The 142801-nt window shown below is 51.0% G+C and overlaps 2 protein-coding genes across 3 annotated transcripts; both read right to left on the bottom strand.

Annotated features, from left to right (window-relative positions):
• Positions 1–3155: 3155 nt before the first annotated feature.
• Positions 3156–65125, bottom strand: LOC142013287 (carbonic anhydrase 9-like). 2 transcript variants are annotated; one of them, XM_074994460.1, is made up of 13 exons: positions 64906–65125; positions 32409–32438; positions 31647–31817; positions 29374–29516; positions 28034–28126; positions 27057–27123; positions 23989–24146; positions 23563–23704; positions 16056–16130; positions 10926–10949; positions 4370–4405; positions 3986–4079; positions 3413–3625 (listed from the first exon to the last, which is right to left on the bottom strand). In XM_074994460.1, the coding sequence occupies exons 1-13, from the start codon at positions 65006–65008 to the stop codon at positions 3559–3561; spliced, it is 1203 nt and encodes a 400-aa protein (XP_074850561.1). In that variant the 5' UTR covers positions 65009–65125; the 3' UTR covers positions 3413–3558. The 2 variants fall into 2 exon arrangements, with proteins under 2 accessions (XP_074850560.1, XP_074850561.1); XM_074994459.1 differs by lacking the exon at positions 3986–4079 and having other exon boundaries at positions 3156–3625.
• Positions 65126–111350: 46225 nt separating this feature from the next.
• On the bottom strand, positions 111351–133189 carry LOC142013288 (hematopoietic SH2 domain-containing protein homolog). Its single transcript, XM_074994461.1, has 7 exons — positions 133064–133189; positions 132262–132386; positions 128013–128209; positions 125773–125862; positions 115261–115426; positions 113665–113755; positions 111351–111947 (listed from the first exon to the last, which is right to left on the bottom strand). Exons 3-6 carry the CDS (start codon positions 128126–128128, stop codon positions 113696–113698), a joined length of 432 nt encoding a protein of 143 aa, XP_074850562.1. The 5' UTR covers positions 128129–128209; positions 132262–132386; positions 133064–133189; the 3' UTR covers positions 111351–111947; positions 113665–113695.
• Between the last annotated feature and the right edge of the window lie 9612 nt (positions 133190–142801).

Below are 142801 nucleotides of genomic sequence, written 5' to 3' on the forward strand. Positions count from 1 at the left end.
TGTCAGGCTGTAGCAGTGCAGTCACTGCAGTGGAAGGAGGAGCTCCGGCCGCGGGGGGCGGGTGTCAGGCTGTAGCAGTGCAGTCACTGCAGTGGAAGGAGGAGCTCCAGCCCCCGGGGGGGGGTGTGGGTGTCAGGCTGTAGCAGTGCAGTCACTGCAGTGGAAGGAGGAGCTCCAGCCCCCGGGGGGGGTGTGGGTGTCAGGCTGTAGCAGTGCAGTCACTGCAGTGGAAGGAGGAGCTCCGGCCGCGGGAGCAGGGGGGTGCGAGTGTCAGGCTGTAGCAGTGCAGTCACTGCAGTGGAAGGAGGAGCTCCGGCCCCGGGGGGTGGGGGTGCGGGTGTCAGGCTGTAGCAGTGCAGTCACTGCAGTGGAAGGAGGAGCTCCAGCCCCCGGGGGGGGTGTGGGTGTCAGGCTGTAGCAGTGCAGTCACTGCAGTGGAAGGAGGAGCTCTGGCCTGAGGCGGGGTGCGGGTGTCAGGCTGTAGCAGTGCAGTCACTGCAGTGGAAGGAGGAGCTCCGGCCCCTGGGGGCGGGGGGGGGGCAGGTGTCAGGCTGTAGCAGTGTAGTCACTGCAGTGGAAGGAGGAGCTCTGGCCCCGGGGGGCGGGTGTCAGGCTGTAGCAGTGCAGTCACTGCAGTGGAAGGAGGAGCTCTGGCCTGAGGGGGGGTGCGAGTGTCCAGGCTGTAGCAGTGCAGTCACTGCAGTGGAAGGAGGAGCTCCGGCCCTGGCGGGGGGCGGGGTGCGAGTGTCAGGCTGTAGCAGTGCAGTCACTGCAGTGGAAGGAGGAGCTCCGGCCCTGGGCGGGGCGGGGTGCGAGTGTCAGGCTGTAGCAGTGCAGTCACTGCAGTGGAAGGAGGAGCTCCGGCCCTGGGCGGGGCGGGGTGCGGGTGTCAGGCTGTAGCAGTGCAGTCACTGCAGTGGAAGGAGGAGCTCCGGCCCCGGGGGGGGGGTGCGAGTGTCAGGCTGTAGCAGTGCAGTCACTGCAGTGGAAGGAGGAGCTCCGGCCCCGGGGGTGGGGGGTGGGTGCGGGTGTCAGGCTGTAGCAGTGCAGTCACTGCAGTGGAAGGAGGAGCTCCGGCCCCGGGGGGGGGGGGGTGCGAGTGTCAGGCTGTAGCAGTGCAGTCACTGCAGTGGAAGGAGGAGCTCCGGCCCTGGCGGGGGGGCGGGGTGCGAGTGTCAGGCTGTTGCAGTGCAGTCACTGCAGTGGAAGGAGCTCCGGCCCTGGGGCGGGGCGGGGTGCGAGTGTCAGGCTGTAGCAGTGCAGTCACTGCAGTGGAAGGAGGAGCTCCGGCCCTGGCGGGGGGCGGGGTGCGAGTGTCAGGCTGTAGCAGTGCAGTCACTGCAGTGGAAGGAGGAGCTCCGGCCCTGGGCGGGGCGGGGTGCGAGTGTCAGGCTGTAGCAGTGCAGTCACTGAAGTGGAAGGAGGAGCTCCGGCCCTGGGCGGGGCGGGGTGCGGGTGTCAGGCTGTAGCAGTGCAGTCACTGCAGTGGAAGGAGGAGCTCCGGCCCTGGGCGGGGCGGGGTGCGGGTGTCAGGCTGTAGCAGTGCAGTCACTGCAGTGGAAGGAGGAGCTCCGGGGCGGGGTGCGGGTGTCAGGCTGTAGCAGTGCAGTCACTGCAGTGGAAGGAGGAGCTCCGGCCCCGGGGGGGGGGTGCGAGTGTCAGGCTGTAGCAGTGCAGTCACTGCAGTGGAAGGAGGAGCTCCGGCCCCGGGGGTGGGGGGTGGGTGCGGGTGTCAGGCTGTAGCAGTGCAGTCACTGCAGTGGAAGGAGGAGCTCCGGCCCCGGGGGGGGGGGTGCGAGTGTCAGGCTGTAGCAGTGCAGTCACTGCAGTGGAAGGAGGAGCTCCGGCCCTGGCGGGGGGGCGGGGTGCGAGTGTCAGGCTGTTGCAGTGCAGTCACTGCAGTGGAAGGAGCTCCGGCCCTGGTGGGGGTGTGGGTGTCAGGCTGTAGCAGTGCAGTCACTGCAGTGGAAGGAGGAGCTCCGGCCCCGGGGGGGCGGGGTGCGGGTGTCAGGCTGTAGCAGTGCAGTCACTGCAGTGGAAGGAGGAGCTCCGGCCCCGGGGGCGGGGGGGTGCGAGTGTCAGGCTGTAGCAGTGCAGTCACTGCAGTGGAAGGAGGAGCTCCGGCCCCGGGGGGGGGGGGTGTGTGCGAATGTCAGGCTGTAGCAGTGCAGTCACTGCAGTGGAAGGAGGAGCTCTGGCCTGAGGGGGGGTGCGAGTGTCAGGCTGTAGCAGTGCAGTCACTGCAGTGGAAGGAGGAGCTCCGGCCCCGGGGGGGGCGGTGTGCGAGTGTCAGGCTGTAGCAGTGCAGTCACTGCAGTGGAAGGAGGAGCTCCGGCCCTGGGGGTGGGGGGGGGGTGCGGGTGTCGGGCTGTAGCAGTGCAGTCACTGCAGTGGAAGGAGGAGCTCCGGCCCGGGGCGGGGCGGGGTGCGGGTGTCAGGCTGTAGCAGTGCAGTCACTGCAGTGGAAGGAGGAGCTCCGGCCCCGGGGGGGGGTGTGTGCGAGTGTCAGGCTGTAGCAGTGCAGTCACTGCAGTGGAAGGAGGAGCTCTGGCCCTGGGGGTGGGGGGGGGTGCGGGTGTCGGGCTGTAGCAGTGCAGTCACTGCAGTGGAAGGAGGAGCTCCGGCCCTGGGCGGGGCGGGGTGCGGGTGTCAGGCTGTAGCAGTGCAGTCACTGCAGTGGAAGGAGGAGCTCCGGCCCCGGGGTGGGGGGGGTGCGAGTGTCAGGCTCTAGCAGTGCAGTCACTGCAGTGGAAGGAGGAGCTCCGGCCCCGGGGTGGGGGTGCGAGTGTCAGGCTGTAGCAGTGCAGTCACTGCAGTGGAAGGAGGAGCTCCGGCCCCGGGGTGGTGGGGGTGCGAGTGTCAGGCTCTAGCAGTGCAGTCACTGCAGTGGAAGGAGGAGCTCCGGCCCTGGGCGGGGCGGGGTGCGGGTGTCAGGCTGTAGCAGTGCAGTCACTGCAGTGGAAGGAGGAGCTCCGGCCCCGGGGTGGGGGGGGGTGCGAGTGTCAGGCTCTAGCAGTGCAGTCACTGCAGTGGAAGGAGGAGCTCCGGCCCCGGGGCGGGGGTGCGAGTGTCAGGCTCTAGCAGTGCAGTCACTGCAGTGGAAGGAGAATCTCTGGCCCCGGATGGGGTTGTGGATTCAGTGACCCCGCTGGAGCGAGGTGCTCTGCCCGCATGGCTGTGACTGTGATGAGGGATGGGCTCTGGGTCTGTCCCAGGGCCCTGGCAGAGCTGTTACTGAAAGGGAGGGACGTGCCTTGGCTCTTGCTGCAATAACTCCTGCAGCAGAGGCAGGGCTGGCATAACAGGCTTTTATTTCCTTTTCCTTTAAAAATATCTCTGAGCGAACAGAGTTGTGCCCCTCACTGAACAGTCTTGGCTGAGCTTCAGTGCAGTCAAATAGGCCCCAGAGAGCGAAGGCCCCAGAGCAAGGTTGCCTGCTGCCCCACAGGCTGGGAAGGAGGGCATCTTGGGCTGTCTGCAGGCATGGACGGCAGGGGCTGGCTGCTTGAGGCCAGGGTGCATGTGCTGGAGGCCCTTGCAGGGCAGCAGGGCCAGCACCTACAGCGTTTGTTCATCCATGCTGGCTGCCGTGTAGCTGACATTGGGCTTGGATTGAGAGGCTGGCCTGGAGGGAAAGGAGAACATGGGTGTCAGGTCATCCCTGCCAGGAGCTGAGGAGGCCCATCACCTGCAGCCTCCCAGCAGCCTCCCCTTGTGCAACATTGGGCAGTTGCTCTCCACATGCTGCCACTGCCCCAGGTCTGGGCTGTACCCATGCTGTCTATACGCGGGACGGGCTGCTGCCAGATGAGCTGCATGTCTCCCAGCCTTTGCTGGGTAGGGTGTGGTGGGGAGGGAGACTCATAAATGGAAGAGGATTTCAGGAAGGAGGATGGAAGGTGCTGTCCTGGGCCCAGGGGTGGGGTGGGGGGTACTCTGACGTACTGGGCAGGAGGAGGAGCACTCCAGGGCTCCCAGCTCTCACCTCCTGTTCTGGCTCCGCTGCTTGTGGACGTAGATGAGGAAGGTCAGAGCCGTGACTGCAAAGAGGACCCCAAAGAGACCAGCCAGCACATGAGCTGCAGACATAGGAGCGTGAGGAGAGGTAAGGCACCAGCCATGGCCTGGGAAAGCCCTAGCCCTGGAAGAGCAGGCCAGAGCAGAGAGACTCCCAGGGAGAAGAGAGGAAGCCAGCTGGCCCTGAGGAGGGCTTGAGTGCCATAGCATTGGGACAGGGAGAGGCCAGGAGAACGAGGGCAAGGGGGAAGGTGTGTGGTCGGGCGGGGGCGGGAGGAAGCAGAGGTTAGAAGCACCAGAAGCTGGGTGGCCCTGGAGCAGGGAAGCCAGGACACCTGTCTGCAGCACTCACCTGTCTGCAGGGAGAAGCCCAGCTGCTTTTCTGAATCTAAACATAAAACATCAGAGAGAGGTGGGACCAGGTGGGGATCAATGCCAAACAAACATGCTCTTCTCCCCCAGCCCATGGATACCACCCCTGACCCAGCCCGCTGTCCAGCCATTGCCGGCCCAATTCGAGCATGCAGCCTCCAAGGCGCCTCCCCCATCCTAGCCCAGCATGTATCCTGGTCCCCACCCTCACCCAGTGAGGCCCCCGTTCCTGCATGCAGCCTCCAAGGCGCCTCCCCCATCCTAGCCCAGCATGTATCCTGGTCCCCACCCTCACCCAGTGAGGCCCCCGTTCCTGCATGCAGCCTCCAAGGCGCCTCCCCCATCCTAGCCCAGCATGTATCCTGGTCCCCACCCTCACCCAGTGAGGCCCCCGTTCCTGCATGCAGCCTCCAAGGCGCCTCCCCCATCCTAGCCCAGCATGTATCCTGGTCCCCACCCTCACCCAGTGAGGCCCCCATTCCTGCATGCAGCCTCCAAGGCGCCTCCCCCATCCTAGCCCAGCATGTATCCTGGTCCCCACCCTCACCCAGTGAGGCCCCCGTTCCTGCATGCAGCCTCCAAGGCGCCTCCCCCATCCTAGCCCAGCATGTATCCCGGTCCCCACCCTCACCCAGTGAGGCCCCCGTTCCTGCATGCAGCCCGTGAAGCCCCCCCACCCTGGCCCAGCATGTGTCCTGTTTCCCCCCCTCTCCCAGTGAGCCCCCCCTCAATTCCAGCATGCAGCCCCGGAGGCCCCCCCACTCTAGCCCAGCATGTATCCTGGTCCCCACCCTCACCCAGTGAGGCCCTCCCAATTCCAACATGCAGCCCCCGAGGCCCACCCAGCCTAGCCCAGCATGTATCCCAGTCCCCACCCTCACCCAGTGAGGCCCCCATTCCTGCATGCAGCCCCAAGGCCCCCCCCATGCTAGCCCAGCATGTAACCCGGTCCCCACCCTCACACAGTGAGGTCCCCATTCCTGCATGCAGCCCCTGAGGACCCCCCCCAGCCCAGCATGTATCCTGGTCCCCACCCTCACCCAGTGAGCCCCCCCCCAATTCCTGCATGCAGCCCCCGAGGCCCACGCACCCTAACCCAGCATGTATCCCGGTCCTCACCCAGTGAGGCCTCCCACAATTTCAGCATGCAACCCCCAAGGCCCCCCACCGTAGCCCAGCATGTATACTAGTCCCCACCCTCATCCAGTGAGGCCCCCATTCCTGCATGCAGCCCCCGAGTCCCCCCCCCCCCACCGTAGCCCAGCATGTATCCCGGTCCCCACCCTCACCCAGTGAGGCACCCATTCTTGCATGCAGCCCCCAAGGCCCGCCCACCCCACCGTAGCCCAGCATGTATCCCGGTCCACACCCTCACCCAGTGAGGCACCCATTCTTGCATGCAGCCCCCAAGGCCCGCCCACCCCACCGTAGCCCAGCATGTATCCCGGTCCACACCCTCACCCAGTGAGGCCCCCATTCTTGCATGCAGCCCCCGAGTCCACCCCCCCCCACCGTAGCCCAGCATGTATCCCGGTCCCCACCCTCACCCAGTGAGGCCCCCATTCTTGCATGCAGCCCCCGAGTCCCACCCACCCCACCGTAGCCCAGCATGTATCCCGGTCCCCACCCTCACCCAGTGAGGCCCCCATTCTTGCATGCAGCCCCCGAGTCCCACCCCCCCCACCGTAGCCCAGCATGTATCCCGGTCCCCACCCTCACCCAGTGAGGCCCCCATTCTTGCATGCAGCCCCCGAGTCCCACCCACCCCACCGTAGCCCAGCATGTAACCCGGTCCCCACCCTCACCCAGTGAGGCCCCCATTCTTGCATGCAGCCCCCGAGGCCCGCCCACCCCACCGTAGCCCAGCATGTATCCCAGTCCCCACCCTCACCCAGTGAGGCCCCCATTCCTGCATGCAGCCCCCGAGTCCCACCCACCGTAGCCCAGCATGTATCCCAGTCCCCACCCTCACCCAGTGAGGCCCCCATTCTTGCATGCAGCCCCCGAGTCCCACCCCCCCCACCGTAGCCCAGCATGTATCCCAGTCCCCACCCTCATCCAGTGAGGCCCCCATTCTTGCATGCAGCCCCCGAGGCCCACCCACCCCACCGTAGCCCAGCATGTATCCCAGTCCCCACCCTCACACAGTGAGGCCCCCATTCCTGCATGCAGCCCCCGAGGCCCGCCCACCCCACCGTAGCCCAGCATGTATCCCAGTCCCCACCCTCACCCAGTGAGGCACCCATTCCTGCATGCAGCCCCCGAGGCCCGCCCACCCCACCGTAGCCCAGCATGTATCCCAGTCCCCACCCTCACCCAGTGAGGCCCCCATTCCTGCATGCAGCCCCCAAGGCCCACCCACCCCACCGTAGCCCAGCATGTATCCCAGTCCCCACCCTCACCCAGTGAGGCCCCCATTCTTGCATGCAGCCCCCGAGGCCCACCCACCCCACCGTAGCCCAGCATGTATCCCAGTCCCCACCCTCACCCAGTGAGGCCCCCATTCTTGCATGCAGCCCCCGAGGCCCGCCCACCCCACCGTAGCCCAGCATGTATCCCAGTCCCCACCCTCACACAGTGAGGCCCCCATTCCTGCATGCAGCCCCCGAGGCCCACGCACCCTAACCCAGCATGTATCCCGGTCCTCACCCAGTGAGGCCTCCCACAATTTCAGCATGCAACCCCTGAGGCCCCCCATCCTAGCCCAGCATGTATACTAGTCCCCACCCTCATCCAGTGAGGCCCCCATTCCTGCATGCAGCCCCCGAGTCCCACCCCCCCCCACCGTAGCCCAGCATGTATCCCAGTCCCCACCCTCACCCAGTGAGGCCCCCATTCTTGCATGCAGCCCCCAAGGCCCGCCCACCCCACCGTAGCCCAGCATGTAACCCGGTCCCCACCCTCACCCAGTGAGGCCCCCATTCTTGCATGCAGCCCCCGAGTCCCACCCACCCCACCGTAGCCCAGCATGTATCCCAGTCCCCACCCTCACCCAGTGAGGCCCCCATTCTTGCATGCAGCCCCCGAGTCCCACCCACCCCACCGTAGCCCAGCATGTATCCCAGTCCCCACCCTCACCCAGTGAGGCCCCCATTCTTGCATGCAGCCCCCAAGGCCCACCCACCCCACCGTAGCCCAGCATGTATCCCAGTCCCCACCCTCACCCAGTGAGGCCCCCATTCTTGCATGCAGCCCCCGAGGCCCGCCCCCCCCACCGTAGCCCAGCATGTATCCCAGTCCCCACCCTCACCCAGTGAGGCCCCCATTCCTGCATGCAGCCACCGAGTCCCACCCACCCCACCGTAGCCCAGCATGTATCCCAGTCCCCACCCTCACCCAGTGAGGCCCCCATTCCTGCATGCAGCCCCCGAGTCCCACCCACCCCACCGTAGCCCAGCATGTATCCCAGTCCCCACCCTCACCCAGTGAGGCCCCCATTCTTGCATGCAGCCCCCAAGGCCCACCCACCCCACCGTAGCCCAGCATGTATCCCAGTCCCCACCCTCACCCAGTGAGGCCCCCATTCTTGCATGCAGCCCCCGAGGCCCGCCCCCCCCACCGTAGCCCAGCATGTATCCCAGTCCCCACCCTCACCCAGTGAGGCCCCCATTCTTGCATGCAGCCCCCGAGTCCCGCCCACCCCATCCTAGCCCAGCATGTATCCCAGTCCCCACCCTCACCCAGTGAGGCCCCCATTCTTGCATGCAGCCCCCGAGTCCCGCCCACCCCATCCTAGCCCAGCATGTATCCCAGTCCCCACCCTCACCCAGTGAGGCCCCCATTCCTGCATGCAGCCCCCGAGTCCCACCCCCCCCCACCGTAGCCCAGCATGTATCCCAGTCCCCACCCTCACCCAGTGAGGCCCCCATTCCTGCATGCAGCCCCCGAGGCCCACCCACCCCACCGTAGCCCAGCATGTATCCCAGTCCCCACCCTCACCCAGTGAGGCCCCCATTCTTGCATGCAGCCCCCGAGGCCCGCCCACCCCACCGTAGCCCAGCATGTATCCCAGTCCCCACCCTCACCCAGTGAGGCCCCCATTCCTGCATGCAGCCTCCGAGTCCCACCCACCCCACTGTAGCCCAGCATGTATCCCAGTCCCCACCCTCACCCAGTGAGGCCCCCATTCTTGCATGCAGCCCCCGAGGCCCACCCACCCCACCGTAGCCCAGCATGTATCCCGGTCCCCACCGTCATCCAGTGAGGCCCCCATTCTTGCATGCAGCCCCCGAGGCCCGCCCACCCCACCGTAGCCCAGCACGTAACCCGGTCCCCACCCTCATCCAGTGAGGCCCCCATTCTTGCATGCAGCCCCCGAGTCCCACCCACCCCACCGTAGCCCAGCATGTATCCCGGTCCCCACCCTCACCCAGTGAGGCCCCCATTCCTGCATGCAGCCCCCGAGGCCCGCCCACCCCACCGTAGCCCAGCATGTATCCCAGTCCCCACCCTCACACAGTGAGGCCCCCATTCTTGCATGCAGCCCCCGAGTCCCACCCCACCGTAGCCCAGCATGTATCCCAGTCCCCACCCTCACCCAGTGAGGCCCCCATTCTTGCATGCAGCCCCCGAGGCCCACCCACCCCACCGTAGCCCAGCATGTATCCCAGTCCCCACCCTCACCCAGTGAGGCCCCCATTCCTGCATGCAGCCCCCGAGTCCCACCCACCCCACCGTAGCCCAGCATGTAACCCGGTCCCCACCCTCACACAGTGAGGCCCCCATTCTTGCATGCAGCCCCCGAGGCCCACCCACCCCACCGTAGCCCAGCATGTATCCCAGTCCCCACCCTCATCCAGTGAGGCCCCCATTCCTGCATGCAGCCCCCGAGTCCCACCCACCCCACCGTAGCCCAGCATGTAACCCGGTCCCCACCCTCACACAGTGAGGCCCCCATTCCTGCATGCAGCCCCCGAGGCCCACCCACCGTAGCCCAGCATGTATCCCAGTCCCCACCCTCACCCAGTGAGGCCCCCATTCCTGCATGCAGCCCCCGAGGCCCGCCCACCCCACCGTAGCCCAGCATGTATCCCAGTCCCCACCCTCACCCAGTGAGGCCCCCATTCTTGCATGCAGCCCCCGAGGCCCACCCCCCCCACCGTAGCCCAGCATGTAACCCGGTCCCCACCCTCATCCAGTGAGGCCCCCATTCTTGCATGCAGCCCCCGAGGCCCACCCCCCCCACCGTAGCCCAGCATGTAACCCGGTCCCCACCCTCACACAGTGAGGCCCCCATTCCTGCATGCAGCCCCCGAGGCCCGCCCACCGTAGCCCAGCATGTAACCCGGTCCCCACCCTCACAGTGAGGCCCCCATTCTTGCATGCAGCCCCCGAGGCCCACCCCCCCCACCGTAGCCCAGCATGTATCCCAGTCCCCACCCTCACCCAGTGAGGCCCCCATTCCTGCATGCAGCCCCCGAGGCCCGCCCACCCCACCGTAGCCCAGCATGTATCCCGGTCCCCACCCTCACCCAGTGAGGCCCCCATTCCTGCATGCAGCCCCCGAGTCCCACCCCACCGTAGCCCAGCATGTATCCCAGTCCCCACCCTCACCCAGTGAGGCCCCCATTCTTGCATGCAGCCCCCGAGGCCCGCCCCCCCCACCGTAGCCCAGCATGTATCCCGGTCCCCACCCTCACCCAGTGAGGCCCCCATTCTTGCATGCAGCCCCCGAGGCCCGCCCACCGTAGCCCAGCATGTATCCCAGTCCCCACCCTCACCCAGTGAGGCCCCCATTCTTGCATGCAGCCCCCGAGGCCCGCCCACCCCACTGTAGCCCAGCATGTATCCCGGTCCCCACCCTCACCCAGTGAGGCCCCCATTCTTGCATGCAGCCCCCGAGGCCCACCCCCCCCACCGTAGCCCAGCATGTATCCCAGTCCCCACCCTCACCCAGTGAGGCCCCCATTCTTGCATGCAGCCCCCGAGGCCCACCCCCCCCACCGTAGCCCAGCATGTATCCCGGTCCCCACCCTCACCCAGTGAGGCCCCCATTCTTGCATGCAGCCCCCGAGGCCCGCCCACCGTAGCCCAGCATGTAGCACTGCCCCCCCCCACTGTGCACCCCCTCCACTCACCTGAGCATACAGCTCCTGAGCCTCCATCCTAGCCCACCATGCAGCCCTCCTCCCAGCCTTGCATGCAGCCATCGACCCCTGCCTCCTGCAGCATGGCACATGCCCCCCTTATGCAGTGTCCAGCCACCAAATCACCCCTCCTCTTGCCTGGTGGGTAGGTCCACCCTCCCATCCCTGAATGCAGCCACTGCTATGTGCACATCCCCTTCCTGTGCCCATGCAGTGTCAAGCTCCTTCCTGGCGCACAGCCAGTCTCTCTGGCTGCAAACTCGGCTACTCCAGGGACATTCCTTCACCCACCTCTGCCCAGCACAGTGTCCTTTGAGGCAGCAAATACCATCTCCCCCACCTGGCAGCTGCTGGCCTGGCAGCTAATCCTGGTACCCTCCTGCTACAAGCTTTGGGAAAGGGATGCCTGCCAATTTGTTCATGTCTGTGGGGTGTGGACCTAGCTCTTACCTGCACATGGGGAGCAGCCAGCACCTGCAACAGAGAACAGGATGAGCAGGCTGGTGGGGGGGTGGGGTGGAGAGCCAGCTGTCTGCAGTGATGGGCAGGCCTGTCAGCCACAGCCCCGGGAAACACAAGCAGACCTCAGCCCCCCCCCCCCACCCCTTTGGTTTTGGGAACACAACTCTGAAGAGTCCAGCAGAGCTGTAATTGTGTGTGTGTGTGTGTGTGTGTGTGTGTGTGTGTGTGTCCCTACACACCAAGCCCCCCCCCCCAACAATGTCCCACTCAGCCATCCCTCCCCATGGCCCAGCTGCGCGTGCAGTGCCACTAGCTGCTCTGTGGGGCTAGGTCACTGCTCCATTTCTCCCTAGTACACAACAGTCCTGTGAAATGCACCCCACCAGGTTCCAGGGCAAAGAATCCCAAAGGTGGGGGTGGCAGGGGCAAGGTGAGGCCTGGGATTGTGGCCACCTTTAAATTTCTTTTGGACACCACTGTTTCAGGGCATTGAAAAAGACATTAATTAACATAAGGCCAAGAACCAATCACTGAAGGACCCACCCCCCAGAAAGCCCCCCCTCCTGTGTGAGGATGATTTCCCATTACTTTATGAGGTCTGTAAATGAACCGGCTGTAAGCCGCCTGTATCCCATGTTATCTTTGTAGCATTCTGGTTTCTTAATCAAAATATCTGGTGGCACTAAGTCAAAGGCTGTGCAGCTGGCTGGCTTCTGCAGCCTCACTATTTACCTGTACCGTAATTGACTCAACCACAGCACGGTTATTTGACAGGAGCTATTTTTCCATAAATCCCTGCTGATTGGCATTAATTATATTCCCTTCCTCTCTTCAGTTATGGAGTCCAATATCAGCTGTTCGAGTATTTGCCTTGGAACAACATCAGGCTGATAAAGCTATAACTACCCAGGGAAGTCTGTTACCAGTCACAGTCACTGCTAAAGCTTTGTGCCTGAGTCCTGGGCTGAATTTGTCCAGCAGCTGCTGCCACTGAGCTCCATCAGCCTTGGTGTGGTAGAATTAAGAGCCCTCTGTTAGCAGCAGCCCCTTTCCTGTGTTGGGACTCATAGAATGGGATCAGTTGCCTTCTTCTGGTGAAACTATATAGCTCAAGCAAAGTCAGTCTTTCACACTGTGGCATCTCTTCCAGCTCTTGAACACTCTTAGCTTTGTTCTGAACCTTTCCTAGTATTCACCCGCCTCGTTGAAGGATGCCCAGGGGGAAGGACACAAGTAACCAGTAATACTGTCTGCCAGATGCAGAGGTCATAGCAACCCCAGGCAGGCAAGGGGCTGCTTCAGTTACCACCATGCGCAACATGACTGTGTCAAGATCCATCTGCATAATCCCTGAGCCCTTCAAGTGCTAAAGTGCTTTGCAGTCCAAGATTTTGAGTACATTGCACAGAGCAGTGGGAAGCACAGGAATGAACGCCAGGTGTGTGCAGAGGAAGTGCCCAGGGCCCAGAAAGCCCTAAGAGCTTGGTCTGGATGTTATCAGTCTAGTACCTCCCACTCTAGAAAGCCCATCCCAGGAGAAGACACCATCCCCTCTTGTAGCCATTGCCAGGGCTCAGGATTCCGCCAGCACTGGAGCGGGCTCAACACACAGTCCAGGGGTCGCTGATGTGTGGGTCTCAAGCCTCATACAGTTCTTTGCATTATTAAGTGTGGCACCTGCTCGGCTCTGTGCGCTAGGAGTGCCGTCCACTTCTCTGAGCGCACCTCTCACCACCCAAGAAGCGTGCAGCACCTCCAGTGAGTTGCTAGCATTGAGTCTGAGCAGGGGACTGGGGTGCCTGGCTCTGGCGAACAGGGAGGGCATTGAGTTAGAGCAGGAGGGGTTAAGGCTGTCTGGCTCGGGTGGGGGGGTGGGTTAGAGCGCGGGTCTAGGGGGGTGCCTGGCTCTGGAGAAGGGCATTGAGCCATGTATTTTGTATTTATTTTCTAGCTATATCTAGGTTAGTATCTCTGTACAGACAGCTACACAGTTATATAAAAATAAATAGCTACTATGTGGCTCTTTGTGCTGTATTCAGTGGTTTTTTGCATGCTCTCCATGGCTGTTAGTCCCTAACTGGTTGGCCATTCCTGACACAGTCCATCACTTCGCAGCCACCATCAGATTGCAGGCTCAGATGGCCCTTGAGCCTCCCCACCAGAGAATCCCAGCATGCAACCCCAAAGCTCATCAAGCCCCGAACCCCAGCAGAGGCTCTGACTCAGACTGCCCCAAAAAAGGCCCTTCCCAGCAGCTGGGTTGGGCTGGCTGCAGACAGGGGGAACAGCACAGAGATGGGAATAATTTCAGCCACCAAGGGGAGCCGTATGTTCTGCACCAGCATGGTTGGTGCATCTTCGGGAGCAGGAGGCACAGTTGGAGGTCTACTATCAACTGAGATTACAGGGACTCAACAAGCATAATCTGGAGGGGCCTTTCCAGCCAAGGGCCGCCCACACCCCGCTCACTGAATCAAGGAGTCGTCTCAAACTCTGTCACAGAGCCCCGGAAATCCAGAAGTACCCAGGCCATTCGAGAGCACTTCGTGCCTCTTGCTGCTCTTCCAGCAGCCGTGCTAAGAAATTCTAGGCCAGGCTTCAGCTTAACTCAGTCTTGCCCCCTCCCAACCGCAGCGCTCTTCTTGCTCCCAGCCGGCCTTCGGCCTGCCTCCATTGCTCTCACCAGAAGGGGCGTGGGGACCCAGCGATTTCTTCCACACGCATAGACAAGCCGTAACATGACCCTTCCCTTTCACTTGCCTTCTGAGCCCCTCCTATCACCCTGGCTGTCTTTGCCCGGAGCAAGAGGCAGAATTTTTTCACCTGCTCACTCTCTTCCTTGAACCCGTCCTCTTGCCCCAGGACCATCTTCTCCCTTGTGTCCTCATTGGAGGGTAGAGAGAGAATCCAGAGGGACCTGGATAAATTGGAGGACTGGGCCAAAAGAAACCTGATGCGGTTCAATCGGGAGAAGTGCAGAGTCCTGCACCTGGGGCAGAAGAATCCCAAACATTGTTACAGGCTGGGGACCGACTGGCCCAGCAGCAGTACGATGGAAAGGGACCTAGGGGTTATGGTGGGTGAAAGGTTGGATATGAGTAAACACTGTGCCCTTGCAGCCAAGAAGGCTAACGGCGTACTGGGGTGCATTAGGAGGAGCATTTCAAGCAGGAGTTATTCCTCTTTATTCGGCACTGGTGAGGCCGCATCTGGAATATTGTGTCCAGTTTTGCGCCCCCCCCCGTATAAAAAGGATGTGGATTTGCTGGAGCAGGTTCAGCGAAGGGCAACAAAATGATTAAAGGTCTGGAACACAAGACCTATGAGGAGAGGCTGAGGGATTTGGGCTTGTTTAGTTTACAGAAGAGAAGACTTAGGGGTGATTTAATAGCAGCCTTCAACTTCCTGAAGGGGAGCTCTAAAAAGGAGGGTGAGAAACTGTTCTCACTGGTGTCAGATGGCAGAACAAGGCGTAATGGTCTGAAATTAAACAGGAAGAGGTGTAGGTTAGATATTAGATAAAACTACTTCACCAAGTAGGTGGTGAAGCACTGGAATGCGTTGCCTAGCGAGGTGGTGGATGCTCCATCCTTTGAGGTTTTTAAGTCCCGGCTGGACAAGGTCCTGGCCGGGATGACTTAGTGGGGGTTGATCCTGCTTGAAGCAGGGGGCTGGACTAGATGACCTCCTGAGGTACCTTCCAGCCCTGTGATTCTGTGATTCTCTTACTCTTCACAGTAATGGCTCACTCACCTCTGGCACGTGCCTCCTGTGGTGACAAAACCCTCATGGTGCAAGAATGCCTTAGGTCTCCCCCATCTTAATAAACAAGCCCAGGTCCTGTTCAGGTCTAAGGCCACTGACTGAGGTTCACCCATGCTGGCTGGTGGGCCGCTCCAGGCTGCTTCTTGTCCCTGGTACCCGACGTTTGCCGAAGTCTGCAGTAGCAGCTTGGCTCAGACCTATCTGCCTTGACCTTCCACACGTCCCCATGTTTTTTTGAAATGCCTCTGCTGTGACTCTGCCCTCTCCTAAGTCTCCTCCCGCCTCGCTAATGGCTCTTAGAGCAACTTCTGAACTTCCTCTTCATTCCAGGTTCAGCTTTCAGGGCTAGGGGTGTTTTCCGGGCTCTGGTTGTGGGCAGCTCTTTTCATCTAGCTTGGCGTAGGTTCAGCTGCAACATACAAGCTTTGTGATGGTGAGTCACAGACCAGGCACCTTCTACACAAAGTACCATCCCAGTCTGTGTCACCCTCAGCTCAAATACTACATGGCTAAAACAGCTCTCAGCCCCCGCCCCAGCTCTCATGTTGGTACCTCCTTTACTGACAGCTGTGGCCAACACCACCATCCTGCGTCTCACTCAGGCCAGTAACTGGTGTGTCATCGTTGACTCGGCTCATTCTCTAGTGTCTCACAGCCAGAATGTGGCCACGTCTTGTAGCTTTTTTGCATAACATCCCTTGGTTACAACCTTATTACCCGCAGCTAAAGAAACAGCATCGGCCCACACGTCAATTATTGCACCATCTTGTTCACGGGTCCTGCCACGTGGCACCTGCTGCCTCATCCTCCGTGGGAATCCTGCTGCAAGGCTCGTTCCCCAGCCTCCCGCGCTCTCCTTTGTCACTCTTCCTTCAGCTGCTGCCCATTTTGCTAGCACATCCCACATTAGCCTCCTGGCTTCACTGTCATGGCCCTTCATGGCCTTGCCCCCTCCTTATGACGCATTAGACCAAACACAACAGCACCAGACAATAGCTGTCTGAGACAGAAGAGTCAAACTAGCAATTACGTGCCAATCCCAACAAGACCCCTGGGCATGCCTAGTGCAGCAGAGCCCACCCCCACAGCCAGGCACTGAGACAGACCTCCTCCCAGAAGCAGAACCCATTCCCAGCCACTGAGACAGCCCCATGCCCTTGCCCCCCAGGCACACCCAACCCGCACTGACCCAGAGCTCCCCCCAGCCACCAGGAGAGGTAGGTCATGTCGCCCCCTTTGCAGCCCGTCTCTGCCCAGCCAAGGCAGAACCCCTCCCCCACACCGTGCTGGCTGTAGTGAGACAGTCAGGATGTAGCCCTCTAGGGGCAACAAAAACTGGCGGGAGAGCAGTACCTGCTCTGGGAGCTCTGTCGGTGCTTCGTTTTGTGGCTCCGTCAGGGGTAGGAGTCAGCGGGGGAGACCCGTCACCTGTGGTGAAATACAGGGAGTCAAACATGCACAATGCAGGGGCCTCCCAGTGCCCATGTCCAGCTCTCTGGCCATGCCCCCATCCCAGCTAAACCCAGGAAATTCCCTGAAACACACGCAGTGACTCCAGGAACAGCCTAAACCTGGTACTGCACCTGCCTCCCAAAACCTTTGAATTCTCCCTCTCCCTCTTGATGCTAAGTAGCCTAGAGACCCAGAGCAGGCCCTGGGCCCACCCTGAAGGCAGCACTGGGCACTGACCAGAATGCTTGCTTCAGCCTAGGGCCCTGACTAATTGGGAAGGGCATTGCATTAGAGGCCAGCGCATAAGAGGGTGGAAAGCCAGCGCGCTGACTGCTGTACCCTGTGTGTTCAGCTTGGCTTCGGCTTCCCTGCCCGGGGCTGCTGCCTCCTTCAGCACTGTGTGCCCCTTAGCACTGCCTGCAGCACCTGGGCGGTAGAGAAGAGTCTAGCCTAGCTTGGGGACCCAGGTCCCAGTCTGGCTGAAGTCATGCTCAACTGCAGGCTGGGGTGCAGAAAATGGCAACAAATAGCCCAGTAACACCCGCCCCCCAAGCTAAGTCCCAAAGCCTGCAACAGCTTCACAGGGTCTCCTAGGACCAAGCCCAAGCCAGAGGGAGCTGCTCCAGAGGGCACCATTCCACTGAGCCTGGAGCCCTCTACACCCGACCTAGCAGCCAGCAGGCTGGGAACTTGCTGGAAGGAAGCTGTCCACTGCACTGCATCACTGGTCCCAAAGACAGCAAGGCATGAACTGGGCTCAGGGAGCTCCCTTTCTGGCCTCCAGGGCCCTTTAGCTTCTGGGAGCCAGAGAGGCCTGAGATTGGGTCAGCACTCCTCTGTCAGTGTGTGCAGCGCCAGGTGCCTGCTTTGCCCTGCAGAAAGAAGTGTGACCATCACACTGGAGGGAATTCCCCGCGCCCCCTGCAGCGATGCTGCAGCTAGCAGTAATGCAAAAGAAACCAGTGTCAGGGCTCCCTGCGAGCTTAGCACCTGCACCAAGACAAGCAGAACAAGGCAGACCAGGAGCATGGCGGGGTGGGGGTGGGGGGCGGGGGTCCAACAGTGTTCACATTGTTCTGTGCTAGCCATTGGCACCCCTCCCCATGCCCCACCAGTCCCCCCACTGTCCTGTGCTAGCCATCAGCACCCCCCTTCCCACCCACCCCCAGCCCACACTGCCCTGTGCCAGCCATCAGCCCCCTCACCCCCTGACCCCCACTGCCCTGTGCTAGCCACCAGCCCCCTCGACTGCCCTGTACTAGCCATCAGCACCCCCACCCCCCGCCCAGCCCACACTGCCCTGTGCTAGCCATCAGCCCCCTTCCCCACCCCCCCGACTGCCCTGTGCTAGCCATCAGCCCCCTTCCCACCCGCCCTGTGCTAGCCATCAGCCCCGCCCCCCCCCCCCCCGCCAACTGCCCTGTGCTAGCCATCAGCCCCCACCCTGGGCCCCACTGCCCTGTGCTAGCCACCAGCCCCCTCTAGACCCCCCCCCCCCAACTGCCCTGTGCTAGCCATCAGCCCCTCCCCCCCCCCGCCACTGCCCTGTGCTAGCCATCAGCTCTCCCCCAAAACTCCATGTGTCATGGCCATCACGAGAGGCCCTTCATGCCACCTCTATCCAGGCATTAGCATCAGGGAGCTGGCACCCACAAGAGATGCGCCCCCCCCCCCCCCCCCCCCCCGGCAGCAAGCACCTAATGGGGCTGTAGCTGTGGGGAAGCTGTGGAAGCAGGAATGTCCAGCTCTCTCCACCATTCCCCAGGCAGCAGCCAAGCTTTGACCAGGGTTGGGCAGCTGAATCATTCTCACTGTGCCTTGTGTGCTCAAAACCTGGGTGTCAAGAGCCATGGCTTGGCCAGCCCTGCCACCAGTGCCCTTACAATACAGTTGCGGCCAGGCCTTTTGGTGCTGCTGACATGCTCAGTGCCACTGCTGAATGTCCTGTTGGGGGGGGGGGGGGGGCGGGGGGGGCAAGAAGCAGTTCTACCCAGGCCTGGTCATGCGCTCAGAGGTGCAGGCCATCTGGTGCCACTTTGCCTGTAGCTATTTCTATTTTCACAGCCACCTGATGCCAGAGACTCATGTGTTCCCAAGCCATGGTCAGGGTGGTACACTGCCCATCCTAGTGCTATCCCCTGCCCAGTGCTACAGTCCCCTCCGCTGACTGACTCCCCAGTGGCTGTGAGCACAAGACTCAATTCCCTCCTGAAATGCTTTAACCAATAATATTTGGGACACAGAGGAAGAGCAACCCATGAGTGTGTCCCCTGCCCCCCCCACCAACCTCACCGTCCCGGCACAGTTTCACTGTCTCTCTGGGGTGCCCAGGCTGCTAAGTGGGATGTCCTGGGAAAGCAGCCCCAGCTGAGAGGCTATAGAAGGGCTCGGCTCAGCCTGGTTTGGGCCTGGAGGCTGGACAAGAATGCACTGGTGGGTTCATGCTGCTCCAAGAGACAGAATCACAGGCCTGGAAGGAACCTTGAGAGGTCATGTCCCGTTCCCTGAACTCACGGCAGGACCAAGCCCCATCTACCAACCCTGATGGAGATCCGTCTAACCTGCGCTTAAAAGTCTCCAATGATGGTGTCTCCGTAGTCTCGCCAGGAAATTTAGTCCAGTGCTTAACCACCCTGACAGGAAGATTTCCTAATGGCCAACCTAACCCTCCCTTGCTGCGGTTTAGGCCCATTGCTCCTGGTCCTGTCCTCAGTAGTTAAGTAAAATAATTTTTCTCCTTGCAACAATCTTTTAGGGCTGTGAAAACTGTTATGTCCCTTCTCAAGCTTCTCATTCAGACTAAACGAACCCAGTTCTTTCAATCTTCCCTCAGAGGTCATGTTTTCTAGACCTTTAATAATTTTTCTTGCTTTTTTCTGGAGCTTCTCCCATTTAGCCACTTCTTTCTGAAATGGTATTCAGAACTGGACAAACTACTGCAGCTGAGGCCTATTCAACACAGAGTAGAGTAGAGGAATTCCTTCTCGTGTCTTGCTGGCAGCACACCTATTAATACATCCCAGATTCATGTTTGCTTTTTTCGGAAACCATCACACTGGTAGCATATTTAGCTTGTGTTCCATTATGACCCCCTAATTCCTTTCTACAGTATTCCCCTTCCTAAACAGTCATTTCCCAGTTCTTATGCATGTAACTGATTGTTCCATCCTAAATGGAGTACTTTGCATTTGTCCTAATTGAATTTCATCCTATTTATCTCTGACTGTTTCTCCAGTTTGGTCAGGTCATTTCAAAGTATTATCCCTAACCTCCATAGCACTTGCAACCCCACCCACTTTGGTGTGATATCCAAACTGTCTAGGTGTACTCGCTGTGCCAGGCGTTGGCAACCCCAGCATGCGTGCCTCAGTCCTGCTCCTCCTCCTCCCAGTGCAGTGGGGGGATGGGGGAGTCCCAGCCACAAGCCAGCCAGTGGAGGGGCATGCACCTGGGCTATGTGCCTGTGCTAACCCCCCCACTTCCTGCCCCCTCCCTGTGGCTCCGTCCATCCTCCGTTTGTGCTCTGCATGGCCTGGGAAGCTGCAGCCTGGCAAGTTGCCATATGGAGTGAGGCGGGCAGGGGGGCATCAGCAAAGAGGGACCCGGGGCATAGACAGAGTTGGCTCAAGAGGGACCCTGGCTGGGACTGGTCCAGCAGCAACACCTGGGCTCTGGGACTGCACCTCAGAAGGGGTTCTGAGTCTGACTCTATGCCTTTATGCAAATCACTGATAAAGATATTGAACAGAAACAATCTCAGAACTGAGCCTATGGAACCCCACTCATTATGCCCTCCCAGAATGCGTGTGAACCACTGATGACCACTCTCAGAGCATGTTTAGCTTCCTCTTGCTGCTAAGCAATTTGTAGAATGTTTTCTTGTTACTCTTTGTCTCCAGACCTTTTTGTGCCTTGGTCTTTCTAATTTGGCCCTACACAGTTATTGTATTTGTTGTTTGTCGGGATTCATCTTTTGTAACACAGCAGAGTTTCCACTTTTTGTAGGACTCTTCTTTGAGTTTTAGATCATTCAAAGTCTCCTGGCTAAGCCAAGCTGGCCTTCTGCCATGCTTCTCAACCTTCCCAGGCAGGGGACTAGTTCGCACCATTCCGCTCCCTGTGGTGATGGGGAGCTCAGCCCTTCCCCTCCTTGCTGCTTTGGAGAGTTGTGTTAGGTCTGTGCCAATGCAAACAGGGGCCATATTGCCCCCATTATGCCCCAACAAGGTGCCCATGGGGCAGGGACAGGGACTCAGTCTTTGTCAGCATGTCTGGGTTCTCCTTTCCATTGGTTGGCAGCGGGCTCAACATAGAATCATAGAATCACAGAGCTGGAAGGAACCTCATCGAGTCCAGCCCCCCAACCCCAAGCATGATCAACCCCAACTAAGTCATCCCAGCCATCCCACCCATCACTATGTCAAGCTGGGACGTAAAAACCTCTAGTGATGAAGATTCCACCACCTCTCTCGGTAACACATTCCAGTGCTTCACCATCCTCCTGGTGAAATAGTTTTTCCTAATATCCAACCTACTCTTCTCCTTCTGTAACTTCAGACCATTACCCCCTGTTCTGCTGTCTGTCACCACTGAGCACAGTTGCTCTCCATCCCTTTTAGAGCACCCCTTCAGGAAGTTGAAGGCTGCTATTAAATTACCCCTCAATCTTCTCTTCTGCAAACTAAGTAAGCCCAAATCCCTCCATATCTCCTCATAGGTCATGTGCTCCAGCCCCTAAATCATTTTCATTGTCCTCCACTGAACTAGCTTGAATGCATCCACATCCTTTCTATACCGGGGGTCGGGGGGCAAAACTGGGCACAATGTTCTAGATCTGGTCTCACCAGTGCCAAATAGAGGGGTACAACAACCTCTCTAGATCTGCTCGAAATGCTCCTCCTAATGCGCCCCAATATGCCATTGTCCTCCTTGGCTACAAGGACACACTGTTTACTTACATCCAGTCTTTCCTCTACTATAATCCCTAGGTCCCTTTCCATCGTACTGCTGCTGATTAGCCAGTCAGTCCCCAGCCTATAACAATGCTTGGGATTCTTCTGTCCCAGGTGCAGGACTCTGCACTTCTCCTTGTTGAACCGCATCAGATTTCTTTTGGCCCAGTCCTCCAATTTATCCAGGTCCCTCTGGATTCTCTCTCTACCCTCCAATGTATCTACCTCCCCCCCTAGTTTTACGTCATCCGCAAACTTGCTGAGGACGCAACCCAGTCCCTCATCCAGGTCATTAATAAAGACGTTGAATAACACCGGCCCCAAAACTGAGCCTTTGGGCACTCCACTTGAAACCAGTGCCTTTGGGCACTCCACTTGAAACCAGTTGACTTCCAGATACTGAGCCCTTGACCACTATCTGTTGGGCCCGACTGTCAAGCCAGCTTTCTATCCATCATAGTCCCTGTATCCAATCCACACTTCCTCAACTTATGGGCAAGAATGTTGTGGGAGACCGCATCAAAACTTTGCTGAAGTCAAGGTATGTCAGATCCATTGCCTTCCCCATGTCCACAGAGCCATTTACCTCATCACAGAAGGTAATCAGATTGGTCAGGCAGGACTTGCCCCTGGTGTATCCATGTTGGCTACTTTTGATCACTTTCCCCTCTTCCAAGTGCTCCAAAATGGATTTCTTGAGGATCACTTCCATTGTTTTCCCAGGGATTGAGGTAAGGCTAAGCCATCTATATTTCCCTGGATTGTCCTTCTTTCCATTTTTTAAAGATGGACATTACATTTGCCTTTTTCCAATAATTCAGCATCTCTCCTGATCTCCAAGAGTCTTCAAAGATAATGGCCAAAGGCTTGGCAATGACGCCTGCCAGTTCCCTCAGTACCCTTGGGTGCATTAAATCCAGAACCATGGATTTGTATCCATCTAATTATTCTAAGTACCTCTTAACTCGTTCCCTCTCCAGAGAGGGCTGCCCTCCACCATCCCATATTCCATTGTCTGGCCCCTTAGTGTGGGAGCTGTCCTTTCCCATGCCCTTACCTGGGCCTTGCTGAGCTCACAGCATATGTCACCTCTTTCTACAGTGCCCCACACTGGTTCTCTTCTTAACCCACTCACACCTGCACTACCTGAGTTATAAGAGAGCCTCCGTGAGTCCAGTTTGTGAAGGCCTCTACCGCCTTCACCCCAGGCTCTGGGTCAGTTATCTGCACAGGCAGAACCTGACCCGAGACTGGAAGCGCTAGGACTTTGTGACACTTTATGGGGCTCTGCCAGGCAAGTACTGGTACACTGTGGGCTCACGGGCAGCTAATGGTTGTGTTGTCACCTGGTACACACCGACTGTATCATGCACAGGGTAGCTGTCTGTGAGTGAGGATACAGACACATAGGCACACTTGCTTGGCCCAGCCTCACTCACTGAGTGGTGCAGGAGTGGGGCTGTAATGCTCTAGCTTTCCTAGGCCACTATTCGTTCAGAAAGAACCACAAACTCCCCTTGGCTGTGTGATGGAGTGGGGGGAGTGCAAATGCGAGACTCAGGCTGGATGTGAGAGGCAAGCAGAACAGTTCCCAGTGGCTAAGGATGACCCTGGGGCTACAACTGGCAGGTAACACCTCTGCCCTGAACAAAGAGGAGGGAGGAGCTGAGCTGTTTTTTTGAATCAGGGACGGCAATGAGAGGCTAGGGAAGAGAGAGGGAAGGCAGCCAGCCTGAGGAGGGGGAAAGCTACACCCCAGAGGGGCACCCCTCGGGGTCTTCTCCCCAGGACGGGTTGGAAGGACTGTCTCTGACTGCTGTACTGTCGCTTCTGTGAGAAACTGCGCATCTGTTGCCTAATAAACCTGCTGTTGTACCTGCTGAGTGAGAGTCACTCCTGCCAGCGGACGGGGTGCAGTGCAGGGGGACCCCTGAACCCCATCACAGGCTGGGCATGGGCATCCCAGGGAAAGGTGCAAAGAAGCTGACCTTGCCAAGCCCTTTCCAAGCTGGGGCAGAGGGGATGCTCCCTGCACTTCTGGACTTACCCTGGCTCAGAAGCAGGAACCCCAAAATAGCAGTAGAGGGTGTGCTCTGGGGTCTCAAGGAGCCTTGTGCTCCAGCAGCGCCAGCCTGGCTTTGGCTAGCAGGGCTGGGAAGATGCAGAGAAGCACCCGAACGCCTGGGTCCTGAAGGGGGCTGGAGACCACTGCATCCTAGCTGTGACTGTGCGTTCAGGCACATTCCTTTCCTGAGGGCCAGCTGCAAGGCCAGCACAGAGTGGGCCATGGAGCCCCTGCAGTTCAGGTTAGCGCTGATGCCCACTGCATGGTTGTGGCCCAAAGGAAGTATTCTCGCAGTGCCCCGGGGTTCTGGTCCTGCCCTGCACTGCCTGTCATGTTTGTGTCACAGTGGCATGCATGACAGAGCAGCCCAGCCCTATCCCAGGCTCCTTACCGGGTAGGGGAGCCTGTCTTGCACTGATGGCTGCCTGGAAACTTGCCAGGACTTTCCTTCCGTGCAGGCTCTGGGTCAGTCGGAAGTTGTTCTGCAGAGCCTCATCGTCGTCTCCCTGCAGCGTGCTCTCAAGTAGTAAGATCTGGAGAGGGACGGTTGAGACGAGTCACTAAGCCACACTGGAAGCCTCGTGAACACAGCCAGGACTCCACACTTACTGTCCTTGTGCAAGGGGGCTGGATTTGGGGTGGCTCTGGTTGCCAGTGGGCCTCTACCCATTGCTAGTGCTGACACATGGCTCCCAGAGTGACGGGCTGGCAGAGCCACCTGCAGACAGCTCATTCAACCACAAGAGGGGAGCAGGGTAAGCCCTCCCCCTACCCGCCCCCCCCAAATTACACACACACACACAGACCACCAAAGGACCTGCTTCTGGGACAGCAGCACCGTCTGGTTGAAGACAGTCCAGTTCACAGTCTGGAAGCACGGAGGAGTGGTCAGAGAGCCGCTGTAGCGGTAGTAGCGGCTTAGGTTGGAGGGCAGCAGCCCTTTAATATTGAATCCAGCCACAGTCGTTTCCTTGCCTGCAAAGAAAACAATATTGCCTGTGCCCCAGGGCAGCATGTCTGCAGGGTACAGAACAGAGCTCCAGCACGCTCGGGAGCAGCTCACCCCCACAGAGTCAATAGGCTCAGAACCACGTAGGGCAGTACAGCTCAAGAGACTAAAGCAGAGACAGCATGCGCTAGAGTAGCTCACCTCCACGGACTAGAGCGCCACAGCAGCACAGTCAAGAGCAGCATTGTCGCTGGGGACCCACAGCTGGACAACAGCAACATGAGCCAAGGCCGTAACAAGGTGAGGTGACTGAGGAACTCGCCTCAGGCGCCACACCTCAGGGGGTGCAGTTAACGGGCTGCGCAGCTCTGGCCAAGCTGCACGTGGCTGCATGTGGCCCTTTAAGCCTTTTGCAGCTTGTTATGCTGCCAGTGGCTGCTGCTGCAGGGACAAAGGCAGCTGCAGCTCTGGCTGGCGGGGCGCAGGGGTGAGAAGCATGGGGGCACTGTTGAGTGAGTGTGGTTTGGGGGAGACGCTGATTTTGGGTATGCTGGAAGGGCTGCTGGGAGAGTGGGGCTTGCGGGAGAACCTCAGTTTGTGAGTGACAGGGGCTGCTGGGGGAGTGGGGCTTGGGGGAGGAGCTGGGTTTGTAAGGGTGTCGGGGGGCTGCTGGGGGAGTGGGGCTTGTGAGAGAAACTGGGTTTGTGGGAATGTTGTGTGTGGGGCGGGGGGTGGTTTCTGGATGTGTAATGCTTGGGGGAAAAGCTGGGTTTGGGGGGTGCCAGGGAGGGCTGCAGGGTGAGTGGGGCTTGAGGGAAAAGCTGGGTTTGTGAGGATATTTGGGGAGCTGCCATGTGAATGAAGCTTGGGAGGGAAGCTGGGGGCTGTAGGTGTGTCAGAAGGCTGCTGGATGAGTGGGGCTTGGGGGAGGAACTGGGTTTGTAGGGGTACAGGGGGCTGCAGGATGAGTGGGGCTAAGAGGAGAAACTGGGTTTGGGGGTGCCGGGGGTTTCTGGGGGAGTGGGGCTTGGGAAAGAAGCTAGGTGTGGGGGTGATGGGATCTGCTGGGTGAATGCGGCTGTGGGAAGGAGCTAGGTTTGGGGGGGCTGGGGTGGATGTAGATGGGAGGAGCAGGCTGGGGTCAGTCTGCCCCCCCCCCCGCCACTCCCTACTCCCTCCTCTTTATCTCCACTGCCTGTTGCCTAGCTACTCCTCCCCTCCCTGATCCATGGAGGGTGCAGCCTGTTCAGCCAGCCCTCCTGGCTGCAGCCCAGCTGCCTGGGTGCCAGCTGTGTAGCAGGTGTGAGGGGGGGGGGAGCAGGCACCAGTGTCACCTGAGGCCTAGTCAGATACAGACATCGCTGCTCTGTCTGGCTGTTAAACAGCGAACACTGAGCACCAGTGGCATCCTGCTGTACTATTTACAGAGGTACGACCCAATTTTTAGACCCGCCTCGCCAGTGCCTAACACTTATTCTCTGGGGCTACTGCAAGTGGTTTGCAAGGAGCTACAAAGAGAGAAAGCTCTATGCTGTCACACCTGCGCTCTGCCTCTCTCCACATACAAGCTAGTGAAACGGCCTTGTAAACCCAGGGTTGTGAATTCAGTCCTTGAGGGGGCCTTTCCAGGTTCTGGGGCAGGTTAGATTAAAAAAAAAAGTGTGTCCAGGATGGTGATAGGTCCTGCTGGGAGTGCAGGGGATGTGAACTGATGACCTTTCATGGTCCCTTCAAGTTCTATGAGAGATGTTTTCCTGGGGAGTGAGGGAGGATGTGGCACCATCTGGATAGCTGAGATACCAGCACATCCTCCCCTAACAAAGGAGATACTGACACAAGTACGGTTTGACATTACCGATTGAGGACTGTCTCGTGTTCACACTCATTGCAGCTCCTGAATTATTGATTTTGTAACTGAACTGGGAAAAACGTCTCTTCTCCCTATTTCGATGGCCGACCTCTGCTCTAGGCTCTGGAGTAGATACCATCCCCCTCACTAGAGCCAATACACAGATAACATTCTTACACTCCTCCCCAGGGTGCCACCTGGGAACAGAGCTCAATCCTTTCCTTGCTTGAATCCCGCTAACAAATTATCGGTCCCAGTAACTACTCATGGCAGGGTCATTCTGACAGGCCGTGTGTCCAATTTGTTGTCTCCCTGCCTGCACAATGCACTTCTCTGTGACCGTAATCCATGCCAGCCAGCTCACTTCATGCTCAGTAGGTCTTCTGCCCTACCCACTTTTCCTGGGCAGGCCATGTTGTCTCCTCGACTGCATCTGCCTTGGCATGTTTTGCACCTACTCTTTAACCTCCAGACAGATTTTACACAGCTAGTGTCTTCAGGTCCTGGGCAGGCATGAGGCCCGCATAACGATAATAAATAAACAAACGTGGTTTTGTTATAATTTATGATTTGTTATCTTCCTTTTTCCTACAAAATAACTACTGTGAATTTATAGACATGAGGGGGTGCAAGTCTATAGTCTTGCCTCAGGCCCAAAATTAGCTAGTTACAGCACTGACATGAGCACAGGCAGCACATCCCTGCGAGCCAACACCCGAACTGCCATCGCACAGCCACGTGGGACCTGACCCCGCCTGGCCTGCAGAAGCACAATGCCCTCCCCAGGCCCATCCCGTGTGTGCACGCCCTGACCGGACAAGGGGCAGATGCAAGGGAAGCCATGTCAATGGACCAGGTGCACAGTGGGAGCCCAGGAGGCCTGAGAGGGAGCAGACAGGCCATTCTAGAGCTGAACAGGGAGTCCCTGCAAGGCTGGCACTGAGCTGGCCACTCCGTGCCTGTCTGTCTCAGAGGGGCTGCCTGCCTCTGTCTGTCTGTCTCTCTGGCATGCACAGGTCTCTCCGCACCATACAGCAGCAGCTGCTTCCTGCCCCCAGGAGGAGCATCCGGCACACAGGGAATTTACCTTCCTCCTGGACCTCAGGCAGCTGTTCAAGCAGAGGCTGATAGTGCACATTGTCCTCTGGCCCAACCTGCAACACACAGATGACCCCGAGTGAGAGCACAGACACCGGACGGGCAAGTCTCCTGCCTGCTGAGCCCAGGCAGCTGGTCACTGCCAGGAGGGTCACTCTGCACACAGACCAATAGCACTCTCACAGGCAGAGCAACCCCCACCCTCCCTGACTGTCTTGGCTAGGGCCAGGGCATCCCCCTGCATTACCCCATCCATGGCCTGACCAGCAGTCACCAGGGATTAGGACACCCCTGCCCTTACTGGAGCAGTGCACAAGGAATTCCCTGTCTCTGCACTAGCACAGACTGGTGAGCAGGGCATTTCCCCTCTCTGTACTGGCATGGAGAGCAGGTCATTTCCCAGCTCCTTGCTGGCACAGCCTGGCAACCAGGGCATTCCCTGTGTCTGCACCAGGCTGGTACTGTGAGCAGGGCATTCCCTGTGTCTGCACCAGCATGGCATGGATAACTTGGTATTCTCTGTTTCTGCACCAGCACAGTACGGCGAACATGGCATTCTCATTCTCTGCACCAGTGTGGTATGGTGAGCAGGATATTCCCTGGCTCCTCACTGGCATGGCATGGTGAGCAGGGCATTCCCTGGCCCCGCACCGGCACGGTGAACTGGGCATTCCCTGGCTCCTCACTGGCATGACCCAGTGAGCTGGGCATTCCCTGGCTCCCTACTGGCACACCATGGTGAGCAGGGCATTCCCTGGCCGCGCACCAGCATGGTGAACTGGACATTCCCTGGCCCCTCACTGGCACGACCTGGCAATCAGGGCATTCCCTGGTGGGAAGTCCCCCCCCACCGCACACCCATGGGCCCCGTTCCGCTCCACACAAGCACTGCCTGTGCTCTCTCCATTCTTGCCCCCCGCCACACCCGGCCACAGCCAGCCCAGTGACTGCCCCCACTGGTATCACCTGTAGGAAAGCCGCCAGCACTGCTAGGCCCCCGGGCTGCCGCATTGCCTCTTCAAAGCTCCTGTAGCTGGGGTTGTAGTAAACCATATGGAGCTAGAATCAAAGCACAGAACTCTCTGAGGCGCCTTGGTGCCTTGGGTGAGTGCTGGACCAGACCTGCCCCGGACCCAGTGCGCCACAGCCAGGTCTGGCCAGCCCCTGCGCTGGGGCTCCTCCATTAGCAGCACGTGGAGGTCTGTCACCTGGCCAGAGCCCCCCACTTGTCACCAGGTGAACGCCCCAAACCATTTTATGGTGGCCTGAGTGTGCTGCAGCTGCTGGGCACTGCTGCCCCACAAGCCTGCACCCGCTCCCCTGAAGGCCTGGCAGGCACTCAAGTGAGGCCACACTGCCACCAGCCTCAGCCCATTTTCTGAACATGGGTCTGAGCTCAAGGTCATCTCCCTGGTGCCCATCTAGCTGGGACGGGGCATGCGGGCAGCCTGGCTCAACTCCTGCCCTCCCTGATGCACTAGGCCCTGGCGGCCCTGCCTGAACAGCAACAGTAAAGCCAGTTAGGACCAGACCCAGGCAACAAACGCCTCCGTGTATGACACAACCAGCCCCAGTCACTTGTGGGTCCCTGGGCAAGCTTGTGGGCACCCCAGGCTGCTCACGGGGACGGTCTGATGGGCCCTGCACCTAGGTGCGGGTGGGAGCTCTCTGTCTCGGGTCAGGTTCAGGACAGTCTGGCTACAGAGCAGTACAAGGGTTTAATTCTGTACACAGCGTGTGTCTGCTCATGTCCCCCACGCTATGTCCTGGGTGCCCGGCTCCAGGCCATTCCCATCCCACCCCCGCCTGCTGGTTCAAGGTCCCTTCCAGAGGGTGGGAATGACCTCACTCGCTCCTCTGCCCACATGTTTCAGGCTGTGACACAGATGCTTTTATTTCAGGTGCTCAGAGCTGAGCACACATTTCCTCGGGGCTCCGGAGCACAAAGCACTTGAACTGTGATCACCACGGCCGAGCCAAGACCAGAGACCATGGTTGGAGCACTCTGCTGAGAGCAAAGGCAACTTCACAATGCCATGGGGTTGCAGTGAGGGCAAAGGGCAGCCAGTGACCTGGGGAGTGCCCCATCACAGATGAAGATAGCTGGGGTGATCCTGCTTGAGTAGGGGTTGATCCTGCTTGAAGCAGGGGGCTGGACTGGATGACCTCCTGAGGTCTCTTCCAGCCCTATGATTCTGTGATTCTGTGATTCTGTGGGGTGGGTGAGATGCGCCGAGCACAGACAATAATGGAGGCACTTCTGGGAGGCAACATGCAAATGGGGAAGGTCCATGATGGAGCTTTACCTCCCCATCGTAGCGGCGTCCATCCACGGTGTGTTCCGAGCCAGGCCCCTCCGGAGAGCCCCAGTGCAGGTGCAGCTGCTTAGCTCTGTACTCTTGGGAGTAACCGCTGGCAATAGTCAGAGACCCTGGTAATTTCAGGACAACTGCCAAGTGAGGGAGTGAATGGGGAGATAAGTTAGCGCAAGGTGGGCTCTGATCCAGAGCCTTGGCACCAGGTGGAGATGCGTGCGATGGAAATTCTGATCCAACGCACCCACTTCAGTCTTGGATGCAGTTAGCAGTCTGGGCGACACAGGGACCAGCCCAGCAGTAACATCTGAGCATGCAGTGCAGTCCAACACTGTCAGTTACACACAGCCCTTTAACAGGTTGAACCCCTTTAGCCTGGCACTCTCTGGTCTGGCAACGTCTGTGACCCGGCATGATTGTGGATAGCTGGATGTCCACTCCTCATGAGTGTGGCCAAGTTTCCCACAGTTTTGCTTCCAGCTGCTGTTGCTGGCTCTGGGTGTTCTGTGCTGTTATTTAGCTCTAATTTACTCCTAAATGTCTTCTAAGAACCCAATAAGCTGTGGATGTGTTAGTCACGATACTAGACAATACTGACCTCCTGTGGTTCAGCAAATTCTCTGGTTCAGCATGTCAGGTCCTGAGGGTGCCAGACTAAAGACGTTCAGCTTGTAGTAGCAACAGCCCAGAGTTTCTCAACCTCTCTCTTTCTGAAGCCTCCCCAAAACACTACGAAAAACTCCACATCCCTGCCTGTGCCAAGACTGTTTTCAGTATATGCTACAGTCAGTGGCTGTATATAAATAGGGGCATAAAAAAGGAACAGGTGCTTTTACCCCTGTATGCAGCATTGTTGAGACTAATACTGACTCCTGCATCCAGTTCTGGAGTTCATGGTAAACTAAATGGTGAAAAGTTAGGGAGGGTTAGAAAAGGATCTACAAAAACAAGCTGAGTGGCACAGAAATTGTCTCCTTGTGGGAGACCTGCATCTGTTTCATCAGAGATGAGATGGGAAGGTGACTTGATTTAAAACATGGACATACAAATACTTCATAGGCTGTGTCTACACTAGCCCCAAACTTCTAAATGGCCACGCAAATGGCCATTTCAAAGTTTACTAATGAAGTGCTGAAATGCATATTCAGCGCTTCATTAGCATGTGGGTGGCCGTGGCTCTTTGAAATTGACGCGCCTCGCCACCGCACGGCTCGTCCCGACGGGGCTCTTTTTCGAAAGGACCCCGCCTACCTTGAAGTCCCCTTATTCCGATGAGCAGATCCCCACAACAACCCACAGCATTGGTGAGATCCCACAACTCCCACACTCCCAGCCTCAGTATCACACAGGCACTCCTTTGCATTCTCATGCAAATGATCTCTGGGAGACACATTCCTCCCAGCCCATAGCAGCATTGCGTTCCTGCTGTCACATTCCTTACATCTGGATTCTAATTGTCTACTCTAATGTGAAAAATCTGAAGTAGGTCTTACCCATGGAACCTCATCACCTAATGAATAAATGTGTTAGCCTTTAAGGTGCTACCAGACTGCTTGTTTTTCGTGATGCTCCAGACTAACATAGCTACTCATCTGAGACGATTTACTAGGTGGGACAGGACAGAACCAAACGGGGTGGCCAGAGTTTACTAAGGATGGCCCTGTTAGTGAGGCCTGCTGGGGGAGACTGCAGCTGTAAAAGCAGGAGCTCCCTCACAGCCTGCACTCCCCGTTGCACCCTACTGTACCCTCTGTGGGGAAAGGATGGGGCTGGAGTATCCAAAAGCCACCTCCCCGCAACCATGTTTCCTGCCCTGCCCCCCCATTGCACCCCTGTTAGGAGAGGCCAAGGCTGGAGTTGCTGAGAGCTCTCCGCCAGCTAGCATCCTGCCCTCTGTAAGGCCAATGGACCCGGATTGTCAGCAGGAGGAAAGAAACCTGCAAACTGAGGGGCTAACACCCTGTGCTCTACCACGTGAGCTAACGGCCACCTGGCTCCCACAAAGCGTGTAGAGCTGAGACGTCCCCCTCCCTCGGCAGTGCTCTCAGTGCCTCTGGGATCACACCTGCTCTGCACAGCACCCCTGCTGGGAGCTGGAGCAGCTGCAAAGTCCCCTCAAAAGCACAGTGCTCCAACCCAGCTCCTGCCTGCAGAGTGTCCCCTGCCGGGAGAGGCCAGGGCTAATCTTCGAGAAACGCCTCCTCGGTACCTGCTGTGAAGGAAGCACCACGCCCCAGGAGCCCAGCGCACCCCCCAGCACTGACCTGTGTGTCCGTTGTTCCTCAGGCTGAGCCGCTCACTAGGGTCCAGGTTGTAACCAGCCAGCACAATGGGCTGCAGCTCATGCCCGAAGACTGTGGAATTGGTGTCAATGTCGATGGGAGACTGCCTCTGCCCCCCACAGTCTGGGAACGAGGACTGCCACTGGGCCTTGTCTGTGTGGGGAACAGAGAGAGGAGTTGGAGAGCCCATGGCTTGAGGGAGCTGCCAGGGAGACAGAGTGAACATGAATGGGTACGTCTCAGGATCAGAATCCTGACTTTTGCACTGGGCCACAGGACTGAATGTGACCATGGTGAGTCAACACCCCATATGAGAGGAGGGGGTTCCAAGCCAGAAGTCAATGTTCCAGCATCGGGAACAACCCCAGCTCTGTGTGAGCATAGAAGCCGGCTCTCCCGGTGACCCCAAGGGTCGGTGAGGTCCAGCTCAGTGAGTGAATGAATCTCTAAGCCTGTGGGAACATGGAAAAGGTGGGCAAGGAGCCGACCAAGAATGGCTTCTGACAGAGCACCCCGCTGTTACCTGAATCTGATCAGCTCCCACCTACTCATGGGCCTGGCAGGCCCCAGAACCCTTGTGAGCCATTTGCAGGTTGGTACCAGACCCCACCCCCGCTGCTGAACACGAGCGGGTCATGGCAGAGAATGGGAGTGAACAAGACAGCCCTGTAATAATTAACTCTGGCTGGCACAGGCCCATGCCTGCTGTGATATGAAAGGTGAGAGTAACCACAGGGTATTTACCTGCATAGCTCCAGTGACTGTGGCCTGGACCTTGAAAAGAGAGAGAGTGAGAGAGAGAGAGAGAGAGAGAGAGAGAGAGAGAGAGGAAGCCGTGAGCTGGAAGCAAACAAACCAGTTCCAGGCAGCGCTCCCTCCAATCCCCACCCAGGCTCAGCTGGAGCACCCCACACCCCTCCTGGTTTCTCACCCTTCCCTGCTCTGCTTGCACAGGTTGGAGACGGCAGAGTCCCCATGGTGTCAGGGCCAGCTCCTCTCTCAGACACACTCGGAGAAAGGCCCCTTTGGAGGGCCCCCTCCTGCTCACTCAGCCCAACAGGAGGCATCTGGAACACTGGGAATCTGGGCCATTTGTAAAGGGTTGGCATCTGATGAAGTGGCAGTGCACCAAGAGCTAGTTCAAATGCTCTGCGATTCGCCCAGCTAGCGCCAAAGCAGCTCCTTCTCTGCACTCAGCCTCTTCTGGGCCCTTGCTCTCAAAGAGCAGGGACAGAAGTTTAGCTTAGCAGGAAGGCCACACTTTCCCCTAATGAAAAAATAGCTGTAGAAACTTCATATCATGTGCTCTGGGGCATGTAAAGAGGGGAGTAGGATAAGCAGATGATTTTATCTCTGTAAACAGAATTGGAAAGATTGATACTGGAATAATGTGGTGAATTCTGGTGTCCACATGTTTAAAAAGCTGTTTACACATTACAGGGGTGCAGAGAAGAGACTCAAAAATTACACAAGGGCTGAAAAAATGGTTGGCCTGAAAGAGTTAAGTTGCTCCATGTGTTTAACTTATCTAAAGGAAGACGGAGGTGATTTGATTACAGTATACAAGGACCTTCCTGGGGAGAAAAGACCTGGTGCTAAAGGGCTCTTGAATTCAGCAGGAAAAGGCAAAACAAGAACCAAGAGCTGTAAGTTAAAGCCAAACAAAATCAAATAGAAATAAGGCACAATTTGTAACAGTGGTTAAGCACTGGAACAACTCCCAAAGTGGATTAAGAACATCAGAATGGCCATACTGGGTCATGCAAAAGGTCCATCTAGCTCAGTGGTGAGCAGACTTATCCCAGGTCCCACTTTTCATCCCTGCCTCCACAACCTGTCTAATGTAATCCAAATGGATGGAAAGTTTGGTTATAGTCATATGAAAAAAAGAAAAAAAAACTTTTGGCATGTGTAAGGAAATAAGTCTGTAGCAGAATGTAAAAACTATCAATCAGTATAGAAATCTGAATATACAGACATAAAAACATTAACATATTTCAACATTTTTAATTAGATTGATGAGCCTGAGACCCAACAGCTGATTATGCGCCCCTCACCTTACAACATGTCAGCACTCCCCCAGAGGGAGCCCACCCCCCACTTTGCATACTACTAAAATAGCCCAGTCTTCTGTCTGTGGACAGAGGCCAATGCCAGATACCCCCCAAAGAATGAACTTGTGACACCAACAGACCCAGGTTGCCAGCACAAGGGATTGAGTCTGTGACCATGGGGGCTAAGGCACTATGCTCTGTCTACCACATGAGCTAAAGGTCAGCTGGCTCCTAGCTGATGCTGTAGAGCGGAGACTTAACTCACCCTTCTAAGTGGTCTCAATACCTCTGGGGATTACAGATAAAACAGGTAATCACCAAGTGATCCATTCCGTCACCCATTCCCAGCTCCATCTGTTGTCTTCACATTGTGGCTGGTGCATTTCTGGACAAGACTTTAGTTTAACACACACTATTGGACTGCATACAGTGGTAACTGGATGTGTCTGACCTGTGATATACAGATTGTGTGACCTGGTCATATGTGCCCCCAGCATACACCCCGCCCTTGCATTTAACCATCAGTGCTGTGCCACCTCCTGAGTGTGGGGGTGGTCCCACCCCTCCCCAAGAGCTGTGTGGCCCTAGAGCAGTGCAAGTTTCCTAGTTATGCTGCTTTTGGGCCACGGCACTCTGGGGCAGGGTGAGACTGCAGCCACACTTACGGGAAGTGGAGCAGTGTATCTGGAAGAAGAGGCAGGTGAGGGCAGGAAGGGGATGGGGCATGAGCAGAGTGGTCAGGGAGGGGCAGGGCAAGAGCACATGACTGGTTCCCTCCCCACCCCTGGAAGCCCAGTCACCAGCCACCACCTCCAACAGGCCTTAAGATCCATGCCTGTTGCAAAGGACACAGTTCTCACAGCACCAGCCTGTCCCTGAGAGCTCTCCAGAAAACCGAATGAGCCTGACAAACAACAGGGACGCTGGAAGCAGAACAGGGCTATGGTGAAGTGGAGATTTTATTTGCCTTGCTGTGTTGCATGTGAATTCTCCTATCAGATAGTGGCTGGGTCTACACGTGCCCTTTCCTTTCAAAAGGGGCATGTTAATCAGCAGGTTCAAAATATGCTAATGAGGCACTGCAATGAATATGCAGTGCCTCATTAGCATAATGGCAGCCGCGGCGATTCAAAAATGCGGCTTTTCGAATCGTGCACTGCCCGTGGAGATGGGACCTTCTGAAAGGACCCCCTCCCAGTTTTCGAAAGCCCTTCTTCCATCTGGTGATCGGAAGACGGGCTTTTGAAAACTCGGGGGGGAGGTCCCCTTTTGGAAGGTACCGTCTCCACGGGTGGTGCATGATTCAAAAAGCCACATTTTCGAATCGCCACGGCTTACATTATGCTAATGAGGTGCTGCATATTCATTGCAGCACCTCATTAGCATATTTTGAACCTGTTCATTAACATGCCCCTTTCGAAAGGAAGGGGCACGTGTAGACCCAGCCAGTAACTGTGTTTGTCTCTGTTTCTCTGGACACTGTACTAATCCCTAGATTGTGACAGAATTTCAGAGTGACAGCCTCTCACACGTCCACAGGGTCAGATTCCCTTGGTAACCTGAGCCTGGGACAGGCTGTGATCAAGGGACAACTCTTACAGGGGAAGCAGGATAAAAGCTGGAGGAGCAGCCTGGCAGGGGTCTGCAGCAGCAGGTGGGAGTGAGTCAGTCTTAGACGACTTGAGAGTCAGTGGGAAGGGCCAGCCTGGCTCTGACCCCTGCTGGGCCCTCTCCTAGGGATAGACTGCACTGACTGCTTCTGGTTGCTACACTTTCTAGTCTGTTCTGTGCTGAATCCCTGTCGACTAATAAACCTTCTGTTCTACCTGCTGGCTGAGATTCTTCTCTGATTGCATGTGCAGGTCCCTATGATTCCCCCATGATTCACGGGCAAGGGCTAAAACCACAGAGTTATTTAGGCCTGCTGCAAGATACCTAGAATCAGCTCTTCCCACCCTCTGGTTCTTAAGCATAACCCTGAGCCACTGGCATTTCCCTTAGGCCTTTGAGTGGAGCTGAATGGTAAGTGCCTTATGGCTCATTTCAAAAAGGTTCCTGCAGGAGGTAGGAAAGGGGAGGCCAAGAGGCCACTAAGTCAGCTGACAAGGTCTTGCTCAGGAGCCCTACATTTGGATTCTCATGGTCCCGTCCAACCCTCTGTTTCTGAAGGACTTTGGCAGGGGAAGAGTGCATGTTTTCACCACTCAGACCCACTCCTCATCTCAGGCTGGCAGACCTTGGGGTGTGGAGGTTCACACCTGCTGCCAGGCTTCATTCACCAGCTGTCATGGAGGGGCAGGTTTCCCTGGTGGAGGAGTTGTTAATGTACCATACTGGTTGTATTATGGAGTTCTCTCCAGTTAATGGAGTTTGGGAGAGGGGACCATGGTACAGGAGTGGTAGAAATGTGGCATTAGGGTGTGTGGGAATAGAAAACTGGGAGAGGGAGACAGTGAAAGGGGGGAAGTGGAGCCTCCAAGAGCAGAGAACAAGCCCCATCCTGCAAGGCACAGCTCTTGTAGGGGAAGCCTGGCCACAGTGCTCTGTCAGACTCAGCCCATTTGGGAGGTGAGTCTGATGTGGGCTTACAGCACTGCTGCCTGGCCACTCCCTTGGCAATGACTATGGAAAGAAACCTGATACCAACTGAGAGTTTATGGAAAAGAAAAATTTCCCAGCCCAGCCCTGAGGCTGCTCACTGCCCTGAAACCAAAAGGCACTCATGGAGCAGGAGGGTCCCTAGTCTTGTGACGACTCTGGGGCCATTGTACATTATGAGATGGGGAAAAGTCACCTTCACAGAAGCATGGAAATAGCTGTGGTAGCTTGGGTGACAGCATCAGAACTGGCTTAGCTATGCCAAGAATACACATTCCTAAAGCAAGAGGGTGGTGGGGACGAACATTGTACAGGAGGTGTCTGACTGGCTCAGACAACCAGAATACGCCAGGAAGCACCAGTGTGGTGTCCGTGCCAAAGCTGCCCTGCCCAAGAGGCTCTCAGCCTAGGCTGCAAGGAGGAATTGGCATGCAGACTGTGAGGCCAAAAGTAACTAATATGATCATCCAATCAGACCTCCCCCATCACCTGCACAGCACAGACTCTAGTACTGGTCTGACCTTTGCACGGCCCAGGCCCTAGGACTGGTCTGACCCCTGCACGGCACAGGCCCTAGGACTGGTCTGACCCTCCGCACGGCACAGACCCTAGGACTGGTCTGACCCGTGCACAGCACAGGCCCTAGGACTGGTCTGACCTGTGCATGGCCCAGGCTCTAGGACTGGTCTGACCTGTGCACGGCCCAGGCTCTAGGACTCGTCTGACCCTCTGCACGGCACAGTCTCTAGGACTGGTCTGACCCTCTGCACGGCACAGGCCCTAGGACTGGTCTGACCCTCTGCACGGCACAGACCCTAGGACTGGTCTGACCCTCTGCACGGCACAGGCCCTAGGACTGGTCTGACCTGTGCACGGCCCAGGCTCTAGGACTGGTCTGACCTGTGCACGGCCCAGGCTCTAGGACTCGTCTGACCCTCTGCACGGCACAGTCTCTAGGACTGGTCTGACCCTCTGCACAGCACAGGCCCTAGGACTGGTCTGACCCTCTGCACAGCACAGGCCCTAGGACTGGTCTGACCCTCTGCACGGCACAGACCCTAGGACTGGTCTGACCCTCTGCACGGCACAGACCCTAGGACTGGTCTGACCCCTGCACCGCACAGGCTCTAGGACTGGTCTGACCCCTGCATGGCACAAACCCTAGGGCTGGTCTGACCCTCTGCACGGCACAGACCCTAGGGCTGGTCTGACCCCTGTACGGCACAAGTCCTAGGACTGGCCTGACCCCTGCACGGCAGACCCTAGGACTGGTCTGACCTCTGTATGGCATAGACCCTAGGACCGGTCTGACCCTCTGCAAGGCACAGACCCTAGGACCGGTCTGACCCCTGCACGGCACAGGCCCTAGGACCAGTCTGACCCTCTGCATGGCACAGGCCCTAGGACTGGTCTGACCCCTGCACGGCACAGGCCCTAGGACTGCTCCAAAGAATGTCTAGATCAGACTTTTTGAAGAGCTCTGCAGATCCTGTCATGGAGCACAAACACCCAAAACCTTCTCCAGGACAGGCAGTGAACAAAGCACAGTGAGGCTGTGCACATTTCCATGGCAGATGGTATGGGCAGGCAGCAGGCTGCCTTTTCTTTTCTTTCCTTTCCTTTCCCTTCCTGAAAACTAGGCCTGAGCAGGACAGCAAATAGCACCTGTGCAGAACCCCACACAATGCAGCTGCATTGGCTTCACAGAGGTGGTGATGCCAGAGTGAAGAGAAAGCTTTCAATCTCATTTGCTGACTAGCAGCCCCTCTCACCCTGGAACCCCTGCCCTTAGTTCACAGACTCTGAGGCCAGAAGTGCCTGGTGTCATTTAGTCTGACTTCAGAGTCCAGCAGATGTGATCTCTGTGGAGGAGGACAATGAAGGGGGCACATATCCCCAGATGCTGTGGGCAGGAGGGATAAGGGGCCAGTCAGCAGCCGGTGAGACCAGAGCCTCTGGGTGACCTGGCAGCTGAAGGGGGACCTGGCATCTACAGCAGGGGTCTGGCCCCTGCACTCACCAGCAGCAGCAGGGAAAGTGGAGCAACGTGACCCAGGTTGCTTTGCTCCCTGTCTGCATCACTTGGGAGAGGCGACAGGACCACCCCTGCACTCGCCAGTGGGAAGTGAAGTGATGTAGCCAGGCGAGCAGAGCAAGCTGTGGTAATGTTGCTCAGCTCCTTCCAGTTGCTGCTGGTGAGTGCAAGTAGGTCAGATCCCCATCCCTGATAATTCCTTGGGGTTCACTGGCTGGGGGAAGAGACAGAGCAGAGCAAGGGCAAGGAAGAGGAGGGAGAGGGTAAATTAAGGGTGAAGGGCAGAGAGGGTGAAGCATGGCTAGGGAGAGGTGGGGCCTGAAGCAGAGGAGGGGCTGCCCCAGTTCTTCCCTGGTCTGAGGGAGTGGACATATGGCTGGGTCCCTCCACCTTCCCATACCGCTTTACCAGGCTCCCTCTGGCAGCCCAATAATTTCCACAGAATAATTCCCAGTGTAGGTCTGTTAGGCTATGTCTCCCTGATGGGCACTATGTCAGGATACAGTGGTACAGTAAACCCTCGAGATACATGCAGTCAAGTTGTGCACATCCTGGGTTAACACAACTGCTGCCCTTGACCAGCTGGAAACCACTCCTGTCAGGGGAAGCAGCCTAACTCTTGCCATCCCTGACAGGAGCAGTTTCCTGCGCCTGTCAGCGGTAGCAGCCATGAGTCAGGCTGCTGTCCCATACAGACAGCTGCTTGCCGTGAGGGTACTCCCAGCTGGGAGAAACTGTGCCACAAGCCTCTATCTATGTGCCAGGCTCCTCAGTTGGGGAGCCCGGCATGCAGATAGCTGCTTGCAGCACAGTTTCTCAGAAACCCACAGTGCAAGCAGCTGTGTGTCCCCCAGCTGGGAGAAGCCAGGGGCTGCGTGGCTGTCCCCCACACTTCCTCCAGCTGCCAGCTCCCTCAGCTGCTACCCCCCCACCCCCCAGGCAATTTACACAAAATTTGACTTACGTGGAGGTTGCCCAGGACACAACCTCCGCGTAAATCAAGGGATTACTGTATCCTGAAATACCTGCCCATGTCTAAGAAATGTGCCCATTGTCTCCAAATAGTTTTTGAGAGAATGGGCATGCTATTCCAGAATCCCAGTACACCTCATTGCAGGAGGAGTACAGGGATGCCTCGAAATAGCATTTTATTTTGGCATGTGGTGTCATTTAGACAACTCCACATGCTAAAATAGCCTATCTGAAAACGTGCTTGAAATAAGATACACAAACTGCATCGCTTATTTGAGGTTTGGCTGCTGTGTAGACATAGCCTTAGACAGCATCCTATGTTGATTTTCAACTTGTCAGAGATGGAGAATCCACCAACACCTTTGGTAAACTCTTCCAATGATTAATTATTCACACGATTAAAAATGCTTCCATTTCCAGTCTGAATGTGGTCTAGCTATAACTTCCAGACAGTGGAGCAAGTTAGACCTTTCTCTGCTAACCTGAAAAACCCACTGTTAAGTGTTTGTTCCCCAAGCAGGCACTTACAGACTGTAATTAAGTCACCTGTCACCTTCTCTTAGCTATGCTAAACAGTGACAGAGAGATAGTCATGTTCGTCTATACTCTATAAAAACAAAACAGCAGTCCTGTAGCACTTTAAAGACTAACAAAATAATTTACTAGGTGACGAGCGTTTGTGAGACAGACCCACTTCTTCAGATCATAGCTGTACCAGAACACACTCAATATATAAAGCACAGAGGTCCAAAAATTGTTATTGAGGTTGGCAAATCAGAATAAATCTGATTTGCCAACCTTGATAACAATTTTTGGACCGCTGCACTTTAAATATGGAGTCTGTTCTGGTATGGCAATGGTCTGAAGAAGTGGGTCTGTACCACAAAATCTCATCACCTAGTAAATTATTTTGTTAGTCTTTAAAGTGCTACAGGACTGCTTGTTTGCTATGGTAAGTAGGTAGGTCTTCTTGGCTACGTCTACACGTGCACGCTACATCGAAATAGCTAATTTCGATGTAGCGACATCGAAATAGGCTATTTCGATGAATAGCGTCTACATGTCCTCCAGGGCCGGCAACGTCGATGTTCAACTTCGACGTTGCGCAGCCCAACATCGAAATAGGCGCAGCGAGGGAACGTCTACACGCCAAAGTAGCACACATCGAAATAGGGTGCCAGGCACAGCTGCAGACAGGGTCACCGGGCGGACTAGCGCTTCCGGGGCAACAGCTAGCTGATCCCTTAAAGGGCCCCTCCCAGACACACACAGCCTGCACAGCACGCGGTCTGAGGAGCCATAGGCACACAGACCCCGGGCGCCGCAGTCATGGACCCCCCAGCAGCAGCAGCAGCAGCCAGAGGTCCACTCAGCCCTCCCGGCAGCTGAGCACCTCCTTGCTACACCGGAGGAGGAGCTGCCCCCAGGGCAGCAGGGCTCAACCCCTAACCCTGCAGCACCCCGCCCCGCCCCCCCGCCTCACACGCCGGCGGCTGTGGAGCTACCCCACCAGCACCGACTGGTGGGAGCGGCTGGTGCTTGGGGAGTGGGACGACGACCGCTGCCTCAGGAACTTCAGGATGAGCCAGCAGACATTTATGGAGCTATGCCAGTGGCTCACCCCCGCACTCAGGCACCAGGACACCGCTATGCAGTGTGCCCTCACAGTGCAGAAACGGGTCGGCATCGCTGTCTGGAAGCTGGCCACTCCCGACAGCTACCGATCCGTGGGGCAGCAGTTTGGTGTCGGCAAGGCCACGGTCGGGGCTGTCCTCATGGAGGTAAGAGAACCCACGGGGGGAGGGCAGGGCTGGGGAGGGGGGCCCGGGCAGAGAAGGGCAGGGGAGGGGAGGGGAGGCCAGGGCGGGGGAGGGCAGAGGAGGGCAGGGCAGGGCAGGGGAGGGGGGCCCGGGCAGAGGAGGGCAGGGGAGGGCAGGGCCACGCACACCCTGCTCACCCCTCATTGGTGCTGTCCCATGTGCTTTCCCTGCAGGTTGTCCGTGCCATCAACGCCATGCTCCTGCACAGGCTCGTGAGGCTGGGGGACCCAGATGCCACCATCGCGGCCTTTGCCACCCTGGGCTTCCCCAACTGCTTCGGGACTCTGGATGGGACTCACATCCCCATCCATGCCCCGCATCACAGTGGAGGACGATACCTGAATCGCAAGGGCTACCATTCTGTCGTCCTCCAGGCCTTGGTGGACAGCCGGGGACGTTTCCAGGACATTTATGTGGGCTGGCCTGGCAGCACCCACGACACCCGGGTTTTCCGGAACTCGGGCCTGTGCCGCCGGCTGGAGGAGAGGACCTACATCCCCCAGCAGGAGATCCCTCTGGGGGACACCACCATGCCCCTCTGCGTCATCGCAGATGCGGCCTACCCCCTCCGGCCGTGGCTCATGCACCCGTACAGGGGCCATCTCTCCGCTAGCCAGGAGCGCTTCAACGAGCGCCTGAACCACGCGCACCAGGTGGTGGAGCGCTCATTTGGCCACCTGAAAGGACGCTGGAGATGTCTCCTGACCCGCCTGGATGCGGGCCCCCACAACATCCCCCAGATTGTGGGTGCCTGCTGCGCCCTGCACAATTTGGTGGAGAGCAAGGGGGACACCTTTTTCCAGGGCTGGGCTGCGGAGGCCGGCAGGGCAGACGTCCAGCCACCTGCTGCCCCCAGTCGGCAGGTGGACCCTGAAGGGACCCGGGTCCGGGAGGCCCTGCGGGCCCACTTCAATGATGAGGCCGCGGGGTGAACTCTGCCCAGGCCGCCCACTGCCCGCCCCTTCCTCCACCACACTCCTGCCCCAACGCCCACACCATGGAGCACCCCACCGCACCCCCCTCCCACTTTTCCTGGGCAAATGACAGCATGCACTTGTGGCTGAACTCAAACTGGTTTTTCTTTGAGAACTTTTTTTTTTTAACTGTAAATATATAAAACAAGAACAAACTATATACAACATGTTGAAACAAACTAATATGTACAAAAATGAAACAATAGTAACAAACAAGTGTCCTCAATAATAAAAAGAAAACCAGGGAGGATAAAGGGGAGAACTATTTACATGGGGGGGACGGGGCAAACGGGGGGCACCAAAGAAGAACTTTAAACTATATACAAGGAGGGGGGGCACGTCCCGGGCCCCTCGCCCCTATAGCCCGGCACTGGGCGTGGCCGGCCAGGAGCCCCGCTGTGGTCACAGCCCTGTCCGGGGCTGGCTGGGTGCGGGCCGGACCGGAAGATAGGATGCCCGGCGAGTCTCAGGTGGCTCCAGGGGTCCCTCGGCGCTCCGGCCCTCGGCGGTGGGTGGCAGGGCGATGGCGGACGGGACAGCGACGGGCAGAGCAGCTGGTGGTGGGGCTGGTGGAGCAGGCAGGGCGGGCGCTGCAGCAGCCGGCGCGGCATGGGGGGCCAGGTAGTCCACCAGCCGGTTAAAAGTCTCCATGTAGGCCCCCCATGCCTCCTGGCGCCAGGCCAGCGCCCGCTCCTACAGCTGCAGCTGCTGCTCCGCTACCTCCAGCTGCCGTCGGTGGATGGCCAGCAGCTGGGGGTCCGTTGCCGTCGGGTAGTGGTGGTGCAGGGTCCACCGTCTAGCCCACCGTGGGGCCGGTCGGTCCTTGGCCGAGGGGCTGGCCTGGAGCGATGGTCCCGGAGGGCTCTCCGGGATGACTGAGGCCTCGCCGGCGCTCTCTTCCGGTCCTTCTGATGGTGCAGGTGCGGGACACAGGAGAGGAGGGGGGGAAGAAGAATGGAGACAGGCGTTAGTGTGGGCCGCGAGCCGTGGCCTTTGTCCCCCCAGCCCTGTGCTGCAGGTTCCCCATCCCCGTCCCCGGGAGATGCTGCTGTGATGGATGGGGTTCAGGGGTCCCCCCGCCCTGCACCCCGTCCCCTGGTGGGAGCGACTCTCACTTCACCCCGCAGGGTCTGACAGCAGGAGAGGTTTCTTAGGCCACAGATGCCCAGTTTCTCCCAGGAGTGACAGCACCAGCTGTCGGAAGAGACAGGCCTTCCAACCTGTCGTGGGGAGAAGACCCCAAGGGGGGCCCCTCTGGGATGCAGCTTTCCCCCTCCTCAGGCTGGCTGCCTTCCAGCTCTCCCTTCCCCTAGCCTCTACCTGTGGCCCCCGCCCTCCCCCCACAATTCCAAGCCAGCTCGGCTCCTCCCTTCTCTTTGTTCAGGGCAGAGGTGTCACCTGCCAGCTGTAGCCCCAGGATCCTCCTTTGCCCCTGGGAGCTATTCGGCTCTTGTTGCTCATATGTAGCCTGAGTCTCCCTTTTGCACTCCCCCCACTCCATCACATGCTGCTGCTGCGGGGTGTCCCACCCCCTCCTCCTGGGGGCCCCTCGAGGTTCTGCTCCCCCCTGGCCCGGGGATGGGGCATGGCACTGTCGTGCGGGGTGGGTGGGGGGCAGGGGCTGATGCACTGCTGTGAGGGCCATGACCCTGCTGTCCTTGGGGCCATGGCCATGTGAGCATGTGGGGGGCCCTGGACACATATCTATTACCCCCCGCCCCTCAAGCCCAGGGGTGTACACCAGAGGGGGGTACATACCTGTCGGTCCGCTCCCACGGTCTGGAGATCCCCGGGGGGCGGAGGCCCTGCTGCTGCTCCGGGATGGCAGGAGGAAGATCTGCAGCCAGGATTCTGCAGAGGAGGAGCCCCCCTCCTCCTCCTCCTCCTCCTCCTGCCGCGATGTCCCGGGGGTGGCCTCCAGGGGGGGCCCCCGGGGTGCGGGGCTTACCTCCGGGGCGGACTCCGGCTGCAGGGCCTGCTGGGGCTCGTCGGCCGAAGTATCAAGGGTGGCCAGAGGGGAGGAGGTGTGCCGGGGGCCCAGGATGTCCCTGAGCTCCCTGTAAAAGGGGCAAGTGACGGGGGCGGCCCCAGATCGGCTGGCTGCATCCCGGGCCTGGGAGTAACCCTGCTGCAGCTCCTTCACCTTACTCCTGACGTGATCAGGAGTGCGGGCAGGGTGACCCCGGGCAGCCAGGCCCTCGGCCAGCCGAGCGAACGCATCCGCGTTCCGCCTCTTGCTCCCCATTACCTGGAGCACCTCCTCCTCGCTCCAGAGCCCCAGCAGGTCCTGCAGCTCGGCCTCCGTCCAGAAGGGGCCCCGCTGCCGCTTGCCAGCCTGGGTGCCCGCCTGGCTGGGCTGGCTGCCCTGGCTCCCCTTGGGGGGGTCCCCTGGGGGCGCTGGGGGGGCTGCCGGGCAGCCATCGCAGCTGGGTGGGTGGCTGAGGGACGTGCAGGCTGGCCGCGTGTGCAGGCTGCCGCCTGCACGATCCCTCAGCTTCCTACACAGGAAGGGAGGGGGAGGGGACCTTTAAGGGGCCGCTCCACACGGCCACCATTGAGCTGAGGGGCTGGAGAGAGCGTCTCTCAACCCCTCAGCTGATGGCCGCCATGGAGGACCCGGCAATTTCGACGTTGCGGGACGCGCAACGACTACACGGTCCCTACTTCGACGTTGAACGTCTAAGTAGGGCACTATTCCTATCCCCTCATGGGGTTAGCGACTTCGACGTCTCGCCGCCTAACGTCGAAGTTAACTTCGAAATAGCGCCCGACGCGTGTAGCCGTGACGGGCGCTATTTCGAAGTTAGTGCCGCTACTTCGAAGTAGCGTGCACGTGTAGACACGGCTCTTGAGTGCTCTGACACTAAGGCCGTGTCTACACTAGCTCCAAACTTCAAAATGGCCATTTCAAAGTTTACTAATGAAGCACTGAAATACATATTCAGCACCTTATTAGCACGCGGGCAGCTGCGGCACTTCGAAATTGATGCGGCTCGCTGCCACGCGGCTCGTCCCGACGGGGCTCCTTTTCGAAAGGACCCCACCTACTTCAAAGTGCCCTAATTCCCATCTGCTCACAGGAATAAGGGGACTTTGAAGTAGGTGGGGTCCTTTCAAAAAGGAGCCCCGTTGGGATGAGCCGCGTGGCGGCGAGCTGTGTCAATTTTGAAGTGCCGCAGCCACCCGCATGCTAATGAGGTGCTGAATATGTATTTCAGCGCTTCATTAGTAAACTTCGAAATGGCCATTTAGAAGTTTGGGGCTAGTGCAGACATAGCCTAAGGCAGGCTGCTGACCTCTCTAACTCCTCTTGTGGCTTTTTCTTGGTCCCTCTGTAGTTTAGCAACTTCCTTCTTAAATTGCAGACACCAGAATCAGATGGGGCATTACAGCAGTGTAACCACCCACAAGCAGATTCAAACCTGGGACCCCCTACAGCTCAGTGCAGGAGCTTTTACAGTTTGAGTTGAAAGCCAGGCTACTCACAGCTAAGGCTGTAGAGGATACTCATTCTTTCTGTAAGAGGTCTAGGTGTTACTACAAGGGATAGTGAACCACACCCAGTAGGCAAGTGGGTTACAGCAGCGCCCGTGCCAAATAGAGAGATGAGGTTATGATGACACTTGCAGAGATTCTGCACTGTCAGTTTCACTGGTGACAGTGAACCGGTAAAAGAAAAAATACAGGTTGTGTTCTCTCTTATAGGTGTCAGAGAGTGTTTACATTTGCAGCACTTCTATGGCTAATGAGACCAGTGGCCTGAGGGTGGCTATCCCACAGTGTACTCTCCTGGGAAAGGGGGTGTTCACAGGGTATCCTGGGTCTCTGCAGAACCTCCTCTCCCCAAATGGGCTCAACAGGCAGTGGTCAATGGCTCAATATCTGGATGGTGGTCAGTTTCAAGCAGAGTGCCACAAGGCTCAGTTTTGGTGCCAGTGTTATTCAACATTTTTATTAATGATCTGGATGAGGGACTGGGTTGCGCCCTCAGCAAGTTTGGGGATGACACAAAACGAGGGGGAGAGGTAGATACGTTGGAGGGTAGAGAGAGAATCCAGAGGGACCTGGATAAATTGGGGGATTGGACCAAAAGAAATCTGATGCAGTTCAATAAGGAGAATTGTAGAGTCCTGCACCTGGGGCGGAAGAATCGCAAGCATTGTTATAGGCTGGAGACCACCTGGCTCAGCAGCAGGATGACAGAAAGGGACCTAGGGGTTATGGCGGGTGAAAGGCTAGATATGAGTAAACAGTGTGCCCTTGTAGCCAAGAAGGCTAATGGCATACTAGGGTGCATTAGGAGGAGCACTTCGAGCACATCTAGAGAAGTGGTTGTTCCCCTCTATTTGACACTGGTGAGGCCACATCTGGTATATTGTATCCAGTTTTGGGCCACCCAGTATAAAAAGGATGTGGATTTGCTAGAGCACGTTCAGTGAAGGGCAACAAAATGATTAAGAGGCTGGAGCACAAGATCTATAAGGAGAGGCTGAGGGATTTGGGCTTGTTTAGTTTACAGAAGAGAAGACTGAGGGGTGATTTAATAGCAGCCTTCAACTTCCTGAAGGGGAGCTCTAAAGAGGATGGTGAGAAACTGTTCTCACTGGTGTCAGATGGCAGAACAAGGAGCAATGGTCTGAAGTTGAAGAGGGAAAGGTGTAGGTTGGATATTAGGAAAAACTACTTCACCAGGAGGGTGGTGAAGCACTGGAATGAGTTGCCTAGAGAGGTGGTGGATTCTGAGTCCCTAGAGGTTTTTAAGTCGAAGCTTCACAAGGTCCTGGCTGGGATGACTTAGTCGGGGTTGATTCTGCTTGAAGCAGGGGGCTGGACTAGAAGATCTCCTGAGGTCCCTTCCAGCCCTATGACTCTATGATTCTGTGAACACTGATAAACTCCAGTGGCTCAGCATTGCTACAAAACAGAGGCTCATTTGTTCTGTGGAGCAGGAGTAACTTACACACCTTCTGAGTGTGGCATGCCATTCCTCTGAGTGGCAGTGAGGGCAGGTCTACACCACAAAAGAAATTAAACCTAAGATACACAACTCCACCTTTGAGAACTGCATAGCAGGAGTTGACATACTTTACTTTGAATTTCCAGCACGGACCCACAGGAAGAGGTTGATGGGAGAAACAGGAGAACCACTATCATGGGATGCTGTTCCATGAAGGACTGCTAAGCAGGGATGGAATTCACCTTTTGAGAAATGGGAAGGATGTATTTGGATTGAGACTGGCTAACCTAGGGAGGAGGGCTTTAAACAAAGTTTGACGGGGAGGGGTGACCAAAGCCCATAGGTAAGTAAAAAACCTGGAGACCTGGGAGTTGGATTGGAAATGGGAGGGATCATGGGCTATAATAGCAGAGAAAAAAAGAGGGACTAGGCAAAACTGGGAGGCAAAAGCAAATCAGTATCTTAGATTCCTATATACAAATGCAAGAAGTGTGGGTAATAAGCAGGAAGAATTTGAAATCCTAATAAACAAACACAACAAAGCCATAACTGGTATCACAGAACCTTGGTGGGATAACACTTGATTGGAATATTGGTATAGAAGGGTACAACTTACTCAGGAAGGATAAGCAGAGTAAACAGGGAGAAGGTGTTGCTTTATATGTCAAAAATGTACACACTTGGACTGAGGTAGAGATGGATGCAGGAGACAGACATGTTGAGAGACTCCAGGTTACATTAAAAGGGGTAAAAAAAACAAGGGTGATGTCATGATGGGGTCTACTATAGACCACCTAGCCAGGAAGAAGAGATGGATGAGGCTTTTTCCGAACAATTAACAAAATCATCCAAAACACAGGATTTGGTAGTAATGGGGAACTTCAACTATCCAGCCATACATTGGGAAATTAACACAGCAAGGTACAGACTATCCAGAAAGTTACTGGACTGCATGGATGACAACTTTTTATTTCAGAAGATGGAAAGAGTTACTGGGGAAAGCAGTTTTAGATTTGATTTTAACAAATTAGGAGGAACTCGTCGACTGTGTGTACATTAGCCCCCTTCTTCGAAGGGGGCATGGTAATCAGCCTGAGTGGAGAATAATAATGAAATGCTGCAATGAATATGCAGCACCTCATTTGGCTAATTCTCCCCGCAGCAACTTCCAAGTTCCAAGCTTTGAAGCTCTGGCATGCCATGTAGCCACAGCCACTTCGAAGTACCCGTGCAACTTTGAAGTGCCCTGAACTCCCACACAGCCATTGAGAATTTGAAAGTGGAAGGTAGCTTGGGAAAAAGTGACCATGAAATCATAGCGTTCATGACTCTAAGAAATAGTGAAAGGGAGAAGAACAAAATAGAGACAATGGATTTCAGGAAAGCAAATTTTGGTAAACTCAGAGAGCTGGTAGGTAAGGTCCCATGGGAAACAAGATTAAGAGAAAAAAACAACTGAGGAGAGTTGGCAGTTTTTCAAAGGGACATTATTAAGGGCCCAAAAGAAAACTGTACATCTGCATAGGAAAGCTAGAAAGTATGGTAAAAGACTGCTTTGGCTTAGCCAGGAGAACTTGCATGATCTCAAAATCAAAAAGGAGTCGTATAAAAAGCGGAAAGTAGGATAAATTACAAAAGATGTACATAAGCAAAGAATGCATGCATGCAGGGGCAAGATTAGAAAGGCCAAGGCAAAGAATTAGATTATATTAGCTAGAAACATAAAGGGTAACAAGAAGTTATTCTATAAATATATTAGAAGAAAGAGGAAGACCAAGGACAGGGTAGGCCCACTACTCAGTGAGGAGGGAGAAACAATATCAGGAAACTTGGAAATGAAAGTGGTGCTTAATGACTTCTTTGTTTTGGTCTTCACCAAGAAGGCCAATGCAGAAATGCCTAACATAATGTATGCCAGTGGGAAGGGGGAAGGTTTAGAGGATAAAATAAAAACCGAACAAGTTAAAAATTGCTTAGAAAAATTATCTGTCTTCATGGCATCAGGGCCTGATGAAATGCATCCTAGAATATTTAAGGAGCTGATAGAGGAGGTTTGTGAGCCTTTACTTATCATCTCTGAAAAGTCCTGGAAGTCCGAAGAGATTCCAGAAGACTGGAAAAGAGCAAACACAGTGCCCATCTACAAAAAGATTAAAAAAAAAAAAAAACCACCCAGGAAACTACAGATGAGTCAGTTTAACATCTGGGCCAGGAAAGATAATGGAGCAAATATCAAAGGAATTCATCTGCATACATCTGGAAGAAAATAACGTGATAGGTAACAGCCAGCATGGATTTGTAAAGAACAAGTCATGCCAGACCAATCTGGTAGCTTTTTTTTGACAGGATAGAATCTTGTGGATAAGGGAGAAGTAGTGATAGCATCCTTCAGTCTACGTAGACTATGGATCGCACCCTTCGTAGTTCCGTTTGGCATCCTCATTTGCAGTGTCAGCTGTGACTGTGAAGACCCACACGAGAGTGACAGTCCTTCCTGCATCTGTTGCATATGTAATGGGTGTCTGGCAGGTCCTTGCTGTGCTTTCTGTGGGCTCGCTTCTCCTTTGCTAGCTGTCTGATCCTCAACTCACCCATCTGAAGGCACTTGTATAGTTCCTGCCTCCATCTGCTGTGATCGTCTGCCAGCTCCTCCCAGCTGTCTGGTTTGATGTCTACTTCCCTGAGGTCTCTCTTGCAAATATCTTTGTAGCGCAGCTGGGGCCGTCCGGGAGGTCTTTTGCCAGAGGGTAGCTCACCATACAGGATGTCTTTTGGGATGCTTCCATCATTCATCCTGTGGACGTGGCCAAGCCAGCGGAGCCGCCACTGCCTGAGGAGGGTGTGCATAGTTGGGATTCCAGCTTGCTCAAGGACGGTAGTGTTGGACACTCTGTCCTTCCACGATATTCCAAGGATGCGCCTGAGGCAGTGCAAGTTCAGCCTCTTTTCCTGGAGGACGTACAGGGTCCAAGTCTTGCTGCCGTAAAGGAGGGTGCTGAGGATGCAGGCTCTGTAGATTTGCATTTTGGTGTGAGTGTACAGCTTGTTGTTATTCCACACTCTCTCGCTGCATCTGGACAGAGTTGTGGCTGCTTTACCGATCCTCCTATTTAGCTCAGTCTCCAACGACAGGGTGTCAGTGATGGTGGACCCGAGGTAAATGAACTCGTGGACGACCTCTAACGTATAGTTGTCATTGCTGATTGATGGAGAAACAGCAACGTCCTGAGCAAGTACATTTGTCTTCTTTAGGCTGATGGAGAGCCCAAAGTCCTTGCATGCTTTGGAGAACCTATCCAGCAGCTTCTGAAGCTGGTCTTCTGTGTGTGACACGACAGCAGCGTCATCTGCGAACAGCATATCTGTGATGAGGACTTCCTGCACCTTAGATTTAACTTTCAGCCTTGCAAGATTAAACAGTTTCCCGTCAGATCTCGTGTGCAAAAAGATGCCCTTTGTTGAAGATCCAAAGGCGTGTTTAAAGAGGAGTGCGAAGAAGATCCCGAACAGTGTCGGAGCAAGGACGCATCCTTGTGTGACGCCACTCCTGATGCTGAAAACATCCGATAATGTGCCATCGTATTGGACGGTTCCTCTCATGTCTTTGTGGAAAGACTGGATCATCTTGAGTAACCATGGCAGACATCCTATCTTGTGGAGCAGTTTGAACAGTCCATCCCTGCTGACCAAGTCGAAGGCCTTGATTAGGTCAATGAAGGCAATATAGAGTGGCTTCCTCTGCTCCCTGCATTTCTCCTGCAACTGCCTCAGAGAGAAGACCATGTCGATGGTAGAGCTCTCTGCGCGGAATCCGCACTGTGATTCAGGATACACCCTCTCAGCAATCTTCTGGAGTCTGCTGAGGATGACGCGAGCGAACAGTTTACCAGTGATGCTTAGGAGGGAGATTCCACAGTTATTGTTGCAGTCACTTCTGTCTTCTTTGTTCTCATACAAGGTTACGATGTTAGCGTCGCGCATATCCTGTGGAACCTCTCCTTCTCTCCAGCACAGGCACAGAAGCTCATGTAGGGGTTCCAGGAGAGTGTCTGTGGCACACTTGATTACCTCTGGTGGTATACCATCCTGACCCGGGGCCTTTCCTACTGCAATGTTGTCGATGGCTTTCTTCAGTTCATCCACAGTTGGTTCCTGGTCCTCAAAAACATCCTTCTGACACACAGCTATCATAGTGCTGACTGCGATACAGATCACTCGTTAGTTTGCTCCAAACTCAAGGTGATTCCCAAGAAGCTGCACCGCTCTAAACCAACTGGAAGGCCCCGCATCGATGCCAGAAAGACGGCTAACTCAGAGAGAGCTGAAAAGTTCAGAGCAACCCTCGAGGAGAATCTGCGCAGCAACCCTGGGGCTCCCATCCTATGAGCAGATGGAGATAAGGGGACTTCGAAGTAGGTGGGGTCCTTTCGAAAAGGAGCCCTATCTGGACAAGCCATGCAGCAGTGAGCCGCGTCAATTTCAAAGTGCCGCAGCCGCCTGCATGCTAATGAGGTGCTGAATACGTATTTCAGCGCTTCATTAGTAAACTTCGAAATGGCCATTTGCATGGCCATTTCAAAGTTTTTGGCTAGTGTGGACACGGCCCTAATAAATTATTTTGTTCGTCTTTAAAGTGCTACTTGACCACTTTTTTGTTTTGGAATAAGTTACTCAGGGAGGTTGTGGAATCTTCATCGGTGGAGATATTTAAGAGCAGGTTAGATAGACACCTGTCAGTGAAACTGCTCAATTTTGCAGCAAAAAGGCATTGACAAGTGTTGGTGCTCCCAAAGTTTCAGTGAAAAAAGGGGCTTTTTCTACTTCAAATGGCAAGCATAGACATTCCCTAAAATGAGCTTTCTACTCCTGCTTGAGATTCCGATTCCCTCATTTATGCATTATAACAGGGTCAGGCAGGCAGACCCTGCTAGGAAGTTGGGAAAACACCTCAGTCTGGCAGACTGAGCTAGGCAAGCAGGTAGGGCAGGAACACAAGTGAAAGCACTGCAGTCAAGTAAAGGGAACCATCTGATCTGACTGAGAGACAGAGATAGAAAGTGAGTGAGTGCAGATGAAGACAGCCAGGGAGGGAAGAGTGCAGGTGCCTCCCACAGCAAGGCTGACAGCCCTGGCTGTGACAAGAGGAGGGAAAGAGATTGACCAGCTGGCCAGAACCTATGACTTTTGTAACTTTGCTCTCACCCACAATTATTTCCAATTTGGGGACAACTTATACCTTCAGCTCACCAGCACAGCTGTGGGCACCCGCATGGCCCTACGATATGCTAACACTTTTATGGCGGACTTAGAACAATGTTGCCTCAGCTCTTGCCCTCAACCAATGTTATATATGCCAGCAATGCCCCTCTGCTATGTATATTGGACAGACTTGACAATCACTTTGCCAAATAATGAATGGGTCCAGAGCAGACATTAGAATTCAGTGGTTATAACTTCTACAGCCTTGAGTGAAAGTTAAATTGGTCACTCACCAATAAGTTCACCACATTCACTGATTAACTGGAAGGTCCAGGATTTTGCCATGGTGAGAATGTTAGCCAGAGAGCCCAGCAGAGACAGCTGACATGTGACGCATGGTCAGCCTCCACAGGGCTCAGAGAACTGGAGAAGCAAAAGAGACTCTGACCCTGTCCTGCCCACCCCTGGAGCCAAGGCAGGCTTTAGCCACCAATACATTCTAGAGGCTTCTCTCACGGCCAGTGTGAAATGCTACTGGTGACAGGGCCCTGCCCCTGCCTCTGCCCAGGGACAACCTCCTTTGGATGCCTGAGATTCAGCCTAAAGTTCCCCTGTGGTAATACCAGCCTGCTTCTCCTAGTCACTGCCAATGGTGGGAAAAGTACCCAAAAAGTCACTTGAGTAAAAGTACTGCTACTTTGGAAAAAAAACATAACAAAGTAAAAATGACAGTATCCTTCTGGAAAACTACTTTAGTAAAGGAAAAATATATTGTGGCTTAATTGTACTCAAGTATCCAGAAGTAAAAAGTAGGTGTCCTATGATAATATATGGTTAACCACCTGAGTTATCAAAAAGAACCATTATTTTTCACATATATATTATACACACATACACATATATATAAAATGTGCGCACACACACACACACACACACACACACACACACACACATTATATCTATATCTATACATACATATACACGCACATATAGCTATACACACACACACACGGGGGTGTGTATCATAGAATCATAGAACACTACAACTGGAAGGGACCGCAAGAGGTCACCCAGTTCCCTGCCCTCATGGTAGTACCCAGCACCATCTATATCATCCCTGTGGGATATTTATCCAACCTCCTCTTAGCTATCCCAAATGATGAAGATTCTACAGTCACTGTGGGCAATTTATTCCAGTGCTTAATTACCCTGCCATATAGGAAGTTTTCCCTAATGTCCAGCCTAAATCTCCCTTGTTGCAATTTAAGCCCATTGCTTCTAGTCCTATCCTCGGAGGCTAAGGAGAATAATTTATCTCCTTCCTCCTTATAACACCAGTTTAGGTACTTGAAAGCTAGTATTACATCTCCTCTCAGCCTTCTCTTTTCCAAATTAAACAAGCTCAATTCTTTTAATCTTCCTTCATAGGTCATATTTTCTAGACCTTTAATCATTTTAATTGCTCTTCTCTGGAGCCTCTCCAAGCTCTCCATGTCTTTCCTAAAATGTGAACTGGACACATTACTCTAACTGAGATTTAATTAGTGAAGAAAAGAATGGAAGAATTACTTCTCATGTCTTGGTCACAACATTTTTGTTAATACATCCCAGAACCATGTTTGATTTTTTTTTTGCAACAGTGTCACACTGTTGACTCATGCTTAGCTTGTGGTCCACTATAACCCCTAGATTCCTTTCTGCTGTACTCCATCCTAGGGAGTCCCTTCCCATTTTGTATGTATGAAACTGATTGTTCCTCCCTAAATGGAGTACTTTGCATTTGTCCTTACTGAACTATTTCTCTCAGAACATTTCTTCGGTTTGCCCAGATCATTTTGAATTCTGACCCTATCCTCAAAAGCATTTGCAATCCCTCCCAACTTGGTATAATTTGCAAACTTAATAAGCGTACTCTCTATCCCAATATCTAAATAATTGATGAAGATATTGAACAGAACTGGCCCCAAAAACTGATCCCTGTGGATCCCCACTTATGCCTATCCATCATCACTATGAACCATTAATAACTCTTCTCTGGCTTTGTTTACACTAGAGGGCTTTGTCGGCAAAACAACTGTTTTGCTGACAAAACCAGTGGAGCATCCAGATTCCCAAGGCATTCTGTCGACAGTAAGCCAGCAAAATCCAGCATTTTTTCAACAGACATATGCTGCTCCCCACAAAGAATAACACCTTTGTAAACAGAGCTCTGTCAACAGAAATCCGGTTAGACGTTCCAGGAGGCCCTCTATCAACAGACAGGGCTTCCTGGACACCGGGCAGCCCTGTCTACTGTGGTTTGGTTGGCCGTTTTATCCAGAGAGTGGCCTGGCAGATATCTTCTGATAAAACCTTCTGGAGATAAATCCCTGTACTCTAGACATAGCCTCTGTGGACAAAACAAAAAAGCAGTCATGTAGCACTTTAAAGAGTAACAAAACTTGTAACAAAAACTCTTAACAAAGACTAACAAAACAGCTATCCAAATCAGCTATACACCCACACACGTGTGTGCATTATATACTATACGCTCACACACACATATACTATACATTTATATTTCAGATCCTGAATTTAAATATAGTTGCAGACTTCATTTATAAATCTTAAGAGTGACCAAATTAAATACAGGAGTCAAATTAAAGAAATTTCAAATGACCAGGGAGTACACTGGGACTGGGGCTGCTTCAGCCCTGCTGGAACATCCCTGTCTACAGTGTGCCCATGACCACCAAGGACAGGGTCTGCTCTGTCTCAGCTGGAGTGCTCTGCCCTGCAGCACACCCAGGCTGCTGTCGATGGGGGACTGCTCCAGCCAGGTGGAGGCACGCCCAGGCTGGACTGCTGTGGACGGGGGATGCTGTGGCTGCACTGGAGTGCCCTCCACGCACAGCAGTGCTGCAGGCAAGGATGCTCCAGCCAGACCAGAGCAGCCCTGGTCCCCAGAATGTCATGAGCAGGGGCACCCCAGCTGCCCCCCCACCCATTTAGTCAGTTAACTGGTTAACCTTAACGTTTAACAGGTTAACCAGTTAAATGGGATTTTCCATCCTTAATCTGGGTGGGAGGTTGGGTGCTGGAGCAAGCTGGGAGTGGGGTGCCTGGGAGGGTGCAGGAGTGAGCTGGGGTGGGCTGTCTGTCCAGGGGGAAGGGTGCAGGAGCAATGGAGAGTTCAGGAGCAGTCTTGGAGTGGGAGAGCTTTGTGGGAGGCAAGTGCAGGAGCTGACTGGGGCTGGGAGAACTGGGAGGGGAGGGGGAGCACGGGAGAGTGATGGGGATGCAAGGCTGGCACTTACCTGGCTCTGCACTCCTCAGCACTCCCAGGTACCACTGTCCACAGCTGCTATGGGCCAAAAACGGTCCAACTGAAGCGGTGGGGGAACCCTCTCATGAGCAGTTTCCAGCACCACATTTCCCCAGCTAGAGGGAGTGGTAGCGGCAGTATGCACTGCTGCCCTTCTTCTCCCCTGCATGCAGAATCCGGTCACGAGGCTTGGGGCCCCACCCAGGTGCAGTTAGAGTTTTTTAATGCCTTTTAAAAGCTACATCATTGGCAGGGCCATTGTACTTGTTGCTTGGTTAATTTTCTAAAAAAAAAAATAGTCAGTGCATGATGATTGGCTGCTTTGTGCATGTGTCTGTGCTTTAGCTAATCACAAGGCTGGCTTTTGCAAGTGTCAGTGGTGCGATGAAAGTAGCAAACAACAGTATTTCTAGAAATGCTAGTGGAGTAAAAAGTACAATATTTTCTTTTAAAACAACTCGAGTAAAAGCTGAAGTATAAAAAATTTACTAGAGTAAATTACAAATACTGGAAAAAACATACTTGAGTAGTGTAACTAAGTATTTCTACTAAGTCATCTTCCACCTGTGATCACTGCACATATCCAAGTACCACAAGAAATCTCATTCTCTCTCTCTCTCTCTCTGTAGCATTTCAAAGATGCCCATCAGGGCAGTGTCTGAGAGACTGCCAAGTCCATTCCCTCCTTATGGCAAAGTTAGTGCAGGAGCTGCCATCAAAGGCAGGCAGCTTTGCATGTACTCACTGATCCAGCAAGGAAAGTGGGGAAAGCAGAGCCAGTCTGCTGTCAGAGGGAGGGGCTGGAAAATCTGTGGGTTGGAAGCAGTCCTCTGCAGTAAAGAAGCTGAGTCAGGAGTCTCCCCAAAGAACCAGCCAGGAAGCAAAAAGAAGACCAAGGACAGGGTAGGACCATTTTTTAATGAAGAGGGAAAATAGTAACAAAAATGTGGAAATGGCAGAGGTGCTTAATGACTTCTTTGTTTTCAACAAGAAGGTTGGTGGCAATTGCACCCCTTGGTTCTGATCCTTTTTATCTCAGGTCTGCTTAAGCTTCACCAGAGGAACATGAAGGGCAGAGAGCAGTGTGACGTGTCCCAGGGGAGCCAGCTGAGGTCACTCCATTACGGTGAACAGCAGAGAATGAGGCAAATGATGAGCAAAGTTGGTGTATATTCCAATACTCAGATTTACCAAGCCAGCACAAAACAGATTCTGTGATATCTTACTGGTTACCCAGTTCCTTCAAAGTACCTCAGCCTTAGGTCCCACCCAGACACCCAAACCAAATATAATGAAAATCACTGAAAATCTTGCGTGGTGACAAGTATCAGAGAGGTAGCCATGTTAGTCTGTAGCTTCGAGAACAACAAGAAGTCTTGTGGCACCTTATAGACTAACAGATATTTTGGAGAATAAACTTTCATGGGTAAAGACCCACTTCATCAGATGCATGAGTGGGGGCGGGGGGTGGTTTCAGAGGGGCATTTAAAGAGTGGGGTCCCAGTAAAAGGGAGGGCCAGAGCTGACAAGGTCTATTCAGCAAGGTGGAAATGGCGCAGTATCAACACCACTTATCAAAGGAGATAAAAACAAGTCAGATCAGACAGGGGGATGTGAGCCTTTGTCAGAGTCTAATGGGAGATAGTAACACCCAGAGCAGAGAAGCTGCCTTTGTAAGCTGTAAGCCACTCCCAGTCTCTGTTTAATCCATGGTTAAAGGAGTCAAATTTGCAAATAAATTGCATCTCAGAGATTTCTCTCTCCATTTGATTTTTGAAATTTTTTTGTTTCAGGACTGCCACCCTTCAATCTGCCACTGAGTGTCCAGGGAGATTGAAATATTCTCCCACAGGCTTCTGTACATTACCGTTCCCGATGTCTTATTTATGTCCATTTATTCTTTTACGGAGAGACTGTGACTCTAGGCCTGGAACCTGTCCCTGCAACAGTCCTTGCTGCCAGCTCTGCTCTCATATCTACACCAGTGACATCATCACAGAACCTAACATCAACTATACCATCAGGGGCTCCTTTACCTGCACATCTACTAATATCATATATGCCATCATGTGCCAGCAATGCCCCACTGCAATTTACATTGGCCAAACTGGACAGTCTCTCTCTGTAAAAGAATAAATGGACATAAATAAGACATCGGGAACGGTAATGTACAGAAGCCTGTGGGAGAATATTTCAATCTTCCTGGACACTCAGTGGCAGATTGAAGGGTGGCAGTCCTGAAACAAAAAAATTTCAAAAATCAAATGGAGAGAGAAATCTCTGAGATGCAATTTCTTTGCAAATTTGACTCCTTTAACCATGGATTAAACAGAGACTGGGAGTTGCTTACAGCTTACAAAGACAGCTTCTCTGCTCTGGGTGTTACTATCTCCCATTAGACTCTGATAAAGGCTCACATCCCCCTGTCTGATCTGACTTGTTTTTTCCTCCTTTGATGAGTGCTGTTGATACTGGGCCATTTCCACCTTGCTGAATAGACCTTGTCAGCTCTGGCCCTCCCTTTTACTGGGACCCCACCCTTTAAATGCCCCCCTGAAACCACCCCCCCACTCATGCATCTGATGAAGTGGATTTTTACCCACAAAAGCTTATGCTCTAAAATATCTGTTAGTCTATCAGGTGCCACAAGACTTCTTGTTGTACTGAAAATCTTATTCATCATCTAAGACAGTTCTATCAATCCCAAAGGATCAGACTCATTACCTCCTAAGTTACTCAATATTTTAGATCTTATCCAAAACATGCTCACAACCAATTTTTATCAACCAAACTACAATTTATTAAAGAAGAAAAGGGAGAGTGTATTAGTTAAAAGATCTATATACATACAGATGTGAGTACAGTTCTGAGATCAGATTCAGAAGAGAGATGCAAAAACAAAGAGAACTCCTGTGGCACCTTTTTGGCTAACAGATTTGTCAGAGCACAAGCTTTTGTGGGGAAAGATCCACTTGGTTAGATGCATGTCAGTAGGAGAGATGGCGACATTTCAGAATTCGTCCATAGGTTATCAGCCAATGTCCATATTTAGAATGAATCCAGTTTAGGACTGGATATCTCATTCTTGAAGCTTACACTTTCCCATCTTTGCCATCATCTCTCCCCACCACATGCAGACCAATGGGGGATTATAGGTTTGAAAATGGGAGCTCAAAACATGATTAAACTGGGTGCAATTCAGTGACCTGTATTCTATACAAACTAGCTGGCCTTAGAAACCTGTGAAAAGCATCAAAGGAAGGAAGCACATCTGGTTTGGGGAAAGATCCTTTCTAGCTCAGCCCCAGACACAGTCAGCTTTCAGGGACTAAACTCTATTAGATCAGGCAGGAGAAAACTCCAGAGGGTGCAGGATGTGGCAGCCCACTGGTTCAGCAGATCAATCCTGTTCTGAGTGCCCCACTTCCTGCACTGGCATCCAGGTCTGTGGCCTGACATTTAAAATCCTTGTAAACTAGGTGCTAGCTTCTTGAGAAACCCTGGCCCTCAACAACAGGGACCCTGGAGCTACACCCCACTGGCATCGTAAAGCTGTCACCCTGTGGGGAAGACTTATGAGTGTCTAAGACAGAGTTGTTGAAAGAAGTGGGCCTAGGCCACGGAACTGTTAACCACGAGGAAGTAAAGACCGTGGGCCATGGAAGAGAAAGAGGTTGTAACTTCTATTTAATGACTTGGGAAGCACCAACTGCAGCGAAAAGATGAGGCACAAACTCTGAGAGATCAAGGTGGTTGTCTGTCAGGTGCTAGACCATCCCACATGACATATTCAGGATGTTTGAGCCTGTTAAGGTTTTAAACATAACCGAGACATGTTCACAATCCCGCCCAAACCCACTAAACGCCACAAACTAGAGCTTCAGGTAGCCATCACTGGGGCTAGGACCACAACTGTGAGTACAGGGACGGCATTAGGGCAGTAGAATACAGCCCCCAAGGTTGGCCATCTGGATTGCCTCAGCAGCAGCTCTGTGAGCAGGTGAGAGACCTCACTGCACAGCACTAGGGCCCAGGCTGGTGCTGTCCTGGACTGGGTCCTGCATCCAAACATGGCCTCTGCCTCCTGCCAGGTTTGCCAGGCTGAGGGTGCACTGTGTGGCACAGGATGGAGCCCCTTATCCACAATCAGAGCACATGTGGCCAGAATTCCCAGCATGAGGGTACATGGAGGCTGTTGTCAGATATGGAGAATGGCTCCCCCTCACTCTGGGATGGAGCAGCAGGAGCTGAGACTGAATCACTGAGGCATCTGCAAAGTGCTCAGAGGTCAGGACCAGCTAAAGCCCCCACCTCTCAGAAGCTCCTGTCCAACAGCCAACCTGTTTGAGATGGAAAACAGGCCTAGGCAGCAAGTGTGGTGCCTGGACCCTTGGGTATGCAACATACGTACCTGCTCCATTACCCTCCCACTCCCACAGAGCCCCATCCCCGTCCATTCCACTTGCCCCCTGCTCCAAGGCAGCACTGGAACCTGGATTACTCTAACACAAGACCCCTAAGACCTCAAGAACTGAAGGAGATCTCCATATCACCTCCATCAGTGTCAGACAATGCCAGGGATACCTCTACGCACCTGAACAGTGCTTAGCCCTCATGCCAGGGCACATACCTATATAGTTGCTCCCAGAAGATGAGGGGCTTTGACCTCCCAGATTTTCACCCTCCTCCTCCTCGTGCACATGGCTTCTATGCTGCCTCCTGCCCCTATCTCTCTGTCCTGGCATATGCCCTAAGACAGTGCTCCTCTGATGTTTCTTGGCACCCCCCTGCACATATCCCACACCCCATGTTTCTTCCCCACTGCTCTCTTACCACTCCACCTTCACATAGTTCAGATTAAGCTTCTCCAGGATCCATTGCCCTTCCATGCAGGCAGAGCCCACAGGTAGGGCTCTCCAGTGCATGCACCATCTGTGTGGGCCTTGCTCCTTCTCTGCCTGAGCTCACTCCTTCTCTGCACAATAACCTCAGCCATGTTTAGAAATCTTGCTCTATTGCAAACCTTTATACAGTCTAATCTGCATCTAAGTGGCCATTGGAGCACCCACCCTCCCCAGAGCCCCAGGCCTGCCCCTCTGGCACCAACGGGCAGGGCTCTTCCCACTATCACACACACAAACCACACCATTCCAGTGCATCTCCTAGCACAGTCGGAGGAAATGATGCAACTGTGGAGCGTAACCACTCCCCAGAACGCTGCCTGTGCAGATCCCTCAAGTTCTAGTGCAACTCTATGAGGTTAACCACATACCACAGTTTCCCCTGACTCACCCAGGCCCTGATGCAAGCAGCACTTCCAGCTAGCAGCATGTGCTAGGAGGCAAGAGGCAGGATGCAGACCCCTGGGGTGTTCACAGCACAGCACAGCACAGCACAGCACAAAATATCTAACAGAGTGACGGAGGGCAATGCAGGGACCAAATGGAGGTAAAGAGGGTGTGATGGAGTTTGTTTGGGGAGCTGATTTGGGGTGAGGGTGACAAAGGGGTGAGGAAGGAGAATGATACTGTGGTGAGACAGTAACAAGGATAACAAAGGGAGTGACAGCTTCTGACTGCACAGCACTGTGTAGCGTCCTGCCTGCAACCCCTGCTCTGAGCCCATTGCTCAGTCTGCATAGGCCTGGGGTGGGCAACTTACAGCTCATGGGAGTTCTGTGTCTGGCCCACAGACAATTTGTTTACCTTTGCCACTTGCAGGGTTGCCACATTCCACTGTTCCATCTATGTAGTTTTTTCTTTTCCTACCAGTATTACTAAAGTGATGCACATGTAAAACAAGGGCAACACTGTTAGAGCCATGGGCTCCCTCTGCATCCAGTCACAGCACTGCTACAGTTCAACTGACATATCCCACAAATTTTAGGTACACAAGCACAGTTAGTAAAACTACCCTATTAAGGGAAATCTTCTTGGTGCTCACAATCTTGAGACGAACACATGAGCGGCCCACTGAGATGAAGGAGGGCCACTCATGAAGCCCACTCACTAGTCTTGGTTGCCATTGCTGGACTAGGCTCTCCAACAGCACACACTGCTGTGTTCTCAATGCTTGCCTGGTTCTCATCCGCTAGAGCTGCTACATTATCTCTGAGATCCCAGGAACACCCTGTACATGGACTACACAACTGCAGCCTCTCTCTTGTATCAACGCTCCTGGGAGCTTGTTTCATGGAAACATGACAGCACCTGCTGTGTTCAGTTACAGAGCCATGCAGCACGGACACCTCTGCATCCCCAGTCCCTGGGCTCAACATCAGCCCCCTCAGCATCAGACTGGTAGAGCAAAGATCCTTATCCTCTGCCAGAAAACATGCAAGGCAAACCCAGTATCTAGTGTCTTTCATGGAACAATCACAATAATACAGACAGCACTGCATCTACAAATGCAGAAAGTGACAGACCTTCAACAACATAGACTAAGTGATAATGAGTCAGGACGGTAACCTGATGGCACAAAGCATAGGTTAAACTCACAGAGCAGTGACCGTCCAGCCATCGGACAGAGAAGAGAGAGGAAAAAGAAACATTCTACTCTGATGTCCCGCAACAGTGGAACAAAGGAAAGTCAGACACCAACTATCAGGAATCCAAAGCAATAGCTTCCCAGAATAAAGAGCTGCTGGACCTTGGAGATAGCAAAAAATGACCCTATACTATGGAACCCCCTGCTCTGGAACAGGGATGGCCAGACACAACAAATGGATTCAGGGGATTACTCAAACCTGGGCAAACTGTATCCCCTCCTCTATCAGAGGCAGGAGTGAGATGTTTTGTTCTTGCACTTCACACTAGCCAGTGATGATAGCTAAGTGGAGGGGAAGGGTAGCTCAGTGGCTTGTGCATTGGCTTGTGCATTAGCTTGCTAAAGCCATGTTCATTCCTTCAGTAAGCCATTTAGTGCCTGGGGCAAATAGATTAAAAAAAAACCCACACAGACACACACACACACCCTGTCAGAGATGATGCTTAGTTCTGCCAAGAGGGCAGGGGACCAGACTCAATGAGCTCCCAAGGTACCTTCCAGCTCTATGAGTTATGTATCTCCATATTGTTATTCAAAAACAATGAGAAGTCCTGAAGCACCTTACAGACTAACAAATATTTTGGAGCATCAGGTTTTGTGGGCAAAGCCCGCTTCGTCAGATGCATACACACTTGGATGGGTCTTTGCCCACAAAAGCTGATGCTCCAAAATATCGGTTAGTCTATAAGGTGCCACAGGACTTCTTGCTGGTTTTGAAGACGCAGACTAACTCGGCTACCTCTCTGGTGCATATTATTGTTAAGTCCAACTGAAGTGTGTGACAACTCCTGAAAGCTGCCTGCACTGAGACATAGCCACGGCCTCTCCAAGGTACCACAGCCCCAGGCTTTGTACTATGATGTGGTCGAATTTGGTTCTCCACCAACATGGAGCACGAGCGATGCTGTTTGGAAAAAAGCATCACTGCACTTTTCTCTCCCACTCTCCAGGTGTCTAACTGATTTCTCAGGGGGTTGAGGTGGGTTCTGTGACAGCCCAGCACTGCACTGAGGGGCCTTAGAGGTGTGTGTGAAATGGCACAGCAGTGCATATGAGCAATCTCACAGCTGAGAGAGCAGCGCTACAGACCAGAGCTACCAGAAACCAGCTCAGCACTGGAATACCCATACAGCTGTTTTAAGTCCGTCCCCATAGGCCTCCCCTCCCCCGCCAACACCTCATTGCATATCTGGCTGTGCCACAAATCTTGACAGAATTGCTGGCCAGGCTGAAGTCTGAGTTCCTGACTGTACCAGTCACATGCATCACTTTCCCCTGTAACTGCCTCGTTGACATTAATCCCTTTGATCTGACGGAAAAAGGCACTAAGTGTGTGCAGGGAGGTGGGGGGCCCAGGGAGGAGAAGTGGAGAGTGCAGTAGATGGCTCAGCAGTTGTATGCAGGGGGCAGGCAAAGAGAACAGGAGATGTGAGGAGTGTGAATAGGGTGGGAGGAAACGGATTATGCACTATGCAAGAGGTCAGTCTACATGACTATTGTGATCAGCTGTGGCCTTAAGATCTGCCTGTAAGTCTATGCCCATGAAGAGGGGACTCAGGTGAGTGGAAGGGTCACAAGATTGATATGCGGTGGGGGAGCCCAGCAGGGTCAGTAAAAGGGGTCATATGATCTATATGTGGTGCAGCTCCATGCAGGGTGAGCTGAATGGAGCACAGAACCTCTCTGTGGTGGGACGCCCTGGGGGTGAGCTAAAGGGGGAACAGGCTCTGCACGTGGTGGGGGCCTGTGCAGGTGAGCCGAAGGAGCGGGAGAAGGTCTCTGGAGCTGTGTACACAAATGCTTCTTTAATTGGCAGACAGGGCAGAGTGCCTGTTGGGGAGGTGTTGCTGTGGTTATATCTGACCAGCCTATTCCAGTTTGTAGCTGTGCTGGGTTCACCAGGCTCAACACAGCTGCCAATCTTCCCTGCAGCATGGTGCCATTTGTGGGTCATGTCCTCTCTTGTCAAGGTGAAGCTGAGAGAAATTCCCTCCCCACAGACAGCCATCTGGTGGGGGTCCCCAGGCTTCGCTGCTCCTGCAGGGGGGTTCCTGACTATGTGCACTGGGTCAGCAGGTGCTGAGAGACAGGAAGTGGATCTGGGATTTGGGTTGGGGGCAGGAACCAAATCACTGTCTGTGCGGGGTCATTCCTCCACACAGAGTTCTCACCAGCCGCAGGAGTGCGATTTCCAAGGAAGGTGAGCGGGATGGTGAATGGCTCCTGGGAAGATCCAGAGAGCAGAATTAGAGTGAGACTGCTTTACCCAACAGCCTAGTGGACATTTGCCCCGTGACGCAAACAGGACGCGCTTCATTCAGCGCTCCCAGGATGCGGTAGAGCAGGGGGGAGCAAACCTTTTACATGGGACCTCACTTTTCATCCCTGCAATTAGCAGGGCCCCCCAGCCTGACCGAGGCAATCGAAACCCACAGATATTTCAGGTATGTCCATAGACACAAACACACCTTCTAGCACCTGTCAGGAAATAAGTCTGTAGCAGGTACCAACTATATAAATCAGCATTTAACTGCCAATACACGTGCATAATATTTCAGCAGTTTCAATGAGCTGGATGAACCTGAGACCCAGCAGCTGCCTCCTGCGCCCCTCCCCCCTTACAGAATGTCACGCTCCCCAAGGGGGCTCACCCCTGTTCAGAGAGCCACCAAGCAGCCCTGTGGGGAGCAGGAGCAGCGCCAAATGCCCCGCAACTGCTCTCCCGGCAGACTAGAGCTGTGCTGGCCGAGGGCACCAGAGCGGGGGTCGGAAAGCTCCTCACCTTCCCTCTTGGGGTGAGCAGAGTCCTCTGAGCCACGCTCGTCCTCAGCCCAGCCCAGTGCAGCCAGCAGCAGGAGCGAGAGCCCCAGCCTGGCGCAGCTCATCCTCCGAGAAGTGCTGGGGCGGCGGGACGGCTCCACGTCCCCTCTGCAGAGCCTCCTCCGGCTGCCAGGGCAGCTGTGAGCGCGCCGGGCAGCGAGCTGAGCGGTGTCTACGTGAGAGCGAGCGGGAGGGGGCAGTGACTCACGCAGGGCCTCGTTACCTTTTATAGAGGCTGCAGGCAAAGTCTGCTGGGCAGGTGAAGGGTGAGATCCGGGCTGCACTGGCACTTGGCGAAAGTTCAGTGCCGTGGCCTGCCGGGGCTCGGAGCTGCGCCACGAGTGGGCGTACAGAGCCGGGCCGTGGATCAGCGCCGGAGGACGAGCCCAGAGGTGGAAGGGACCTTCCATTGCTGACAACCTCCCAGCCGTGCTCAGACACAGCCCCTGAACTTCCACAACCACAGCTCCTCTCCCCAGGAATGGGGCTAGGGACAGACCCTCTGCGAGCCCCACAACCACAGCTCCTCTCCCCAGCAATGGGGCTAGTGACAGACCCTCTGTGAGCCCCGCAACCACAGCTCCTCTCCCCAGGAATGGGGCTAGGGACAGACCCTCTGCGAGCCCCACAACCACAGCTCCTCTCCCCAGCAATGGGGCTGGGAACACACTCTCTGTGAGCCCCACAACTACGGCTCCTCCCCCCAGGAATGGGGCTGGGGACAGACCCTCTGTCAGCCCCACAACCACAGCTCCCCTCTCCAGCAATGGGGCTGGAGACAGATCCTCTTTGAGCCCCACAACCACAGCTCCTCCCTGCAGCAATGGGGCTGGGGACCGACCCCCTGTGAACCCCACAACCACAGCTCCTCCCTCTTCAATGGGACTGGGGACAGACCCTCTGTGAGCCCCACAACCACAGCTCCTCCACCCCCAGCAGTGGGGCTGGGGACAGACCCTCTGGGAGCCCCACAACCACAGCTCCTCTCACCAGCAATGGAGCTTGGGACAGACCCTCTGTGAGCCCCACAACCACAGCTCCTCCCTACAGCAATGGGGCTGAGGACCAACCCTCTGTGAGCCCCACAAGCACAGCTCCTACCCCCAGCAATGGGGCTGGGGAGAGCCCTTCTGTGAGCCCCACAACCACAACTCCTCCCCCCCCAGCAATGGGGCTAGGGACAGACCCTCGGCAAGCCCCTGTGGGCACAGATATCTGTGGCATGACCACGACAGCGTTGCAAGCCGCAGCCTGCACGCACCCCATGCATGATCAAGGCTCACAGCCCAGCTCATCTCTGTCCACCACTTGTCCAGCAAACCCCTATTACTCCCGGGGAAAAATAACCCCAATTATACATACAATGTGATGGGGGCAAATTTAGATACAACAGATCAGGAAAGGGATCTTGGAATTATAGTGGATAGTTCTCTGAAAACAGCCACGCAGTGTGCAGCGGCAGTCAGTAAAGCAAATAGGATGTTAGGAATTATTAAAAAAGGGATAGAGAATAAGACGAAGAATATCATACTTCCCCTATATAAAACTATGGTACGCCCACATCTTGAGTACTGCATGCAGATGTGGTCTCCTCACCTCAAAAAAGATATACTGGCATTAGAAAAAGTTCAGAAAAGGGCAACTAAAATGATTAAGGGTTTGGAAAGGGTCCAATATGAGGAGAGGCTAGACAGACTGGGACTTTTCAGTCTAGAAGAGAGGAGATTGAGGGGGCAATATGATAGAGGTATATAAAATCATGAATGGTGTGGAGAAAGTGAATATTGAAAAGTTATTTACTTGTTCCCATAATATAAGAACTAGAGGACACCAAATGAAATTAATGGGTAGTAGGTTCAAAACTAATAAAAGAAAATTTTTCTTCACACAGCGCACAGTCAACCTGCGGAACTCCTTGCCGGAGGAGGCTGTGAAGGCCAGCACTCTAACAGAGTTTAAAATAGTAACAGAGAGGAAGCCATGCTAGTCTATACACTATCAAAACAAAAGCAGTCAAACAGCACTTTAAAGACTAGCAAAATAGTTTATTAGGTGAGCTTTTGTGGGACAGACCCACTTCTTCAGACCATAGCCAGACCAGAACAGACTCAATATTTAAGGCACAGAGAACCAAAAACAGTAAGCAAGGAGGACAAATCAGAAAAAGATAATCAAGGTGAGCAAATCAGAGAGCAGAGGGGTGGCGGGGGGTGGGGGGGAAGGTCAAGAATTAGATTGAGCCAAGTATGCAGATGAGCCCCTATAGTGACTCAGAAAGTTCCCATCACGATTTAAACCATGTGTTAATGTGCCAAATTTGAATATAAAAGCCAGCTCGGCTGTTTCCTTTTCCAGAATGGTGCGAAAATTCTTTTTCAGTAACACACATACCTTTAGGTCATTGACAGAATGCCCCATTCCATGAAAATGTTGACTAACTGGTTTGTGGATCTGGAGTGTTTTGATGTCTGTTTTGTGCCCATTGACCCTTTGTCTAAGGGAGTTAGAAGTCTGTCCAATATACAAAGCATCTGGGCATTGTTGGCACATGATGGCATATATGATGTTTGTAGAGGAGCATGAGAAAGTGCCTGTGATTCTGTGAATAACCTGGTTAGGTCCAGGGATGGTATTTCCAGAGAAGATATGTGGACAAAGCTGGCAGTCCCCTTATTCCTATGAGCAGATGGGAATAAGGGGACTTTGAAGTAGCCGGGGTCCTTTCAAAAAGGAGCCCCGTCAGGACAAGCCGTGCGGCTGCGAGCCACGTCAATTTCGAAGTGCCACGGCTGCCCGCATGCTAATGAGGCGCTGAATATGTATTTCAGTGCTTCATTAGTAAACTTCGAAATGGCCACTTACATAGCCATTTCGAAGTTTGGGGCTAGTGTAGACATAGCCCCTGTGTTTAAGGTCCTAACTGACAAGTTTAATTTTCCCCCGTAACATGGCCACTGGTCTCCGTTGCCGATGGAGTAGTCTCAGCCGCAACACTTGCAGGGGCTATCCAAGCCACCAAAAATAACTGCACCCTTAAGGGAAAAGGACCCTGTCTATATCTCATGGGCGCCTGTCATTTCATCCTTTGGGAGCAGCTGGCAGAGAAGAGGTGTGAAATTGCACAGCTTTGCCAACACCTGGCTGATACAGAATAAGCTGCCACCTTGGCCACAGCCTGTGCCCAGTCCTTGTGACACAATGTTGAGACTTTAGAACAGAGGTCTATCCCCAAGGTGATTAGTCAGGCTCAGTCCAAGCTGGCCACCCACCTGGAAGCAGCCAGCTGGGGGGTGTACAGTGCAAAGGTCTGTCGAGCGCTTTATGCAGACCTGGATGACTGGGATGGGAACATCTGGAACAACCCTATGACCCCGACCCTGACAAACCAGACCGCCCAGGGCCCAGGGACCCTGGGTGGGATCCTGATCTGGACTTCCCTTACACCCCCCGAAAAGGGCCCCCAGAAACCAGGACAGTGCAGGTTCGGCCAGTCATTAAAAACGGAGCAGAGCCCACAAAGTGGAGGTTGTGAAATCGGCTCTCACACCTTTTCCTCATTTGATATGGCGCAACTCAGCGACCGATTCCAAAAGTCCCCGCAGAGTAACTCTCTCTCTTGGCTTGCCACGTAGCTGACAGTGGCGCCCAGTCAGTTATCCTCAGCCCCTCTGAGGCCCGCTCCCTCAATTTGGGGCCCGGCATCAGGCTTGAGGACCCTGAGGAGGGGCACAGCCTTATGACTGCTGCCCTTGCTTATGTCCTTGAGCATATTGCCAGAGAGGATGGGGCAAACTCACCCAAAACTGGGACAGTCCCAAAACCCTTGAAAGGGCTACGGCTCGCCTCATAATGAATCATGCCCTGGACCATCAGGCTGCAGACCCATGGAGCCAAAGCCCCTTGGAGGAGGTTTGGCGACCCCTGGTCAAGGGTGCTCGGGGGGGGGGTGGGAGGGTGGTAACCAGGTCACGCCTTATGGCCATGGGTGATACCCTCCTTGGGGATCTGGCTGGTCCCACCTGGGCTACCCTGTTACAGCAGGTTTTAGCAGCCCTGAGTCTTCTGCTTCCCCCAGGGGACACCGGACCCAGTGCCCCGACCCTGCCAGATCCTCAGGCCAGTAGCATCTCCTACCCCTGGCTGTAGTTGGAAGTGGCCAAAAAGCTTAAATAGGGTGGCTGCGTGGGGCCCACTGGATGTGGAGAGGTGGCCCTCTGGGCCCAACTCATTGGGATCCCCGATCCAGAGGTGTGGGTCACCTTTAATGACCAACTAACCCATTCCTGTTTAATTGACACAGGGGCATAAATTTCCATGCTGAACTGCGCCCTGTGAATGGGCCCACTTCCCCAGGCATGTATTTCAGTAGTCAGGATCACCGGACAACCAGCTCGCCTGATGGTAATCCGTGTTAAATGTCAGCTCCCTAACAGGAGGGAAGCCTGTGGCCTAATGGCTCTTGGCACCTCCGACATCATGGGCATTCATTTGCTTTGGGGACAGAGTTTCTGGGACCAGGATGGGTGGTGGTGGAGCCTGGGAGTTAACCCTCTCTCAGCAGCGTGCATATGGGCCTTGGCCACGGCGCCCCACTTGCCTCCCAAGTTGCAAATAGTCTCTCGTCGGCAGTATCCGGTGCTCCCCCAGGCCTGATAGGCCATTATGCAGCTGATTCCAGTATACCAGCAGGGAATACTGGTGCCCATCCACTCGCCCTTTAATAGTCGCATGTGGCCAGTAACCTGAACCCCCCAACCCACCGTATGGACCCAATCAGCCACCAGGTTTTAACCCTCCCTCCCACTCATGGCCCCAAACTGCCCCCAACCTTTAACCTTTTCCAACCTCCAAACCCAAGGTTCGCTTACCTTTCAAAAGCAGTGCCACCTGCTGCCGCTCCTGCACCCAGCTCTAAGAACAAATCAGAGACTTTCACCTGTATTTTAATGAGAACTTAGTGTCCCTCTTACAAGTTTTCACCTATGAGCAGAAAGTTGGGAATGAAGTGTGCTCGTAGAGTGAGGGGTGAAGTTATAACTTTATGCAACTCCCTCAAGGATATGAGCATGTTGCCAGAAAGGACAATGGGATGGACCATTGGCTTGGGGTGCGGGTCCCCAAATGTCCATCCATCCCACTATTGCCCACACTCTCCTGGTTAGCACCCTGGCGCAGTTACCACCCTAGCCTAACACCACCCAGTATCAATACATCGATGACTTACTCATAGGGGGCCAAAATCCCACTGATGTCGCAAATGAGCTGGCAGCACTACGAAAGTACCTGACCCAGGTCTGGGGCCTAGATACCCTGGAGGCTAAAGTACAGGGACCAGCACAAACTATTCACTTTTTGGGGTTTCCCTTAGTGCTGGCCTCCATGGGGTTCCCCACGAGGGCATGGACACTTTCTCTATGCTGCCCACACCCACATCCAAAAGGGAGCTGCAACAAGTTCTAGGGACCCTAAATTTCTGGCGGTGCCATGTTCCTGGATTCAGTACCTTGGCGCGGCCTTTGGATGCACTTAAACGGAAGTGCACCCAGTGGGACTGGTCTCCCACACACAAAACAGCACTGCAGCTCCTTATCCAGCAGGTTAAGCTGTTCCAGTTCTTGGCCCCCTTTCCCCTGAGGGGTGGCTGAAGCTGCATGTCCAGTACAATGACCATGGAGCCTGGTGGGACCTGTTCCAGGAATGCTCCCCCGGGAACCTGCACCCCAAGCCAATTCAATTTGGAAGCTAGGGGTGGCAAGGGGCCCAAGCCAACTATCATCAGTAGGAGAAGGCCTTACTCAGTGCTTTCCTGGCTCTGCAGGATGTGAACGTGCGCATTGAACACTGGTTCCTCACTTTAAAAATGGTCTATCCCATTGTCCGCGATGCCCTATGGGATGTTCCCTTCCCAGAGGGCCACGCCCAGGCCTCTACTGTCCAAAGGTGGGTACTAGGGATCCATGCACTGGCCGAGTGAATTCAGCCCTTGGGCCCTAACTAGGTAATCATCAATCCCCTAGTGCTACCCTATCCTGTAGAAACCACTCAAGAATTGGCGGCCTCCCCAATAACAGAGGCACCCCCTTTCTCGGGCCCCAAGCCATGGGTTTGGTTTGCAGATGGTTCTGCTGTCCTGGTTGGGGGAAAATGGAAAGGGCAGGTGGCTGCCATTCACACCTATGACAGTCTCTCTGTCACCCAACAGGGTGAGGGCAGTGCACAAACCACAGCACTCTTGGCTGCATGCCTGGCACTCCGAAATTAGGCTTTGGTGGTTTACACCAACTCGTGGGCCGTCTACGCAGGTTGCACGTGTTGGCTCCCCACTTGGCAGGCCCGAGACTTTACCACTAGGCTGGGGGACATGTGGGGTCACTCCCTGTGGAAAGAAATTTGGGATTATACCCAGACTACCCCCCTGGCAGATTGGACATGTGGACGCTCATAGCTGGTACATCACTCCGAAAACCCCGTGGAATCACTGGGCAGACCAAGTGGCCACGGTGCGCCTTGCCATCCCTTTTACAGAGGCTCACACAGAGGCCCTGGGTCGCTGGCTCCATGAACACAATGGGCACCTGGCTGCACAGCCACTCATCCACTTAGCCGCGGAACACCAAATCCATTTGCCCAGGGAAGTAACGCGGGGCATAGTACAAAGCTGTCCAATTTGTGCCATGGGCTATGTCTACACTAGCCCCAAACTTTGAAATGGCTACGCAAATGGCCATTTTGAAGTTTACTAATGAAGCGCTGAAATGCATATTCAGTGCTTCATTAGCATGCGGGCAGCCGCTGCACTTCGAAATTGATGCGCCTCGCCGCCGCGTGTCCCGTCCCAACGGGGCTCCTTTTCGAAAGGACCCCGCCTACTTCAAAGTCCCCTTATTCCCATCAGCTCATGGGAATAAGGGGACTTTGAAGTAGGCGGGGTCCTTTCGAAAAGGATCCCCGTTGGGACGAGCCATGCGGTGGCGAGGTGCGTCAATTTCGAAGTGCCGTGGCCGCCCGCATGCTAATGAACCGCTGAATATGCATTTCAGCACTTCATTAGTAAACGTCGAAATGGCCATTTGCGTGGCCATTTCGAAGTTTGGGGCTAGTGTAGACACAGCCATGGTGGGGCAAAGGTGGGATGGGCAGTTGCAGGGCTGCCCACGGCCCCCACTGTAGCACAGCTGGCAAATTGATCATGTTGGGCCCTTGACCCCCCGCCCCCCCATGCCCTGGCAAAACTGTTATATCCTAGTCATGGCTAACATATGTACCACCCTCACTCTTGGTGCTGCCCAACCTCAGGCAACGGGGGCAGCGGTTGCGTCTGCTCTCGAGTCCTGGTTTGTCACCTTTCCCCTGCCCAGCCATGTTGAGTTGGACAACGGCTCACACTTTCAAGATTGGGAGGTGGCCCAGTGGGCCAAGGAGCCTGCCATTCAGTGCATGGGCTACCATCCCTATAACCTTAGTCAGCTTAAACTCAAAAGCATGCATACAAGAAATGGAAACGGGGACAGTTGACTAAGGAGGAATATAAACATATGGCTGGAGAACGCTGGGGAGTAATCAGGAAAGCAAAAGCACAATTGGAACTGCAGCTGGCACGGGATGTGAAGGGTTTCTACAGGCATGTTAACAACAAACAGGTTATCAGAGAAGGTGTGGGGCCATTACTGGATGAGAGAGGTAACCTAGTGACAGATGGTGTAGGAAAAGCAGAAGGACCCCATGCTTTTTTTGCCTCAGTCTTCATGGTCAGCTCAAAGTCAACTCTCACACAACAGGCCTAGACAATGCAGTATGGGAAGGTGGAGGGCAGCCATCTGTGGGGAATGAACAAGTTCTGAGATATCTAGAAAAACTAGATGTACACAAGTCCATGGATCTGGATTTAATGCACCCCAGGGTACTGAGGGAGTTGGCAGATGTCATTGCTGAACCTTTGGCCATTATCTCTCAAGACTCTTGGAGACTGGGAGAGATACCGGATGACTGGAAAAAGGCAATCATAGTGCCCATCTTTAAAAAAAGGAAAGAAGGACAATCCAGGAAACTATAGACCAGTCAGCCTTACCTCAATCCCGGGGAAAATAATGGAGGGAATCCTCAAGGAATCCATTTTGGAGCACTTGGAAGAAGGGAAAGTGATTAAAAGTAGCCAACATGGATCCACCAGGGGCAAGTCCTGCCTAACCAATCTGATTAGATTCTATGACGAGATAACAGACGCTGTGGACTTGGGGAAGTCAGTGGACGTGATATACCTTGACTTCAGCAAAGCTTTTGATACAGTTTCCCACAACATTCTTGTCCATAAATTAAGGAAATATGGATTGGATCATTGGACTATTAGATGGATAGAAAGCTGGCTTGACGGTCAGGCCCAACAGGTAGTGGTCAATGGCTCAATATCTGGATGGTAGTCGGTTTCAAGCAGAGTGCCGCAAGGCTCAGTTCTGGGGCCAATGTTGTTCAACATCTTTATTAATAACTGGATGAGAGACTGGACTGCACCCTCAGCAAGTTTGTGGATGACACAAAACTCGTGGGAGAGGTAGATACATTGGAGGGTAGAGAGACAATCCAGAGGGACCTGAATAAATTGGGAGGACTGGGCCAAAATAAATCTGATGTGGTTCAACAAGGAGAAGTGTAGAGTCCTGCACCTGGGGCAGAAGAATCCCAAGCATTGTTATAGGCTGGGGACCGACTGGCTCAGCAGCAGGCCGACAGAAAGGGACCTAGGGGTTATGGTGGGTGAAAGGCTGGATATGAGTAAACAGTGTGCCCTTGTAGCCAAGAAGGCTAACGGCATATTAGGGTGCATTAGGAGGAGCATTTCGAGCACATCTAGAGAAGTGGTTGTTCCCCTCTATTTGGCACCGGTGAGGCCACATCTGGAATATTGTATCCAGTTTTGGGCCACCCAGTATAAAAAGGATGTGGATGGGCTGGAGCACGTTCAGCGAAGGGCAACAAAAAAGATTAAGGGGCTGGAGCACAAGACCTATGAGGAGAGGCTGAGGGATTTGGGCTTGTTTAGTTTACACAAGAGAAGACTTAGGGGTGACTTAATAGCAGACTTCAGCTTCCTGAAGGGGAGCTCTAAAAAGGATGGCGAGAAACTGTTTGCAGTGGTCTCAGATGGCAGAACAAGCAGTAATGGTCTGAAGTTGAAGAGGGAGAGGTGTAGGTTGGATATTAGGAAAAGCTACTTCACCAGGAGGGTGGTGAAGCATTGGAATGCGTTGCCTAGAGAATTGGTGGATTCTGAGTCCCTTGAGGTTTTTAAGTCCTGGCTTCACATGGTCCTGGCTGGGATGACTTAGTGGCCGGAGCGGGGGTGATTCTGCTTGAAGCAGGGGGCTGGACTAGATGACCTCCTGAGGTCCCTTCCAGCCCTCTGACTCTATGATTCTATGAACACTGGTAAGATCCAGTAGCTCAGCATTGCTACAAAACAGAGGCTCATTTGTTCTGTGGAGGAGGATGCCACTCCTCTGAGTGGCAGTGAGGGCAGGTCCCCAGTCCCATTGCTGGGGGAGGGAGGAGCTGTGGTTGTGGGGCTCACAGAGGGTCAGTCCCCAGCCCCATTGCTGGGGAGAGGAGCTGTGGTTGTGGGGCTCACTGATGTTGCCGGTGGGCACCTTGGGGTGGGCGCAACTGCCCCCCAAAGGCAAGATAGTCCCCATTACCATCATAGGCCATGTTGCCCCCAACATTTATGAAGTGGTCTTCCCCCCAAGTATCCTGTTTTGTTAACTATTCCAGCCACTTGGCTAATCATGTAGACGGCACTGTGCTTTTTCCACAGGCCTCCCCAGCTTTGTCGCCAACAATGGGTAAGTTATACCTATTACCTCCAGGAAACGGATGTGTCTGCCTAGCGTAGTGTGCACAGCAAGGTGTCATGTCAACCGGCCACTCGGCAGGAAGTGGAATCATGGCCGTGGACGTGTCGCCGCCTCATCATCGACTGGCAAGGGGGCACCTGTGGCTGTTGCTGTGGAACTGGGTGGTTGTGGGGCTTCATCCTCTATTGCCATTGTGGAAAATATAATCCTATAGGCCTCAGCTGTATGCAAGAAGAAGACTGTTTCCAGTGTATTCTGTTGCCTACCCCCGATCAGGAAATTATGCCTAAGTCTCCTACGCCCCCTTCTGTCACGTCCTTAGGCAGTCCCCCCACTTCTTCCCCCATTAGTTTTACTTCTCCAGCATTCTCCATTGTTTCTAACCCTCTTTCCTTTTGTGCCCTACTGGCCAATGCTCTTCCCTCTGATTCCCACACCTTCCCCAAAGCCCCGGGCCCTTTTACGTGTGCCACCATCAGGTCTGCCAATATGTCAATAGTACAGGTCCTGTTACAACACATCAGTGGCATCAAGTTTGCTCTAAAAGTGCCCTGCCAGTGCCCTGGTGCTTCTACCCATACCATTAATAACCAGGCCTTCTTTCACCTCATGTTTTGGGCTAACACCACAGTCTCATCCATGTTCTTTAGTCACCTGGCGCCCGTATGAATCCGCTGTTCTTTTAATGTGTCGCAAGTAGAGTCTGACCTTTACCATCCATGGCCAGGGCCACGCCCACTCTGAGGTCCCTGCCTCAACCCCATGTACCCATCTGCAGTCAGCAGTACCCCCAAATGTCACAGTCCCCTTGCCCGGACCCCTAGCTCCATGGTGGGAGGAGCACACCGCCTCACGCTCTGTTATTGATAATGTCACAAGTTTTAGTGCTGTTGCCTATTTTCTCCAGAAGGATTGGCTTTTGTCCACTGCTATGCCTAACTGTAGCAAGGGCTCTGCAGTGGCCAAACAGCTCCTGTAATGGCAAAGGCCATCTTTGTTTAACCACTCTTCCTGCCCCAAACACAACCTTTGGAATGCGGCACATACCAGATTGGGCCTGGGATTTGGGCTTGTTTAGTTTACACAAGAGAAGACTTAGGGGTGATTTAATAGCAGCCTTCAACTTCCTGGAGGGGAGCTCTAAAGAGGAGGGCGAGAAACTGTTCGCAGTGGTCTCAGGTGGCAGAACAAGGAGCAATGGTCTGAAGTTGAAGAGGGAGAGGTGCAGGTTGGACATTAGGAAAAGCTACTTCACCAGGCAGGTGGTGAAGCACTGGGATGCGTTGCCTAGATAGGTGGTGGATTCTGAGTCCCTTGAGGTTTTTAAGTCCAGGCTTCACAAGGTCCTGGCTGGCCTGACTCAGTGGGGGTGGGGTAACTGGCAGCAGGAAGACCGAATTGTGCAGGCTATGGGTCACATCGTGCAGGGCACCCTTACTTCATTCCACAACCACCTTAGTTCCAACACCTTATTGTGCGGGGTGGTGCGGGACACCAAAGCAGTTATGTTTTTGCTGTTTAATTTTTCTCCAGAGGCATTTCCCAAGCCTCCTTGAACACAGCATGTAGACAGGTGCAACTCAGCCTTAACCTCCACTTTTCTTGCCTTATTCAGGACCTTTGACAGTGGTCCTGGCCCTTGGCATGGAACGGACCCTCCATGCCCCCTCACTTCTGGCAGTATATGGACTATGTGGCCACGTGGGAAACTGAATGGGCCAGATGCCACACCTCCCTCTGTTCTTTTTGGGTCTCGGGAGTCCAAAGTGGAAAATGGGGCAACCGCCACCCAACTAACTCCTGGGCTCACCCTGGTGTGCTCCCTGGGATGGATGCCTACTAACACGGACATCTATCGGTTCTGCGCACCTCCTGGGATGCTAGTCCCCATGCTATGCTGGGTGCCCTCAGGGTCACTGCGCAGATCAGGTTTGGGTTTTACATGGCACTTATTATTTAGCCTGGGCACCTTCTCCTTCTGCTTTAAAAGGTACAAGCCCCCTTTTATCAGGTGATTGTATTTCTACAGAAAACCAAACTTGCTATATTGACCCCATATCATGGGCCTCATTTAACTGTACCAATTGTTGTATCATTGGGCAGCCTGGAACTGCTGCCCAGGTTACTGCTGGCTTAAATGTTTTCCCTCTGTATTGGCCCACAACAGTAAACCTCACCTTAATGGTCTGACTCCTTCTCCTCCCCTCATGGATCCCTGTTGTCCCCCAAATTACCTTCCCAGACCAACAAATGGTTTTTAATTTACTTAGCTCCTTAACTGCAGACGCCCTGCAGGCTGTATCCCTTGTTGCTATGATCCGATCGCATGGTGAGCAGATTCAACACCACCTGGCCATCTCCAACCTCTGTAGTGGGTATAATGCTGTGTGCTTTGTCTTCCAGCACTCCTCTTCCACCTGGATTTGGCTGTGGTTACTCATGCTAATTATCCTAGTATGCTCAGTGACCAGTGGCCTAGTAATATGCTGTTGTCTGTGCTGCAAACACCATCAAGCAGGACGGCAGATAACTCTCCTCCACGTATTGCTAAGCTTTTCACTTGAACTGTGGCCTCTAATAGGTGCCACCTTCAGCATCACCACATCAAAGAGTTTGTCCATGGAGGCAAAGGGGTGGATAATGTGGGCACAGACATCTGTGGCATGACCACGACAGTGTTGCAAGCTGAGGCCTGCACGCACCCCATGCATGATCAAGGCTTTGCTACCCAATTAGAGCCCGGCATGCCAGCATGCATTGACACCCCCTGCCAACTTCCCCCCCACCCCCCGAGGAGCTAAGGGCTCTGCCACATACATGGAAGTGGAGCCAGCTGGGAGCTTAGTCACATATGTGGAAACGAGACCACTGCCTCACCAAGCATTAAAAGCTCCTAAGAAGAAAAACTCCTAAAGAGGGCAAAAGGGGACGACACACTGACATTGGCCCAGGAGTTGCTGCTGTGTCCAAACCCCAACAAAAAGTTAACTCTCCCCTCCCAAATCGGAGACGTGTGTACCTTGACAAGCCCATCGGCCGTCCCAAGTCACTTGTCCCTCCTGCCGAAAATCCAGACCCTTTCAGCTAGATGTTGGTGTGGGCTCTGATCACCATCTGTGGTTTGGTAACTGCCCCTTAAGTACAGGCTTTCCCCTGACATTGCAGTGGGGTAAACGGCTAGAGCACGCTAGGTATTCCTCCTTAATTCCCCTCTTAACATTGATTAAGCCATTGTTAATAAAGCTTTTTTATGCTCACTGCCTGTCTCGTCTCCCATGGGATTCTCTTTTGTGAACAAGGATTACTGGGAGGAGATGGGATCCACCTAACAAAGAGAGGAAAGAGCATCTTTGTGAACAGGCTTGCAAACCCAGTGAAGAGGGCTTTAAACTAGGCTCATCAGGGGGAAGTGACAAAAGCCATTTGAGTGGCAGAGTGGTACTGTATGTGAACGATAACGTAGAATCAAGTGAAATAAGAATTTTAAATGAATCAAAATGTTCCCTCTTCTTCACACCTGTGCAGCATGAACTTGCTATTGCAAGCACATTCTTCCAACAGGTGAACAAATACAAGCAACTTGGATGTACTCTTGGGCTAAGTATTGGCATATGATTGACTATTTCATCACAAAACAAAGCGATCTTTTTGATCTTACATTGATTCATGCAGTGAGTGGCACTGGCTCCTGTTTTGACCACTACATGGTATGTAGTGTTGTCTTCTTGAACCTTTGTGCACCAAAATGTCAGCATTATGCCAAAAAAGCAGGAAAGAAGTAAACTTGAAATACCCAAGGCACAAGTGCTGTTTCAACTTAGTCTTGATGCTTGCTTAGTCATCAGCAATAAAGGTTTAGAGCAGCCATCCACTACTGAGGCCATCAAACAAACAACCTATAGAGCTGCTGTCCTTAGTTTCCAAAAAATGCAAGCATGGGGACTGGTTTAATGACAAGGACAAAGATACCCAAGCTTTTCTGATAGGATGCATCTGAGACACCTGGCCTTCATCAACAATAAAGAAAATGCCTCCAGGAAATCAGTGTATGTTTGAGCTAAACAGGAGGCACAAGTCAAATTATGGCAAATGAAAGAGGACTGATGGAAATATTAAGCAGTTAAACTTCAAGATGCAACCAATAGACATGATTTTAAAGCATTCTGTGATGGGCTGAAGGTAATCTTATGGGCCATGCATTGCTGGCTCTACACCAGTCCACTTCCCCACTCTTTTCCCCTTCATTTCTCAAGGGATCCTGCTCATCAGTTCACTCAGGGAGTCGAAGTCTGCTCTTCTGAAATCAAGGGTCTGTTTTTCACTACTCAGTCTTCTTCCTGTTGTCAGGATCCTGAAATCTACTCTCTCATGGTCGTTGCAGCCCAGGTTTCTACCCACTTCTATTTCTCCTACTAGTTCTTCCCTGTTTGTGAGCAGCAGGTCAAGTTGTGCATGGCTGCAAGTCAATACCATCAGCACTTGTACCAAGAAGTTATCGTTGTCATTCTCCCAAAACTTCCTGGATTGTCTGTGCGCTGCTGTATTGGTCTCCCAACTAATGTCTGTATGATTAAAGTCTCCCATGATACCAGGGCCTGTGATTTGGAAGCTTTACTTAGCTATCTGAAGAAATCCTCTTCTACCTCATCTCCTTGATCTGGCTGTCTATAGAAGACACCAACTACAACATCACCTCTGTTACTTCTGCCTCTAAACTTAACCCAAAGACACTCAACTTCATTTTCTCCTTCTTCATACTAGAGTTCTGAGCAATCATACTGCTCCCTCACATAGAGTGCAACTCCTCCTACTTTTCTCCCCGTCCATCCTTCCTAAGCAGTTTATAACCTTCCATGACCATGTTCCAGTTATGCAAATCGTATTTATTTTGGTAGCCTCTCTAATCTCCCATAGCATGTTCAACATCACTATCACTATCCTGATCAGGCGGTTGATAATATATCCCTATGGCCATATTCATAATGATTCTAGGGAACATTTTGATTCATATAAAATTCTTATTTCATTTGATTCAACGTTACCTTTCACGTACAGTGCCACTCCACCACCCAAATGGCTTGTGTCACTTTCCCTCAATGAGCCTAGTGTAAAGCCCTCTTCACTAGGTTTGCAAGCCTGTTCACAAAGATGCTCTTTCCTCTCTTTGTTAGGTGGATCCCATCTCCTCCCAGCAATCCCTGTTTACAAAAGAGAACCCCATGGTCAAAGAAACCAAATCCTTCTCTGCTACACCACATACGCAACCATGCATTTACCTCTGCAATTCGACGATCCCTACCTGGACGCCTTCCTTCCATAGGGAGGATAGACAAGAACATCACTTGTGCTCCATATTCCTTGACCTTCCTTCCTAGGGTTACGTAATCCACTGTGATCTCATCAATGTCGCTCCTGGCTATATCATTAGTTCCTACATGGAGAAATAGGAAGGGGTGATAGTCTACAGGTTTAATGATTTTTGGGAGACACTGTAACACGTCAGAGACTCTGTAACATCATGGCAGAGACTCTGTAACATATCCTATGAGGAGAGGCTGAGGGATTTGGGCTTGTTTAGTTTAGAGAAGAGAAGACTGAGGGGTGATTTGATTTAATAGCAGCCTTCAACTTCCTGAAGGGGAGCTCTAAAGAGGATGGAAAGAAACTGTTCTCAGTGGTGTCAGATGGCAGAACAAGGTGCGATGGTCTTAAGTTAAAGAGGGAGAGGTGTAGGTTGGATACTGCGAAGAACTACTTCCCCAGGACGGTGGTGAAGCTCTGGAATGCATTGCCTAGAGAGGTATTGGATTCTCCATCCCTAGAGATTTTTAAGTCCTGGCTTGATAAGGTACTGGCTGGGATGAGTTAGTTGGGGTTGATTCTGCTTGAAGCAGGGGGCTGAACTAGATGACCTCTTGAGGTCCCTTCCAGCCCTATGATTCTATGAAAGGCTCCACCACTTCCTTTGGAAGTTTGTTCCAATGGTTAAATTATCCTCACTGATAATAATGTTTGCCTAATTTCTCATTTGAATGTCACAGGTTTCAGCTGCCAGCCATTGGCTCTTCATATGCCTTTCCCCCCATGGATTAAAGCGTCCTTTATTTCAAAGAGTTGCAGCAAACTCAATATTGGCTGGAAAACACATCTTACTGCCTCCAGTAGGAAGGCCATGTCTTACTTACATGGCAAAAAACATCTGAGATAAAGTTCAGGCTCTATCATACCTTAGTGTTGCTTGTATTGCTATAGCCATCAGAAACCAGCATACTCTACAGCAGTGGGTCTCAAATTTTTTGGCCTGCCACTCACCCCACTCAATGCAAACCTTCCTGCGGACCACCAGCCAACCACCAATGATGACAAAATGCATTCACTTAGCTCCACCTATCTTAAATACTAAATAATTCATATTAGGGTACTGGTGCATAAAAACATAAATAGTAGCTATAAGATAAGGGGGCAGGTTGTTGTCCTTCCATGTTCACCACAATCCTCACTCTAACTAAATGCCCTTCCTGTCCCCAGAGCCAGGCGTGTGCACACCCACACACACACACACACACACACATTCTAAATCAATGCCAGCAATTCACCAGAGCTGCCACCACTGCAGCATCCTCCGCTGCCAGGGCCCCTGGAGCTGTTGAGGCCACCAGGGCCGCAGTCACCAGAACGGCTGGAGCTGCTGGGGCTGCCGCTGGAAATACTGGGACTGCCAGGTCTGTCATAGCTGTGGCTGCCGGATCCACTGTGGCTGCTGGAGGAGCTGGAGCAGCCAGAGCCACAGCTGCCAGAGCATCCGGGGCTGGAGCCGCCTCTGCTGCCATGCACTTCGCTCACCAAGTGGTGGGGCACGTGCACAGTGTGGCAGACAGCACTCCCCATGTGTGCTTCTAGGAGGAGCCACATGTCAAGGCTCCAAGAGCTGCATGCAGCTCCAGAGCTGGCATTGCCACACCGTGGTGTCCTGTTTACCACATGTGGCAAGTGGTGAATATATCAGACAACATGGCATATATCCTAATGGATTATCAAACGTTGTTTTAAATAAAGCAAAATATTTATGTATGACCAAAAAAGGTGTTTAAATTGTCTTTTTTTATGGGTAGGGGTAGGGAACCTTTCTTGAGTTGGGAGCCACTGATCGACAGAAAAATCAGTTGGGTGTCACAAAAGTGAGGAGCTAAAAAAGAAAAAAAAAAAAAAAAAAAAAAAAAAAAAAAAAACCAGAAAAGCAGCCCTCACCTGATGTGGCCCCAACTGAGACATCTCACTCCCCTCAGGATGCAGCTCCATGGGGGTGGGAGGGTGATAGGACTGAGGTTCATGGCTTCCCATAGGTCAATCTCTTTTTGGGCCCCAAGCCTACAAGATTTTTGTGGGGTGGGGCTAAAATGAATAGTTCAATGTGTGGGAAGGGGCTGCCTGGGAGCAGGATGGGTATGGGGTGCAGGGTCTGGCCAGGATGAAGGATGTAGGATTGGGCAGCAGGGTGCGGCATCTGAGCAGGAGGTGGGGTGCAGGAGTCTGTGTGTGATGGGCTGTCTGCACCCCATTGGCCTAGCAAGGGTTAAACCCCACTCAGGAAAAGGGCTGAGACTGTGGAGCCAGCACCTGAAGCAATTAGCTGTCACTTAGGGCCCAGCTGGAGCTGTATAAATGAGAGTTCCATGAGAAGAGGAGAGAGGACTCATGCTCTGACACAGGATGGACCTGGCTGCCAGGGAAGCTACAGAGCCTTTCAGATAGTAGTGCTGGGAAAAGGTAGACAGAGCTAGCTGGGGGAGCTCTGGCCTGATCCCACTGCCAAGCTCCAGTGCCTGAGACAAGGCCTGAGGGTACCAGGGCTGTTGGGAGGTAGTCAGGGCAGCAGAAGGCAGCCAGTTAAAAACGTCTTGCCCGTGATGAGTGGCCATTTCAGATTGCAGTTTACCTCTAAGATAAGGGGTTAGATGATGATTAGCAGTGGGTCACTAGTATCAGAGAGGTAGCTGTGTTAATCTGTATCTGCAAAAACAATGAGAAGTTCCATGGCACCTTATAAACTAATATATATTTTGGAGCACAAGCTTTCATGGGCAAAGACCTGCTTTATCAGATGCAGTGTGGGTCATTGAAACAAGGTGGTTTGAGGTTTCCTGGTAGCGGTGGACCCCAGCGAGAGGGGCCACTGCCATGGGGCAGTATACTGAGAGAAGGGCAGCATGGTCTGGGAGGTATGCAGCTCCTCATAAAAGCTGCTGGAGAAAAGACAGGTAACAGTGGGCAAGACACTGGCTGAAGTAAGGCATTCCAGGGGCTGAAAAAGTCAAGTGACCAGCAGGAGGTGCCATGCTGATGAATTATGCCCAGTTATGGTGTACAAGGAGGGTGTAGAAGGTGCTGGGGCAGTGGAGTTGGTGAGGGAGGTTGGATGCTGGAGTAGGCTAAGGATTGGGGGTCTGGGGAGGAGGGTGGGCTTACCTGGCTACACACTGCTCTCAGGAACTGCCCCTGCTGCTTCTATTGGTCACAATGCTGGCCCATGAGAGCAGTGGGCAAACCTTAAAGGCAAGCAGTTTCCTGTGCTGCCACTTCCTCCCCTATCAAGCCAGATCCAGCCCCTGAGGTTCCACTCCTCCTCACCCTAGTGGGAGGCCAGTACAAATGCTCCAGAAACACTGGGAGGGTAGCTGCAGGGCGGAAGCACCAGCACTGGCTCACTGCTGTGGGGGACAAGCCCACTGCCCACGTGAATGATGCTTACAGACCACACTTGGAGTACCACTGCCCCACAAGCAGACTTGGGATGGCTCTAGGCATTCCACATGTTCTGCTTGCTTCAAATCCTGAGCATAAAGTGGCAAGTACCAATGGAATGTTAAGTGCACTAACTCAGTCGAGCACTAATTTAATTCAAAGGGAAGGCGAATAATATTGCCTTCATTTATCTGTAACTTGTTGAGTGCTATCAATTTATATTATGTGTATGCCTGTACTTTATTAACCCTAGCTCAAAAGGGTGTGTTAGTGTGAAGATAAGAATTTACTTAATATGTAAACTTTTTATGAAACCTAAACCCAGTGATCACTGCCTCTGGTACAATCCTTAAGGCTGTTGATAAATTCTGATACCTAGGAAATGTACTGTGCTCTACTGTAAAAGTGGATCATGATGTAGCTGCTCAATTAGACAAAGCCTCCAGAAAATTGATCAAATACCTATGGAATAACCATGGTGAATAACCATTGTGAAGAACTACAAAAAGATCTCAGCAAACTGAGTGATTGGGCAGCAAAATGGCAAATGAAATTTAATGTGGGTAAGTGTAAGGTAATGCATGTTGGAAAAAATAACCCAAATTACACATACTACATGATAGGGTCAAATTTAGCTACGACAGATCAGGAAAGGGATCTTGGAGTTATAGTGGATAGTTCTCTGAAAACAGCCACGCAGTGTGCAGCGGCAGTTAATAAGGCAAATAGGATGTTACGAATTATTAAAAAAGGGATCGATAATAAGACAAAAGATATCATACTTCCCCTATATAAAACTATGGTACGCCCACATCTTGAGTACTGCGTGCAGATGTGGTCTCCTCACCTCAAAAAAAGATATATTGGCATTAGAAAAGGTTCAGAAAAGGGCGACTAAGATGATTAGGGGCTTGGAACGGGTCCCATATGGGGAGAGGCTAGAGAGACTGGGACTTTTCAGTTTGGAAAAGAGGCGATTGAGGGGCGATATGATAGAGGTATATAAAATCATGAATGGTGTGGAGAAAGTGAATATAGAAAAATTATTTACCTTTTCCCATAATACAAGAACTAGGGGACACCAAATGAAATTGATGGGTAGTAGGTTCAAAACTAATAAAAGGAAATTTTTCTTCACACAGCGCACAGTCAACCTGTGGAACTCCTTGCCCGAGGAGGCTGTGAAGGCCAGGACTCTATTAGGGTTTAAAAAAGAGCTTGATAAATTTTTGCAGGTTAGGTCCATAAATGGCTATTAGCCAGGGATAAAGTATGGTGCCCTAGCCATCAGAACAAGGGCAGGAGATGGATGGCAGGAGATAAATCACTTGATCATTGTCTTCTGTTCTCCTTCTCTGGGGCACCTGGCATTGGCCACCGTCGGCAGATGGGATGCTGGGCTGGATGGACCTTTGGTCTGACCCAGTATGGCCATTCTTATGTTCTTATGGTATTAAATGCCATACCAAAGCAGCAGTTTATCAGGCAGTTGTCCTGAATATCCTGCTGTGTGGCTCAGCGTTATGGACAATACATCACTGTCATATTTTGAAACTCTATGGACTTATCTACACTCGTCCCCTCTTTCAAAGTGGACATGCAAATGAGCCTGATTGGAGAATAGCAATGAGGTGCCACACTGCATATGCAGCACCTCATTAGCATAATTCCCACCATGTAAACTTCAAAGGCAAAGGCTCTTATGTAAATTAGGTTGTCATGGGACAGGAGGAAAGATCCTTTCATGAATTGGGAACTGGTTAAAAGACAGGAAACAAAGGGTAGGAATAAATGGTAAATTTTCACAATGGAAGGAAGTAACTAGTGGCGCTCCCCAAGGGTCAGTCCTGGGATCAATCTTGTTCAATTTATTCATCAATGGTCTAGAGAAACGGGTAAGCAGTGAGGTGGCAAAGTTTGCAGATGACACCAAACTGTTCAGGATAGTCAAAACCAAAGCAGACTATGAAGAACTTCAAAAAGATCTCAGAAAATTGAGTGATTGGGCAGCAAAATGGCAAATGAAATTTAATGTGGGTAAGTGTAAGGTAATGCACATTGGGAAAAATAACCCCAACGATACATACAATATGATGGAGGCAAATTTAACTACAACAGATCAGGAAAGGGATCTTGGAATTATAGTGGATAGGTCTCCGAAAACAGCCACGCAGTGTGCAGCGGCAGTCAGTAAAGCAAGTAGGATGTTAGGAATAATTAAAAAAGGGATAGAAAATAAGATGAATATCTTACTTCCCCTATATAAAATTATGGTACACCCACATATTGAGTACTGCATGCAGATGTGGTCTCCTCACCTCAGAAAAGATATATTGGTGTCAGAAAAGGTTCAGAAAAGGGCAACTAAAATGATTAAGGGTTTGGAACAAGCCCCATGTGAGGAGAGGCTAGAGAGACTGGGACTTTTCAGTCTAGAAGAGATAAGATTGAGGGGCGATATGATAGAGGTATATAAAATCATGAATGGTGTGCAGAAAGCGAATACAGAAAAGTTATTTACTTGTTCCCATAATATAAGAACTAGAGGACACCAAATGAAATTAATGGGTAGTAGGTTCAAAACTAATAAAAGAAAGTTTTTCTTCACACAGCGCACAGCCAACCTGTGGAACTCCTTACCAGAGGACGCTGTGAAAGCCAGGACTCTAACAGAGTTTGAAAAAGAGCTCGATAAATATTTGGAGGTTAGATCCATAGATGGCTATTAGCAAGGGGTAAGGTATGGTGCCTAGCCATTTGTTGAAGGCGGGAGATGGATGGCAGAGACAAATTGCTTGATCGTTGTCTTCTGTTCACCTCCTCTGGGGCACCTGACACTGGCTACTGTCGGCAGACAGGATACTGGGCTAGATGGACCTTTGGTCTGACCCAGTATGGCCGTTCTTACGTTCAGTGTAGCCGCAGGCACTTCAAAGTTTTGGGAGTAAGGGAACTTTGAAGTTACGCAGGCACTTCGAAATGCCCGTAGCTATGCTGCTTGCCACCACTTCAAAGTTAGCAGCAGTTAGAAGTTTGTGTGGTGGGAATTAAGCTAATCAGGTGCTGCATATGCAGCGTGGCACCACATTACTGTTCTCTGATCGGGCTCATTTACATGCTCCCTTTGAAGGAGGGGGCCCGCGTAGATGAGCCCTCAGTTCCATATGTGCTGTCTGATGAAGATTGACCTTGTGAATTGGTGGGATAAAATTCCTAACACGGAGCCTCTTAAGCTACATAGTACCATGGGCATGGATGCAATGCTTCTGAACAAACAGTTCAGCTGGACTGGTCATGTTATGAGGATGGATAATACACAGATACCAAAGATCTTCTGTGGCCAGCTTGTTCATGGACAGCGTTCTATCGGTGGTCAGCATAAGTGCTATAAAGACATCTTAAAGGCCAAAGTGAAATCATGTGGCATACCTCCCAATGATCTGGAAACTCTAGTTCAGGACAGATTGACCTAGCAGCAAATCACTGTATAGACTCTTAATTGCTTTGCGAGTCAGCACATCCAGGCACTACAGGAAAAACGTAGGCTCCAAAAAGAATGTACAATGCCTGAAATTGGTGGTGTGTTTTTTTTTTTTAAATGTAACATCTGTAACTGGCTCTGCCAATCAAGGATTGGTTTAGTCACTCACCAACAGTGTCATAGAAGATGAGATCTGTCAATTGACATTTCAGTCCAAGAAGAAGATGAAACTCAAAGAATTGGTATATGTCATTACATTACAATTTACAGCATATATCCAGACTGGAGGCTTGGAAATATAAATGAAGAAGGTTGTTAATGTCAAAGGAAGGGCCAGGGAGTTTACAATGGAAAGTCATACAAATTCAATCTCTGCATTTATCACACATGCCCAACAAAGGAAAACCTACCTTTGGAATTGTGAGGCCACAATTCAGATTGTCTTCTGTTAGCAGGACCAGTAAATACTAGTTTAAGGGAACAATCTTCATTTCTGAACTGTTTGTAGACTCATGGGGAGTGCTCTAGCTGCAAGACAGAGATTCCCAAAGTTGTTTTGTGTAATCCTGAAAGACTTATGGAAAACCAGCAGATTGCTATCACATTCTGGCCTTCCACATTTAAACTCACCTGCTAAGGTATTTTAAATACTTTAAATGTTCAACCTTCATTTATTTTCTTAGCCAATAAACATTTAAAACAAAAAAGCAGTCAAGTAGCACTTCAAAAACGTGCAAAATAATTTATTAGCTGAATTTATGTGGGACAGACCCACTTCTTCAGACCATAGTCCTACCAGAACAGACTCAATATTTAAGGCACAGAGAACCAAAAACAGTAATCAAGGAGGACAACTCAGAAAAAAAGATCAACAGGAGCAGCGAGGAAACACTCTGAACAATTTCCAGTCCCATGTTCCCCCAGCCATGTAGAGGGTTAGCGGCAGTGCACAGCACCTTGCTGCTGCTTCCCCACATGCTGGAGCTGGCCCATGAGGCTCGGGGCCCCTACATGTAGACACTGGTTTTGAATGCAAAGGTGTTGAAGAAGCCATTTAAAGGCTGCCTTATTGGCAGGGCCCTTGTGCTTGTTGATTACTACTACTACTACTGCTCAACCTGTGTACATGTGCTCCATGTGCAGTGGCAATCAAAAAAGCTAACAAACTATTGGGCTACATTAGCAAAGGAATAGATGATAAAACAAGGTATTATATTACTTCTGTATAAATCCATAGTTATGCCCATATATTGAATAGTGCAGGTAGATTTGGTCACTCCATCTCAAAAAAGATATGTTGGATTTGGAAAAGATACAGAGAAGGGCAACAGAAATTATTAGGAATTATAGAACACTCTGTATGAGGAGAGGTTACAAAGACTGAGACTTCTCATCTTGCAAAAAGATGACAAAGGAGGGGTAGTGTATCATATAAATGGTGTGGAAAATTTGGTCTGTTATTTATTTCTCCACATAACACAAGAACTAGGAGTCACTCAGGCTACATCTACACTAGGACACTACATTGAAATAGTCTAGTTTGGTCCTGCTTAGAGCAGGGGGGCTGGACTCAATGGCTTTTTAGGTCTCTTCCAGCTCTATTCTATGATTCTATGAATAGGCTACTTTGACACATATCCACACATTTTCCAGGGCTGGTGCCACTGATGTTCAATGTCAAAGTAGCGATGGGGAACGTCGAAAGGGGAGACCCTGGATGGAAAAGCAGAGCATCCACACACAAGCACCCTCCTTCGAAATAAGGGGCCAGGAAAGCCTGCAGACGGGGTCACAGGGTGGATCAGTGCTTCCAGGGCAACAGCAAGCCGCTCCTTTAAAGGGCGCCTCCCAGACACACACAGCCTGCACAGCGTGAGGTCTGCAGAATACTAGCCACACTCTCACAGACTGAGACACAGCAGGCATGGAGTCGCAGCACCTGGGAAGCAAGCACCCTGCTAGGTGCTGCATGGGAGGCAGCCCAGCAGCTCCTGGCAGGGGAGCCCTCCTCAGGGGAAGACGGGGATGCCCCTGCCCACCGGGCTTCCCTGTTCCTCCCCTGCCAGGCGCTCTGCTGCCTCGGGAGCTACCCCACCAGCTCAGAGTGGTGGGAGCAGCTGGTAATGGGGGAGTGGGACTACAACATCTGGCTATGGAACTTTTGCATGCACCGGCAGACCTTCCTGGAGTTCTGCCAGTGGCTCGCCCCTGCACTGAGGCAGCAGGACACCTGGATGTGGTGCACCCTCCCTGTGTAGAAGAGGGTCTCAATAGCTGTCTGGAAGCTGGCCACTCCAGACAGCTACGGTTCTGTGAGCCACCAGTTTGAAGTGGGAAAGGCCACAGTCAGGGCCGTCGTCATGGAGGTAAGGAGGTCTGGGCAGGCACCCACTGGGGGGGTGAGGGGCCACGGGGGGGCAGTGTGGGGCTGGGGAGGGAGGGGGCAGGCAGGGTCCTGGGGAGGGAGGGACCTTGGAGGGGGTTGTCTGGGGGGGCTGGGGGCACCCTGCACACCCTCATGGGCGGTCGTGTCCCCTCCCCACAGGTGGTCCGTGCGCTCAATGCCTTGCTGCTCCAGAGTGTTGTCCAAGTTGGGGACCTGGATGTGGCTGTTGCAGAAGTCGCTGCCCTGGGGTTCCTGCACCACTTTGGGCCCGTAGATGGGACCCATATCCCCATCCATGCCCCAGAGCACAGCGGGGTGCGATACATAAACCAGAGGGGCTACAACTCCGTGGTCCTGCATGTCATGGTGGACAGCTGGGGCCACTTCCAGGATGTCTGCAGGGGCTGGCCCAGTTGTACACGATGCCCACATCTTCTGGAACTCAGACCTGTGCTGCTGGCTGAAGGCAGGGACCTACGTCCCCCAGAGAGAGATCCCTCTGGGGGACACCACCATGCCCCTCTACCTCGTGGCAAATGGGGCCTACCCACTGCAGCTCTGGCTCATGAGTCCATACACCGTCCATCTCAATGCCGGCCAGGAGTGGTTCAACAGTTGCCTGACCCTCTGCAGCTATTAAAAAGCACCAGCCATTAACTCTGAAGCTACGAGTCACACACTCACATTCCAGCTACATGTCAGCACAATAGCATCACACCAGGCTGTTAAGAAGCAGACCACATCCTAGTGCCACCCACTGTTAAACAGATCTCAAGATGGATAAAGAAAACTTAGAAAAACAAAAAGCAGTCAAGTAGCACTTTAAAGACTAGCAAAATAGTTTATTAGGTGAGCTTTCGTGGGACAGACCCCCTTCTTCAGACCATAACCATACCATGGGTCTGTCCCACGAAAGCTCACCTAATAAACTATTTTGCTAGTCTTTAAAGTGCTACTTGACTGCTTTTTGTTTTGATAGTGTATAGACTAGCACAGCTCCCTCTCTGTTACTAAAGAAAACTTAGTTAACAGCATTTCATCTGGCAAGCAATGACTTATCAATTGCTGAGGTTGTGGAATCACCATTCTATGATGATCCTCTTCACTTTTCTCTTGTTTTCTGTATAATCTCTGGTTTGTAATTGCTCCTGTCTGCTGTATAATTAATTTTGTTAGGTGTAAATCAGTTAAGGTGGTGGGTTATGATTGGTTAGGTAATTCTGTTAAAATAGATTGTGCTTGGTTAGTAAAATTATACTAAAATATTTGGTCAAGTTATAGCTAAGCAGGACTCAAGTTTCACTAAAACTGGGGTGCAAGAAGGAGAAGAACAGAACATCAAGCAGGAAAGAAAGGAAAGAACATGAAGCAGGAAAGATGGAAGAAGGTACACCTTAAGGAGGACTCACCCCCAAGACCCTGAGGTGCAACAACAAGCATCCAAAGAGTGACTTTGTGCCAACAGGGGAAGTCTACCTGCCTTATCAGGACTGGAGAGCATGATACTGTGTGCTTAGCATGGATTCTGCTTTCTTGGTAATTGTAAATAAACAGAGAATAAGGATATTACTGTGTAAGGCTTTTCCAGTGGCACAGATCCTGCATACCTGCAGGGAATTACGCTCTGAGCCCTAGGAATTGGGTAAGGGTGGGAGTTTAAATGAACAGGGTCACACTTTGATCCCTACGGATTGGGTAAAGGTGTGTATGTCCCTGAGTGTGGAAGGGATGAGAAATTTGTGCGAGTAACACTGTGGGTGGGGATGTTCCAGCTGGGCTGAAGCAGCCCCAGTCCTTTGACATTTATGTAATTTGACTCCTGTATTTAATTTGTCACTTTTTAGCTTTATCAATGAAGGCTGTGGCTACATTTAATTTCCAGGTTTGAAGCATAAATGCATAGCAAATGTGTGTGTATGTAGTATATCATACACACACACACGTGGGTGTGTAACTGGTTAGACAACTGCACAGAGACAACAGGTATTTTGGAGCATAAGCGGTTGTAGGCAAAGACTGACGAAGCAGGTCTTTGTCCATAAAAGCTCATACTCCAAAACATCTATTAGTCTATAAGGTGCCACAGGACCTCTTGTTGTTTTTGAAGATACAGACTAACCCAGCTACCCCTCTGCTACTTGTGCACAGGGAGTAGTAGTTAACGGTTCACAATAATACTGGAAAGGAATAACAAGTAGGGTTCCACAGTGATCACTTTTGGGGTCAGTTCTGTCCAATATCTTCATCTATGATGGGCCACTTACCCACAGGTCTCCCCAGCACCTCCCTTACCTGTCAGTTTTTGTTTCTGGTACCTGCTTGCACTCACTCCTCCCAGATCCTCCACCACACCGTCTCTCCTCAGCTCTTTGTGTACACTTAGCTAATGGAAAAGGAGCCCTTTTAACCAGTCTCAACTGGTTCTTAATTGGCCCCAGGTGTCCTAATTAGTCTGACCCCCTTGCCTCTTGAAACATCCTCATTGGTTCCATGTGCTTTAATTGGCTTGATTGCCCTAATTGATTCTGGCAAATTCCTGCTAGTTCTAGATTAGTCAGTTAGTTTATCCTGGGAACAGGAACCTATTTTATGTGGAACTAACATATTCCCCTCTACTACTCTCCTGTAGCCCTCTGGGCTGACTTTCTCACTAGTTGGGATTATATATTTTGTCATATGCATTACTTTGCATTTATCAACACTGTGAAGTTACTGTATTTTTAAATTGGATGTGGAAGCCATTTCTGTGACCAGTGCATCTATTGACACCAAATATAGTGTCAGGGGCACCAAGTGAGGTGTCTACTGAAAGCTGGTAGTACCCTGAATCTGTCTATGTTACTTGTATGTCCGCGCCATGTTTGTATCTGAAGCTATAGATATTGGCTCTACATCTGTATTAGAAATATTTTAGTGATAAGCTTCACAATAGGAAGTGTGATCGCCTCCCACAGCTAGGATAATGAACTAAACAAAGACTCAGACATTCAATACACATCTCAAGAATCTGGGACTTTTCTCCTCGAATGCAACCAATAACAAAGTGCCACAGTAGCCCACCTTGGTCAGGAGACTTTGGGCTGAGCAGTGGAATTGAAATCAGATGCCCAGACATCCATTCCACATTCTGTGTAAATGGATTGGGATGTGCTAGCAAAACCAGCAACCAATGGCAGTTTGCCATAGCAGCTCACCTGGTTCAGATGAGCTTGAGTCTCCAGTTCCTGATGGGAAGAAGAAAGGACTTCTTTCCCTCCACATGGAAACTTTAAGATGGCCCTGGCAGTCACTATCTGGGATTCAGTGTTCCAGTTCTGGATTCTGTCATCCAGTGTTCCAGTTCTTCAGTTCTCCAGTGTTCCAGTAACTAAGATTATGTAACCTGGAATCATACCCCTTTATGGGGTATATTTTTCAGAAACTTTTAGTAGCATCCTTCAGTCTACGTAGACTATGGATCACACCCTTTGAAGTTCCATTTGGGATCATCATTTGCAGCGTCGACTGTGACTGTGAAGGCCCACACGAGAGCGACAGTCCTTGCTGCCTCTGTTGCATGTGTAATGGGTGTCTGGTAGGTCCTTACTGTGCTTTCTGTGGGCTCGCTTCTCCTCTGCTAGCTGTCTGATCTTCATCTCACCCTTCTGAAGGCCCTTGTGTAGTTCCTGCCTCCATCTGCTGCGATCGTCTGCCAGCTCCTCCCAGCTGTCTGGCTCAATGTCTACCTCCCTGAGGTCCCTCTTGCAAACATCTTTGTAGCGCAACTGGGGGCGTCCAAGAGGTCTTTTGCCAGAGGCTAGCTCGCCATACAGGATATCTTTTGGGATCCTTCCATCATTCATCCTGTGGACGTGGCCAAGCCAGCGGAGCTGCCGCTGCCTGAGGAGGGTGTGCATGGTTGGGATTCCAGCTTGCTTAAGGACGGCGGTGTTGGATACTCTGTCCTTCCATGATACTCCAAGGATGCGCCTGAGGCAGCGCAAGTGGAAGACGTTCAGCCTCTTTTCCTGGCGGGCGTACAGGGTCCAAGACTTGCTGCCGTAAAGGAGGGTGCTGAGGATGCAGGCTCTGAAGACTTGCATTTTGGTGTGGGTGTACAACTTGATGTTATTCTACACTCTCTCGCTGAGTCTGGACAGAGTTGTGGCCGCTTTTCTGATCCTCCTACTTAGCTCAGACTCCAATGACAGGGTGTCAGTGATAGTGGACTCGAGGTAAACGAACTCGTGGACGACCTCTAATGTATAGCCATCAATGCTGATTGATGGAGGTTCAGCAACATCCTGACCAAGTACTTTTGTCTTCTTTAGGCTGATGGAAAGCCCAAAGTCCTTGCATGCTTTGGAGAACCGATCCAGCAGTTTCTGAAGCTGGTCTTCTGTGTGTGACACTACAGCAGCGTCATCTGCGAACAGAATATCTCTGATGAGGACTTCCTCCACCTTAGATTTAGCTTTCAGCCTTGCAAGATTAAACAGTTTCCCATCAGCTCTTGTGTGCAAAAAGATGCCCTCTGTTGAAGATCCAAAGGCATGCTTCAGAAGGAGTGCGAAGAAGATCCCGAACAATGTTGGAGCAAGGACACATCCTTGTTTGACGCTGCTCCTCATGCTGAAAACATCCAATAATGTGCCATCATATTGGATGGTTCCTCTCATGTCTTTGTGGAAAGACTGGATCATCTTGAGTAACCTTGGTGGACAGCCTATCTTGTGGAGCAGTTTGAACAGTCCATCCCTGCTGACCAAGTCGAAGGCCTTGTTCAGGTCAATGAAGGCAATATAGAGCGGCTTCCTCTGCTCCCTGCATTTCTCCTGCAGCTGCCTCAGAGGGAAGACCGTGTCAATGGTAGATCTCTCTGCTCGGAATCCTCACTGTGATTCGGGATACACCCTCTCAGCAATCTTCTGGAGTCTGCCGAGGATGACTCAAGCAAACAGTTTACTAGTGATGCTTAGGAGGGAGATTCCACGGTAATTGTTGCAGTCACTTCTGTCTCCTTTGTTCTTATACAAGGCTACGATGTTAGCGTCGCGCATATCCTATGGAACCTCTCCCTCTCTCCAGCACAGGCACAGTAGCTCATGTAGGGGTTCCAGGAGAGTGTCTGTGGCACACTTGATTACCTCTGGTGGTATACCATCCTGGCCCAGGGCCTTTCCTACTGCAATGCTGTCGGTGGCTTTCTTCAGTTCATCCACAGCTGGTTCCCGGTCCAGTTCGTCCATTACTGGAAGGAGCTCGACAGCATCGAGGGCTGTTTCAACCACAATGTTGTCGCGTGAGTACAGCTTGGAGTAGTGCTCAACCCGGCGCTCCATCTGTTTGGCTTTGTCAGCGATGACTTCACCAGATTTGGATTTCAGAGGTGCCATCTTGTTCTGGGTGGGTTCTAATGCCTTCTTGATGCCCTCATACATTCCCTTGAGATTACCAAAGTCAGAACTGGTCTGGATGCTGCTGCATAGCTCGAGCCAGTAGTTGTTGGCACAGCACCTAGCCATCTGCTGTACTGTTTTTCTGGCTGTTCTGAGTGCTTGCAGGGTACTCTGGCTCGGTGAGCGTTTGTACTCCAGGAGCGCAGCACGCTTCTTTTCGATGGCTGGAATCATCTCATCGGAGTTAGCTTTGAACCAGTCATTTGTGTTTCTAGCTCTTCTTCCAAACACCAACAAGGCCGTGTTGTAAATTGTATCCCTCAGATACTGCCATCTGGATGTCACATTGGCACGCCCAGGGCTGCTGCGCAGATTCTCCTCAAGGGTCTCTCTGACCTTTTTGGCTTTCTCTGAGTTTGCCGTCTTTCTGGCATCAATGCGGGGCCTTCCAGTTGGTTTAGAGTGGTACAGCTTCTTGGGAATCACCTTGAGTTTGGAGCAAACTAACAAGTGGTCTGTATCGCAGTTGGCTCTATGATAGCTGCATGTCAGAAGGACGTTTTTGAGGTTATCACGTCTAGCAATGACCACGTCTAGTTGACACCAGTGTTTCGAGCGTCGGTGTCTCAATGACACTCTGTGCTGTGGCTTGGTTTGGAAAAATGTGTCTGTGATGCACAGATTGTGGTAAGTGCAAAGTTCGAGAAGATGCTGTCCATTTTCATTCATTTTTCCCACACCGAAGTGGCCTAAGCAGGAAGGCCATGAGTCACAATCGGCTCCAACCCTTGCATTGAAGTCGCCCAAAACGTACAGTTGTTTGTGAGCAGGTATTTGCGCTATGGCAGCACTAAGCATGTCATAGAACTTGTCTTTTACTTCCGGTGCAGCATACAGGGTCGGAGCATAAGCGCTGATCAGGTGGACAGGACCGGTGCAACTTTGAAGTATGGCCTGAAGGAGTCTTTCTGATCTGCCCATGACTAATTCCACCATTTGTAGAAGGGTGTTTCTGATGGCGAAGCCAACACCATGCTCCCTGGGTTCTTCTTGGGCTTTACCCTGCCAGAAAAAGGCGTAGTCCTTTTCCTTTAGAGATCCCAAATCTGCGAGTCCTGTCTCTTGCAGAGCAGCAATGTCAGCTTGGAGCCTCTTGAGTTCCTCATTGATGACAGCGGTCTTTTGGGTGTCGCTGGTGTCCTGAAGATCTTCAGTCAAACTGGTCAGCATGGTCCGCACATTCCAGCAAGCAAGCTTAAAACTTTGATGGTTTCCTTTTCTTGTTGATTTTCTTGTTGGTTTGCCTGGTGCTCAAATTTCAGTCACTTGTCAGGTTTGGGAACCTTAAGCCTCACGCACCCAGTGAGGCAGGTGAATTGTGGCAGGACAGTACCCTTCTGGCTGGGGGCTGCCCAGCTTGAAGCAGGCGGTGACTGTCCAGTGAGATGCGACGATCTCTCCCACCGTCGAAGGCAACCCCTGGCGCTCGTTCTCTACGCCAATCGAGCAAGAGCTTATAACCGGTATCTGTTACCTCCTGTGTTGGTTCAACACTGTTAAGCGATGCTTGAGTACTTCTCCAGGCACAAGCCTGGGCAATTTTTGGAGCCCTGGGCTGCCCAGACGCCAGTGTTCCCCTCTCGGCTTTACTGATATAGTCCAAAGGGGAGGATAACCTCTACTTCTGGTACCAGCTCAGCTGCAGGAGTTGCTGGGTCAATGCCAGAAGTTGGCACAGAACCGCCTTAGGACTGCCCTCCGGATTTTCTGTCAGGGTTTACTCCCTTAGCCTTGCTCCTTCCCAGGATAACCTACAAGGCAGTGGGGCATCAGAAACTTTTAAGAATCAGCATATAACATTGCTGGCCTGCATCAATATCTATAATTGATGTATGTAAAGTATCACTAACGATTTTCTGTCTTAGGTTGTTCTTTCTTTCTTTGTTAATAAACCTTTAGATTTTAGATTCAAAAGGATTGGCATCAGCATGCTGTTTTGGGTAAGATACAAGTATATATTGACCTGGGACTGTGGCTGGATGCTCTGGGGCCTGGAGGAATCTGTGTGGAGTTGGTGAAATAGGTTTTAAGAACCTCTCACCTGAGTAGGGGGTTGTTGGTCTGGGTTTGTGTAGCAGCTAGAGAATCTGTGGGTTTGCTTGTGTGGCTTCTGGCTGGAAAGTGGGGCTGGCAGAGGTGCTTTTGTGGCTGGTTTGATTTGCCTTAGTGAGAAGGAAATCATAGCCTGGGCTGTAAGTGGCCTGGATTTAAGCAAATATACCCTGAATTGATTCCCTTCGCTACGCCCCAGAAATCCTGTCATACTACAAACACTGAATTGCACCTGCCATTTTGTTGCCCAGTCACCCAGTTTTGTAAGATTCCTTTGTAATGCTTCACGGTTTGCTTTAGACTTAACTATTGTGAGTAATTTTGTATTATATGCAAATTTTGCCATCTCACTTTTTCTCCTTTTCCAGATCATTTGTGAATATATTGAACAGACCTAGTCCCAGTACACATTCCTGGGTGCACACTGCTACTTACCTTGTCTTTATTCCCACCATTTTTTCCTCCCCTTTGTTTTCTCTCTCTTAACTGGAGTGCCTGGCAATACTTTCAGAACCACCTAAAGATCCTTGATTTACTTTCATGACAAGCCTTTTGTTGTCGTCATTGCACTGCCTCTGTTTATAAAGAAATTCCCTGCCCCACAGCCTGTGCTGCTCCTAGCTTCCAAACTCACCATATATCATAGAGACGCTGTCTTACAGTTCAAAGGGCTCTGTTTGGGACTAGGGTAAGTAGACCTCAGATATAAATTCTCAAGCCCCCCTCCTCCCCCACGCCCTATGGCATCCCTGCCAAAGCAGATTAGGACATTTCTCATTTCTACAGGGAGAGAGCAGTACTCAGCTTTCCACACTCACAGCAGTGTGAACTCAGCCCTGCACATCTCTCCTGCAAGGTTTCACAGCCTGCCATCCTCCTCACAGGCTGCAGTACACACTAGGGGTGCCAAATGTCTAACTATGCAAGTCACAGACCCTCGGCCTGCCCTGCACCTACCCTGAGACCATGCCCATGTCCCAACCCTTTTCCAAGGCTCTGCCTCCATTCACTCCATCCCCTCCTCCAACCCCACCTGTGTTGCTCCCCCTCCCCCACCTTCCCGCACTTTCACCAGTCTGGGATATGGGGTTGGGGAGTAGGAGGGTGGGTGAGGATGAGTTCTGGGAGGCAGTTGGGTGCAGGTTATGAGCTCTGGGAATGAATTCGGGTGTAGGGTGCAAATTTTGGCATCAACTGTGGGGGGTGGGAGGGTGTCACATTCCTCACGCTTTATGAAAACTGGCTTGTGACTATGCATAACTGAAAGACGCTTTTGGCAAAATGCATCATGTAACATATTTTTAGAATTACAAACTGCTCAATGTGTATTCTATTTCTGTGCATGTATTATTTTTACATGGGATGTTAGCAATATAGTGTGTGAATCCATTTATAAGTCTAGAATTTGTAGTGACAGCCATTAGCGGCAGTTAAGAACTTAATTTCCCAGTGCTCAAAGTAATGATCTGTGCATGGTTTTGTTCTTCCTGTGAGCTACAACTGTGGATGGTCCTACAAAGACATGTGGCTAGGCCACCTGATGCTGGAGCCCATTCTGGATCTTGTACTTTTCCACTCAAGATGAGAAAAGTTTGAACTGAATACAAAGAATTCCTGCTAGAGGGAAATGGAATATAAAGGTGGGAAACATAACAACAGGAGTAGCGACCAGATGCCAGGAGACTCCCTCTTATCACTCAAGATGCCTGCTGGAAACATCTAAAACTGAACAGAGAAGATACAAGGCTTTGGTTTTCAAATGCCTTATTAAAGTCTAGGTATACCATGTCCATCACTTCTTCCTTATTCCCAGGACTATCTACATGGCCCCTGGGGCAGGACCAGAAATAGTGGGGAAGTCTCACTTTTCACTCCTCCACCCCCCACCCCCAAGTTGCAACTGGGGAAGTGGCTGGACTATTGGACTTAGTGGTGGAAAAAGTACTCCTCTCCAAGGCTACGTCTACACGTGAAGCCTACATCGAAGTAGCTTATTTCGATGTAGCAACATCGAAATAGGCTATTTCGATGAATAACGTCTACACGTCTTCCAGGGCTGGCAACGTCGATGTTCAACTTCGACGTTGCGCAGCACCACATCGAAATAGGCGCTGCGAGGGAACGTCTACACGCCAAAGTAGCACACATCGAAATAAGGGTGCCAGGCACAGCTGCAGACAGGGTCACAGGGCGGACTCAACAGCAAGCCGCTCCCTTAAAGGGCCCCTCCCAGACACAGTTGCACTAAACAACACAAGATCCACAGAGCCGACAACTGGTTGCAGACCCTGTGCCTGCAGCATGGATCCCCAGCTGCAGCAGCAGCAGCCAGAAGCCCTGGGCTAAGGGCTGCTGCCCACGGTGACCATAGAGCCCCACAGGGGCTGGAGAGAGAGCGTCTCTCAACCCCTCAGCTGATGGCCGCCATGGCAGACCCCGCTATTTCGAAGTTGCGGGACGCGCAATGACTACACGGTCCCTACTTCGACGTTGAACGTCGAAGTAGGGCGCTATCCCCATCTCCTGATGAGGATAGCGACTTCGACGTCTCGCCACCTAACGTCGAAGTTAACTTCAAAATAGCGCCCGACGCGTGTAGCTGTGACGGGCGCTATTTCGAAGTTAGTGCCGCTACTTCGAAGTAGCGTGCACGTGTAGACACGGCTCAAGTTACTTGAGTGAAAATATAGCTATTGCACAAAAATGTAATTAAGTAAAAGTCAAAGAATCCTTCTGGAAAATTACTTGGCTAAAAGTACAATGGAGTTGCATCTTAGTTGTAATTAAGTATCCAGAAGTAAAAAGTAGTCAGCCTATGGAAATTTATGGTTAACCACCTGAGTTATCATAGGGCTCCACTATTATAGATCTATATATACATATACACACACTCACTCACACATACGCCGCCCCACATAATGTATGTATATATATACTTGTGTGTATGGGAAGTAATATCTTTAATTGGACCAAATATGGTTGGTGAAAGAGACAGCCTTTGGAACTCCTCAGAGCTCTTCTCTAGATCTGTGAAGCTCAAAAGGGCTCATCTCTCACCAAACAAAGCTGTTCCAAAATAAAAAAGATATTACCCCACCCACCTTGTGTAATATTAAGGGGGCTTCTGGGCACAGCTGAGGGAACCAATCCTAAGCACATTGCTTCAAACAGGGCCACTTACAGCTGTGGCTGGAATTTCCTTCTCCATAAGGCAAACCAAGCCAGATACAAAAGTACCTCTACCAGCCCTGCTGGCCAGGCAGAAGCCACACAAGCAAACCCACCAACTCTCCAGCTGTTCCTAATGCCCAAACCAGCAACCCTCCTACTCAAGTAAGAGGCTATGAAAGCCTATTGCACCAAATCCACACACATTCTTCTGGGCCCCAAAGGGTCTAGCCACATTCCCAGGTCAATATATATTTAGATCTTACCCAAAACAGCATGTTGGGCCAATCCCTTAGCATCTAAAATCTAAAGGTTTATTAATAATGAAAGAAAGAATAGGGTAAGAGAGAAAAACTATTAAAGTGGTACATTACATACATCAGGCCAACGGTGTCATATGCTGATTTCTTGAAAGTCTCTGAGTATACATCCCCTGAGAGATGGCCCCCAGCTTAGTTCATGAGGAGGAGAACAAAGATGGTCACTGCCACTGCCATTTTATAGCTTACCATGTGGAGGGAAAAATTCCTTCTTCCATAGGTGGTGCAGGGTCATTCTGATCAGGTGGAATATTGTGACATTCTGCCATTGGTTGTTGGGGTAGCCAGCACATCCCAGTCTGTTTCCATAAGATGTGGAATCGATGTCTGGGCACGTGTCCCTTTGTCTAGCCTCAAAGAGGTAGCCATATTAATCTGTATTTTCGAGAACAACAAGAAGTCCTGTGGCACCTTTTAGACTAACACATATTTTGGAGCATAAGCTTCATCAGATGCATGAGTGGGGGGAGGGGGCACGGTTCAGAGGAGTATTTAAAGAGTGGGGTCCCAGTAAAAGGGAGAGCCAGAGCTGACAAGGTCTACTCAGTCAGGGTGGAAATGGCCCAGTATCAGTAGCATAGCTCAAGAGAAGAGAAAAAACAAGTTAGATCAGTCAGTGGGTGGGGTGGGGGGGAAATGAGGCCCACTGTCACTCTCTAATGTGGAGGTGTGAAGTTACAGCACAGTAAAGTAAAGTTTTCAGCTTACCAATATTTTAGTGCAATTTCTGCTGCTGAGTCTCTTCAGAGAGCAGTTCAATGTTTGGAGAGAAGGTTCTCATTTTCACCAAGTTCCAGCCCAGGGCCCTGTCGGTGGTGGGTGTGAGACCCCAGCCACAAGCTCAGCGGGGTCCCCACCACAACACGCTGAGTTCACGGGTTACCTTCTTGGTTCCCCTGCCCTGGGCTACTTCCTATCCCGTTCCTGGTATAGTCCATCGCCTCTGCTCAGGTCTCACCCCCTCCAGCTGCTCCTGCCATGGACTGCTGCTCCGGTGGGGGCTGCCACCACTGCTGCTGCTGCACCTCGGGCAGCTGTGGTGGCAGCTGTGGTTGTTGCTGCTGCTGCCGCTACCCGGTCAGTTGCTGTGGCTGCTCCTCAGGTGGCTGTGACTCCCAGGCTTCCATGGGAGCTCCTTGACACATGCTGGTCAGCCCAACTGCCAGGCTTCTCCAGCCTTTATACCTGGCCTACGGTTGGAGCATGCCCAGCAGGGCCTTGAGGGCGGGGCCTTTTCCATCCAATAGGCCTGGCTCTCGACCCCTTGCTTAGTGCGGGGTTGGTACGCCTCATCACTGGCAGGATATCAAATACATATCTCATCATGTTACTATTGGCATCAGGTAAAGAATTCCAAACACAATTTGATCTTGTTTTTTTAAGATCAAGCATTTCAGTTCATCTGTGGTGAAGCAGCAGGGTAGATTTCTGCCTTTTTAGATTTTCTAATTCAGGCCCCAAGCCTCTGAATTTAGAAGTCCACATGGCCTTGTCTTGCAAATCAGCCAATTCCAGTTCTGCTCGGTCCACTCCTGTAAATGTTGAAAAGTTGAGTGCAGAGATATCAGCTACAAAGGGTTTCAACACTAATGACAGAATTGTCTTTTCCTTTCTAAATCCCTGAAATCACCCTGCAAAGTCTTCTTTTCAGTATCATATTATTTTAGGTTCGCAGTGTTAACCTCATACTTTGCTGCCTCTTTGAATTGGTGGTTCAGTGACGGGAAATGAACAAGTGAACCTGTCTCAATGTCTCTTACAATGATAATTTTCACTCAAAACAGCTGCTTCCCTTTCCTTGTAGCTTTCTGGTAAGGCCATTTTAATGTGAGGTGATTTTCACCATGAAGTGAAATTTCTGTAGTTCTGCAAAACATGGCTCTTTTCCTGCATGAACACCTTCACTTCTTCATCTAATCCTAAAATTATAGAATTCTAGGGCTGGAAGGGACCTCAGTAGTTCATCTAGTCCAGCCCCCTGCCTAAAGCATAATCAATGTCAACTAAATTATCCCAGCCATGACTATGTCAAGCCGGGACTTAAAAACCTGTAGGGATGGAGATTCCACCATCTGTCTTGGTAACGTTTTCCAATGTGTCACCACCCTCCTGGTGAAGTAGTTTTTCCTAATATCCAATCTACACCTCTCCCTCTGTAACTTCAGGCCATTGCTCCTTGTTCTGTCATCTGTCACCACTGAGAAAAGTCTCTCTCCACCTCTTTAGAGACCACTTTCAGGAAGTTGAAGGCTGCTATCAAATCGCTCCTCACTCTTCTCTTCTGCAAACTAAATAAGCCCAAATCTCTCAGCCTCTCCTTATAGGACATATGCTCCAGCTCTTTAATCATTTTCATTGCTCTCCGCTGAACCCTCTCCAATGCATCCAAATCGTTTCAATACTTGTGGGGAGGGGCCAGAACTGGATGCAATACTCCAGATATGGCCTCACCAGTGCTGAGCAGAGGGGAATAACTACTTCTCTAGATCTGCTGAAAATGCTTCTCCTAATTCACCCCAATATGCCATTAGCCTTTTTTGGCTACAAGGGCACACTGTTCACTCATATCCAGCCTCTCATCCACTATAATTCCCAGGTCCTCTTCTACTGCACTACTACTTAGCCCATCAGTCCCCAGCCTGTAACAATGCTTGGGATTCTTCTGTCCCAAGTGCAGGACTCTGCATTTCTTCTTGTAGAACCTCAACAGATTTCTGGCCAAATCCTCCAATTTGTCTAGATCACTCTGGATCCTATCCCTAACCTCCTTGTATCTACTTGACCCCCTAACTTAGTGTCATCTGTAAATTTGCTGAGGGTGCAAGCCATCCCCTCATCCAGGTCATTAATAAAGATGTTGAACAGTACTGGCCCTAGAATGGATCCTTGAAACCGACTGCCAACCAGACATTGAGCCATTGACAACTATCTGTTGGGTCCATCCATCAAGCTAGCTTTATATCTGTCTTACGATCCATATGTCCAGTCCATATTTCCTTAATTTATGGACAAGAAAGTTGTGGGAGATTGAATCAAAAGCTTTGCTAAAGTCAAGGTATATCACATCCATTGACTTCCCCATGTCCACAGACCCAGTTACCTCATCATGGAAGCTGATCAGATTGCTCAGGCACGACTTGCTCTTGAGAAATCCATGCTGACTACACTTATCAATTTCCCGTCTTCCAAGTGCTCCGAAATGGACTCCTTGAGGATCCAACTCCATGATTTTTCCAGGGACTGAGGTAAGGCCAACAGGTCTACAGTTCCCTGGATTGTCCTTCTTTCCTTTTTTACAGATGGGCACTACATTTATCTTTTCCCAATCAACTGGGATCTCTCCTGATCACCATGAGTTTTCAAAGATAATGGCCAAAGGCTCTGCAATGACATCTGTCAATTCCCTCCGTAGCCTTGGATGCATTAAATCTAGACTCATGAATCTGTGTTCATCTAACTTTTCTAAATAGCTCTTAACCTGTTCCTTCCCCACCAAGGGCTGCCCACCTCCTTCCCATACTGCTTTGCCTAGTGCCGTAGTCTGGGAGTTGACATCATCTGTCACCAGGTTACCTCCCTCATCCAATAACAGCCCCACATGCTCCCTGATAACCTTTTTATTGTTAACGTGTGAAGAAACCATTCTTGTTGCCCTTCACATTCCTTGCTAGCTGCAATTCCAATTGTGCTTTCACTTTCCTGATTACTCCCTGGCACTCTGCAGCCATATATTTATACTCCTCCTTAGTCATCTGTCCAAGTTTGCACTTCTTATATGCATTCTTTTTTAATTTAAGCTCGCCAAGGATTTCCCTTGTAAGCCAAGCTGGTTTCCTACCATATTTGCTTTTCTTACTGCGCATTGGGATGGTTTGTTCCTGTGCCTTCAATAGTGGCATCCTTCAGTCTACATAGAGTATGGATTGCACCCTTTGTAGTTCCATTTGGGATCATCATTTGCAGCATCGACTGTGACTGTGAAGGCCCACACGAGAGTGACAGTCCTTGCTGCATCTGCATCTTGCTGCCTTCAATAAGACTTCTTTAAAATATTGCCAATTCTCTTGAACTCCTTTCCCCTTCATATTAGCTTTCTGGGGATCCTGCCCATCGGTTCTCAGGAAGTCAAAGTCTGCTCTTCTGAAATCAAGGCTCTGTATTTTACTGGTCACCTTTCTTCCTTTTGTCAGAATCCTGAAATCCACCATCTCATGATCGCTGCAGTCCAGGTTGGAACCCACTTCTATTTCTACTACTATTTCTTCCCTGTTTGTGAGCAGCATGTCAAGCTGTGCATGGCCCCTGATCAATTCCTTCAGCACTTTTACCAGGAAGTTATCCCCACTATTCTCCAAAAACTTCCTGGATTGTCTGTATGCTGCTGCATTGGTCTCCCAACAAATGTCTGGGTGATTAAAGTCTCCCATGAGAACCAGCACCTGTGATTTGGAAGCTTCTCTTAGTTCTCTGAAGAAATCCTCAACTACTTCATCTACCTGATCTGGTGGTCTATAGCAGAAACCAAACACAACATCACCTCTGTTGCTTCCACTTCTAAGCTTAACTCAAAAACACTCAACTGGCTTTTCTCCATTCATATACCATGATTTAAGGAGGCACTGAAGGCACGCATGAAAAAGTGCAGCTTTTGGTGTTGACACATGGGAGAAGACCCTTGTCCAGGACCGTCCTCAGTGGAGAGAGGTAATCTGTAAGGGGATGGCACAATTTAAGAGGTCCCACTACAGTGTAGACAAGGAGAGGTAGAGGAGGAGAAAATAGGGTCAACAAGTGCCTCACGCCTCTCCAACAGCTAGCAACACCTGCCCCTTCTGTGTTAAGACCTGTGGCTCCAGAATTGGGCTGGTCACCCATCAATGGACTCACAAATAGGAGGGTGATAAGAAGACATCCTACTCATTATTGAGTGACTGCTGAGGGACTCCTTCGCCTGTCCATAGGATGGCTGGGGCAGCCACTGCCCCACCTTGTACTCTGGATGGGATATCTCTGTATATCATCATCTCCAAACAGCAGAGATGCCTCCTCCAAACTGCTCATACCAGATGCATGCCACAGCTTGGCACCCCAGTGAGGGCTGGACTGATAAATGGGACTGCAGTAGGATAAACACAGGAGGACTAACTAATCAGTGGGGGTGACCTGGGAACATCTAATGGAGGATCTTGTGCTGAAAGACTTTAATTTCCATCTCCGGAACAACTTCTGCATTCTGGGTGAAGTCTTTGACATTGAGTAAGTAGATTATGTTCTGTGCCTCAATCTTTGATTCAGCCATAAAAGCCAAGGTCTGAAGGTGGTTAGTGCCTGTCCTGTTAACAACTGAAAGATCCAAGGGTTGGCTATTAAAGACTATGCTTTCAAACATTTAACAAAAGTAACTGTTTTCACAAACAAATTAGTTCTAGAAAGCCAGAGTAAAAATCCTGTTAACTTTTGCTAAAACAGTGTATTTGTGTGGGATCAAGCAATACACTTCTACACATCAGAAGAAGAAAAGAGAAAGGCTAATAAATGACACGGTTGACAACTACACTTCTGTGATGAAGCGGGAATTCTTTGGTTTGTCTACATTAGCAAGTTTTGTCACGGAAAAGTGCCTTTTGGCAACAAAACCACATAAGCATTCACACTGCAGAGTCTTTCCTTGCAGGAAAAACAGTCATTTTTGTCAACCAAAAACCTCCAGCTCCACAAGGGACTTTTGTCTGTTCCCCTTCCTGTGTTATTGACAAACAGCTAGTATGAACACCCCTAAGTCATTTGTCGCTGAGTCTGGCCTGCAGGAAGTGGCCCACAATTCCCAATCAGCCCCTCTGGTCAGTAGTTTGAATTATGCTGTCCTGCGGCCAGGTGACTGGCTACCCACCCCAGACCCTTGCAAGCCCCGTACAACTTAAATCGTATTTCCTGGTGCCTGAGCAGCTGGACACTCCCTGACCCCTGTGCTGACTCAGCATGCAATGGTCTCATGGCATCTTCACAGCTGCCCAGGCCTGACCACTGTACCAACTGCCCCCCCCCGCCCCACCCACTTGGCCCACCATGGAGTTGTTGGATCTGATTAGTGTTGTGCAGAAAGGAGTCTGTTCAGTTGCAGCTGTGATCAGCCCTTAGGAACTGGAATACATATGGGCACATTTCTCAAGGCATTTGTGAAAAAGTGGTATGAGCAGGACACACTGCAGTGCAGAGTGAAGATGAAAGAACTGAGACAAGCCTATCTTAAAGTCCACAAAGCGCTTCATCAAAGGCCTGCTGTTTCTGAAGGAGCTGGACACTCTTGCTGATGATTGCCCCACCTCTAATACCAAGAGCCCTGTGGATACTTTGACATGTACAGAGTCAGGACATGGAGGACCTAACTCAGAGGATGAAATTGTAGATGAGGAGGTTGAGGCAGGTGAGGCCCAGGGTCTCCAACTGGGATTGCAAAATGTGTCTGGCAGTCAAGAACTGTTCTCTGCTGCTGAGGGACATAGCCCGTTTGCGCAGCTGCTGTCTCAGGACGAGGAAGCAGGGTATGAGATGCAGGCTAAGTGGCCATGGCTTGTGGAGTGCAGGGCTGAGGGTGTGGAAAAGGTGTGTGTTTGTGGGGGGGTGTTTCTGCAAGCTGCACATAGCCCTACAGATCTAATCAATATGATTGAGGCTTGCTGTGATCTCAATGGAATCCTGTACAGAGATTTTGGAGGGACTATCAAAAATTGCTACCTCAGATTCGATGGCAGTACAGCTTTTTTCCCTCCTGACTTTAGGACACTAGCCTGTACCATTCATCATTCACTTGTGCAGGAATCAAAGTGGAACACAAGTGGGCTGTGTTATGGAGTAGGATGAAAACCACAAGTGTGGAGAAGTTATGCCCTGATTTCCTTGCATACCCTGAGCATAGAGATGTCTGCCAAGATGTAATCCACCTCTGGAGACACATGGCAGAATTAGAATGATGTTCCTGTAAAGGGAATTGTTTAGCCCTGGCTAGAATTTCTTTCGTCAGTATGAAAAACCACCAGCCACCTCACCCTCTTGCCATGATTTTGGTGCTTGCCGAGATGAATTATTTGCAATGGTCAGTGAGAAACTGAGTTGAAATGTTGGGGAAGAGGTTTGTTAGTGAAATGTCACAATGTAGAACTTGATGTTAACAGACTTCTTTTTGCTCATTGGTGGCCCCTTTGCACACTGCATAGGAGAAGAGGCAACCGATAAGGAAATGTCCTAGAAAAAACAGGGAGGATTTGGTTTGTGAAGTGCAAAATCAATCACTAAGTGAGTGTGTACATGTTGGGAATAATGCTTGAAAACGGAGATGAGGAATGGCAAGGGCAACCAGGCCTTTGTCATGCAGACCACAGAACACATGATCAGAATCCTGAAGGAACAGACTGAGATGTGAAGTAGTGCAGTGACCCAACACAGGTTCATACCCCCCACACTCCCTCCCCACAGCAGATTCAAAATTCTGTGTCGAGCAAACTCCCCCCCACCCCCTTAGCAGGGCCACTGACATGAAGGGACATTTCTTTTCCCTCTCTGGAAGTCATTTTCCCATGCACTCCACCCTCTCCTTCGCACTTTGATCATGATACCTGGACCTATACACATTTGTGAGCTGTGACAGAGAGGTAGCCCTGTTAGTCTGTACTCTATCAGAACAAAAAAGCAGTCATGTAACACTTTAAAGACTAACAAACTAATTTATTAGGTGATGAGCTTTTGTGGGACAGACCCACTTCTTCAGCTCAGATCTGAAGAAGTGGGTCAGTCTCATGAAAGCTCATCACCTAATAAATTATTTTGTTAGTCTTTAAAGTGCTACGTGATGGCTTTTACATTTGTGAGTTGTGCCCTTTTGCCAGCATCTCCCTTACTATCTCTCAGGGATGCTTTGTTGCATTTCAGGGTACTATTTTTCAATGAAGAAAGGCACACTGCTATAATGGTTCAATGCTTGTATTTACTATTCAACAATCTCACAGATCACCACAATCCTTGGTTCAGGATTTAAAGGCATATTCCTGGCTAGGCGTTGCGTTAGGGTTAGGAGGTGCAGCCTGAAAGTAAGTGTTAAGAGATGTTTTTCTTCAGTGCCTCTCATTTTCAAATTGTACCCTCAAAGCCACCATGACATTAATAGCTGCCCTTTGAGTACCTCTGACAGACTTAGTATCTGGCTGTTCCATCTCTGTAGCCAACCACTATGCCTCAGTGCTTCAGCCCAAGCAAACAATTCCCCTTATTTCACACAATTTATGCAAAGTGCAACAAGCTGTGATAACTATGGGAATATTGTTCAGTGAGGTCTAGCCTGCCAGAGACACCTCCATCTCACCTTCAATCTCCCAAAGGTGCATTCAATCACCATGTGACACTTATTCAGCCTGTTGTTAAAACGCTCCTTACTGCTGTTCAGGTGCCCTGTGTATGGTTTCATGAGAAAAGGCTGCAAGAGATAAGATGGATCTCCCAGTATCACAGTGGGCATTTCCACATCCACCACTGTAATCTTGTGGTCTGGAAAGAAAGTCCCCCTTGCAGCTTTCTGTACAGGCCTGAAGAAGTGTGCAACATGCACCTTTTCATACCACCCTGCATTAATGTCTATGAAATGCCCACAGTAATCCACAAGGGCCTGCAGCACTGTTGGAAACTATCCTTTCCTGTCGATGTATTCCATAGCAAGATGGGACTGGCCTGTCTCCCAAGGTCTGTGGCAGCAAGGGATTGTCACCTAGGATATGTTGTAGATCTTCAATGATGTATTGCAGAGGTTTTACCTGGGAACTGTAACGGCTAGCAACTTTTTGTTGCATGCTTTGTTGGATCTGTCCTGTGGTAGGGGACTTCTGGGTACCCATCTAGCTTTGTCATTCTATTTCTTCACTTCTCCAGGTGGGTATTGTAGTTTTAAGAATTCTTGAAAGAGGTCCCACAGCTGTTTCTGTCTGTGTGAGGGATTGGAGCAAATGTGGTTATATCTTAGGGCAGGAGTGTCTAACACATGGCCCACAGGCCAGAATCTGGCTTGTGGACCCTTTTCATCTTGTCTGCAGAGCCAGCAGCAGCACCATTTTAGAAGCCAGCTGCATGGCTCCAAGCCACACATGGCTCTTTAAGGAGCCATTTGCAGCTCCTGCCGATGCCGCCACTCACTGCTCCAGCTCCCAGTCCCTGTCCTGCTGCACTGAAATGGAACTCAATTTAATTGATTTAATGGCCAGCAGGAGCAATTCTGCTGTTAAACCAATTACATTGAGTTACATTATTTCAGCACGGCAAGGCAGAGAACTGTCCCTGCCATGCTATACATGGGGGAAGGGAGTAGGAGGGCTGCGGTGTCATGTGGTTGGACTTTTACATTGGGTCTGGAAACCATTTATATGCCCAGTGTGACTACTGGCTCCAAATATTGTGCTAGAGGTGTCATGTGAGGTGTGATAATGCCCTGAATCTGTGTACGCTACTTGTGTCTGTATCATGTATGTATGTAAAGATATAGATGTTTAGCTCTGCAGCTGTGCAAGAAATGTTTCAGTGCTGAGGTTCACAATTGGAGGTGGGGCTGCACCCCAGCCAGGACAATGGCTAGCAGTCATTTTATGATGGTGGGGTTTTCCTACTGGGACTGCAACAAATGGAAACTCAGCACAGAGACCCACCTGGTCAGGTGGTGGGCCAGGACCTATGGAAAAGAATGGAATTTTCCTTCCGCATATGAAAAGTTATAAGATGGGCCCTGGCAGGTATTTGCTTTCTTCTTCAGTCCTCATGAGCTAAGCCTGCCTGGACTGTGGGCCCATCCCCCTGATTGATGATGTGGATTTAGCAGTGTCCATCTTGGATCTTGTGTCCTGTGGTCTCCAAGGGTCCATGTCCCAGCATGTGGACCCCAGAGGTACAGGAACTACAATGTTCCAATGACTGAATCTATGTAACCTGAAATGAGCTTTCAGAAACTTTCAAGAATCAGCAAATAACATCGCTGGCCTGCAGCAAGTAGCTATGACTGATTCATGTAAAGGATTGCTTTAACTATTCTCTCTAACCCTGTTATTTCCTTTGTATTAATAAACCTTACATATTAGATCTAAGGATCTGGCTTTTGCATGGTTGTTTGGGTAAGATCCAAGTATATATTGACCAGGGTGGTGTTTGGTGAAATAAGCTTAAAAGCCTCTCACCTGAAGTTGGGGGCTGTTGGTCTGGGCTGATACAGCAGCTGAGAAGTCTGTGGGTTTGCTTGTGTGGCTTCTGGCTGGGCAGTAGGGCTGGCAGAAGTGCTGTGAAGCCTGGTTGGATTTGCTTTAGTAAGAAGGAAACCCCAGCCTGGGGCTGTGAGTAGCCCAGATCTTAAGCAAAGATACACTGGAGTGATTTCTCTAGCTGTGCCCAGGAATCCTGTCCTATTAAATGGGGGGAGCCAAGCACCCATGCAGCTGCGAAGGTGCAGTAGGGGACGGCAGCACCCAAAGTTCTTTTGTAAGGTAAATTAATCCTGGGTTTGGGATGGTGAGGGGATTAAGCCTGGGGGCAGGTGGTGGTTTGGGGCAGTGAAGGGTTTAAGCCTGGGGAAGGGTGGTGGTAGTTTGAGGCAGTGAGGGGTTAAAACCTGGGGTGGGATGGCAGTTTGGGGTGGCGAGGAATTTAAGATGGGGCGTGAGAGGTTTAAGCCTGGGGATGGGAGGTGGGGGCAGTTTGGGACTGCAAGGGGTTATGCCTGGGGGTGAGGGGGCAGGTTTGGGGCTGTGAGGGGTTAAGCCTGGGGGGTGAGGGGGCAGGTTTGGAGCTAAGAAGGGTTAAGCCTGGGGATGAGGGGCCAGTTTGGGACTGCTGCAAGGCATTAAGCATGAAGGTGGAGGGAGGGTTTGGGGCTGAGAGGGGTTCAGCCTGGGCGTTGGGGGGTGGATTTGGTGCTATTTTGTGTTTGGCCCCCAGAATTTGTAAAAAATTGCCATGTGGCCCCCAGTGAAAAAAGGTTGGCCATCCCTGTCTTAGGGCTTAGCTGTAGATAATGGATCACAAGATGTATTCTGGATGAGGCATGTAGGTAAGTACAGTGCTAAGTAGGTTTCTGGTACTGATGGTGTTTATATGAGCATCACTTATTTGCACTATAGGATCCAGGAAGTGGATCTCTTGTGTGGTCTGACCCAGGCAGACATTAATTGCGGGGTGGAAAATGTTGAAAGCCCAGTGGAATTCTTCAAGGGCCTCCTTCCCATGGGTCCAGATGAAGATGTCATCAATGCAGGACAAGTAGAGGAGAAGGATTGGGGACAAGAGCTAAATCAGCCATACTGTGGGGCCATACGGCTACCCGTAGCAGTGCCACTGACGTAAAGGTTTAAATAATCCCAAATCTGAAATGGTTGTGGGTGAGAACAAAGTCACACAACTCAGCACCCAGCTGTGCCACGACATTATCATCAGTTCCTAACGGCTTGTAGTCCATCTTTGTGTGGTACGTGTTGGTGTAGACAGCTTCTACATACATCATGGGTAGGATGGTGCTTTCTAGAAGATCACCGATGGATTATAGTTTCCTCTGGAAATACAAGGAGGGTTTACCAAATGAAATTAATAGGCAGCAGGTTTAAAACAAAAAAAACAAAGTATTTCTTCACACACTACATAAGCATCCCTGCCAGACGATATTGTGAAGGCCAAGACTTCAACTAGATAAATTCATGGAGGATAAGTCCATAAATGCATATGAGCCAGGATAGGCAGGGATGATGTCCCTAGCATCTTTGTCAGGGCTGGAAATGAGCAACAGGAGATGATTCACTTGATGATTACCTGTTCAGTTCATTCCCTCTGGTGCACCCGGCATTGAGCACTGTCCAGGCTACTGGGCCAGATGTACTTTTAGCCTGAACCAGCATGGCCGTTTTTATGTTCTCACAGTCTCTTTTAGCCTTGCCACCTATGAATTTCCCAGCACACCAGTTAGCACCACACACTGACACCCAAGGGAGATGATTGCCCCATCACCTGTCAAGAAAAAGCTCTGCCCCTGTGGAGGCAGTGAACATTGGCTTGAGCTGTTGGTAATTTGTTTTTTTCCCTCTGGCCATGTCTACACTCACAAAAAAAACTTCAAAATGGTCATGCTAATGGCCAAATTGAAGAATACCAATGAGGTGCTGAACAGAATATTCAGCACCTCATTAGCATACCGCCTGCTGCTTGTCTACACGGCTTGTCCTATCAGCTGATAGGAATAAGGGGATTTCAGTGTTGGCAGGGTCTTTTAGAAAAAGGACCCCCATGTAGAGAAGCCATGGGCAAGCAAACCATGGCACTTCTAAGTGCTGCGGCTGGCGGCATGCTAATGAGGTGCTGAATATTCATTTCAGCGCCTCATTAGTATTCTTCAATTTGGCCATTAGCACGGCCATTTCAAAGTTTTCTGTAAGTGTAGACATAGCCTCTGAGTCTTCAGCTCCCAAAGATCTCAGGAACCTTGTCTTTGAGCTTCACATACTTGTACTTGTTACAGGACCCAATGGCCACTGGCTACGCTTGTTTCAATTGTTTGCTTCCAGAACCTTGTTTTTTCTCCAGCAGTAATTTTTTCTCCGTGCTGTGTTCCAGTCTTGCTACAGCTCCTGACCCTGTCTTTCTGACCATCTTTTATCAGAGGTCACTCCTTCCCTGGGGCATTCTCTGCACATCCCCGGTACCCTCTCTGTAATCCATCCCACATAATATAGCTACAATACTGTCCTGCTTTTTTAGACTACGTCAGCTCTTACCCAAACCCAATCACTGGCTCTTCTCTCCTCCCACATCAAGTATCAGCTCTCCTACTTCACATCCACAGCTCGGCCCCTTGTTTCTCTCTCTCTCTACTCACTGCCCCAGCTGCATTCCTAACACTGCCTATTCAGAGTCTCCCCACTAGCTCCTGGGCTACCCTCTGATCCATAAGTTGTATATGAAACTGAACATAGCAGAACACAAATGCAGTTTCTGCCTTTGAAGCACTGTGTTCACCCCAGTGGCACTGAAACAACAAAATCCTATGCTGAAAATGCTCTTCCCTTGATCTTCCTATGGTGCAGACCCCCCAGTAACCTTCTTAGCTTCTGCTAGCAGCTGCTTTCCCATTTTACCCTCCACTTCCAAATCTGTACAGGCGCTGACCCAGAGAGATTCTCCAAGCAGCCACAGGTGCAATAGGATGAAATGGCCCCTCTGTTCCTCTGACTTTCCTAGAGAAACTGCATCTACCACTTGCCATTTTGCCCTGCTCTTACCATGTCACTCTTAGAAAGGCCTCTGCAACCTTCAGTGCTGGGACTTCTGCTGCAGCTTGGCAGAGGAGCCATTTGAGGGGTGTGATGAGAACTACAGGGCAAAATACAGGAACAATATCAGGTGAGCAGAGATAGTCCCCCTCTGTTACACACATACAACTCCCACTGCTCAATCTCACTGGGGCCCTCCTCACCAAACCCCTGCAGACCCCTGTACCAGTCACGCTCAGAGGCTCCCACACCATCTGCTCTATAGGACAAAGGGAGCTGGAAATCTTGTGGCTCCCAGAGAACACATCTTTGATTCGGAGACCATGTAACCACAGTCCATGAAAAATGAGAAGCTTAGAAAACCTGCACGAGGGAGGAGACTACTGCCTTCCACTTGTAGGGAGCGTTCTTCCTCACTTTGTCCCTAGGCAAGAGCTTTTAATTATCCACAGAGACTCTGGACACAAAGGGCTTGCTTACGTGTCCAAGGGATATAGGGTTGATAGGCAGAATCTGCCAACCTTCTCGCCTGTTGAATTTCCCTCACTGCCAATCGCAGTGAGGGGTAGAGACGTGGAATGGCCTGTCTGGCCACTCCAGCCTCGTGTGGACTCAGCTCTGTTCCCTCCTTGCCTGGATTTGGCTGTTGCTCTTCACGTTTCTTTGATTTCCTGAACTGCATGTGTGTGAGAACAGCAGCTGTTCCTACATGCTGGATGTAGCTGACAGCAGGTGCCCTGTTAAGACCAGCCTGTTCCTTTTGAGACTGTTTCTCCCCATCTGCTGGGCATATGGCCAGGGTGGAGAATTTCAGCTCCTCATAATCAGAGTCCCCATCACCTTTCTGAAGGAAAGAAAGCAGAATTCAGAAGACACAAAGACCGAAGAGTAGCTGCAGGAGCCCCCGAGTCAGCAGACAGAGGCAAAATTCCTAAATGCAGAAGTTCCCAGAACAGCAGACCAGGATAAGGAGCAAAGGACCCAGCTAAGGGAGTTCCCCTGCCTCCAAAATAGCAATGTGGGTTTGTGCAAGCCACTGCCAAGGATGGTAACTGGGGTAGAGGGGACCTAATGCTCGGCTGCTGCAGCTTCTCTGGGATTGCTAGGGGGAACAGGAGCATTCTTCCTCCTGACAAACTAATAATGTGTGTTGTTGTGCCCAGTTTAGTGGTTCTCATTGTATTTACCACAGTGGGCTCGCTCTGTGTTATGTGGGCCACAGCCACACAATATATATTACCTGTGTGGCTCTGAGGATATCACAAGTATTTCAGTTGTATAGTGGCAGAGAAATAACCGTGTTAGTCTGTATTCTATCAAAACAAAAAAGCACTCATGTAGCACTTTAAAGTGCTACATGACTGCTTTTTGTACTTCCGTTGTGTGTTGATTGAGCCCCAGATCAAGAATCATTGGCCTAGTTGCAATAAAGCAAAATAAAGGCAGCAGAAGTCTGGCTGCCTGACCAGCTGGTAACATAATGGATGTTTACTATGGGGGCAGAAAGCAACACTACCACTGGGAATATTCCATTAGTTCAGAGGGCACAGTTCAAGCTCCTTCATGCTTTGCCCATAAGGCAAAACTGGAGTCCTCAATACCCACCTGCTCACATGGCACAGTCAGCATCTCCATGAAGGGCTGGATTCCCGTGGTTCGATGGTATTGGACCAGCTCGGTGAGCGAGGTGTGAGCTCGGTCCTCTCCCAGGATCACATAACGTGCATTGGGCTGCATCTCAATCATGTAATGTCTGCAGCGGCTCTTAGACCTTGAAAATCAGATAGATACACTGCTCTGGGCCTCAAAACCTCTGCATGCTTTTCTTAATTACAGGTGTGCCTAGAGGCTACAGTTAAGAACACGGCCCCGTAGCTCTGGGTGCCGCACAGACACTAGTGAGAAATGGTTCCTGCCCTGGATTCACACTAAATAAACAAATGCTGGGAGGTGAAACAGAGGTATAGCGTGGGGAAGTGACTTTCGCAAGGTCACAGAAAGGAGATGAAAGAGCCAACACCAGAACCTGGGTTGCCCAACTCCCAGCCACTGCTCTAAAACATGTTAGTAACACAACACTTTGATTGAAAAGCTAGAATGGTACAAAAGCAACAGGGCATGCACTAAATCTATTAAAACTGGGCTAACAGGTCTCAGCTATACATGTAAACGAGGTATCATTTAGTGGGTGTGCTTCTAGTATAGCAGACAAGGGGAATCCGTGACTTGGAAGAAGAAAACTGTAGAAAGGGTAAGGAAGGGAAAAGGGGCTGGTGTATTCTTGTCAGTTTTCTCTCACAATAAACTGACAAGACTCTAACCATGGAGCAAAGCAGAGCCACAAGTAGAAGAGGGTTTGAGCAGTAAGTCAAAGGTAGTGAAAAGATGGCTGATGGAGAGTCTACCACAACCTTAGTAAATTGTTACAATAGTTAATCACCCTCACTGGTAAGCAACTGCTAATTTCCAGGCTGAATTTATGTTTAATTTCCAGGCATTGGATCATGTTATCCCTTTGTTTGTTAGATAGAAAAGCTTTCTAAGATGCTAACAGAGCAGGTGTCAGCTAATGCCACAGGCCTTAGGCCTCAGGGAAAACTGACAAACATACTGCTGAAAACCAGTCCGGCTCACCTGTGTGTTATCATTGTTAAAACCAATGCTTTTTTGTGCCATTACTTGCCGGTACTGAGTACTGGCACCTCAGCAGCCCCAGCCCTGAAATTGGCTGGGGGAAGTGGGCAGGGAGCTAGCTGAGTACTGGCTTGTCTTTTTTTTTTTTTTTATTTCAGATGTTAAGTTGCTAAGAATATGTTTAATGCTTAGATTTGATGAAATGTTTATAAGATGTTGCACATACTGATCACACTTCTAATATCTTCAGCCCATTGTATAAAGCTATCCTGAGTGTTTGTACTGTAACCCTCTGGAATTGTGTAACTCACTGAACAGAAAAGAAGCATTAATTAGCGTAAAGTGCGGGTACTGCATACAAGAAAATGGCTGAAACCAAATAAGCCATTGTGAAACATCAAAGGACAGAGACTTTGTTGATCATTTCCCCTCCACCCATGAAGAGGACACTTGCACATCAAATCATCCCAGCATCTTGAACTGTGGAGGAGGAAATAAAAATGCTGGAGTAGAATGCTGTGTCACTTGGAATTTGAAGAAAGAAATATTTGTAAGCAAAAGCAAGGAATCTGCAAGCTACTTACTTTGGGTTACCCATAAAGGCCATACACAGCTTGCATATTACAGCTGTGTCTATGACTTTTTGAAGCTTAAGATTGTAACTCATTTGTATGGGTCTGGTTACTAGCTTTAAGATTGTCATTAGTTCTCTTATTTTTTCCTTTAGTTAATAAAGCTTTAGTTTATTACACTTTTGGCTAGGAGCACTGTCTATGATAAGAAATCTGAGGTACAACTGACCTGGGGCAAATTACTAGTCCTTTCAGACATCGAGTAAACTGAACATTGTTGAGAATTTTGGTATAAGTAACCATCTATTACAAAGCCCAGCTTGCCTACATGGCAAGATAGACCAGAGTGACCAAGGGGACTGTGTGTGTCTCCATGCTAAAGCTGTTCAGTACTTTAGGAGTGCTTTATCTGGTTAGTAACTTTGGCACTCGCACTTGTGAGCTACTCCAGATAGCTTGATTCCCTCTATTATCAGAATCTCATCCCTACTTTAGTAACTGTTGTAATAAAGGGTCCTGTGGCACCTTATAGACTAACAGAAAAGTTTTGAGCATGAGCTTTCGTGAGCACAGACTCACTTATTCAGATGCTGGTCTTGGAAATCTGCAGGGCCAGGTATAAATAAGCCAGAGCAAGGGTGGGGATAACAAGGTTAGCTCAGTCAGCAAGGGTGAGGCTTACTACCAGCAGTTGATCTGGAGGTGTGAACACCAAGGGAGGGCAAGCTGCTTTTGTATTTAGCCAGCCATTCACAGTCTTTGTTTAACCCTGAGCTGAGGGCGTCGAATTTGCAGATGAATTGTAGCTCAGAAATTTCTCTTTGGAGTCTGGTCCTGAAATTTCTTTGCTGTAGGATAGCTACTTTTAAGTCTGCTACTGTGTGGCCTGGGAGACTGAAGTGCTCTCCTATGGGTTTTTGTATATTGCCATTTCTGATATCTGATTTGTGTGCATTTATTCTTTTACGTAGAGACTGTCCAGTTTGTCCGATGTATACAGCAGAGGGGTATTGCTGGCACATGATGGCATAAATTATATTGGTAGATGTGCAGCTGAATGAACCCACGATGGTGTGGCCTCAGTCTGTAGGTATGACTTGAATTCCTTGATTCTAGACATATAACTTTGCATTTAATTGTGTAAAAATAGTTTTATTTTAAATGAACTCAGATTACCAAGCAGTCCAGATTTACATGCCTGCCCTGTCCTTGGGGGGGGACAACAGACTTGCCAGGCCCCTGGACAAGATGTGTGTGCATGTGTGAGGCAGAGGATGTGCGGGGAAGGGGGGCATTCCACAATCTTGGAAGGGTGTGGTCTCTGGCAGAAGGGCTGTGGTCTGAGGTGGAAAGGGGCAGGGCTGGGGGCAGCCAACCCTCTGCAGCACCCTGGAGTGTACTGTGCAGCATTGTCTCGTCCCATCTCCATCCCCATGTCTCCCCCCAACCCCCCCAGTCTTGGAGTGATTTAATGGGCCTGGTGCATTAGGAGGAGCATTTCGAGCAGATCTAGAGAAGTAGTTATTCCTCTTTATTTGGCACTGGTGAGGCCACATCTGGAATATTGTGTCCAGTTTTGGGCCCCCCAGTATAAAAAGGATGTGGATTTGCTAGAGGACGTTCAGTGAAGGGCAACAAAAATGATTAAGGGTCTGGAGCACAAGACCTATGAGGATAGGCTGAGGGATTTGGGCTTGTTTAGTTTATAGAAGAGAAGACTTTAGAGGTGATTTAATAGCAGCCTTCAACTTCCTGAAGGGGAGCTCTAAAGAGGAGGGTGAGAAATTGTTCTCAGTGGTGTCGGATGGCAGAACAAGGAGTAGCGGTCAGAAGTTGAAGAGGGAAAGGTGTAGGTTAGATATTAGGAAAAACTTCTTCACCAGGCGGGTGGTGAAGCATTGGAATGCGTTGCCTAGAGAGGTGGTGGATTCTCCATCCCTTGAGCTTTTTAAGTCCCGGCTGGACAAGGTCCTGGCTGGGATGACTTAGTAGGGGTTGATCCTGCTTGAAGCAGGGGGATGGACTAGATGACGTCCCAAGGTCCCTTCCAGCCCTATGATTCTGTGAAAATACAAGGTCAGCAGGGATGGTCTGTTCAAACTGCTCCACAAGATAGGCTGTCTGCCATGGTTACTCAAGATGATCCAGTTGTTCCACAAAGACATGAGAGGAACCATCCATTATGACGGCGCTTTATCGGATGCTTTCAGAATCAGGAGTGGTGTCAAACAAGGATGCGTGCTTGCTCTGACATTGTTCGGGATCTTCTTCGCACTCCTCCTGAAGCATGCCTTTGGATCTTCAACAGAGGGCATCTTGCTGCACACAAGATCTGATGGGAAACTGTTTAATCTTGCAAGGCTGAAAGCTAAGTCTAAGGTGCGGCAAGTCCTCATCAGAGACATGCTGTTCGTGGACAATACTGCTGTAGTGTCTCACACAGAAGACCAGCGTCAAAAACTGCTGGATCAGTTCCCCAAAGTGTGCAAGGACTTTGGGCTTACCATCAGCCTAAAGAAGACAAACATACTCGGTCAGGATATTGCTGAATCCCCATCAATCAGCATTGACAACTATATGTTAGAGGTCGTCCACGAGTTCATTTACCTCGGGTCCACCATCACTGACACCCTGTCATTGGACACTGAGCTAAATAGGAGGATCGGAAAAGCGGCCACAACTCTGTCCAGTCTCAGCAAGAGAGTGTGGAATAACAACAAGCTGTACACTCACACCAAAATGCAAGTCTTCAGAGCCTGCATCCTCAGCACCCTCCTTTATGGCAGCGAGACTTGGACCCTGTATGCCCATCAGGAAAAGAGGCTGAACGTCTTCCACTTGCGCTGCCTCAGGCGCATCCTTGGAATATCATGGAAGGACAGAGTGACCAACACCGCCGTCCTCGAGCAAGCTGGAATCCCAACCATGCACACCCTCCTCAGGCAGCGTCGGCTCCGCTGGCTTGGCCACGTCCACAGGATGAATGATGGAAGGATTCCAAAAGACATCCTGTATGGTGAGCTGGCCTCTGGCAAAAGACCTCCTGGATGCCCCCAGTTGCGCTACAAAGATGTCTGCAAGAGACCTCAGAGAGGTAGCCATCGAGCTGGACAACTGGGAAGAATTAGCAGATGACCGCAGCAGATGGAGGCAGGGGTTACACAAGGGCCTTCAGAAGGGCGAGATGAGGATCAGACAGCTAGCAGAGGAGAAGCGAGCGCACAGAAAGCACAATAAGGACTTGCCAGACACCCACCACATCTGCAAGAGATGCAGCAAGGACTGACACTCTCGTGTGGGTCTTCATAGTCACAGTAGACGCTGTAAATGAAGCCCTCAATTGAAACTATAAAGGGCGCGATCCATAGTCTATGCAGACTGAAGGATGCCTACTACTACAAGTTGAGTAAATAGGAATGTGTTTACTGTTTAGACTAATGAAATGCTTACAGGATACTTCATGTATTGATCTCATTTATAACTTCTACAGCCCCTGGTGTAAGTTTATGTTGACTGTTTGCACTGTAAACCTCTGTAAATGTATCAGAGGGGTAGCCGTGTTAGTCTGGATCTGTAACAGCAACGAAGGGTCCTGTGGCACCTTATAGACTAACAGAAAAGTTTTGAGCACGAGCTTTCATGAGCACAGACTCACTTCATCAGATGCTGGTCCTGGAAATTTCCAAGACCAGCATCTGATGAAGTGAGTCTGTGCTCACGGAAGCTCATGCTCAAAACTTTTCTGTTAGGCTATAAGGTGCCACAGGACCCTTCGTCTCTGTAAATGTGTAATACCTCAAACTTAACAGAATTTTCTAATTCAAATGGCAGCTTCATATAGAAGGTGTTAGATCCTACCCAACAAAAAGAGCTGTGAAACCAAATGAGCTGTTGTGAGAAATCAAAGAATAAAGACTTTGTTAATTGTATGTCTCAGCACCACCCCCCAAAATGAGATATACACATGAACTCATCCCAATGACTTGAATTCTGTGGGGTAGACAAAAATCCTTGACAAGGAGAAGATAGGTTCTTCTTTGCTAGTAGGACTCTTGGGGTATGCCTACACTGCAATTAAAATCCACAGCTGGCCCATGCCTACTGAATAAGGGTCAGGTTAAGAGTCTGTTTAATTATGAGAACCAGGCTGGAGCTAGGCTGTAGGAACCTCAGACTGGGAGAATCCCAAAGACTGAGCTGCAGCCCAAGCCTGAACATTTCTCTCACTCGATAATGATGGCGATCACTCGATAATGAGTAGGACGTCTTCATGTCACCTTCCTATTTGTGAGTTCATTGATGGCTGATCAGCCCAGTTTTGGAGCTGCAGATCTTATCATAGAAGAGGCAGGTGCTGGTAGCTGTTGGAAAGGTGTGAGACAGTTTTTTCATGCTCTTTTCTTCTTCTTCACCTCTCCTTGTCTGCACTGCGTAAGGACTTCTCAAATTGTGCCACCCCCTCATGGATTACTGTTCTCCACTGGGGATGGTCTTGGTCAAGGTTTTCCCAAGTGTTGACACCAATGCTGCACTTTTGCATGTGTGCTTTCAGCATGTCCTTATATTACTTCTGCTGGCCCCCAATGCTGCTCTGTGCTTCCTTCAATTTGGAAAAAAGAATCTGTTTTGGGAGGTGCTGATCAGACATCCAAACCATGTGACCAGTCCAATGAAGTTGTTGATGAATGATAATGGCTTCAATGATGGTCATGTTCGACTCTTCCAGGATGCTAGTGTTCATGCGCCTGTCCAGAGAAGTTAAACAGACCCTTTGCCTGAGCCTCGCAAACCCCTGCCCACTGATATGGGACAGCCATAGGTGTCTATATGCTGTACAGAATACCTGTCAGGACATGAATCACTAAGCATAAGCAAAAGACCTCTATTTGTTTTGCTTCAGTTAGCCCCAAAGGACATATGGAGTTAACTTATTCTACTTGTGCCCATTACCTTGTGAAATCTAAGACTGTAACTCATGTGTGTAGGTTACCTTCTTTAAACTTGTAAATAACTCTCACTTCCTCTCTTTTAATATTTTTGGTTAATTACAGAATTGGCTACAAGCTCTGCATTTGGCGAGCAATCTGCAGTGCAATTGACTGCTCCTTTGGCATTGAGAGTAACCTGAATATTGATGCACTTTTTTGTACAAGGGACCATCTATCATAAAGACAACCTTTCCTGGGTGGCAGAATAGATTGGAGTGTCCAATGGGATGGTCTGTGACTCCAGCGTAAGGCTGTTATAGGGGTTGCGGCGTTTTCTCTTGTTCCTTGGTTGGTGAAATCTAATTACAGAACATAAATACAACCAATTTAGGGTCTTTGCCCTGCTTCTTGACAGTCTGCTCTGAGCCAGACAAGCATGGTCATGGGCAGTTGAAATAGGCTGATACGGTTCTTGGCCCCAACACTATATAAAATTTTTATCAGTGAACCTGGTACAAATTAGCACTGACAAGTTTGCAGATCAAACAAAAATTTGGGGAGATAAAAATAATAGAAAAGAGATCACCACTGATACTGACTTGGTTGGAAAGCGGAAAGTAAGCAAACAATATGTTTTTCAATACAGCCAAATATAAATGTATGTCCTTTGTTCATAGGTACATATCTACAAAATGGCAGGCTCTATTCTGAGAAGCAGTGACTGAAAAAGATTTGGACATTGCTGGGGGCAATTAGCTGAACATGAGCTCCCAGGGTGATGTTATGGCCAAAAGGGTTAATGTGATCTTTGGATGAGTCTCCTCTTTAGCAGTGTTTCTTAACCTATGTTCCATGGAACACTGGTGTTAACTCACAGAAGTGCCACGAATGTTTGGAAAAATACACTGATGGTATATATATTTTGTTATTAAGGCCAGATACAATTGTAATAAGAACATAAGAATGGCCATACTGGGTCAGACCAAAGGTCCATTTAGCTCAGTATCCTGTCTGCTGACAGTGGCCAATACTAGGTGCCCAGAGGGAGTGAACTGAATGGGAAACGATCTCTCTCCTGTCATCCATCTCCAGCTTCTGACAGACAGAGGCTAGGGACACCATTCCTTACCCAGCCTGCTAATGGTCTTTAATAGATCTAACCTCCATGAATTTATCTAGGGCATTGCTGCTTCATTGCTATCATACCTGGTACTTCATATTTTGTTTTTGCTGTATATGTTGCTGGTTGGTTGGTTTTTTCTTTGTTTTGTTTTGTTTTTTTGTTCTTTCTTTTATCTGACAACAGTTTCTTTTTAAGAAAATTTTCATAGGTTTTTCTGCATAAAATATTATTGTTTTGTGTTCTGTGATCTCAAAAAGTATAAGAAACACTGATCTACAGTATTAGCTGAGAGCCAGCTGTCTTTTAGCTGAAACTGTAGAGGTTCCTGCTCTAAGCTCCAGAGGTCCCAGGTTCAAGTCTGCCTGTGGGCAGTTACACTTACTAAAGGTGGGTTTTGGCCAGCAGCCCAAAGGGACCATCAGGCAGGCTCTCCCTTGGGCATGCCCCTTGGTAGGAGGGAGGCACTGGGTCTCCGCATGCTGCAGGTGCCTGCAAACACTGCTCTGGCAGCTCCCATTGGCCAATTTCCAGCCAATGGAAGGCTGTGAGGATGGGTGCTGGGAGCAGGGTGCAGAGAACCCCTCTCTCCAATGTTCTGCATGCCACACAGAAACACACATGCTAGCCCCACCAGCCAGCCACTTTGAATGGTGTGTGGGGCTAGAGTAGCCAGACAGCCTGCCAGAAGGATCTGCTGAGCCGCAGTGAGCTAGATCCAAAATGTCAGTGGGCTGAATCCAGCCCATGGGCCATATTTTGCCTGGCTCTGCCTTATAGAGATAAACTCTAGAGCAGGGATTCCCAACCCATGGGTCGCCATTAGATTTTCTAAGGGTTTGCAGCTGGGCTCCTAAGAAAACATTTGCAGCCCCTTGACTCCTTCTCAGCTCCCAGTCCCTGCCCTGTGGTGCTGAAATGGAACTCAATTTAATTGGTTTAACAGCTGCCAGGAGGGATCCTGCCATGAAACCAATTAAAATGAGCATCATTTAAGCCTGCAGGACATGGAACTGCCCAGCTGTATGTGGGGAAGGGAGCAGAAAGATTGCAGGGAGCTGGGCAGAGAAGGAGGCAGCCCAACAAAGGAGCTGCGGGGGTCAGCAGTGGCAGTTTGGAACTCCCCTGTGACGTAGGTGGGGGACAGGGTGGCTAAGACAGGTTTAAGCCTATGGATGGGGGCACAGAGGGGACAGAGCCAGTCAGGGGTCCATGCCCCAGCCAGCTCCCATCACGCTCCTGTGGGATCCCTTGTCCCACTGCCTGGAATCCCACAGCTGGTGCTGACAGCCAGGGCTAAGCGTCCCAGCTAGTGTAAAGATGTAGGGCTGCAGGGGCTCCCCCACAACTTGGCTGGGGATCCCATGGCTGGCGCTGCAGGCCAGGGCTCAGTGCCCCAGCAGGCTTCAAGCAGCAGGGCTGCAGGGGTTCCACCCCACCCAGGGATCCCACAGCTGGTGCTGCTGGCCAGGGCTCCATGTCCCAGCCAGCTCCCAGTTGCAGGGCTGCCAGGGTCCCTGTCCCCTGCCTGTTTTTGGAAATCTTACGTGGGACAGGCAGCCCTGGCTGGGGATCCCGTGGGTGGGGCTGCCCGTCTTGTATAAGTTTTCCAAATATCTAGCAACCCTAGCTGAGAGGGGTTTAAATTTGGGGAGCGGGGCTGAGAGGGGTTTAAGCTGGGGTGCAGGGGGTGTGTTTTTCCCAGGAAAGACTCTTCTCCCTCACTCTGGTTTTGAATTGCCTTGCGTCACAAGGTCTTCCTGAATTGTCAAAATAGGTACCTGCCTCAAAAAGGTTGGGAAATGCTGCCCTAGAGGTTAAACCTCTTTACCTTCTCACAGAGAAAATTAAAGATGACTTGATCTCAGTTTATAAGTACCTACATGGGAAATAGAAATTTTATAACAGTGTCTAACCAACAAAGGTATAAGAAGATCCAACAGCTGGAAGTTGAAGTTAACTAACTTCAGACTGGAAAAAGGTTCCAGTTTTTGATAGTGAAGATAATTAATCATTGGAATAATTTAGAGGTAGTGGTGGATTCTCTAGCACTGACAATTCTTAAATCAAGATTGAATGGTTTTCTAAAATACATCTACAATTGCCATTACTTTGGGGCAGTTCTCTGGCCTGTGTTCGTAGATCAGACTAGATGATCACAGTGGTCCCTGCTGACCTTAGAGTCTGACTACTGATTAGCCCATTCTGTCTTACAGGCCTATACTCCTGAATTACTACCCTGAAAGGGACCCCTTTTCATTTCTCCCCTCTCAGTATATCAGCCACTTACACATCTCAACCACCTACAGCCTGTCCCTACTCTAGGCAAAACCTCCTATATGGGGCCTCCTTCAGTATGATCCTCCCAGTGCACGACCTAGACACAGCATCCCCTTCCCACACAATATGGCATCTTCTCAAGCAGTATCCATACTCACTATGCCCTCAACCTCGGCTCCCATATACGTGCACATGGGGGTGAATGGAGCATCCACATCAAGTGCCGATCACCTCAGCCCCAATTCCATACACCCTTACATAGCGCATGTACATCAACTGCACAACATCCAGGTCCCCATGAAGTGTCCATGCCTAATATCCCCTGCAGCTCATGTCGTGCAGCTTCTATACATCATTCATAAATCCATCTAATGCTCAGTAAAAGAAAGAGGCTCTCTCTGATCTAAGAGGTTCTCAAAGTCCCCATCTTTCCCGCTGGGGTATGTCTACAGCACCTAGGTCAGGGGTGTCTAACACCAGCCTCAGTATCTCAGTCCATGAGAAAGCTGATGTTCTACGCTAGCACTGCCCCCTACAGTTCACCACCTACTTCCTGGCAGAAGAAAAACAGTGGGTGTATTACCTGTATGACAAGGTGTAGCCTGGCCTGCTCTGACTGATTCGAACCAGAAAGCAGCCCAGAGGTTTGTCCATCAGCAAGTTCTCAGCTTCCCTGAAAGCAGACAGGAAAGATTTTAATTCCCAAGTCAGCAATAAACCCCTATGTTCTCCCTGCTCAGGAATGCCAATCCCTTTTTCCCATCCTCTAGTATTCTCTATGATGCAGCCAATACTCACTTTATCCTGTCCCCTTCAATCCAGGTGCATTGCAATGCTGGAAGTACTTTTCCCAGACTTGAGGAAGAGCTCTGTGTAGCTCTGAAGCTTGTCTCACCAACAAAAGTTGGTTCAATAAAATACCTCACCCACAGTATCTCTCGAGACAAGGCAGTCAGGGAAAAAAAGCGTGGGCTTTTGGAGGAAACTAGTGGCTCACTCCTGAGGCTAACAAAGAACCAAGCGCTAGAACCTGAAATGGCTGGTGAATTGCTCTGGATTCACCAGAATGGACAATGTTTTAACCTTTATTTTTGTATGCTAATGTAAGGACTTCCAATCCTCTATTCTGGTTAACTAATATGTTCATATATGTCTTTTGAAAAGACTAATTGTCACTGTGAACACTTGCTGGTGTGCATTAGTCCCTGAAAATTGTCCAAATTGTTACCAGTAGTCTGTTTCAGCTCAGCTTATTGAACTCATAGCAACCAACAGAGCCCAGAGCCTCTTGGCTCTGCCTAGGAGGCAGTGAGGCTCCAGAGCTAACCCTGAAGGAAGGGAATGATTACTTGGGAGTCTGGCACACTGAAGGGGACTGCTTAAAGGCTGGGTGTATCATGGATCTATGACAACAGTATTGCTGCATTGAACTCCATATACAGAGTTAAAATCACCTCACTGCTCCTCTATACGCATCCCATGATCTCTTTTTTGCCAGAACATTATATGTTCAGTCGCTTGTGCTCTACAAGTTCTAAATCCTTGAAGGAATCACTGCTTCCCAGGACTTAGTCCCTCAGCCTGTAGATATGACTTGCATTCCTTGATTCCAGACATATAACTTTGCATTTAATTGTGTTAAAATAGTTTTATTTTAAATGAACTCAGATTACCAAGCAGTCCAGATTTACATGGTTGCCCTGTCCTTGGGGGCGCCGACAGACTTGCCAGGCCCCTGGACAAGATGTGTGTGCATGTGAGGCAGAGGATGTCGGGGGGGAGGGGGGCGTTCCACAATCTTGGAAGGGTGTGGTCACTGGCAGAAGGGCTGTGGTCTGAGGTGGAAAGGGGCAGGGCTGGGGGCAGCCAACCCTCTGCAGCACCCTGGAGTGTACTGTGCAGCATTGTCTCGTCCCGTCTCCATCCCCATGTCTCCCCCAAACCCCCTCAGTCTTGGAGTGATTTAAACGGCCTGGTGCTCTGGCTGTCACAGCAGCTGTAGCAACCACAGCCAGGAGCCCTGGGTACTTTCAAATCATCAGGCCCCAGGACAGTTGCCCCTCTTGTGGTGGTGGGCCTGCTTGGCCTCATCAAATTTACCACTCCATCAAAATAGGGGATGGTATGCGGTTCCCACTGATGGCAGGGTGGTCTAGTGGTTAGGCCCCTTGCAGTGCCTAGAAGCCCGAGGTGTAGGTCTTCAGCCCACACCCTAGAGGCTGTAGTATTGGTCTGGGGCATGGGAGTGGAGTTCTCTGGGATTCTCCCCCTTGTTGCCTGGGGGCAGGATTTGGAGGCTCCATCCTCTGGGGGCAGCTTTGGCTCCAGTCATGCATGCGTCAGAGCCAGCTCCTGCCTCTTGGCTGGTCAGTCCTGAACTGGGCTAGCTTTTCTCCTTTTATGCTGCCTCCAGGACTGACACTGGCTGCAGGTGAACCAGGGTGGGCCTAATTGGGCAAACAGGCTCTGTTTAGCCCTGCCCTGCCTGGCCTTCCTCTCACTCCCTTACAGAGATAAAAGTCAGATCAAGAGCATCAGATGTTGCCACCCTGGATTGGAACGAGTGACCTAGAAGTAAAAGGCCCTGATTCCTACTCCTAGCTCCATAAGCCACTCAATCCCCCTGACATGAGTCTGGATGGGAATTTGTTCCAGAGCAGAATGGCCTTGTGTTCTATTCCTAGCTCACTGAGAACCCAGTCCATGCTATTTCCAGGGACCCAAACCCCCACTCACATACACACACACTTTCTACAAGGACACACCAGCCTCTGCCTGTGCAGCATAGTCCCTTGGTAGGCTGAAGGCCCCCATGATGCTCACCTTCTGCTGATCATCCCATGCAGCCAGCCAGGAAATGCCCCATTATCCTGAATAACCTTGTGGGCCTGTGTCTCTGTGAACCAGCAAAGAGTTCCTCCCCTCTTGATGTGCCTCATTTCTTCCTCTTCTCCTGTCTGCCGCTCTGTCCCCAACACAGGACAGGGCCTGCAGCGCAGAAAATTATCAAAAGGAGTTGACTGAAAACAGGAGAGAAAGAGAAAAGGAAGGTGATTATGAAATTGACAGATTCTTAGGCTAGAAGGGACTACTGTGATCATCTAGTCCAAGTTCCTGAATAACACAGACCACAGACCGCCTGCAAAATTACTTCTGGAGCACAATTTTTAGAAATTTTTTAATCTTAAAAAGGGTCAGTAATGGAGAATCCACCACAACTCTGGGTATATTGTTCCAATAGTTAAGTACTCTCACCATTAACAATCTGCACCACATTTCATCTGAATTTGTCCAGCTTCAACTTCCAGCCATTGGATCATATTATATTTTGCTAGGCTGAAAAACCTGTGAATAAACATTGGTTCCCATTGTAGATACTTCTAGGCTAATCAAGTCAATGAGTAACCTTTTCTTAGTTCAGCTAAGAGACATTCTTGAGTCTGTCACTACAAGGTGAGTTTTCTATTTGTAGAATCATAGAAGTAGAAGGGACTTCATGAGGGCATCAAATCTTGTTCCCCATACTCAGGGGAACTTGGACAGATGTCTAGGGAGTGATATAAATGTATAGCTCAAGACTGTAGGGCAGTTATTAGGAAGACTAAAGCGCAACTGGAATTGCGACTAGTGAGGAATGTGAAGGATAACAAGAAAAGTTTCTACAGGCATGTTAGCAAGAAGAAGGTGATCAGAGAGGGTGTGGGGACCCTACTGGATGAGGGACGTAACCCAGCGACAGATGATGTAGGGAAAGCTGAAGTACTTAATGCTTTCTTTGCCTCTGTCTTCATGGACAAGGACAGCTCCCAAACTAATGTGATAAGTGATGCGCTGTGGGATGAAGGTGGACAGCCTTTGGTGGGGAAAGAACAAGTTAGGAGCTATCTAAAAAAGCTAAATGTACATAAATCCATGGGCCTGGACCTAATTCATCCCAGGGTTCTGAGGAAGTTGGCATATGTGATTGATGAGCCCTTGGCCATTATCTTTGAAAAGCTGTGGAGATCAGGACAGATCCGGGATGACTGGAAGAAGGCAAATGTAGTGCCCATCTTTAAAAAAGGGAAGAAGGATGATCCAGGGAACTATAGGCCAGTCAGTCTTACATCAGTCCCTGGAAAAATCATGGAGGGGCTCCTCAAGGAAGTCATTTTGAGGCACTTGGAGGAGAGGAAAGTGATCAGGAATAGTCAGCATGGATTCATGAAGGGCAAGTCATGCCTGACCAATTTGATTCGTTTCTATGATGAGATAACTGGCTTTGTGGACGGGGAAAAAATCAATGAATGTGATTTATCTTGACTTTAGCAAAGCTTTTGATATGGTCTCCCACAATATTCTTGTCAGCAAGTTAAAGGAATGTGGATTGGATAAATGGACGGTAAGATGGATAGAAAGCTGGCTAGAAGGTCGGGCCCAGCGAATAGTGATCAACGGCTCGATGTCAGGATGGCAGTTAGTTTCTAGTGGAGTGCCCCAAGGTTCAGTTGTGGGTCCTGTTCTGTTCAACATATTTATCAATGACCTGGATGAGGGGTTGGATTGTATCCTCAGCAAGTTTGTGGACGACACTAAGCTAGGGGGAGAGGTAGATATGTTGGAGGGTAGGGATAGGGTCCAGAGTGACTTAGACAAATTGGAAGACTGGGCTGCAAGAAATCTGATGAGGTTCAGTAGCGACAAGTGCAGAGTCCTGCTCTTGGGCCAGAAGAATCCCAAGCATTGTTACAGGCTGGGGTCCAACTGGCTCAGTAGTAGTTCTGCAGAAAAGGACCTGGGAGTTGTAGTGGATGAGAAGCTGGACATGAGACTACAGTGTGCCGTTGCAGCCACGAAGGCTAATGGCATATTAGATTGCATCAAGAGGAGCGTTGCCAGTAGATCCAGACAAGTGATTATTCCCCTTTATTCAGCTTTGGTGAGGCCGCATCTGGAGTACTGTGTCCATTTCTGGACCCCCAATTATGAAAAGGGTGTGGACACACTGGACAGGGTCCAGCGGAGGGCGACCAAAATAATTAGGGGGCTGGAGAATATGACCTATGAAGAAAGGTTGAGGGAACTAGGACTGTTTACGTGTCAGTTCGACAAAGCCCTGGCTGGACTGATCTGATGGGTTTGGTCCTGCCTAGGGCAGGGGGCTGGACTTGATGGCTTTTTTAGGTCTCTTCATGTTCTACGATTCTATGACCAAGGATCATCTAGACCATCCCTGACAGGTGTCTGTCTAACACAACCTCCCTAGGCAATTTATTTCAGTGCTTAACAATCCTGACAGTTACAAAATTCTTCCTGTTGTCCAACCTGAATCTACCTTGCTGCAACTTGAGCCTATTGTTTCTTCTCCTGTCATCAGAGGTTAAGTAGAATAATTTTGCACACCCCTCCAGGTGGATGTTGTGGCTGATGAAGAAGTGTCACAGGTGGAATGCTTCCTGGCACAGAGCCAATGAGCATGGTCCTCCTTGACTGTTGATGTAGAATATCAAGGCTGTGCTGTGTATGAGCACTTGCACCACCTGGCCCCATGTGTGCGGCACGAAGACCGCACAGGCCAGATGAAATGCTCTGAGCCCTTTGATGTTTTTATGCATCATTGCCTCTGCGGGGGTCCACAACCCTCCAGAGACTGCCAATGCATACACCCCAGCCAATATCTAGGGCATCCAACACAAGCTGGAAGGAGGAAGTAGGAACACTGAAGGGGTCTCCTTCCAGGCCACTCTCTGGTACTATCCAGCACTGCAGGGATGTAAGTAGTGCCAGGGCAATTTTGATCACTTTCTCCAGGTGGTCCCAGGGTTGAGAGTAAGCTGACATTTGCATGTTGCCTACACACCTCAGACAGCCATTGTATGTGTCACTAACACATGTAGCACACTTGCACTGTAGACAGATTTGAAGCCTGGAGACTGCAGCATGCCCACTGCCTAGGCTAAGTACAGTCTGGAGTGCTACAAGCTAAGAGCTACTAAGAGAACTATATAGGCTAAGAAGAAACTGTCAAAGAGAAGAGTAAAACTGGCTGAAGCACAGAAGTTCCATGGTACCACCACTGGCGAAAAAGAAGGAATAGAGGGTGAGGGGAGCATGCAGTGCCAATTATATCATGCTCTGGGGCCAAAGCCACTCCCCTATAGACACTGCTGAGGGAAGAACTTCCCGCATGGGTGCATATGGCCAGCACACAGACCTGAGGTGGAATGGACATGTGCAGTCACACAAAGAAAAACTGATCTCTGTGCGACTCCACTGGAAAAACACCCATTTGATGCTGGTTCTTTTTGCCATTACATTTTGAGACTTGTCTGTTAGCCAGCTTTTAACCTATTTAATGTGTACCTGGTTAATTTCATATCCTCCCAGTTTGTTTCAAATCAAAACATTATACAATACTGACCTCAAATGCACGACAGAAATTTACATGTCTTAAGTTAATACTAGGGTATGTATCCATCAGTCTTGCAAAGAAGGCACCATGTTCGTTTGACAGGAACTATCTTCCATAAACCCATGTTGATTTGCATTAATTACATTACCTTCCTTTAAGTCTTAATTAATCTAGTCCTGTTTTGTTACTTCATTATCTTTTCTAGGATTGATGTCAGACTGATGGGCCAATAAATACCCCCGTCATCCCATTTGTCATCTTTACAAACTGGCACAATGCTAGCCTCCTTCCACTCTCTTGGAACTTACCCAATGCTTCAAGACCTATTGAAAATCAACAGCAAAGGCAGAAAGGAGCAAGAGATGTGGGACATTTATAGTATGTGCCTAAGATATCACAGATGACCTCAAGCGCATGCCCAGTGGGAGACCAGAATAGCACCTCACCAACCTTCTACTTTCAGTTCTCCCTAGACCAGGCCCTGCCCAAGGATTTACCAGATTTAGTTTATTTAAATTCACAATATTGGGCATGAATTCCCCTTCCTTCCTGGTTACATGGATGAGAAGTATGGCTCTCCTTGGATCACATGCTGACAACATGCAGACAGGAGGATTCTCCCAAGATTGCATGTTGAGGTATCCCTGAATATCGGACCTTATGCAGAGCCAACATTATTACCTCTGTGAGTTTGCTGCGAGGGTGTGGTACTGGTGGCTGTGACAAAGAACTAACTCCAGGCTGAGAACGGGGGAGGGGCTCAGGATGTCTCCTCCGTGGCACTGGGACTGGTGAGGCAGTTGTTCCTGCAGCAAGAGGAAGGAGTAAACGACATTGGAAATCCACAGGAAATGATTCATCTCACCAGGGGACAGAGCATCTGGGTACATACCACCACACTTAGGGGTGCCATGGGGAAGGTTCTGCCTTTCCAGCAGGCAGCATGGCAGCTGCAAGACAAGGAACTCTGAGGAACTTCAGTCCATGGAGCTTGTAACTTCTCCATCCCACCTGACTATGGAGCATGGAAAAGAGTGAGAAGGGGTGGGGTCCCTGCTTTGCTGCCACCTTCAGCCCCACACTCTATGGATTAAATGACACCTCTAAGTAGGAGATGGCATGAAGCCAACTCAGTAGGAGGCTCGGAAAGACACACTAGCCTGACCAAATTGCAGCCCAAGGCACATGGGATTTCACAGCTCAATTCCCAGCCTCTACGAGAAAGCGCCTGCATTTCAAAGTGGAGAGGCTGCCTGTCCGGAGGTACATTCTGGAGCAGAGTTTCACAAAATCTGGTGTATTATGCCTCTAACTATCCACAGCTCTGGAGCAGCATGAAAGAGAGTGCAGCCTGAGGGCTGCTTGAGGGCTTAGCTACTGTGAGGGAATAAGGCAGTCAGACCAGGAAGCGTTTGTGATAGCTGCAAACAGCTAGTCAGACATAGGGAGGTACAGATGGAAGAAGAAGCTGTCAGTGACTTACTCTGGGCCTGAGATGCCAGTTCCAGTTGCCTGTTCCTCTCTCTCTCTGCTTTCTTCTGCAACTGTTTCTCTTGGGCTCTCAGCTTAGTCACCAGCTCCTTGTATCTCTTCCTGAAGCAGAATCCCTTGTAAGCTGTTCAGAAAGAAGCTACAGTTAGAACTGAGACTCCACTGGAACAGCAAGGAACAAAAGCAAAGTAAGAGAAAAAGCTTGTAGTACCTGTGTGCCCAATACAGAGCTATACCAGAGAGACTGTGGGAAGATAAAGCTGTTCCATGTCTCTCACCAGGGCACATATTGCTCATCATCCCATTGCTCTGCCAAGATCAGAAGCCAAGAAAGCAGGGCAGTAATCACCTGGATCACACACTACCGCCCGTCCCTGAGATCTGAAATTTGCTAGTCTCTCCTCCTGCAGATTATTCTCCCCAGCTTCCTGTGACTTCTTAGAATTCATCCTGACACAAGTTCATTAATCAATTCCCTTGACATCCACTTTACAGCAAGATCTGCTAGCCTGCACCTGCTCAGCTCCCTTGCATATGACCTTTGCTGTCCACACACAGACTGTTTTCCCAATTGCTGAAGGCGCTGAGAAGTTCAGTGTTATGTTGTTCACACCACAAATGCAAAGGCTATGTCTATACTACAATGAACTGTCAACAGAAGTTACTGTCGGAAAAGAATGTCTGACAAAACTTATGTTGACAGAGTGCATCCACACACAAAAGCAGATGGAAAAAGTGATCCCTCTGTTGACGGAGTGGACAGACTGCCTGGTCCTCTCTTGACAGAAGAGACAACTGGAAGCACAGCAGATAGGGCTGCCCAGTGACCTAGAAACCCTGTCTGTCAATGGAGGGTCCCCTGGAGTGTCCACATAGCTTTTTGGTTGACAGATTCTGTTGAGAAAGGCTTTCTTCCTTGTGGGGAAGAGGCAGAAGGCTGTCAAAAAAGTGCTGAATTTTGTTGACAGTGTGTTGATAGAACGCATTATTAGTGTGGATGCTCCATGGGTTTTGTCGACAAAACACCTTTTTTTGCCAAAAAACCCTCTAGTGTAGATGTTGACAAAGGATTTGAGTGACCTTAGAGATGGAGCCCTGTCAAGTTTTCCTGTCTTCAATGCTTTAGATGTTATCAAGGGACCCTCGGCAGTGAGAAAGAGATTGGGGAAAGAACTTTATCCTGTGCTTCCTGCCCCAATAAACGCTATGAATTGGATAAGACCTTCCTTCCCCAATACTCACTCTTCTGGATGATTATCGTTGCTTTTTCCAAGTGCTCTATGCTCTTTGCCAGCAGCGGCTGGTGCCAGTACTTAAAAAAGAGGCGGGATTTCCTGTGGGGATGGGAGAAAATGACAAGGCAATAGTAAGGTGTATGACTCATTCCAGACCATTATTCCCTTTAATTTTTTATGTTCATGTGCAGAATGAATTTTATTATGTGCACCAATATGGAGATGACATGAGACATTACCTCCATATTGGTGCACATAATAAAATTCATTCTGCACGTAGAATAGCTGTAGGAGGGGTGGGCTGAAGGCTTTGGAATATGGGAGGAAGCTCAGGGTTAGGGATGAGAGCTCTGCCTGGGGGTGCAAAATCTGGGATGGGGATGGGGATGAGGTCTTTGGGAGTGCAGGAGGAAACCACAGACTGGGGCCAAAGGGCTTGGAGTGTGGGAATGGGCTCAGTGCAGGAGGCTGGGGTGGAGGGGTTGAGCCTGAGAAGGAGTTAGGGTGCAGGAGGGGACTCAGGAGTTGAGGTAGGGGATCTAGGAGGGACTTAGTGTAGTGGAGTGGGATGGGGATTAGCGTGCAGGGAGCTTACTGGGACAGCTCCTATTTGATATTGCGGGGAACAGATGGCTCCATGCTGCCCTGCACTCAATTGCAGGTACCACTCCCGCAGTGCCCATTGCCCATGATTCCCGGGCAATGGGAGCTACAGTGACAGAGCTTCCCAGAACTTGCAGTGACACTGTTCCAGCTAGGGATGAAGGAACGACAGTGTGTGGTGCAGCCTTCCCTACCATCAGGAAGGCCTGACCTAGGACACAGAGGATTTATGGATTGCAGCCTAAGGCCCCTTTCTTAATCCAGCCCTTTTGCTTGGGCCAGAGGAGCATGCTTTTTTCCTGGCTATGGCAGCAATCTGCTGCACCCTGGGGAGAGATGCACTCCTCCACCACAGCAGGGAGTTGCTGTGACCAAGGGAGGGGCACACTCTTCCAGCCCCAAAAGGGAGCTGCAGAGGCTGGGGGAGAAAGACCCCTGTCCTGGCCATGACAGCTCTGTGCACGGCAGCCCTGAGCTCCATGTGTGGCTTGTTAGGCACCTGTGTAGCTGCGCAGTTTAAAAGTAACCTTGCTGCAGACCCCGTCACTCGAACAGGCCCCTTCTACATAAAAGATGCCTTTTATTGAAATGAGCTAGAAAGAATTATGCCCCCACTCCACAGGCACACACAATACAGCTTAGACATATCATGCTCTGTCCAGACCCATGTGCAGCAGCCCACACTTACCCACATTTCCAGCCTTTCAACTCTGTAGTCTGCAAAATCTCCAAACAACTAAGAGAGGAGGAGGAAAAAAAGAAAATCTGTAATAAATTCCCTTCCATGTAGTGCAGCCAGAGATAGGTTACCCTTTGTACTGCCCTGCACCCCTTGTGAAAGCTGGCTCCCAAATGGCAGGTTTCACAGAATCAGACCTTGGGAAGGCTTATGGAAAATGGAAAATGCATACTCAGCCCTTGCCTTGGGAGGGTGATTTCCCCCAGTGACTGGGCTCGTGGTCCTTCTTCCTGTGGGGAGATTCCCACAGATAAACATCCTATTGTCAGAAGTCTTTTCTGTGGTGAATTTCTTAGTCCTGAGAAGTGCTCAAATCACAGAGGATAAGTGCAGAACGTGAATCTGGGTAGAGCACAACACCTATACATTATACGATCAAAGGGGTAGTCTAGGCTAGAATTGTTACAGTGGTGTAGCTGTGCTGATGCACTGAACCGCTGTAGCACTGCTAGTGCAGACATACTATGCCATTGGTTGGTGTAACTTACATCAGTGATGGAGAGGTTTTTTCCATATGCTTAAGCAACTTCATCTAAACTGAAGTAAGCACTAGGGTGTACAAGTCCTCAGATCTATCTATTTATCACTCCTTGACCCCTTAAGTAATTTCCTAACATAGGAATGGCCATACTGCATCAGACCAAAGGCCCATCTGCCCCAGTATCCTGTCTTGCAGTGATTAATGCCAGTAACCCAGAGGAAATGTACAGCAAAGGTAATCATCAAGTGATCCATCCTCTGTCATCCATTCCCAGCTCCTGAAACAAAAGCTAGGGACACTGTTCCTATGCATCCTGGTAAGACTTAATCTATATCTTTTTTGAACCTTGTTAGAGTCTTTGACTATGCCACATCCTCTGGCATTTCTTTTCCTCTATGACATTTACAGTCTTCACGCATTTGTATCTAAATGGATTACTCCATATATGCTTCTTGTTGCCTTTTTTGCAAGCCAAATTCATGCCTGTGGCATAAGAGCTAGCTCCATACCAGTTCAGAAAATGGTACAGCTTGCCCAGCATATGGCTCACACCAGAGCTTCACAAGGAGTGTACAGAATAAGTCATTTATAGATTGACCCACCCTTGCATTCCACTCCTGACATCCAGTAGTCAGAGGTTTAGGGGCATTCAGACCATGGGGTTGAATCCCTGATCATCTTGTCTAATAGCATTTCATGGACTTAAACCTCATGAACATATCCAGTTCTTTTATTAACCCAGTTACACTTCTGTTCATCATGACATCCTATGACAATGAGTTCCACTTTATCCATGCACTGTGTGATAAAGTACTTCCTATTGTACATCCTAATAGAAATAGGATGCATATCCTAACAGTAATAGTACATCTTATTATCTTCATTGGTGACCCTTAGTTTTTGGATTGTGTTAAGGGTAAATAATCCTTCTCTAGTTACATTGTTCAACCATGCATGACTTCATACAACTCTATTGTTTCTCACCTTCGCAAGAGGGAAGGATGTAGCTCAATGTTCCTCCAGTAAGCAAGCTACATGCTTCTTCACAGTTCCCTGCAATTTCTCTACTATCCATTTCCTTGGGGATGCTACACAGTAGATTTATAATGTACTGGACCAATACCTATGAGAAAGCCTTTAACATTCTCTTGATACAAAAGAAGTCCCATTTTGTGAAGGAAGTCTCTATGGTAGACTTTGCATCATAAATAAAGCAGTTAAGCAAGAGATGAGTTTCTCTGAGAAACCTTGTAAAATTATGAATGCACAGAGGTAATGTGAATAACAGTTAATAGCATATAGCCATGCAGTGCAATGGAGCGGCCAGTAATATTCTCAGTCATGTTCTATCTATAATTACTGTTATCAAAGGGGCTGGATGAACTGTAGTACTATGCACCGTGTAGACTGATAAAGACCTTGCATGAGGCCCAATGTCTGAGTGCAGCTGGAGCCACCAGGCATAACCACACAGAAGCACCTTCATCTTTGTAATTCCCAAATGTCCTTCACGAGTCGTATCCAAGACCACTTGTTGAATGATGCTGGGATGACCATGCATACTCCTGTGCATAAGGTATGTTGAGTAGCACATCTCATTGTATGCTCTGAACAAACTTTGGATAATATTGACTAAATTCTCTTAAGTACTGGGTCTGTCCAACCCATTTATACAGCATGTATCACCTTGCATAATTTAGCATTAGCACTTTGCTTTAAGTTGATAGGCAAGCTAGTCAATAAAAAGCATAACGTATACCTTGTCATTGCTGCACATGAGAATGTCAAAGCAGCAGAATTTCTCAAAAGAGTACCAACACGTAAATCAGATCTTTGGCTTTCATTTGGTACATATCGAACAGTCACACGGCTGCAGTTGATAATCCACTGCTGCAGCCTTACACTCAGTAAATCAAACAGCCCAAAATAGGCAAATCAGTCTCTGGAGGAAAATGTCTTCCCAGTCAGAAGTCTTTGAAGCATACAATAGTTAAAAATAGGGATCAGCAACCTGCGGCTCTTTAAGGAACCACAGGCTGCTCCAAGTGCCGCCGCCGCTGACTCCACTTGCAGCTCCAGAGGCTGCTGCCACTTAACGTTTTGGTTACGTGGCAGCAGCCTCTGGAGCCACTGAGCAGTCAGCTGTGGCAGGGAGTCCTGCAGAAGTCAGCCAGCAGAGCAGGGGACCCCAGAGGAGAAATACAACAGGACAGGAGGCTCCAGAGAAGAAATACAGCAGGACAGAGGGACACGGAGGAAAAATATGGCAGGGCAGGAAGCTCTGCAAAAGTCAGCTAGCAGAGCAGGGAGCTGCCCACTGTACACATGGGGGAAGGCTGCAGGGAAGTTGGGGGGAGGGGCAGTTGAGCCTGCCAGAGCAAAGCAGAGAAGAAATAGGCAGGGGAAGCAGCATGGGGATGGCAGCCATGAAGGAAAGCTATCCTCATACTCTGAAGGCAGGTTCAACCTGGAGATACGTTGTGGAGGAGTGGGGGCTGAAGGGATTAAACCTGGAGATGGTGGGGTGGGTTGGGACTGAAGGGGTTAAACTTGGAGACTGGTGGGAGTGGGACTGAAGGTGTTAAACCTGGAGATGTGAGGGGTGTCGGGCTGGGGCTGACAGAGTTAAACCTGGAGATGGGGGCGTGGGTTGGGACGTTCTCAGGGCCTGTACATGAAGCAGTGTACACAACTCTTTCATCAGTAGGGAGACAAAAGGGGTACCTTGGTCTGTTAATATCTCCCTGGGTATGCCTACACAGGCAAAAATCAGTAGCAGCTCTCTTTTTATGGTCTTTGAATGGGTGTTGCTCAGAGGCACCACCTCTGGGTAACAGGTGGCATAATCCAGGACTACCAAGGTGTACTGGTGTCCTCAAGCAGACTTCTCTAATGGGCCAACTAAGTCCATCACGATCCTCTCAAAGGGGATATCAATCATTGGTAGGGGTATCAATGGGGCCCACAACTGTGGCCAGGGCCCATGCAGCTGGCACTCAGGGCAGGAGACACAGTACCTCCAGACTTCTACATAGACCCCAGGCCAAAAGAACCTTTGCAGGATCCGGTCTAAGGTCTTCTCCACCCCAAGGTGACAGCAGGCCAGGTCCATTATGGTCTTCCGATGCCTCCGGGGCACTAAGAGTTGTTCCACCAGCTGGTCCTGGACATTCACTACCCGGTACAGTAGGTTCCCGTTGATTATGTAGTATGGCCCAGGACCCTTGGCTCTCCCTTCCATGGGGACTCTATTTACCTCCACTACTTCTTTACGTATGCTTTGATACACCGGGTCATCGGTTTGGTCCTTTGCAAAACTTGTGTGGGAGGGTCGCACATTCTCAAGTTCAAGGAGGTCCTCCTCCTCCTCTTCCAGCCTAGGGGGTTCGGTGGTGCTGGGCCCAGCCTTGGGTTCGCCCATCTCCTATACTCTGCTGTGTTGGGCCAGTTCTGTTGCCCCGCCAGCTAGGGCTTGCCTCAGGTTTCCAGTCAGGATCGGGGTGCCAGGTGCTTGGCAGCCCTTCTCTCACGCTGGGACTTGTGGGGCTTCCCAGGTGCAGAGAACAGGCCCTGGGCGAACTCCTGGAAGATTGTGGGTGCCTCCTCTATTTCCCCCTTCCCTTTGGGCAGTAAGTTACCAAATCCAGGGAAGTCCCACCCAATTACTACTGGGTAGGGGAGCCTTGGGCCCACCCCCGCTGCCACCTTTGCCACATTCTCCCGGACTTCTATCTGTGCAGGGATTACTGGGTAATATCATGTACACAGGATACCCCGGTGCGCCTGGCCTGGGACAGTTGGTCCTGCCCCACTAATTGCCCTGAGACTAGGGTGATTCCTGAGTCCACCAGGGCTGTGGTCTCCACTCTATTCATCTTAACTATCCAAATATATGGGTGGGGGGCTTTCGCCACACCCATCATGTATATCAGGCAACAGGGCCCCACCCCATCCCCAAGGCCACACTGCATAGGCTCCTCGATGTATGGACACTGGGCTACTATGTGTCCTAGCTCTTCACATGCATAATACTGATATCCAATATGCGTCAGCCGCCTATTCTTTGGACTACCTGGCCTCGCCTCCTGACTCTCTTTTCCAGCAACCCCTGATTCCTTCATGGCCTCTGACTGCTCTCCCATCTTCTTCCTCCCACCCTGTCCTGCCCAAGGGTTTGGAGGAGAGGGCCTTAGGGGCAAGAGTGGCTCGTTTGGCCAGCCGAGTGCCCTCCCTGGGGGAGAGTCTTGACAGGTTCCTGGTAGATAGCTGTCTCTCTACAAGTGCCACCATCTCATTGTGGGAGGAAGAGCTGTTCCAGCTAGCCCATCCTTGCGGATTGGGTGGAAGTCCCTGCATATATCAGTCCAGTACAACGATCTCTACAATCTTCTCTGGCGTGTAGGTCTCAGGTTTTAGCCACCTTTGAGCCAGGTGGATTAGGTCAAACAGCTGGGACCTCGGTGTTTTCCCCTCTCAGTACCTCCATTCGTGAAACCACTGGGCTCTAACCACAGTGGTCACCCCAGATCAGGCCAGGATTTCTGTCTCCAACTGGGTATATTTGGCAGCTGCCTCCTCAGGCATATCAGAGTAGGCCTTCTGGGCCTCACCACACAGGAATGGTGCCAGGATGCTGGCCCACCGGTCTCAGGGCCAACCTTCCTGTGTGGCTGTCCTCTCAAAGGCCAAAAGGTAAGCCTCCACATTATCTTCTCCCGTCATTTTTTGGAGGAAGTTACTAGCTCACCGGGGTCAGATCCCATCTAAACTGTGTACTTGGGCAGTCAGGGTTTTCAGCTGCAGCACCACCTCTTCCAGGGTTGCTTGGTCCTGGGCAGCCTGGCTTATCAGCAGCTGGTTAGTTTCTTGCTGCAGCTGCAATGCCTCCTGCTGTGTAGTTGCATAAGCCCGGGTAGCTTCTTGCTGGGCTGCGGTAGCTTGTACAAGCACCTTCACTACGTCCCCCATCGTGTCCGTCTTACTGTACTGATGGTGAGTTGTTTTGTTTAGTTGTTTGCTCTGTTCTAGGTGGGTCTGCTGCAGGGTCTCCCAGCAGCATGAATCCCACCCCTGGCACCATGTGTGTCAGGGTCAGTTTCATTCCTGGGCCTCAGGTCCTCCCATTCAGTCCATGGGCCCCACCATGCGAACCCCGTTACCCTTGCTTGGGGCAGGGGGCAGTCTGGGGGGAACTCGGTCCCCACTCACTCGTTCCGGGTTCCGGCCCAGGGACCCTGGATGGCTGCTACCAGTGAGGGATGACTACTTTCACCTTTGTCCCTGCAGCTCCTCTCCCTGGGCCACTTCCCTAGACAATTACCCCGGTACCTTGTTCTGCTAGTGGTAGCCGTGGCAGCAAGTCCCCTCCTTTGTTGGGCTCCTCCGGCTGACCAATTCCTCTCAGTCTTTACTTGAGCTTCAAGCTCCCCCTGGACTGGGGGCAGTCCAGCCCCTCGGCTTGCTAAGGATCCTCTTCTCTTTTGTGGTCTCTGGTTTTCCTCTAAGTCTCCTTCCTTCTCCTCACTCACCTCCCACTCTCCTTAACCACCCTCCCCGTGCCCTGCGTGGAGAAGGGCTTATAAAGTTAGCCCTGAGTGGGATCAGCTGGCCCTAGTTGATTTAGGGCAGCCTACTCCTCAGCTGCTCCCACTTTGATTGTCAGCTCCATTTCTGCTCTATTTTTACTCCTGCCTCTCCTCTCCTGTCCTGGCCCCACCCTGCCACAAGGTCCAAAAAAACCTGCAATAAAAGCTGACAAATCAAATACATAGGACTGAAGGATGGGAGTGAGGGGTAGGGGATGTTAAGTGTCTTGCCTGCAATAGTTACGAACATCAAAGGAAAGGAAGCAGTCCTTGCAATGCATGAGATAAGTGCTGTCTTTGTTCATATGAAGTGTTAATGTGTCAAACTTGAATATGAACTCCAGTACACAAATCTCCTATGTAATCTGCTTTTGAAGTCTCTCTGTTGTAAGACACACATTCTCAGGTCTTTAACAGAATGGCTCACTCCATTGAAGTGCTCACTGACAGGCTTCTGCGTATTGAGATTCCTGATGTCTGTACTGTGCCCGTTCATTCTTTGGCAACGTCTTTGTCCGTTTTTTCCAATGAACATTGTAGAGGGGCATTGCTGAGGAGAGTTGGCAGTTTTTCAAAGGGACATTATTAAGGGCCCAAAACCAAGCTATCCCTCTGTGTAGGAAAGACAGAAAATATGGCAAAAGACCGCCTTGGCTTAACCAGAAGATCTTGCATGATCTTAAAATAAAAAAGGAACCATATAAAAAATGGAAACAAGGACAAATTACAAAGGGTGAATATAGGCAAACAAAACAAGAATGCAGGAGCAAGATTAGAAAGGCTAAGGCACAAAATGAGCTCAAACTAGCTACAGACATAAAGGGAAATAAGAAGGCTTTTTATAAATATATTAGAAACAAGAGGAAGACCAGGGACAGGGTAGGGCCATTGCTCAGTGAGGAGTGAGAAACTGTAACAGGGAACTTGGAAATGGCAGAGATGCTTAATGACTTCTTTGTTTCGGTCTTCACTGAGAAGTTTGATGAAGGAATGCCCAAGATAGTGAATGTTAGTGGGAAAGGGCTAGGGTTAGAAGTTGAAATAAAAAAAAGAACAAGTTAAAAATCACTTAGAAAAATTAGATGTC

The sequence above is a fragment of the Carettochelys insculpta genome, chromosome 5, assembly GCF_033958435.1.
Source record: "Carettochelys insculpta isolate YL-2023 chromosome 5, ASM3395843v1, whole genome shotgun sequence".
NCBI classification, from domain to species: Eukaryota; Metazoa; Chordata; order Testudines; family Carettochelyidae; genus Carettochelys; species Carettochelys insculpta.

What these genes read in the sequence shown, in the direction of transcription:
- LOC142013287 (XM_074994459.1), bottom strand. Translation starts at nt 65,008, where the DNA reads ATGAGCTGCGCCAGGCTGGGGCTCTCGCTCCTGCTGCTGGCTGCACTG. An exon ending in AAGACAGGCTCCCCTACCCG is followed by an intron (nt 16,131 to 23,562) that starts GTAAGGAGCCTG and finishes ATTTCACCACAG; the next exon opens with GTGACGGGTCTCCCCCGCTG. An exon ending in CGACAGAGCTCCCAGAGCAG is followed by an intron (nt 10,950 to 16,055) that starts GTACTGCTCTCC and finishes TCTCTGTTGCAG; the next exon opens with GTGCTGGCTGCTCCCCATGT.
- LOC142013288 (XM_074994461.1), bottom strand. Translation starts at nt 128,128, where the DNA reads ATGAGGCACATCAAGAGGGGAGGAACTCTTTGCTGGTTCACAGAGACA. An exon ending in GGCTACACCTTGTCATACAG is followed by an intron (nt 115,427 to 125,772) that starts GTAATACACCCA and finishes CTGATTTTCAAG; the next exon opens with GTCTAAGAGCCGCTGCAGAC. An exon ending in TGACTGTGCCATGTGAGCAG is followed by an intron (nt 113,756 to 115,260) that starts GTGGGTATTGAG and finishes TTTGCCCTGTAG; the next exon opens with TTCTCATCACACCCCTCAAA.